This window comes from Natator depressus, chromosome 10 (assembly GCF_965152275.1).
Source record: "Natator depressus isolate rNatDep1 chromosome 10, rNatDep2.hap1, whole genome shotgun sequence".
Lineage (NCBI taxonomy): Eukaryota > Metazoa > Chordata > Testudines > Cheloniidae > Natator > Natator depressus.
In genome coordinates, this window is record NC_134243.1 from 25975429 (window position 1) to 26119607 (window position 144179).

At 41.9% G+C, this 144179-nt stretch overlaps 2 long non-coding RNA genes across 2 annotated transcripts; both read left to right on the forward strand.

Moving 5' to 3' along the window:
* Positions 1-31515: 31515 nt before the first annotated feature.
* On the forward strand, positions 31516-92026 carry LOC141994943 (uncharacterized). Its single transcript, XR_012641224.1, has 3 exons — positions 31516-31784; positions 90425-90548; positions 91781-92026. It is a non-coding gene; the product is annotated as an uncharacterized LOC141994943 (long non-coding RNA).
* A 65-nt stretch (positions 92027-92091) lies between these two features.
* LOC141994944 (uncharacterized) lies at positions 92092-97093 on the forward strand. The gene is made up of 3 exons (XR_012641225.1): positions 92092-92765; positions 94726-94863; positions 96197-97093. It is a non-coding gene; the product is annotated as an uncharacterized LOC141994944 (long non-coding RNA).
* Positions 97094-144179: the final 47086 nt, after the last annotated feature.

The window sequence follows — 144179 nt, forward strand, 5'->3', positions numbered from 1 at the left end:
ACATTTACTATTAGTTTATTAACCTGATCAACCCCTACCATGAAAAATCTGGGACAGGATAATAGTATTGCAAAACTCACTCCATTGACTTCAAGCTAGCTGGGTCAAAATGAAAAGAAAAGAAAATGGAGTCACTGAAATCACACAAGATCTACGTCTGTAGAACTTCTGGCCCATTGTGCCTATACACCCAAGCTACATGTATTTAACTGAAAGTTCTGGGGATTTTGGACCCAGGGTTTGGCCCAGCCCACTATAAAGAGGAAGGTGTCAGAGCTAAAGTTCAGATCTGGTTTTGGATTCTAATATCCCTCCCACCCAAATCTCAGCAGTGATGGGATCCGCTGTTTTGTTTTGTTTTGTCTCATCTCTAATACAGAGTGTATAAAACTATCCTTGAAAGGATTTTGCTTGAATTGATAGTTTGGGTGGAAATCATCTGTGAATTTGTCCTGCAATATATTCCCAAACAGTGAATTGGTTTAGAGTATAGTTTGAAGCAGTCCCCGTACAGCACAAAATACTGGTATGTAATCAGGTGATGGGTGAAAGCAATGTTGCCTTTCCAAGATGTAGGAGCATTTGACGGTTAATTCCTAAATTCGTTATTTAGAAAGTTAAAATGAAGATAGGGATGGCAGGATGACTGGGAAGTTACCAACAGAACTAGGCAAATAAGAAAAGATACTGTGCAAAACATTGCCAACTCTGACACTGTTTGTATGTTTTTTTCAAGCCCCCTCCTGGTGTACTTGATTATGCGAGAATGTCAGCTTTCATTAAAAAGTAAATTTCTAGCCCTCATGACTTCAGAGAAAAGCTGGAAAAAAGTGAACCCTAAGGGCTCAAACACCAAAGGGCAAATAAAAACACTCACATTTTGCTGTGTTATTAATTGTATATTTTGGAGCCTCGATTCATGATTTTTGAATGTGTGGGGTTGACTACAGAGCATGCATGAACATTCCATTCAATCTACTGTCACAGGACCACCAAATTCTCGATGAAATTTGAATCAGGCTGTTTAAATGTGGGTGCAGACAGCCAGATCATAGTTAGGGTGACCAGAAGTTCTGTTTTTAAAAGCGGCAGTCCCTTATTTAAGCCCTCCTGCAGGTGTCCCAACATCTTCTTAAAAACAGGCAAATTGTCCCATATTTTCTAAAAAAGGAGGACTTGTGGCACCTTAGAGACTAACAAATTTATTTGAGCATGAGCTTTCGTGAGCTACAGCTCACTTCATCGGATGCATTCAGTGGAAAATACAGTGGGGAGATTTTATATACACAGAGAACATGAAACAATAGGTGTTACCATACACACTGTAAGGAGAGTGATCAGGTAAAGTGAGCTATTACCAGCAAAGAGCGGGGGGAGGGGGGAAGAGGAAACCTTTTCTAGTGATAATCAAGGTGGGCCATTTCCAAAAGTTGACAAGAACATGTGAGGAACAGTGTGTGTGTGTGGCGGGGGGGGGGGGGGGAGAGTGTGGCGGGGGGAGGGGAATAAACATGGGGAAATAGTTTTACTTTGTGTAATGACCCATTCACTCCCAGTCTTTATTCAAGCCTAAGTTAATTGTATCCAGTTTGCAAATTAATTCCAATTCAGCAGTCTCTCATTGAAGTCTGTTTTGGAAGTTTTTTTTGTTGAAGAATTGCCACTTTTAGGTCTGTAATCGAGTGACCAAAGAGATTGAAGTGTTCTCCGACACAGCTGGCAATGGGCCTTGCATATCTATTCAGGGGACACCATCATAGGGTCTAATCACATCAGCCACACTATCAGAGGCTCGTTCACCTGCCCATCTATCAATATGATCTATGCCATCATGTGCCAGCAATGCCCCTCTGCCATTTACATTGGCCAAACTGGACAGCCTCCACGTAAAAGAATAAATGGACACAAATCAGACATCAAGAATTATAACATTCAAAAACCAGTCGGAGAACACTTCAATCTCTTGCGGTCACTCGATTACAGACCTAAAAGTGGCAATTCTTCAACAAAAAAACTTCAAAAACAGACTCCAACGAGAATTTCCCCGTTCCGTTTCCAGCTGGTGCTGGCTGCACGTTGTGAGCTGCGGTAGCTGGTGAGTGCGTGCAGGCGTCATGTCACCTCTGCTGCCCACCAATCGGCCCTTTACGGGCTCCACCTCCCCCTGCTTTTCCCCTTCACCCCCGCCCCCCAACTCTGTGGCTCCTCCCTATCCCCCCGGGAGGGGTATGTCCTGCTCCCAGTACTGTGCGGAGAACTAGCCCCTGATTGGAGTGCTCAGCTCACAAACAGCCTGGCCAGCAGGTTCCTTCTTTCCCCTACTGACTCTGGATGGGCCGGTGCCCTGGGAAAGCCCGAGGCGCTGGCCAGGAGGAGCCAAGACCTGCATATGCCAAAGCCCCACACAGCACCTGCATGGGGAAGCCTCTGCTCCCCTCAGTTAAGCTCTGGAATGGTGGGGGAGGGAAGTGATGTGATTTCCAGCCTGTTCGCACCCCGAACCTGCAGACTCCACAGCAGCCTTCTGGGCAGGGGCTTAGCATCCTCTTCACTCCCCCTCCCGGGTCCTGCCCCCAGGGAGTGCGGGGCTGCACAATCCCCTAGGCACCCTCCCCTGCTGAGCCACCTCTCTGGCCAGGTTCGCTGAAGACCCTGCAGTTAGGTTCCCTGGGCCCTGGTGCACAATGCATCCTTAGGGCTTAACTCCTTCCTGCCCCTGCTGTAGCCAGGGGACAGGAGGCGGCTGGCTTACGTCGGTGGCCAGCAGCAGCCTGGGAGGTATTAGCTGCCTTTCCACACTGTGTGGGCAGGAAGGGACAAGCTTCTTCCAGATACAGGGGATAGGGGGTGAGGTAGGGAGAAGAGATGAGTTCTGCAAAGATACAGGCCAGGTCATCCCTTCCCCACCCCCTCCCCTGAGGCTGGAAGCAGTTCCAGTCCCTTCTCTCCCACACAGTTCAGAAAGGCTGCTTCTGGCCACATTCTGGCATGAACCCTGACAGAAATCTGGGGTGGGAGGGCATGTAACCCTATGTGTCCCCTTCCCCCCCGCAATGTGTTGCCCCAGGAAGACATGGCTCCAGGTACCAGGAGAGGCGGGTCCATCCTGGGGACCCAGCCAGGCATGGAGGGCGGAGAGCGCCAGGCGGGGGTGTGTGTGTGTGTGTGTGTGTGTGACCCCTCTCGGTGTGAACCCTAAAGCCTTAAAGATAAGAAGGTAAATAAAAAGAATCCAACTATGCAGTATTTCTTTTTGACACGGCCTCAGTCAACTTGATGATAATTTGAACGTTTGTATTGACTAGATCTGATTGATTGCCATTGAAATTGCTTGAATAAGAAATAAGAATTTTACCAGATGTCTTGTATTCAGCTTAGGGAAATATTGTCACCCCAATCATAGTACTCTTGTGGAAGAGTGGAAAGGAAAGCCTTTACAATTCCTTGCAATGTCCATGGACTACTTGTCTGCTGCTATCACTCTCCCCCGAGACTAACAAATTTATTTGAGCATTACAAGTTCTCCTTTTCTTTTTGAGAATACAGACTAACACGGTTGCTACGCTGAAATCTCCCCCGAGAGAGTCACAGTTCCCACGGCATTCACTTTCCCTCCTCTTTCGAAAAGTTAGCTTCTGTTTCCAGATCTCACAATCTTTTCACAGACAACTCATGAAAACAAAAATGGTCTAAACTGGACAAATACATTTTTTGGTATAAATAGTACCAATTCTAGTTATAAGTTAACTATTGCAAAGTGTGGGCCTAACACAAAGCCCACTTACGTGAATGGGAGGCTTTTCATTGGGTTGTGTAGTCATGTAGCATATCTGACGCTTTGCCTAATATCTGTAGTTAGAAATTTATGTTTAGCAAATAAAATTCTCTTGCTTGCCATGGAATATATCAACTAGATGGCCATAGTCTATAAAAACATGAGCAACCAACTTTCCAGAAAATAGAGAACTGAAACAAAATTTCCTGAGAACACACAAATATCCTTATTAATCAGCTTTTCCAAGAGTTACTTTGAAGAATGCTTAGCAAGTTTACTTTCAAGTACACCATTTCTGAAATAAATTAGGCTGAAATAGAGTAAAAGCCAGTCTTGGGGTAAAATTTCTCTGATATAAACAGGATGGATATTGACAGAAATCTTTTGTACTGAATATGCACATGGCATTTGCCCTGCAGATCTGAGTGGAATATTTGGCTTGAGGTCTGGTTTTAAAAAAGTTTCTGTTTTTTAAATTGAAGTTGGAAAAGTGCTTCCATTTTGAATACCACTCCCCAGTCTTAAATCTCCTTTTGTCTCCTGCCTTTCAGGCAGATGTCCCACAATGCTGATCTTGCGGACCTGCTCACCTATTTCTGCAAACAGAGATGTCAGAGATGTCACTGCAGAAATGGGCAGGTAGCTAGGGAAGCCAAAAATACCGACTGAGAGACAGCATGGTCTTGCAGATACTAGGGCTTGGAAGTCAGGTGAGCTGGGTTCTGTTCCTCATCTGGACACTAACCTGCTTTGCATCCTAACCCCTTTGTGTCTGTTTCCCTTCTGCCTTGTCTATTCAGATTATGAGCTGACTCTCACTATGTGTTTTTGGTAATAAAGATGCCTGAGGAGCTCCAGAGCGGGTTATGGGATTCAAGGACAGAGAAAGTGCCCACAACTTGAGGCGCCCCAGTGCTGGATGGGACGGAGACCTGACTAGAGTGGATGCAAAGTTGAATTGGGGAGGTGGAAGCAAGGATACTCTTCCAGGCTCCCTCCACTCAACCAACATGCCGCTCTCAGCAGATTTTATATTCTTCCCTTTCCTTTCTTACATGCTTTGAGCACTGAAATAGATGTCAATACTGACATTTAAATAGTCATCACTGGAAACTGTATTAAAACCTTATTGAGATGAACAAGGGTATCTCTCCCCTCTGAGTTATTATTTCAGTGTCTCTGCAAACTCAGGCAGACTTGGCTGCAGTGGTTACACTGGCCCACATTTTGAAAAAGTCATATTTCAGCCACAAAGGGCAGAGACTTTATATTTTAAAGGAAAGCTGAGATTCTATATCAAAAGATGGCTGTTCAGGAGAGATGGGCTTACCATTTATCCCTGTACTCCCACAATTCGAGCCCTGAAGCTAATTGATAATGGAATTAGAGGGTTAAGTGAGCTAGTGAGTGAATGCACAAACCTTTTACCTTTTTCCAGTTCAAATTCCTGGCTTAGGTACAAGCTTTGGTAACAGTGATAATACTTGCCATTTATACTGTGCCTTTCCTCCAAAGATCTTAATACACTTTCTATGTTTCAGTTTACATGTAGAGATGGGTAAACTGAGGCACAGAGCAATTTGATTTGTCCAAAGCCCCTCTGAGAGAATCAGTTGCAGAGCTAGGAAAGGGAGTCATGATGGACAGACGATGTTCTAACCACTGTGAATATGGTGGTTTTATTTTAGTCCCCATTTATGGTCAATCAGGAGGGCTGTATTAGGAATGCTAGAAGGGCAAAGTGCCTGCACTCACACCAGACCTAACATACCCTCACTTACATGATCAATCATGATTTTTTTTTTAAAGTGATAAAGTAATAAGAATTGAAAAACATCAGTTTTGAATGATAGACTTTTCTGGGATTCAAACCCTTAACTTTTTCTCCTCCATAAGATGTTAATTCAAAAGTGCAACTAAGTGCCAACTAACTTGTAAAACTTTTAGTAACCACACATTGACAGAAGAGAAATATTGGAGAATCCCCTTTGATCTATGATTTATTGATGTACAGGATGAAATATTCATTAAAACAGACTGCTGTTTCTCGTTGATTTGTCATGTTTTTAATTCATATTTGAGCACATTAATAAAACTGACACTATTAATTATTTTTTTTGAAATACCACATATATTTGATATCTAAAACTCGCATGGGTTATGTTTGATATTAACATAGCAGGAGGAATTAGTTCAAGCAAAATATGATCTGCATGCACATGGATTGATATTCTTTATCCCCAAATGACTCCCTGGCTCCCATCAGTTCTTTGAGGAAAAAAAAAAACCTTTAAATTACAAATGCAGGCTTCACTTAGAGGCAGTGGTAACACTGAAGTCCATGCTACCTTGGCATCTCATGCAAATACATGTGTTTGGGAGACTTCCCTTTGATATAGAGTCATAATGTCTGAGGTTAAGGTCAAAAAGGGACCATCAGATCATGTAGTCTAACCTCTCCCACACCGCAGGCTATTAAACCCCACCAAGTTACCCCTGCACTGAGCCCAATGACCTGGATTTGACTAAAGTATTACAGCCCTCTAGAGAATAAACTGATGTGTGCCACAGATAGAATAGGAGGGACCTAGGTGCACCAATGCCCCTGCAATGGCAGAAAACTGATTTGACACAACACATACAAATGTAACGGAGGAAGAGCGGAAGGCTGATTTTTCTGGTGCAATTACCAATAGAGCTGAAATGACTTTCCTGACCTGTGAATATTTGAGAGTTTGAAATTATTCTCCCATCTCGAATTGGGCCAGAAAGTCAAAAGCTGAACAGTACTCATGAATAGAAACACTGGATTTTTAGTTTCATGTCAAAATGCTTCATTTCAGTAATTTCAAAATGTGTCAGTTTTGATTTTTTTCATTTTAAAAACTCTTTCAGTATAATTAGCTTAAATATCTGAACAAAAAGCCATTTCAAACCAGAAAAATCAGAATTCTTCATTTAAAAGAAATATCAAAACAACATGCTTATTTCCTTAACTGTTCTGTGTCAAGAAGTTCATCAAAACTGACCCTGTTACATGAATAGTTTGGTTTTGACAAAACAGCATTTTTGAGGGAAAATGATTTGTTGAAAAATTTCCTACCGGCTCGAATTGCCTCTGGCTTCAATGCTACTTTCACTTAGGGGCACATGGACTTGTTATCCACACGGAAGTTCTGGTGTATCACCACATCTACTTTCCCCCCAGGCAGGAGCACTTGGGCATTTTCAAGGGAACTGTAGTCTGCCTTATGGAAGGCAGACAGATGACTACAACTTGAGATCTAGGGAAGGGAAGGAATTCAATTGAATTGAATGTATCTATCACAAATTAATGCCCATATCCTTAGATGGTCAACAAAGCTCCAGCTATGATGATTATGTAACCCTTCTGCCTGTCAGAGTTGGCAGCAACAAGGGCCGGGTTCAGTATCTAGGGGTTCCATTCCAATAACACAATGCAAAACAGGCTCGAGCCCCCACCCAGTGACCTGAGACATACCACCCCCTCTGGGTGCCTCTAAGAGGCAATACTTCCCCTCTTGCAAGCACAGAGTCTGAGTGCAGCAAAAGCCTTTTAATAACAGAGAGAAACAATGTGGCATTATGTTGGGGAAACACCACCAACAGGATTCATCACACAACCCATGAGCAAAACCCATCCCAAGCAAATTGGGCCATGCCCTTTCCCTTTCCCTTTGGTTCTTGAGTCCAGCAACCCAAAGTCACCCAAAGTCCCAAAAGTCCAACAACCCAAAAGTCTCTGTCCCTAGTTAGTGCAGCCCCAGAGTTTGAAAGTTTGTCTGCTGAGTTTTACCTCCCAACCTGGGTGGAAATGGGAGGGTTAAGGGAGCACCTTACATGGTCCAAAGCTGATTGCCCCACCTCTCCATGGGGCGCTGCTCCGCTCTACCAGCCGTCCCACGAATCACTCTGCTCTGGCAGCCCCCCCCCGGTGAGCTGCTCTAGCCACCCTGCAAACGGCTCCACAATATATCTTCAAGCCCCTCCGCCACTACTTAACACAACACTGAGTGATTTCAGCTCTTAGTAATTTTAGCTCTTTTGTGATTTCAGCTTGTAGTAGGGGAGCCTCAGTGCTGGTGTACCATTGGCCCAAAGTGAGTTCAGCTCAGCAGCCTATAACTAGACTCCTAATGGAATCAAAATTAGCTCTGATATTCCACAGTGGAGAGAGGTGGAGGTGGAGCAACTAGCACGTAGGGCCCTTACCGGGGGCCCATACCACCAGGTATTAATACCTGTCCCCAGCCTCTCTCAGTTTACTGAGTTTTGGAACCCATGTCCCTTGCCTAGCGAGTGCTACTTACTTATGTTGGTGAGTCCCTCCATCATAGCAAAAGGCCAAGTACAGTTCCACTGTCCTTGATTCACATAATCAGGATAATAACAATTTATTCTTCCTGCCCCAATAACAGAGAAACTGGGGATCCCACAGCAGCCAAAGTGACCACTTGGGAAGCTATGGGCTCTTGCTAGGCGGGGTGGGTGTGTCTATGCAAATGAGATCAGCCCCTGAAGTTCTTTCCACAACTTGCCACAACTCACCACCAGATGTCAGGGTAGAGTTCATCCTGACTCTGCTTACAATTAAAACCATGCGGCCCTTAGAGTTGAGTTCCAAAATACTGCTCAAAATTAGTGTTGTCTGCAGCTGTGCACTTTTTTGTGTAAAGTAATAACCAACTAGGTCATGCTATTTTCTCTGCACGTCTCTATTCTCTGCATCTTGAATAATGAGTCAGGATTTGAATATCTATGAACTGCTCTAAACTACTAATCTGAAAGTGTCAAGGTGCTGAGACTTGTGAAGCCAACTGCAGACTCAGAGTTTGGATACTAAGGATTTAGTCCAATTCCACAGTCAGATCCACGCAGGTGGACCCTTGAATGTGTGTGAAATGTGCTCTGAAGGCACCAGGTTATTAGGTACAGGGAAAAAGAAGCAGGGTTTGGTGGCGAACCAGAAGAAAGGGATCTTTGGGGGAAAATCAGCATTGCCCCCCTTTTGTTGGTTTCTGTTCAGCCAATCCAATCTCTCCCACCAAGGGAGCAATACAACCCACTGCTACTAATTAGCTCCCAGCTGAGAGTGCCTCCCTGACATGATTCTAAACCCTTGCTGCAAATTAACCCCCGAAGGCCCAGCCTGCTCTCTGTAGCATGACTGCTGGGCACTAAAAGATCTGTACCCGATATCACAGCAACCAAAATACTGTGTTGCTTTTTTTTTTTAAATGATACATGCCAAACTACAGTTCGGGCTCTGTCCTCCTCTTGCAACCAGTGATTCCTTGCTAATACCGAATGCAGTATAGGATCTGCGTTTCCTGCAGCTCTAGCACCACTCTGTTTGCTTGCGCGGACATCCACTGCCGCAGAAGAAATGCAGAACTCTCAGTCTGGGCCTTTCCCGTTAAATAAATAAAGAAGTGACACACTTTGTGTGTGTGTGTGTGTGTGTGTGTCTGCATGTATATGTGCCATTTAAAAATCCACATTTTCTAATAATAATTCAGCAGCTGAACATTTTTGTATTGATTTATTTTATGATAAAGTAGCATTTCAGCTGACCTTTAAAACTGAACAATCCATGGTTCAGTCGTTCCTGAAGCCTTTACCATTACATTAATTATGGAACAACTCTTCGGGTCTGTTTAGCGACTGACCTCGTGCAGGAATTTCTGCAGTCATATTGTAGCAGCTTTTTGTTTTATTAACTATCAACCATCATGGCTGCTGCAGTTCCAAAGCCACTGACACAGCAAGTGAAGTTCAAAAAGTCAAATACAGCTGCATGCGAGTGGACATGGCAGCATAATATGAGAAGGGCAGGGTTTTGCAGAACACTTCCCGAATCCTGACATGTCTACATTTTTCCTTGCTTTATGCTTTTCACACTGGAGTTGCCATTTCGAAGCCATCTTCTGTGCAGCTCGATTGGGACATGAGCTGCAAACAGTAAATGAAACATACCAGAAACCTAGGATCATGTTTTCTAAAATGGACCCCATATTAGTACATGCAACTGTGTGCGCACAATAATTCGCACACAGAAGTTTCACATGCCCACATGGTTTGCACATGGAATCTGGGTGTTTAATGTCTACTCAACTTGCTTTCACAAATCCTGAGCAAAGTCCACTTGTCCACTGATATCAATGGCACCATAAACTGTAACCACAAAAATGTAGAGTCCTGGTTGAGAGCCATTTAGAAATTCGGCCACATGTGCATATCTGAATGTGCCAGGGCAGGGCAATCCAAGTTCCATGCTGATGCCAGTGCAAGGTGGTCTCTTGGACAGAAGCAGTGTTGAGAGATATTTCTAATTACATATGGTTTTCTTTTCATCCCTTTCTAAGTTCACAATTCTGTTATTCCTTCACTCTTTTTTTCTTCCTCCACAGCCACCACACAAACAGACCCTTCAGTTATTCAGGGAGTAATAGTTTCAGGTTGCTAAAACTCTAGATCATCTTAAAGAGTTAATGTGGCCTAATGGATAGACTGGGACTCTGGGGGCTATTCCCAACTCTACTGCTGTCCTGCTGGATGACGTTGGACAATTCACTTCCCCTCGCTGTGCCTCAGTTTCTCATCTGTACACTGGGAATAATGATACTTGCCTCCTTTGTAAAATGCGTTGAGATCTTGGATGAAAAGAGTTATACTGGAGCTAGGTTTTATCATTGCTAGACAAATTCAGACTGGAAATAAGGCATATTGTATACTTTTAACGGCAAGGATAATTAACCATTGGAACAATTTAGCAAGTGTCATGGTGGATTCCCCATCACTGGCAATTTTTAAATCAAGATTGGATATTTTTCTAAACTATATGTCCTAGGAATTATTTTGGGGAAGTTCTATAGCTGGGATTATACAGGAAGTCAGAGTAGATGATCACAGTGGTCCCTTCTGGCCTTGGAACTATGAATTTATGAATCTATGAATTATTTACTATTATTGACAATCAATGGCATTTGGTCAAAAGCACAGCAGTTCTTCATCACTGAAACGTGAATCCTTTTCTAATATGGTGGGACTGTGCAGACTGCCAGATGATTTTGTCATCTGCTATCATTACCCTTCATGCTCACATATTTTTTGGTAGTTAATGCTATGGGGTGGTGTCTGTAAGGGGGGGAAACAGGATTAGAGCTGAAAGCAGCTATTGGATAGTGCATTCATCACACTTGCCGCATAGCTGGATTTCTCCTCTCTACATATGTAATCAGTCAGAGCAGGTAAAGTGTTAGTTGCAAATAGAAACATTTTATGGAGACTCTGGGGTCTCTTGTTTTTATCAGTGTGCTGGGGAGTGTACTTAGGGTGGGATAAGTTATGTGTTGTTGGCTTAAGCATTAACGAATATGAGAAACTAAATTATTGAATTTTGCAATGCAAATTATTTTTTGAGCACAAATTTTTCATTTTTGAATGTTAAGGACTCATAAAAAATGTCAATGGTTTATGAATTAGGCCATTAGCATGTAATTTATGATTCAAACAGTACCAGAGCTCCATGTAGCAAGTGCCTGGATAGAGAGCAGTGTCTCTCTCTCTACAGTTACAAAATAGTTTGCTGGGAATTTCTTAAGGAGGACGTACTAGGAATACATGCTAGGGGCTCGATTATTGCCTCTGTAGTCACACAGTTGTCCTGAGGAAGGGATCCCGGAGTATACCTCAGCAGAGTGCCTGGAGGCCTTAGGTCTTTGTAGGGCATGATGCTATCAGAGGCACTGAGACAAGGAGCAGAGCATCTATTCAACTGGTACAGACAGAGGCCCACATCCTCAAAGGTATTTGGAAGTTAGATGCCTAACTCTGAGGATCTGGCTCAGACTAGCCTCCATTGCTCTTCTACTGACTCATGCACTCTCACGGGGAAGGATGGCCCAGGCCTAACCTGTTCCAGCTATGCCACCATCTCGGTCTGCCAGCGCTAGCAGCCCCCTTGAACTGTCAAAGCATAGATGCCTCCTGCGTGGCGCACAGAGACCACTTCTCTACCGGGGGATAATTGTATGTGCAGTGCTGTGTAGCCTTTTGCTCTGGGGGACTTCTTTAAAAATGTACACACTGTTTTATATTTGTATTGGAAAAAGCAGGCCAAAGAAGTGCTCCTTTCACTTGGAGCAGAGGGTGGTGAGGTGTGCGCTGGTCCTTAGTTGCTGTGAAAGAGGCATTCCCCCTGGAGATACCCATCATACTTTTGCAGATGCAAGAGGATTATACAGGTTCAAACAAGCACCAGGTAAACTTCCAATCATTGGGTGCTTAAACATATCAACCTGGTGTATCTTCTCAGGTTTTCCCCACCCACGTTACTCAAGTTCATATGTATGCTAGAAACTGTCTCCTTTTCTACTAGTATCTTGATGCTGGTTAAGTTAAGATTGATTACTTTACACTTGTTTGTGTTCTAAGAAATTAACACACATTAGAAATTATTTCTAGTGTGTGTCTTGTGAGATAGGAAGGTTATTATTCCCCTTTTTTCAGATGAGAAAACTGAGGCAGAGAGGTCAAGTGACATGCCCATTCTCTTGGAGAAAGCAAGTGTCAGATCCAGGAAAAGACATCCATAATTTCTAATTACCATACATGTTATTCAGGACTAAACTAAACTTCTCTCTGATTACATTACTTGGTGCTTCTCTTAACCAATCTGTGATTGGGATGATGCTTTTATGCAGGGAGAGATTACAAATATAAAGTATATCAAAGAAAATGAATCTTGCAATTACATTACAATTTAACCTTACATTTCCTTTTCAGTCCCTTTATTCAAGTAGCTGATATGCAGAATTAATAAGCTTTCCACACCACACTAATGCTAGCTAGTGATAGATGCTCCGTATGCATTGGCAGAAATTAAAATATTACCTAATAAAAGAACTTCAAATTCACTGGGCTATGCACCTATGCGACTGAGTTTTCCTGGCTTTGCTGTCCTGCAAAGCTGAGTACTAAGGATAGGTGACTTGAATAATACATTTTGTGAATAGCTGAAATATAAGACCATATTTGATGAGACAAATATTTCTGAATATCAGCTGAGAAACATCTTGCTGATTGGGAGTGCATGTGCCCAAGAGAGGTAACCTGTTTAGACAGAGATTTCTATGAGACTATGGCAGCTGTGTGTGTATAGGAATGTATTAGATGTACATATCAAAATAAGGCTACAACCAACTTCCATTTTAAACCCATATTTCTTCCCCCGCCTCCCCCTCCTTCCCCACAAAGTAACTTTGGCTTGGAAGATTGGCTTAGCTTGAAAATGTTCACATTTACTGAATAGGTCAATGTTTTATAAAGTGTGGGGTCATGAAGGACTAGCTGGGGAAATGTGAACAGCCTTCTCACTTGTTCTCCAGAGACTTAAAGTGGTTAAAAAAAGGTTACAAATAGCCCTTCAAACCTCACTATAATATGTAGAATGGAGAGACATTTTCTGGAGGCTCCAGAAAGCCTGAAACAACTGTCCGGAGGTGTGACCTTCAGTGGTACTGACTCATATGCCAGTGATACTTTTTAAAATGTCAACACTGGTTAACAGGACACTGATCAAAGCATGTAAGGAAAAAACCCCGGATACCATGAGGATATCAGTGCAATATACTCCAGGTGGCTGGTCGTTTTGGAACTATGAGAAGGTGAGTTTGGGAGATGCCATCATTTTTTTTAAACCTCACCCCCTAATTAAGAAAGAGCCAAGCCCAGGAAGTCCATGTGAGTCCCAGCCCAAGGATCCTTTTGGAGCTGATGGTTGTGAGAAGTTTTTTTAGAGGAGAAAATGGCCATTTGGCAAATGGCAATTATTAAAAAAAAATCACTGTTAGGTAACATTATTTTAGACTTGAAAAGTAATATTCTCTTTCCATTGTAAATAACGAAATAACTGACATGGAAACAATTCTTAACATCCCATGCTGAATGTGTGTCAATTCTTGAAATAAAATTAAGGACACCTATTATATTGCTAGTTCATTTCATTAACATTCTAAAAGGTGAGTAGGCCCTTAACACCACACTGTAGGATTCGGGAAGCGGGGTGGGGAGGCGAAGGGGAAAACACATGTTTGCTTTAGTTTTCCGGAAGAATGGAATCAGCTTTTGAAAGTTTGGGAAACACTGTTATATGTGGCCAAGAGAGAACGTTTCTGTAAAATCTGAAGAATCTTTGTCAAATGATGTTTGAGTAAAAGTAATTAAATCTTATGTCACCTGATATTTTGATTTTTGTCTAATGGTTTTGGGGTCGTTTCAGCTCAAGTGTGGTAAGTCACCCTCCAAAACTCTCCATATTGTTATATCATCTTGAAAACTGCTGCACCAGCTGTACTAAAGAAATACAGTTAAAAAGTTTTGTTTTGGGTATTTGGGGGCCAATCCCCTCTACCTTGAAGAATAAATGATCTAGGGCCCTGACTCTACACACACTTGGAGCTTGTCTACATGGAAAAAGTAATTGTTATATAAAGTAGGGTGTGAATTTAGAGTGCAATACTGTAGTGATACTGATATAACTCCCTGTGTGAAAACTTTTTCTGGTTCAGTTTATATCACTTTGGAAATGGTTTAAAAATAATCCGACTAAAGCCACTCTTACTCCAGAATAAGAGTGTCTACATGGAGGAGTCATAGCAGTATAACTGTAGTGGTTTAACTATACTGGTATATTTATACTAGAATAACTGGAAAAATCTGCTGTGTAGACAAGCCCTGAAGCGTTTTAGTTACTTTGCAAATGTGAGTAGCCTCACTAAGGCTACTCACATGTAAAATCTTGCCTGGGCATAAGTGTTTACAGGAAGGGGGGTAGGGAGGAAAGAGTTCACAATCTAATCTGCTATAGCATCAACATTTTATTGGCATGAGTTTGGGATGTTCGCCTTAATCACTAGCACCAAAGCCAAAAGTGAATTATGCACGTCATCCTCAACGAGTGCAGATAAAACTGCTGAAAAGCACCATCCGATTGTGTGCACCACGTATGATATAGAAAAACAATGGGGGCAATATTTTAGAGTTTTAAAAATACCTTGTGATTATTTCTTATAGCCCTCCATATATAAAGACATGTTCACTAGCTGCCATGAGTACAGTTGTACCAGGCTCAGAAAGAGGCATAAAACACTGCTGAAAGTGTCCTCAAATAGCTTGCCAATACATAACAAGAAGAAACAATTTAACAGTCTGAAACTCTGAGCTCTTCAGAGGGATGAGAGTCACTGGAGAGCTGGGAATGTCCCTTTCTAATGGTATAACACTACTGTTTCTAGCCAAGTAGGCCAATATAATAGTTAACTTTAAATATGTGACCTATTTATGGATGGAAGAGTTGTCACTGGTGCAGGATCAGGGTAACTTTGGGGAGAAAATTTCATATTTGAGAGAAGACAATGGCAACATTTATATGGTTGGTTGATTATTAAAAAAAAAAAAGTGGTCTCGCTGAGACGGCTCAGAGTTCTGGAATGTGTCCTGGGGCAGACAGATTAGACACAAGGAGCCAAGGCAGGTGAAGTGGTCAGAGGTGCATGATAAATATATACCATTATGAACTAGTCACCCCCTTAAAAATAACACCTCATGTTTTGGTGTATGAGGATTGTGCAGGAAGGGACCAGAGGCTTTGAATCTCAGCTTTGAAAATACAGTGCTGCTTGATTTGTGCCTGTTGCCTCAGTGATATTGCCGTTCTCCTCTTACAAATCACTGAAGCTTATTCCATTACTGAAGCTGACCTTTGGTATGATCTCTAGCGAGGCAGAAGCTATCAATTGCATGGACCTCAGTAGGAGATGTGTATTTCTTACAATACAGCTGCATTCATCACAGACCTAGTAGCAAAAAGGGCTGATCGACTGCTGGCAGAATAGAGGAAGGGAAAGAAGTCTTTGATTCAGAATCAGTGGCTAGGAAGATTTTCTGCTGCTGGCTCTGGTTAGTCCTTAGAACAGACAGAGAAGATACAATGCCTAAGTAGCTTTACTGAACTTGCCATGAGCCATACGCCAGAATCTCCTTCACTGCTTTCAAGATTGCAAGAGCAGCCAATCTGGATTCTTTCTCCCTTTCCCATATTCAGTGAAGCTGTGTTGTGACCCTTCTTAACTGAGGGTGTTTCTTTTTGCCCCTGAACTACCCTTTGTCTAGTGTTTCAAGAAGTTCATTATTATTACTAGATGCACAAAGCCAAAGCTAGCGGCTGGGAGATGGGGGGTGTAAAAAGCTTTGACACATTGCAGCACCAATGAACAACTGATTTTGGTTACCTGCCCCAGTCACGTGTCAGAATTACAAAATTTACCACCCCTGTACGAATCTACTCTGAAAATTTATTCAAAAGATCTGGTGTTTCAGGTCAGATTGGTTCCTAGAAGGTTGGAGGGTTATTCAGACTATATCTGAAGGATCCCTATCTTGCCTGTCTGCAAGATTAGGCTGGGAAGTTGGAGAAAGAGGATCTCTCATAAGACTGATCTCCTCAATACTTCCTCTCAGACTAGCAATTCAGGGAGAAGAGTCTCTCGCCTACAAGTTTGATACTCTGCTTCCAGCCCTGGAACCAAGATGTGCCAGGGTGAGAGAACATAACATAAATACTGGGAGAAAATAATAAAGAGATAATAAAGAATTTCAATCTACAGAAAAGTTTCTGTCAGGGGTTGGTTAACTTCTAAGTGAAGGTTCAACTATTTAACTTACCCCCTTGCTGTAGGACTTGTTTGAAGTAGACAGCATCTTGGACTATGCTACAAATAACTGTGTTTAAACATGTTTGTGGCAGCCCATGTTCAAACCCAGGGCTTTTTGCCTATGAGAACAGTAAAAACATATTGTAACATCACATTAATGAAAGACCATATTGTCAAAATCCGGCAAACATTAACGCAAACTGAGCCCTAAGACAGCAGTGCCGGCTAGCTTCACCTGTCAAAAGAACACTTGAGGCTGGTCTATACAGGGCATGGCAAGTGAGGTATGAATCTCCAGCACACTAACCTGTGGTGCACTAACTGGCTGCACGGACCTGCTGCTGCACACTATAAATTCCGTAGTGCACTGTGACCTACCGCACAACCAATCTCTCAAACCACACTCACCTGCAACCCAGCTAGTGGGGAGAGGGCAAGCCCATTACAACGTATTACTGTCATGAGATCATATTTGAAAGTAAGGGATCTATCAGAGTGCTCTAAAACTTAACTACCAGATTTAAAACATGATTCCCTAATAATTTCCTTTTATCCTGTCCACCAAAGCAATAAAATATATTTTAGCTATAACTTTTTTCAGACACGGTTGGCTAGATCCCCAGCCGATGTAAATTGGCCATAAAACTCCTTTGACTTCAGTGGAGGTGGGTTGATTTACACCACCAGCTGAGGATCTGGCCCAATTACCTTTGTTGTGTAAATTGAGCTCTGGATCTTGATTTCATGACAACATTTGACTTTCCAATCGTATGTTCACTAGAAACATACACACACTTACTTTTAATATCAATGTTAACAGGTAGGTATAATGTAGACAAATTAATTTATGTTTGTTCTACTATCTTCACGTATCATAACCTATTAAGAATTGATATGTGTAATGTCATAGGGTTTACACACTATCTTTTTGCTCCGGCAGAGGTTAGTAGCTGTAGATCAAAAGCAAACTTTACTGGAAGTTTGTGTTTCATCTACTTACACTTCTCAAGAAGCGGTTAATTAGAATACTTGCATTTCCAACTTGATCAGCTCTTAACTTCTGGAGAGCTTTTATTTGAGAAAGAGATCCCACACACACACACACACACGCACATACACACACACTTATTTCCATCCCAGTCAAAGCCTGTGAACTAAACTGTAATCTCGAGAAAACTCTAGGTAGTCAGTAAGGCATTTCTTACAAGGTTCATGAATGAAAGCATTATTTAAATGATTAATCATAAAATGTAAAAAACCCAAAACAAAGTAAGAAAAAACCTCCACCCCCAGCCCACTAGATTTCTAAGGGCCTTTAGAAATAGCAATTACGGATACTTCTGTGAAATGAATGATGGTTAAAATGCTCACGCCATATGAGAAAATGTTTAACTTAGTTCTTTATAAAAGAAGAACATTCATGAATTTTTCAGCTATTTTGTAAATTACGCTGAAGGCTGACAATGAAGGTTAACACTTTGGCTGACATATAAACCCCAAGTTAGTCCCGTGCTACCATTAACACTGGGACTTGTGGGAAAGCTTCTCCCACTGATCTGTCAGAAACCATATTCCACACTTAGAACAGCAAGAGGTTCCCCCGTACTGTGAGCTGTTGAGACACTCAAGGGCTAATCTGTCACAATGAGATAATCTGGGGGTCACACAGTAGGATGTGACTGCTTAGTAAATAGAACAGTATGAAGCAAGGATAGCAAAGCTCAACCACTGGTGAGATGTGGATGGGGGTTTGAAATGAAATGCAGGTTTTTGGCTCATCCTTCAAACAAGAAATACTTAGTTTGAATTGAATTTATATTGGAGCTGCTGTAACTTCTTCTGTTGTTAAAAAGGGAACTTGGTTGGTGGTTTTGCTCTTGGGAGATGAAATAGGCAGATACTAAGCTGCATATCACAAATGCTTTCTACTGGACACTGTAAGTGCCTCCAAGAACAGAGGGATGGAGAGGTACTCTCCTGTTTGGTGGCTCATCCCATCATTTGTCATCTGGATCAAGTCCTGGCTTGCCCCATTTCCAGGGATAAAGATTCTCTGAGGTTATGGTTGTGTGAGACACTTTGTGTATTCTCGGTCAGAGAGGCAGTAACCCATTATGAATGCCCCACTTCCCAAAGGACGTTTGCTCCAGTCAGCTACAGTACATGCACTTTCATGGCTAGCAAGGGGCTTCCGAGTCAGAACACTCACTGCAAACACTGAAGGTTAGACTGTGTCCAGCGCTATGCAGGAGGCCCAAGCAAGGAAACAGGCAAAAAAGATAGCCTTCCCCACACTTACAGCCTGGCATAGAGGTCATCCTTGCACAGTCACTTACACCAGAGCAAAGTGAATCTAAATCACTACCATTCTGACTCTGAAGCATTTTACACCTACTTTGCCTGGTGTAAATGACTGTGTAAGGTGCAAGGCAATGGAGAATTGGTCTAGAGAATGCATAGACCATGCAAAGCTAGTGCCAACAAAGCTATCCCACCGAAAGGGGCAGGACAGTTGGGAATGCATAGGATAGAATGCTTTTGGCACCCTGGAAAAGGAACCCTCAGAACTCCCACTGGCATGGGGTACCTTCCCCTCCAGCCAGAAGAATGTTTCTATCCCTAATATTACAGCTGATTTTCATTCAAGTTCAACAGAATTCATCTAAGAGAATCAGTCGGTCAGAATTTCACCTACTCAACCATCATTTTGCAAAGCTTTTAACAGCAATTCCAATACTTGCAACCCTCCTCTTTTTTTTTGGCTAGTGGGAAAACAGGTATTTGTGTCTAAGCATTGCACAATTGGATGTTCAACAGGGCAGCAAGGACAGGGCACAAGCATCAGTGACCGTGGAGGGTAAGCAACAGCACTGGAGAGTGGGTAGGAAACAGATTCATATATCACCTTGAAAAAATAGCTACAGGGTGTTTTTTGTTTGTTTGTTTTGTTTTTATATAGAACTTTTCATGGATGATGCATGACAGTTTTATGCTCTGTTCTATTCTGCATCCATCCTCATTTTATATATCACAACTTTAGTCCACAACCATAGACAAGGACTTCACCAGTGGTATCTCCTAATACTTAAAATATTTAACCTGGCAAAATCCAAATCCATGGAACAGACTGGTTCCTTGCACTCAAAGGACATTTTGTTGCTGCAGGAACTATTTTCCCAAGATGATAAAAATAAATCTACATGGCTGCTGAAGGATGATTATTGAGCAGCTGAGGAAGACACAGAGCGAGCTGAACAGCAAGACACTTAAGCAAAGTTGCTGATCTTATATTGTGGCTTCAGAACTGCTGCTGAATATAGCTGTAGCCACAACATCACCCAGGAGTTAAATGAGGATGGGTTTGGTGTTATGCCAACAAAATCATCAAGAAGCCGGGTCCATCCTGGTTACTGAATTGGGCTAGGCAATAAATGAAAGGAATTGAAGCAATAATGGAAGGCAGACAACCCTCGGGCTACCTCGTAAGCAGTGGCTGACAGATGTGGATTACTGAAAAAGTAAAGAGCTTGCCACTTGTATGTAATAAAACCACAGGGACTCCCTCAATAACCTTTTTGTTTTAAAGAAAAGCAAAGGCATATATTGTCAAAACCATAAAGCTTGCCACAGTGAACTGCTGTACTGCTGCTAAGGCTATATAAAGACATCCCAGGCTTACGGTTTTGAAAGGAATGACAACTATTACATGATGAAATGTTTCTGTGATGCGCTGCATGGAGTAAGGAAGGACTGCATGGGGAACATCATCTATTTGTGCCTTGACAAGAACACCTGGATAACCTCTTTGAACTGGTCAGTTGGACTCATTGTGCTTACATTGATCATTGCCAGAAGATTTATTTTTTTAAAAAAGCAAGTTCTAGGAGAGTAATGTTTTATTTTCATAAAGAACCAAGAGGTAGGAAAAATGTTGACGTGCTTGTTTTCCATCCTTGTCCTGGTGTGGTGCAATTTGTCACTGGGGGATGTGAGCTGCCATCTGAACCAGAGCTTGCCCAGTAGTTTGGCACAAACTCAGGTACTGCTGTAGATATTATGCCTGCTGGCAGGATGTATATTCACTGTCTGTTCCCATTTTTTGGTTTTTCACATCAGCGATACCAAGGTTAATGAATGCATTATGGGTCTCCAGAGCCATTTCCTGCTTTGTTGACATTATAGTGCTTCTTTAGACCTTTCCTTGTAAAGTTACAATATATTCTATACTGTTTTAAGAGCTGTGTTTTTCCTGTCTTTTTTAATCTCTCACTTCAGTTTTTCAGTTTCAAGATATTCATCATGTCATAAAAAATTAGGAGATACTACTGATGGATACCTAACATTAGCATATCAACTTGTGTGTCTGTTTCTAGCATACACAGACTATATGCATGGTAGCGATACATATCTAATAAACTGGAAAGATGTGTGGAAACTGAATGACCCTGCACTCTGGCCACTAATCTATCTCCTCTAGAAACTAACATTCTTCTGAGAAACCAAACCAAAATAACCCCTCCAACCTGACAGATGATTCCTTCTTCCCATCTTCCTAAAAGCAGAATCTTCTCCCCTCTTCATCAGTGTCAATATTTAGTCTTCAATCAATGACATCATTACGGTCTAATATTTCATGATCATTGGTCTTACAAACAGTAGCTTTCATGCCAATGGAAAGGGCAACTTCCCAGTTGGATGACGTACACCACTGATTCTAGCCCTGAAATATCACAAGATATCAGACCCTACAATTTCACTGGTGAGTGCTGAATGTTGACAGTCCTGGGTCCTAGACAAGTATAATTTTGAGTAATTTAAATTGTAACACATAGAATAACTATTTCAGAGGCTTAGGTGATGCTTTACATGTTGTAAATTATATCAAACAACTTACAGTTGGGGTGGTTAGACAATCTGGTGGAAGAATATGAAGAGTAGTACCAATATAGTATTAAAACACTCTAGATATTCATGAAGTCCTGCCCCCTGTGGTCATTTAACAGCTACGTATCTAGCATGTTGTAAAATCATTCTGACTCATGAAGGTAAATTCCATATCTTTATTATATATTCCCTTTGAGAGCAAAAAACCATGTAGCCAGATAGAGCTGGAAGAACACACACATAATTAGTGGCATTTTAACTAAAGCTGTAGCAGCTATTTCTAAGAATAAATTCCCAGGGAAAGAGCAACTCAGCTGGAAAATGTCAACACTAACAAACTTTTAAAGTATTACATCCATTATAATAAGCAAAGTCTCTTTTTTCCCCTCTAGTCATCACATGATAAACCTCAACCCACACATCAATTTGTTAGAAGGCAAGTCAGAACAATAACAAAGAGACAGCCATTAGTGGACAAGATAGTTTCAAACACAATCTCACAAATAATATATTGTTGTTTGTCATCAGGACACTTTTAATACACTAGAGTACTTTCCAAAAGCACCTATAATCAATTCCTTCTAGTTTACAAACTTGGTAGGACTACAAGAGTGATAGCAATTTCATATTTCACACACCCATAGAGGTTATGACAATTGAGTCAATTCTGCAAAATACCATAATGACTTTGAATGCTCTTGAAATATTTTTGTATTTGTTTTCAGATGCTGTAAAATAAAGTAATTCAAACTCTGCCACACGCATACAATTTCTACATAGAAAGTATGGACCTGCTTTTCAGAGAGAGAGAGAGCTCTCTTCCTGTTATAACCCTTCTAGAAGGCATGCTGATCTCTGTACTGACACTCTTGACTTCCATTTTTGTTTGTATCTTTGTGGGATCCCAACACATTCGTGAATATCTAAAGCAAGAAAGACATGGAGCTAAGAATAGGCAGCAATTTAAACCCCCTAAAATGACTCTTTTTAAAATCAATTATTTTTATGTATATTAAAAGAATGAAACCCCCATGCCTTTACGGTAACCAAAGTTAGAACTGTGAATAGTTCTGATTGCTTCAATATTAAATCAGGTTTCAGAGTAGCAGCCGTGTTAGTCTGTATTCACAAAAAGAAAAGGAGTACTTGTGGCACCTTAGAGACTAACAAATTTATTTGAGCATAAGCTGAATGCATCGGATGAAGTGAGCTGTAGCTCATGAAAGTTTATGCTCAAATAAATTTGTTAGTCTCTAAGGTGCCACAAGTACTCCTAATATTAAATCAGAATCCCTGGCAATAAAGCAGAAGGAAATATGAATGATTGGATCCTATATCATTTTGCTTTCCACCAAGTATTTGCTCCCCAAATTTAAGTATCCATCACCTAGCAGCAGTCACACAACTTCAACCTATACAGCAGTTTGTTACAATCTCATTTGGAAGTTGATCAAATGAGTGTGTTTTTTTGATTTTCAGTGGCCTGGGTGAAGTATGCTTGGTGACCTCAGTAAGGTCAGGTCCACAAAACAAAAAGATCACTACCACAATTGACACCCTTGCTGCAGTCTCAGCACGAGAGGCCAAACGCTGACTGGGCAATTGAGACTCACCCTGCCAGCATTGGAGTGGATCTCTCCAGTTCAGGACTGAGTCAGACTGGGAGGGCAGCACATAACTGGCTTGTATATATCAGAAGACTTTGGTCACCAGGACTGTTCAGACTTGAAGGAGAGCATTGTGGAGTTGAAAAGCTTGTCTCTTACCAGCAGAAGTTGGTCCAATAACAGATATTACCTCACCCACCTTGTCTCTCTCAAAGAATCAACGAAAGACTTTGGGTGGCACATCAATGGAATGATATAATTGGTTATACTTAGTAGTACTCAATCTCCAGTGTCTCTTCAGTGCACTAAACTCTACTTGGGAACATGTTCCTCTGGGAGTCTTTTCATTTGAGTCACTGAGAGAAGAATTAGTAGATCCTTCCCAACACAGGCTAATTGAACACCTGGGGCGCCAAACGGAAAAGACCTCAGAGGGGCCTATCACCACCTAATAGAACATCATCTCTTTTTTTGGAGCCCAGGTTTGTGTAGTAGTTTAAAGAAGGTGTTGTACCTATTACTTTGGAAACAGAAGAAATTACTTGTAATTGTGATGCTCAACATGAAAAAGTTTGAGCACACAGAGCATTCCTGATACATTTGCACTGTCTTGCTTTTTTTTTTTTTTTTTTTTTTTAATGATGTTGCTGTGAGTTACTTAAACTAATGGAACATACTGTTCTCTTGTAATAGCTGATCATAGCTTATACATGTGTTAATCAAGCAATAATTGGTAACGAACATTATCTAGCAAAACAATTTGCAGACAGGCAAACTAATTTCAATTAATACGACACATTTATGACTAAGTGCTAGAAATATGGGTATTTATTGATATGATCACCCCAATGTGTGATCAGTCTTTCTCTGGTACTGTGATGTAGACAGCACCATATGTAGCTGTTTTATGTGGACTATTTTAGCCCTCCCATCTACTCAATGAATGAAAGATTTGTAAGGGCCAGATCCTCAGCCAGTGTAAACGAGTGCTGATCCACCGAAGTCAATGTAACTATGCCAATTTACACTAGTTGATGATCTGACCCATATTTCCAAGGAAACCTAATATTTATCATTCACGCTGGGATTTCTAGTAGTTCTAGGAGTTTCACCTTGTACGATCAAATCATTTAAGGTTTCTGTGACTCAGTTCTCCAACTATGTGGAAGGTACTCCGATAGCAGAAGCATAAAAAAAACTAATTTCCTGATCTGTAAAACGAGGATAATACTTTCTCCCACCCTCTGTCTATCTTGTCTATTTGGATTGCAAGATATTTGGGGCAGGGACTCTCTTCCTACTACATGTTTGTATGATGAGATAGTTGGCTCTGTGGATATGGGGAAAGTGGTGGACGTGATATATCTTGACTTTAGCAAAGCTTCTGATACTATCTCCCACAATATTCTTGCCAGCAAGTTAAAAAAGTATGGACTGGATGAATGGACTATAAGGTGGGTAAAAAGCTGGCTAGATTGTTGGGCTCAATGGGTAGTGATCAACGACTCGATGTTTAGTTGGCAGCCGGTATCAAGCGGAGTGCCCCAGGGGTCGGTCCTGGGGATGTTCAATGTCTTTATTAATGACCTGGATGAATTGCACCCTCAGTAAGTTCGCAGATGACACTAAGCTGGAGGTTAGGGATAGGGTCCAGAGTAACCTAGACAAATTGGAGGATTGGGCCAAAAGAAATATGATGAGGTTCAACAAGGACAAGTGCAGAGTCCTGCACTTAGGAAGGAAGAATTCCATGCACTGCTACAGGCTGGGGACCTGCTAAGCAGCAGTTCTGCAGAAAAGGACCTGAGGATTACAGTGGATGAGAAGCTGGATGAGAGTCAGCAGTGTGCCCTTGTTGCCAAGAAGGCCAATGGCATATTGCATTAGGAGGAGCATTGCCAGCAGATCGAGGGAAGTGATTATTCCCCTCTATTAGGCATTGGTGAGGCCACACCTGAAGTATTGTGTCCAGTTTTGGTCCCCCCACTACAGAAGGGATGTGGACAAATTGGAGAGAGTCCAGTGGAGGTCAATGAAAATGGTTACGGGGCTGGAGCACATGATTTATGAGGCGAGGCTAAAGGAACTGGGGTTATTTAGTCTGCAGAAGAGAAGAGTGAGGGGGAATTTGATAGCAGCCTTCATCTACCTGAAGGGAGGTTCCAAAGAGGATGGAGCTAGGCTGTTCTCAGGGGTGGCAGATGACAGAACAAGAAGCAATGGTCTCAAGTTGCAGTGGGGGAGGTCTAGGCTGGATATTAGGAAACACTATTACAACAGGAGGGTGGTGAAGCACTGGAATGGGTTACCTAGGGAGGTGGTGGAATCTCCATCCTTAGAGGTTTTTAAGGCCCAGCTTGACAAAGCCCTGGCTGGGATGATTTAGTTGGTGTTGGTCCTGCTTTGAGCAGGGGATTGGACTAGATGACCTCCTGAGGTCTCTTTGAACACTAATCTTCTATGATTCTATAGTGTCTGCCACAATAGAACTCTGATCTCCATCAGGGCCTCTATGCACTATTGTAATACAAATAATTAAAAATGATTAAATATTATTAAAAGGGACGATGATGAAACATGAATTTTCAGCAATACTCTGAACGTGTTGATCATAGGGTAAAATCCTGGTCTCACTGATGTCAATGGAAGTCCTGTCATTGACTTCAGTAACGACAGGATTTCACCCATTTTAAAGCTTGACAAGTTAGAGAGATGGTGGAGCAAGAAGTTTGTTCTTCCAATCAGTCCAAAGGGTTCAGTGACATGGAAGAAACTGTCCTAATAGAGAGGTGGTATTTGTGAGACACCACGCTTGAATGGTTTTACAATTGATATTCTGTTTCTTATCTGTGACCATATCCATTCTCTGAAGATGAAATGGGATACAGAATAGCCACACCTATATTTATTTTCTCTGTGTTCAGGCTTCCAGGACAATGCCAAAGCCCCACGAAAATAATGAACTAAGGGCATGTGTACATTGTCTCACCATTCAGACTAAGGGGGTGTGAATAGCAGTGCACACCAAAGTGCTACTCTGTACTCCCTTGTGTGGATGCTGTGGGTGCAAACTTAAAGGTCCTGAATGCACACTAATGTAGTCAATGGAATTCTGAAGAGGACTACATTAGTGCGCACTGAGGACCTTTCAGTTCACGCCCACAGCATCCATGTGGGACAGTTACAGTGCAGCACTTTGGTGTGCACTGCTATTCACATTCCTTTAGTCTGAACAGCAGGACAGAGTTACACCCAGCCTTGAACATGTCCTCCTTCAAGCTCTCTTTGCTTGGAAACGAAAGTGAACTCTTTCACTGAGCCATGGGCACTCCCTCTCGACCAACTGTGCATCTCTGGGGGAATTAGAGATTTCATTTTAACAACATCTAGCTATACAGGCAGAATATGCTACACCCTTTTTTTGTGCACATTTAACGTTGATCTTACTGATATCTGCCAAGTGAGTCTGTGTTCTGTTATGCTATCTGATTTGCTTATGAAAGAGCACATTAAAAGAAAATTGCCTACCCATAACCTCAGAGGTGAAACATCAAAATAAATCTAACAATAGTAGGTACTGGTAATTGAATTTTTGAGCACAGCTCCTCAGTATTTGAGGAAATGCATCACGGTTTGCTAACAGTGGCACATTAGATGCCATAGTTGAGATTTTAAAAAGTGGCTATGGAATTTGGGTGCTCAATTGGAGATACCTTAATTTGAGGCTTTTTTCAAGAGCTTAGCACCACCTCTGAGAGATGGGTCCCTGTAAAGGTATGTGCATCTTGCCACCAAAATATCGACAGACACAAACTCATTAGTTCTTTAAAATCTTGGCCTCCATGTTTTGTGTTGCAGTAGATGGCTTTAATACATCTTTGAGTGTGTTTTAGAGTACTAAACGATTTATCAAGATTTTAACATCATGGACAGTAATGGAATATATGCCATATTATAGATTACCACCTTGAAGAAATACTTATCTCATTACTAGCAACCATTCAGCAATGGTTATGTGCCAGTTATATTCTCTGTCTGTCTATTATGAAACCTGCACAGCAGATACACTGAGCTGCTACCAACAAGCGTCTTGTCAGCAGCACATGGAATGGTGATCCTCTACTAGGGTCTGATCCTGCACCTACTGCAGCATATGGCAAAGTTCCCACTGAGTTCAGTGACAGAGGATCAGACTCTGAGGCCAGGTCTACACTACAGACCTTACAGCGGCAAAGCTGTACCACTGCAGCTGCGGCGCTGTAAGGTCTCCTGCGTAGCCGCTCTATGCCGATGGGAGAGAGCTTTCCCTTCGGCATAATTAAACCATCCCCAACAGCAGCGGTAGCTATGTCAGTGGGAGATGCTTTCCTGCTGGTGCTTCTATCAGTGTAACTTTCGGCAGTCAGGGGTGTGTTATTTCACACCCCTGACCAAAAAATGTTACTGACAAACGTGGTCATGTAGACATAGCCTTAAACACTACTGCCAAGGCTTTTGCAAGAATGGTACGAAACCAAAGTCATAAAGACTCTTCATCTCATGATGACTCCAATCCTGCAAGTGATTCTGCAGTGATCTGCCTATGTGGTTCTCGACGTAGGATGGAAGCCTAAAGTAGCAAACTGAGATTATGTAAAACTTCCCTCTTCTCCCTCCACAAGACACTAATGCCTCATACAGGGTTGCTTCAGATCAGTTTAAAAATCTTTCTATTTGGAAATCTCTTAGGAACACTTTAATAATGAACATAAGAGACCTCTTGAAGATCATGATATACTGAGAAAGTTCCAAGTCTAGTTTTAGTCCCAAAGATACTGTAGTGGCTGGAAAGTGGTAAATGATTTTGATTATCCATAGACAAAAAAACCTAATTTGTGCCTCAATTTCCATCAATCTTAGTAAGACCTCTGATACCTTGATACTGTTTTATTGGCTAGACTAATGAATACCAGTATCAGTTCCTTTGTCCTCAGTTGATCTAAAAATTATTCACGTCCTGTTCTCAGTATTTCAAAGCTAATGATCTGATTTCTGCAACCAGATTTATTGCAGAGAGAATTCCATTGAAGTTTCCCTTCTTTTTCTTTCTTAACCCACAGTATTTTACCTAACACCACAAATGAGGAAACTGTTGGAAGTCTGTTACAACGGCACCATTCAGTCTGCTGCAGTTTCTCAGACTAGGTCTTCTGGAAGTCATAAAAAAAATAATTCAGGCTGGAATTTGGTAGAAGAGGTGCTAGTGATCGAGACAGTTTATCCCCCTTCCTTCTCCCCCTCAAATAATCACCATCAACTATCATTCCGTTCATTTCAGGTCCTGGAAATGCTGATGATCACAACAAACATAACAACATTTGGGCCTGGAATTTTCAGTGACCAATCAGATTCTCACTTTGGCAGTTATTCTTTTGCCACAAAGTAAGGCCTGATCCTGCGAGTGATTTTGCATGATAAAAGGGTCCACGCTAGTGGACCTGATCACGTATGCTGTACTTGATCATTGGTACCATCAAAGCCTAGAAACACAGAACTCAGCAGAATTATTCCAAATTAAAACAAAAGAAAAAACAAACACAAAAATCTCTCAAATAAATAAGAGCAATGCAATGTTACCTACTAAAAGAAGCTCATTCCTGAAATGCATTGTTCATAATAATTGTTCAGTCTGACCCCTGCATGTGTGTAGGGCCTCCCCTTTCATTGCCGGCCCCCATTTCCAACACATTACAGGACCAGGACACAATTTATTATAGGACAAATCCTGCTCGCTTTACTCATGCAAGACTCCCATTGGCCCTATCTGTTTGTCTGTCTATACTATTTCACAAAATAATTAAAATGTGCTTTCACTAGGAAAAGTAGAGCTAGGAGAAAAATACCCAGCATATAATTTATATGAGAGATTTCACCTCTTCTGCTGGTAATAAATAGCTCATGGACAGACCATTATTTTCACACATTAATTTTGTATTCAGAATTATTTGCAGAACAATTTCTGCAAATAACTTTTGGCTTGTAACTCTTTTACAAGCAGCTTGATGTGAGTATTTAAATCTGAGCTGTATGATTTCATAGGGATCACGAGGTATGTTTCTGCTTCCTGACTGGATAAAGATTACTGCTAGAATTAGGTATCTGGTGCAAATACCAGTGAGTATGACTGACTTGAAGGGGGCTCTGTGCTGGCACAGGGGTTCACACAAGTGGGTCAGATTGCACAATACAAGCCTAGAATGTAAATAAAATTAACTTTGGGGGGAAAAAGTCTCTCTCTCTTTTCCTTTTAGCAGAGGACATTTGGAGTCCATTTTCTTGCATATAAAAAGCAAAGTGAGGAGATATCTGAATCATTAACTGTGCACTCTGTTGTTCCATTTCTTTTTAATTTCTGCTATATTATATCCCACACCACATAATTCCAGTATAACAATTCCAGCTTTTATCCGTTGCTTAAAATAATTACCTTAAGAAATACTTGGAAGCATTAGATTTGCTTCCAGTGGAGATTCTGATGACTATTTCTTAATACCAGCTCATTTCATTATCTCTCTCCACAGCACGCTTCAAGTGCCCTAAACTAATGTTGTTTAACAATTATTATGGACGAACTTACACGTGTATTCAATTACTCACTCTAGACATGAAGAGGCTTCCCTACTTTGTACATATAGCAAGAGGCAATTCCTCTCTCTCAAGCAGTACACCAGGGGTCTTAACAATACAGTGAATTAGTAATTGGAAGAGTTTTGCAATAAAGCCATCTCCAACCTTCCTCGGAGAAATGAGACAAATGGCCTGTTGCTTTATTTGATAGTCTCATATCTCCACGACAGTAAAGGCATCTGAATATCTCAGGAAGGATTGGCTTGAACTCACAAGGTATGAGGGGCCTGAGACTGATCTCATTTATATTAAGGTAAATCCAGAGTAACTCCACAGAAAGTTGGACATGCTGGGCACTGCCATGCACATAGCAACTGAAAGCAATGTGATAGGGTTATTCTGCATGTGCCATTTTCCCCAGTTGGCCCTCCAAGTTTGTATAGTAAAGCTAGCTTCCTTCTGAAACCTGGGGCTCTTACCAGTGGAGCTAATAGCAGCCACAGTGGAACACCATACTGAGTTGTATGTAGTTAGTGGCAGCAGACATACTGGCTGAGGGGGATTAGTGGGAAGAGACTATACAAAGGGATTGATTGTAGTTTTGTGGGAGTCTATGTTTGTGGATACAGTACCGCATATAATGTCTGTCTGAGGTCTCGCTATTGGGCCAAGAACCTGATCCTACATTTGTGTCCTACTGACTTCAGTGGGACTCCACATGGGTACAATAGGGCATCTGGTTAGATCACAGCGCAGGGCTCTAAGTGCCGAAAAAGGTTAGTGTGGCAGTGCCCATACAGAATGGGACAGAAAAGTCTGTTTCTCTCTCCCCGGGTTTTAACACTCTTTAGTGGGACTTTATAATTCTACTGGGGTTTTGTTGTGTGCCATATTATTGGTGTCAGACAATTCTATTGCCCAGTTTCAGAGCCAAGAGAAAGATGAGCAGAGAAATTGGAGGGTAGAATACAACAAAACCTTGTGGCTGTTTTCACATTGTTATATTCTTTATGAATGGTCACTTATGGCTTAACAACCACTGTTGCTGCCTTTGAAATAATTTACATGCCATTCTTTTCCAGCAGTTGTCATTGTTAACTACTTCTACCAACCATTTTTTCCCTCAGGTTGTTTAATTATTGGAGGATAAGTGGTACTAGTGAGGGATTCACAGGGAAAAAGTAATTAATATTTCCATCTATCTCTGTGAAAGAAAGTATTATTATTAATTAATATCCACACAAAGAAGCAGAAGGATTTTTAAAAAATCTACAATAGAGATATCTACAAGGGTCACATTTGCTCTGAGTGCCTCTTTGACAGGTACCCATTTATTATTTTAACAAGCCAAGACTGTCTGCATCTTCAATCACAGGAGGTCAATCCTTCATTTCTGTCAAACCTTTGATAACTAAAGTGTCTGTATTAATAACTAAAACCTGAAAGAACAAGCTAAGATAGCTACAGTAGGGGGTCACATTGCTTGAAATTGCCAAGTAGCAGCTAGTTCGTTTTGCACGAAGAAAAGAGTTAATCATTGTATACAGTTGCAGTAATTATTTTTAGACGTGCTTTGGCACAACTCTGCTACCTACTGGACCTTTACCTCCAAGTAAGCCCTTTTCTATAATAGCAGTTCACGTCTAGAAAGAAAGGAGAATGAATGTGTGTGGGATAAAAGGGAGGGATTCTTCAATGCCAATAATGTTTGACGCTAATGGGTATAAGATGACCGCAACGATCAGCCAACCGGAATAAAGTGTTGACCTGGGCAGGGCTTTCCTAATGAGGGTACATCTTTGCAACCACAGGCGCATGTTCGCCCACACTTATAAATAAGTGGGACAGCCACCAGGCTCTTTTGTCTAGGGCACTGTTTAACTGACGTGCGTCCCAGCGAGAGGGCTCATTGTTGGAATCATCCCCCAAAAGGAGGAAGTGGCTGAAGAACATTTAGATTTAGAGTATCCTTGCTACGCGTTTTTTCTACTTTTAACTAGAGGGCTTGTGTGAGCATCCTACCCTTAGTCTGCACCTGACTAATAACTGAGAAAGGAAAGTTCCAGATGAGTTTTCCTGATGCACACGAGGAAGCAGCTTGGCTTAGTGGATAAAGTCCTGCACTTGAACTACTCAAGAGACACGAGTCTGCCACTGACTGCTGGATGGCCTGGGGTAAGTCATTCTGCCTTTCTGTGTCTCTGTTTCCTCAGGATAGTGGCAAGGATCTATAGATGAAAACCACTAAAACAGCTAGGTATTATTTTCTAGGTGAAAGTGACATTTTTTATCTTTTGATGCTATATGCAAAGACATAACTCTGCCATACCAGTGTCACTTATTCTTTTTTTAAAAACGATAGTAGCACCCAAAATGTGCTAAGCACAGTACAGCTGTGTAAGAAGAGACAGTCCATACCCTGAAGAATTTACATCATAGAAGGACAAAGACAAATCAAAGGGTTGTTCAGCTAACTTACTGACGGTTCCTACTGCACTATGGTGAGAATGGATTGTTGGTTAGCTTTTCAAAAGAGGCAGAGCACTCTCAGATCCCACTGATCTCATTGTAGGTTGTCAGCACCTCTGAATATCAGACCACTCATTTTTAAGTAATGTGTGGTAATTTCGGTGCAGGCAGAAAGATCCTACTTGTTATTATACACATAGGCCTCCTACTTAACCCTGAAGGGAAGAGGACTCTCTGTATTCACATCTGAAAGAGATAGCTGCTGGGATACAAACAAAAGCACCTATATTTACTCAGCTGACTGTGCCACTAAAATCTTCTCTTTAAAGTGCACTGAGTAAACCCCACCAGATTTGGAATTCCAGTGTAGTTTGGAGAAGCATCCTAGAGTTTTGCATCACCACTACCCAAACTTCTCAAAACTGCAAAGCTGACATGGAAATTTCTCAACAAGAACCTTTCTGAGGAAATTGACAACATGCCTGGCTCTGGCCCTGCAAATGCAAAGGGCACATACAATCTGATATTTCAGAATCTTAAGAGAGTTTCAGTTCTAGAAACGGATAGAGCTTCACTGGGGTTTGATTGTATTCAAATTGGACTACCCCAGCTTGGACTCAGCACCAGTTGTGCTGCATGAGAGGGATCCAGTGGAAAGAGAACACCCTTGCTAGCATACAGCTAAGAAGCATTTTGTTCTTCTCATGCCTGTCACATTCCCTCTTCATCTTATTTCCATGTTTTTGTTTTCTCCTTCACTTCACTCTATGGCAGCAAATAATGCTGAATACTAATGTAGCTCTAACTCTTTCATTTACAGATCATTTCTCCACACACAAGTGCTCAGTTTTTCCAAGTACAAATCAAATCAGGTTACCTTAATTACTCAGGAGTTTTTGAGTTGTTCTGAGGTGCTGGCCTTTTGTTATCCCTAAGCCCCTTTACTAGACGGAGTAAGATCTATGTAGTCTTTCAATGCTTTTCTTTCTCAGTGTTAGCAGAGAGGAATTCTTGTCAGAAGTAATTCTGTTTGCCTGAACAAGGAGTTTCAGGGTGACATTATTTTAAAGCCAGTGGATGAATAATAATCCTTCCAGGTGATTGCTTTGGGAAGAATATAATAAAGGAATATTTAGTGACTTTTTCACCCAATTTACTGTTTCGTGGAATATCATAACAGAATTTAGACAGGTTAGCTGTGAACACAGACTCTGGCTTCTCTTTCAAGTAAATTGGTAGCACATTATTAGAAAAATTCACAGAGGGAAATGCTAATGGTGCAGCAGTGCTTACGTTTTATACGAGCCAGATTATGACTAGATACATAGAAAAAAGAGTGGGAAATCTGCTGCTGAGAAGAGCTTAGTGCATAATTATTTTCTCTCACTCACCAAATGACTCCTGGGTTGGAAGGATTTAAAACAGAAAGTGAATGATAAAAAATGCTGACTGTGGCTAATGTGGGCAGAACCAAGCAGAATTAACATTGCCAGGAGAGATATGCCAGACTGTGTGGGCCTTGAAATGAGTGTTTTCTAAACAGTATGGCCCCTATTTAAAAATAGCAACTGTTACTTACTAGGAAAAGCAAAGTAAGTTTCATTTCCGATTCAGCAGACTGGCTCACCCCTCCCCACATCCAAGAGCCGGCAAAATGGCACTTAAACTACAGAATTTCACAGTCCTTCTTCTGGTGCCAGATTTTGCCAGAGGAGATTGCTTTGGAGAGCAAGCAAGATATATGTCCTCCTAAACTGCTAGGCATTCAAGCTTCTCCCTTTTTTGAAATGCAGGAGAAAAAGTAATATTCACTGGTCAGCACTGCAAGTTCCACGGGCCTATAACAGCACATTATTTAAGCCCTGATTCACCAAAATGCTTAAGCACATACTTAACTTTAAGACCATCCCTATTCAGCAAAGCATTTAACCATGTGTTCAAGTCCTGTTGACTTCAAAGTTTAAAGTTAAGCAGGTGCTTCTGTGCATTGCTAAATTTGGGCCTTAAACTGTAAGAATGGGATAATTTGGCTCATTATACTTGGGGAACGACACAATGCCCATGAACATTAAACTTGCTATCTATTTGCATACAGATGCACACACAGTACTGGGTTCTGCTTTCAAAGAATTCTGTAGATATCAAACTACACATGGATCCTTAGAGATTACCCAACTGCAATTATGCTCCAAAATAGATTTGGCGGCATCACCTACATGCCATCTCAGTAAGTCCAGCTGCACTGAGCGAACACATTTGCTCAGGGTCTTCCATTGCCCTTGAATGTGCTTTGGTTTCACTTGCTGCATAAAATACTGTTAGATACGAGTTTATGACACACCCACTCCCAGTAGTAAAATAAACCTCTCTTGTAACAAGGAAATCTTCTGGAACTTGAGTTCTTTCCATGAAATCATGGTTTGTGCCCACACATTGCTAAAGGTCTTGCTGGAGCACCCTGAAGTACCTTTCTACATAGAATATCCCCTGCTGGGATCTCTTCTAGCCAGATTAATGATGTGATGCCTTTCTGCTGTTCTTGGTTTCAGTGAGCATTAATTTGTGATGAAACTCTTTATTACTGTTTAAAGACAGACACTGCATAAATAAGCTGTACATTTCCACTGCTCACTCTCAAAAAAAGCTTCTGATTTGAAATGCAAGGAACTGAAATCAGAGTTACAACACTGAAATTCCTAATCGAGGAAGGTCTAAGTGCCTGGTTGTCACTTAAGTATTCTTGCATGGTTCACTGATGTGCTCCGATACTCATTTTCTCTATGTCAAGTGTACATTTATTATGTTAATGCTGAATCATCATAATAAGAGTGGCCATACTGGGTCAGAACCCAGTATCCTGTCTCCTGAGAGCAGCCAATGCCAGATGCCTCAGAGGGAACAAACAGAACAGGGCAATCATCAAGTGATCCATCCCCTATCATCTGCTCCCAGCTTCTGGCAGTTAGAAGCTTAGGACACCCAGAGCATGAGGTTGCATCCCTGATGATCTTAGCTAATAGCCATTGATGAACTTATTTAATTCTTTTTTGAACCAGTTATAGTTTTGGCTTTCACAACATTCCCAGGCAATGAGTTCCCACAGGTTGACTGTGTGTTGTCTGAAGAAGTACTTCCTTACGTTTGTTTTAAACCTGCTGCCTATTAATTTTATTGCGTGACCGGGGTTCTTGTGTTATGTGAAGGGGTAAATAACACTTCCTTATTCATTTTCTCCACACCCGTCAATTTTATAATCCTTAATTATAAGCCCCCTTAGTCACCTCTTTTCCAAGAAGAAAAGTCCCAGTCTTTTTAATCTCTCCTCAGATGGAAGCAGTTCTATAGCCTTCATAATTTTTGTTGCCCTTCTCTGTACCTTTTCCAAATCCAATATATATCTTTCTTTGAGATGGGGCAATCAGAACTGCATGCAGTATTTAAGGTGTGGATGTACCGTGAATTTACATATTGGCATTATCATATTTATGGTCTTATTATCTATCCTTTCCTAACATTGTTACCTTTTTTGACTGCCACTGCATATTGAACAGATGTTTTCAGAGGACTATCCACAATGACTCCAAGATCTCTTTCTTGAGTGGGAACAGCTAATTTAGACCCCATCGTTTTGTACGTATAGTTGGAAAACATAATCCCAATGTGCATTACTTTGCATTTATCAACATTGAATTTCATCTGTCATTGTGTTGCCATGTCACACAGTTTTGAGAGATCCCTTTGTAGCTCTTTTCAGTCTGCTTTGGACTTAACTACCCTGACTAATTCTGTATCATCTGCATGCTTTGCCACCTCACTGTTTACCCCTTTTTCTAGTTTACTTATGAATATGTGGAACAGCACTCTTACCAGTACAGATCCGTCAGGGGTATTGCTATTTAACTCTCTCCATTCTGAAAACTGACCACCTATTCCTTCCCCTTTCCCCATCCCTGTCTTTTAACTAGTTACTGATCCAGGAGAGGACCTTCCCTCTTATTCCATGACTGGTTACTTTGCTTAGGAGGCTTTGGTGAGAGATCTTGTCAAAAGTTCTCTGAAAATCCAAGTACATTACATCCATTGGGTAACTTTTGTCCACCTGTTTGTTGACCTCCTCGAAAAATTCTAATAGATTGTTAAGGCATGATTTCCCTTTACAAAAGCTGTGTTAACTCTTCCCCAACAAATTGTGTTCATCTGTGTTTCTGATCATTCTGTTCTTTACTATAGTTTCAACCAATTTGCGTGGTACTGAAGTTAGGTTTACTGACCTGTAATTGCCAAGATTACCTCTGGAATCTTTTTTTAAAAATTGGCATCACATTAGCTATCCTCCAGTCATCTGGTACAGAAGCTGATTTAAGTGGTAGGTTATATACAACAGTTAGTAGTTCTGCAATTTCATATCTAAGTTCTTGCAGAACTTTTGGGTGAATACCATTTTGTCCTGGTGACTTATTACTGTTTAATTTCTTCCAAAACCTTCTTTATTGACACTCAACCTGGGACAGTTTCTCAGATTTGTCATCTACAAAGAATGGCTCAGGTGTAAGAATCTCCCTCACATCCTCTGCAGTGAAGACCAATGCAAAGAATTCATTTAGCTTCTCTGCAATGGCCTTGTCTTCCTTGAGTGCTCCTTTAGCACCTCGATTGTCCAGTGGCCTCACTGATTGTTTTGAAGGCTTCCTGCTTCTGATGTACTTAAAAATCATCATCATAACTGACTAAGCCTGGGATTTTCAAAGAGGCCAAAGGGAATTAGGCACTCAGCTCCCTCCACCTGTTTTGAAAACCCCAACGTTGGGTAATCACAATTTTTTTTTAAAGGAAACTGTTAGTGCCTGCAATTTTTATTCCATTCATCCTGGAAAGTTTGGGAATTGAACCCAAGACCTCTCACCCCAAAACCCATACACATATGCCTCCAGGCCATCTGTATTGTTCATATCTGATTAAGGTCCCTGTTGAATTAGTTCCTTTTTAATCGACACAACTGGGGTAGCCCAGACAGTTATTATGATGTCTTGATTGCTGTTTATGTGTTCACTCTATTGTAACTTGCATGCCTTAGGTTGGTACTAGTGCTGGAGAAAAGAAAACTAATTTAGTTTTAAAGGGGACGTGAAAGTTTTAAGGTAGTTTAATGTTTTGGTAAAACTATAATGGTGGGGAAGGTTGGACTATCAGAGTCAATAAAAAGCATTAATTCTGATAATAACTCAAGCCTTAACTCCCTCCACATCAAAGAAACACCCTTTCTCTGATGTACAGTATAAATGCTCTTCATACCACAATTGATGACAGGCAATAGAAAAGATACATTTTTCATTTGTACCCCGTTGAGATTTCACACCATAAAGATCAAATCTGTAGATAGTTATTTACCCATATAAACGCTGATTTGTTCAGCGATGAGGAGTCATCTACATTTTATCCATTTATGCCGTTTCCTAAAATTTATAGGCCAGATCCACAGCTGCTGTCAATGACCTCAGTGAAGCTATGCTGAGTGACATGAGCAGAGGATCTGGATCTGATATAGTAGATGGATTATTGTCAATATTACACAGTCCGTAGTGCCAAGATACCACTCTGATGGATAGAGTATGGAGCAGAGGAAAAGAGTGGAGGTGGAGAAAGATGCATGAACCAGGTCTTTGCCTGGATTTCTGGACAAATACAGCTCTTGACTTCTTGCAAGCTATTGGCTATGCCTTTCCAAATCTCAGTGTTCCAGCTGCATGGGGCTCGGGAGGGCATGTCAGCAGCAGAGCTTGCTCTGTAGCTGCCACTCCTTTCACTTTGTTTTGGGCTACATTTGTATGTTTGCTCCCCTCCATGATGCATAACAGAGGGCAGCATTTGACCCCAAAAGAACATAATCTGAGTGACATTCCAAAGAACTGTTTTAAAATCCTCTCTCCAACTTCTTTATTGGATCAGTTACAGCCTCTCTGTGTTTCCTTCTGCAAACCCTACTGTAAATGTTGTTGGGTAATTAACGTGTTGAACACCAGAGCTGAACTTTCATAGGCAATTAGTGGGATGGGAACAGCCCACAAAATGCATTTCAGTTTTAGTAGTGAATTGTGACTCATTTGCAATCTTGCAGAGCGGTATCCATCATTGTGGTATCCCTAAAACAGATCAGCCCTTTGTGCTTGTTCACCTTTCCCACTCCTACCCCCTTTCCATATACCAAGGACCCTTTTCTGTTCAATTTTTCACTTCAGCCTTGTAAAGGATTCTGCTTGTTGATTACTTACAATCTACATATTGTCCTTCTGCTGCATCAATAACTCATTGGCCTAGCATCTGCTTTCCACTGAGCCCAGAAAAACAGTTTTATTTTTACATCCTGTGTAACTCCTCAGGTCTCCAGAAAATCATACCCTCCATCATGATTCTAGCCCCGATGTTTGCACCCCTGCTAAGGAGGCTAGGAGCCACTTCCTAAGCCTAGATAGACAAATGCACTATCACAGCTGGGAAGGGCATAGGAGGGAGTCAGAAATGCCTCTGTGCCCCCGACTTAGGCTCAGGGGAACACAGGGGCTGCACCCCAGATACTTCCCCACAGAACAACCGGGCAGGGAAGGGGCAAGGAGTGGTGGGGAGTAAATGAACTCATGGCTCTATCACAGCTATGCACTGGCAAGTAGAATCAGCTGAAGTATGCAGGACCCCAAGCAGAGGGGTTATAAATTAGTCCCTACACTCAGAGCCTTATGGGCAGCAAGCATGATCTAACCCTATATCTTTAGATGGTTTGAAAACTTAGCTTAAAAGCCCAAGTCCAAAAGACTTATCCAGGGAGCACTCATTTATTATGAAATTTAAAAGCAAAGAAGCTTAACCATTTGGAAGTTAGAGGATTGTGTAAAATTTGGTTGTATGCTATCCAATGTTTATTGAGATTCCTCTGCCTGACTCAAAAATACCAGAGTTGTCTTTAAGCTGAACTTTGCAAACAAATGACTGAAATTATTACATACTTATGGAGCCTGTTCAGTCTCAAGGACACAGTATACTAGTCTGGCCAGTACAAATCCATCATGAGTTGCATATATCATAGTCGGACATTATAAATATGAAATAACATCCTCTTCAAAGTCTATATTGACAGGGGACAATGTACAAGAGAGCGCCCTACTAGGCAACTTCCTGTCTTGAGAGACCATGCCAAAGTATTCCTCAAGTATTCTGAGTACATTTTTAACAGAAGCCAATTGCCACAGAACAATTTTGCCAGACCTTTGAACAGTGGCTAAAGACAAATCTTCGCGTATAGCAAATATTGTACAGCCAGTGAATGTAATTAATACATTTCATGATTTTGAATAGAGTTGGGAAATGTTCCCAACAATTCCGGCCCCCTCCCCACAGTACAATTTTCCTGGTAATAAGGACTTGTTACTAACTCAACATTTAGTCCAGGTTCCATTAAATTTTGTACAAAACTTTGTGATAACCTAACTCTGAACACAACTGGGCCAATTTATAGTTTAATTCAAAATGGAGGTAAAACCAACAATTAATAAGAGTGGCTGCTATTCAGAAGCAAGTCTAGAGTTCAGCTGTACACAGCACAATCCAGACCTTGGTTTTAGATGGGACACTGGTCATAAAAATTTGTCCCTTTATTGTGGAAAAAAAGTGAAATGCTCTTTTTCAACAAGCTAAAGAACTGGTCAAAATAGGAAGTTTTTGGCAAAAATTTTCACAAAAAATCCACCTTATTTTTCATTGAAATATTCCACAATTTGATTTGTTTACTAGTTCTAACACGGGTATATTATAGAATCTGAGGAAGGCCCCAACCCAGCTGCAGAATGCCATATAAAGGGTCTTTAAAAACCCTACATCTGGCTAGGGGAAAATTCTCCAGGCACAGGAACTAAGGGTTTGTCTTCACTACTGGGGAGATCCAAGCTGCTGTAATCAATGCAGCAGGTGTCGATTTAGTGGGTCCAGTGAAGACCCGCTAAATCGACAGTAGAGCGTTCTCTCTATTAGAGTCTGATACTCCAGCTCCCCAAGAAGAGTAAGGAAAGTTGATGGGAGAGCATCTCACGTCAACGCGGTGCAGTGAAGAATCCAGGGTAAGTCGACCTGAGCTATGTCGACTCCAGTTACGTTATTCTTGTAGCTGGAGTAGTGTAACTTAGGTTGACTTACACCGGTAGTGTAGACAAGGCCTATGGGAGACTGCCACAGGCTGCCTTCCAAGGACTCTTTCACAAAATCAGCCACGGGGAGCATGCCAAAGCTGGGAGGGGGTGGAGCCATAGCACTCTGATGATTCTGAACAGTGCTCCTGCCCATACGCAGTGGGTGACAGGCAGCCTCCAGAACTGTGCAAGTCATACCTGGGTCCACTGTGATTTCCAGGGCAACCTAGAATTGGCAGCTTTCAAGGGACCTCAGGAGGTCATCTAGTCCAACCCCCTGCTCAAAGCAGGACCAATCCCCAATTTTTGCCCCAGATCCCTAAATGGCCCCCTCAAGGATTGAACTCACAACCCTGGGTTTAGCAGACCAATGCTCAAACCACTGAGCTATCCCTACCCCCCCTTACTCTTCCTCCCACTCTCTGGCCTCTAAGAGGGGCAGCACAGAATCTCCAACTAAGCTGCACCTTTCTGTCTCATACATAGTGTAGGCACAGAGTCCAAAATTAGGGAATTGAATTTACAAGCACAATTCCTGACTGAGAAAATACAATAATTGCTAACAGCTAACACACAGTGGCACCTGAGATGCAAAAGTGACTAGTGATTTTGGGTACCTGGATCGAGCCACCTTAACAGGGGCCTGATTTTCAGGAAGCACTGACAGTCCACACTTTGTCCCCTTGAGGCATCCCCAGACTTTAATACTTAGTCCTGTCATGAGTGCAGGGGGCTGGACTAGAAGACTTCTTGAGATCCCTTCCAGTCCTACAATACGATTCTATGATCCTCAGTTAACCCACAAAAATCACTACATGTGCCCTATTGAATGTGGCATATTGCAGCATTATAAAATATATTTATGCACATGAGATGAAAAAAATTCTCCTTTCCACAATCTTCCCCTGTTTAGGGTGTGTGTTTGCACATGAACATACACTCCCCAAAAAAGGAACGTATGTGGAAAGGAGAAAATCTTTCCTATAGTCTACGGGATGTGATAAGATTGTGCCCCACTCTTTTCTCAGTCTCACACTGGAGGAAACAAAGTTTTTTTTAAATAAGCTTAGGGAAAAATAAAATCCATCAAGGAGGATCACATAGAGCTGCAGCAGTCAGGCCCTGCACCACTGCATAGGCGGGTCCTGCTACAAAGCCAAGAAACAGCCAAGGAAAAAATGAATTGTCAAGCAGATGATTGTACTTAAGAGAATCCTCCTGAAGCTGGACATCTGGGTGCTTCAGATGCCAACCTTAAATCAGCAGTCAGCTTAGTGCTGGTGTAGGGATGGATGGCAAAATCAGAACAAGTTTTACATTGCCAAGGATGGTATGGGATGCAATGTCAAGTGAATACTGCAAGTATATCCATTTGGCACTGTACTCTGAAAACATGCTTAAAAACAAAGCATAAATTGTGTCAAGAGAATGCCTAATCAGGGCATGGAAATGTGCTACTATGACAACTCTGTGCTATTGAACTTCATGAGCAAAGGGGGTCTATGCGCTTCAGAATGGCTGGGGGTAAGCAAATGGCTGCTGTGTGCTGGGATAGGCATAAAGAGAACTGAAACATTAACCTCTGCTTTGCCAGTGAGCAGCAACTGCCTTTTTCATATGGCAGCTGTTTACTTGTTTGTTGTTCTGATAGGGAATGAATTATCGAATGAAAAAAGGACAAGAATGCTGTATTTTATCATCATACTTATTACACTTCTTATACTTCACTGCCATGACATTTTGGCACGTAATTTAATACTTCTAGTAATGTAAAAATTGCAAGAAATCTCCTTTCCTACTCACTCCCTGCCCCTCAGATTTCGGTGTCTCTTGAAATCTCAGCCTGCAACTAGGACTAGAAGAACACCAGAAATCTGGTGTGAAACTTTTTCCTCAAGGGTTTTTCCAGCTGGTTTTTGCAGACCCAAGAGATCCAACCCAAGATTTTATTTACAGTAGCTATTCAATCAAACACTCATTTATCCAGATAAAAGGAGTATATTAAAATAATTCGAATAAACATACTTCTGGGAAAGCAGGGAACCATCTATCTTTCTAGATAAGAATACTTCTTATATATGCCCCATCCCTTCTCTACCATAGTATCTAGGCACTCCCAGTCATTAAAGTATTTTTCCCCCCAAAACCCCTGAGGTAGGAAAATATTACATCCATTTTACAGCTGGGGAACCAAAGCATGTAGACTAAGTGACTTGCTTAGGGTCACACTGGAACTCTACTGCAGTGTTCAGAATTGAACCCAGGTGTCCAGAGGCAGAGGCCAGTTCCTTAACCACAAGACCATCCATCGTCGCTTTATTTTTCAGTGTACTCTAATACATATCTAATACAATGTCTCTTTTCAAATAAAGGAATTTTTCAGGTAATCAAAATTTGACTGTATGCACAATCTCTCAGACATTACATTGTGCAGAGACAGTTTACAGAAAGTCTCCATTGCAAACACAACATTTTCAAAGAACTGTAGCATGTGGATCCACTAAATACTGTACATATGACACTTGAGTTGATCTCAGGCAGACAGATTACAGACCTGTGAGCTCTATATTCTCAAAATAAGCCCTTGACTAGATTCCAAAGAAGTTACCACAACCAGTCAAAAATGTCAACTACACATTAATCCAGGGGTGGGCAAACTTTTTGGCCCAAGGGCCACATCTGGGTATGAAAATTGTATGGTGAGCCATGAATGCTCATGAAATTGGGGGTTGGGGTGTGGGCTCCAGCTGGGAGTGCGGGCTGAGGAGTGGGACCAGAGATGAGGCGTTCAGGGTGTGGGAGGGGGCTCCGGGCTGGCATGTGTGGGGGGGGTGAGGGCTCCAGCGGGGGGTGTGGGCTCTGGGGTGCTGCTGGGGATGAGGGGTTGAGGGTACTCCGGGATGGGACCGAGGGATTCGGAGGGCAGGAGGGGGATCTGCATTGGGGCAGGGGGTTGGGGCATGGCAGGGGGTCATGGGTGCAGGCTCCTGGCGACGCTTATCTCAAGCAGCTCCCGGAAGTAGCGGCATGTCCCCCCTCTGGCTCCTACATGGCGATGTGGCCAGGCAGCTCTGCGTGGTGCCCTGTCCGCAGGTGTAGCCCCTGCAGCTCCTATTGGCCATGGTTCCCAGCCAATGGGAGCTGCAGGGGCAGCAGTTGGGGCAGGGGCAGCGTGTGGAGCCCCTGGGCTGCCCCTACACATAGGAGCTGGAGTGGGGACATGCCGCTGCTTCTGGGAGCTGCGCGGAACCATGGCATGCATGGAGCGGGGTAAGCCCCGAACCCCGCTCCCCAGCTAGAGCGACGGAGAGGGGCAAGCCCCAGACTCCACTCCCTGGTGGGAGCTCGAGGGCCTGATTAAAGTGTCTGACGGACCGGATGCAGCCCCTGGGCCACAGTTTGCCCACCTGCATTAATCCCTGTTTACTTGATGCGGCAAATATTTGCAGAGTATACACACTTTCTAATAGCAGATTTATTGATTTACATAATGACAAAAAGTCTGACTGCAAAAATAAGAAAATCCATAGCAAAGACAGAAAAACTTTGGCTAATAATCCAACCTCAAGTCAAGCTGGCATGTCCTCCTTTGTACGATGGCAGAGTGATGACTGTGATATCGGGCTACAATTTTAGCAATATGTATTTCCTCTCTTTTGTCAATTTGTGTGTGTTGGACCCAATGGTCACCCTTAAGAACTTGCCTTCAGTCACAAGGGCCAAATGCAGACATGTTGATTCATGAGTAGCATCTTACTCCATAACTAGCCCCAATGACTTAGGTGGGAGCACACGTATAGTCAAAGTGAGTCTGAATATTGCCTTAAATAACTTTAATTCTGTATTTGCAGTATATTCTATGTATTTCTTACAGCCAAACCAAGGTAACCTATCAACTTACAGAAGGCAACTGGAAAGTTTACAAGAGAGTGACCACTACTGCACATTATTTCAACATGTGTTGAACATAAGAACATAACATAAGAATGGGTCAGCCCAAAGGCGCATCTAGCCCCGTATCCTGTCTTCTGACAGTGGTCAATGCCAGGTGCTTCAGAGGGAATTAATAGAACAGGTAATTATCAAGTGATCCATCCACTGTTGAAGATGAATTAGTAATAGTAATTTGCAGCGTCCATGGTGGTCTACTTCAATTGTGTGTTATATGCATGACTAATAATATGAATTTTCCAGAGCGGCTCCTGAGGATCAGGGTTCTAGTCAACACTGAAGGAAGACTATATAATGTAGGTGTCATTTGATTCCAACACACACACATATATATATTTAGCTTATATTCCAGTTACTTAAGAACAAGTCCTGAAATTCTTAATGTAAGACAAATACTGGGCTCCTCAGATACAACAAAATTCCCCATTAACTTCAGTGGCAGTAAGGACCACAGAATTTGGCCTTTAGTTCTTAGACAACACTCCCAATGAAGTTAATGGGATGCTTTGCCAAGTAGGACTTCAGGATTGGGTCCTTTATCATTACTGCTGATGCTAAATATGAAGACGACTTTGAAATACGTGCACTTTTTTTTTTTTTTTACTAAAGTCAAATCAATCACAACCGATAGGGCTATGTGAAACTCGCAAATTTCAGTTCACATAGATATCAGCTAACTTTTTCATTAATTTTGATGCACATGTTTTCACACTCATTTCAAATCCAGAACTCAAAATGAACGACTGACATTATGTTCAGCTCCAGAATATTGCCTGTTAGTTTGAGTTTTATTCCACTGAGAAAACCTACCATGGAAGTTAAAAACATTTAGAAAAAACCAAAATTCAACCACAAAAAACACTGTTTTTTTAAACCATATGTGTTTAGAAGCAGCAAAATCTCCTGGTTTGATAAAAACTGGTTCATAGTAAACTTTGACTTGTTCCAATTTTAGGTTTAAAGTCCAAATTTGCAGAGTTTGCTTAGTTTTAGGTTTCAAATTTTACACAGCACTTGTAACAAAGCAACACTAATTGCTACTTCAAAATCAAAATAAATCACATCACAATATTAAAGAACTGCTACTAGACTCCCTTAAAAAGGAGCAAAATGTTCATAACCATAACTTAATTATACAGATATACAATGCAAATCAGAAATATTTTCTGAGTTGTACAGAAACATGAATAAGATGGAGGTTGACAGTTCAACCCATCTGAGGTTTAAATCTACAGAAGGATTGTTATGGCCTCTAGTTTTTAACTGAAGTGTGAACCCCAGTGAAATAACGCCACTAAATCAAAATGAATGACCTCTAAATAATTGTTCATGTTATGGGATTCTATTGATTTAACAATACCTATTGTTTTTAGAAGTTCATGTTTAAGGTGTGATACTACCATGAATAAGAACTAGAGGTCATTGTGCACCTTATAACCAACCTAGACATTCTTAACCATTCTTCAATTTCAAAGAAAAGTCATAGCCTTTGATGAGAAAACTAGCATGACCCTTTCTGTTTAGAGAAGTAAAATAAATTCAAAATCTTCATGGCACAATGTCTAAAGTTCAGGACAAAGTATCAGTTTAGCCACAACGTGTTTTTTTTTTTTTAAACTTCAAATTACTTGCTTACAAAGTGTCTCTCCATCCAGTAAATACATTAATCAGTGATTAAATCTAGGTAGGGACATTATTACTTGCCGAGTTATTTCAGCTTACATACACAACATGACCTAAAAATCATGCTGGGAACTAAACACTTCAAGGTAGTGTCACTTTACCTTTGATTTTGGCTGGCTAGGACAGTGAGTTTTTGTCTCTCACATTGTAGCTGTCATTAAAAAGTCAATGTTTACTACGATGCCACACCCATTCTGTTTGGTTAGAATATAGAATTTCTGTGATAACTGTTGAATTAATGCTGACCAATGAACATTCTTCCAGACACACCTCTCTCCACTCCTTTGGCAGAGGCAGCTAGGATATAGTCTTTTCCCTTGCTTCTCCCTTCAGCTAGTCTCAGGAAAGCTCTCCTGTATTTCCTTAGCAGGGTCAACTGAACAAGTGGCTCCTTCTCTTATGACCATGCTCTGAGCAGTTGCTGGGCTAGCTCATATCCAAAGAAGCAGTATCCTGTTTACTTCTGAGATACTAGATATGGGTGCAGAAATCAGTTCAATATCTACACTAAGTTGCCTTTGCAACAGACATTATATGATGAACGGAGGCAACCTAGATAATTTGCTTTGCCATGACAGCTATTATACTATGTCAAAAGTAGTGTCAAGTATTCCCAATGACTGGTCCAAGATCGTAGTGTTTAACTTTGTAAGGTTGAAATACCTAGAATCTAGATCCAATTTACAATACCAGGAGTCCTGCATATTAAGTGAGCTATGCCTTTACATACCAATATTAGCATTTCAGCATCACAGTTAATTTGAAGATCACTGTTCTGAAAGCTTAGTTAGGGAGAAAATGTTCCTGGCAACAGAAATATTTAGCTGAAAATATATTGTCCCGTGGCAACAGCCTCACAGAGAAGACTGAACGAAGCCCATCTCTTTTACATGACACAATTATGTTTGCAGCCATTTGTATTTCAGATCATGAGAGATGAACACTGAGCTGAAATCTGTATGCAGCTTTCTTCTGAAAGATTCCACCGCATTGTGCTGCAAAGCCACAGATCTAAATTAGGCCCTTAAGGCTCAACATGGAAAGCTGTAATCACAGGCTGAACTTTTAACTTTTGTTTTCCTACACAATGACCAGCACATTCTCCTTATTATTAGACTATTAAATTTTAATACTGCTATCTCACATTTGCCTTTTTTACCTGTCACATTAGGTCTGCGGAGGTTTGGTTTGCCCATCTTTATACCCCACAGAAGTGATTCAGCTTACATTTAAAGCACAAATTGTATTAAAAAAAATAAAAATCCCTACAGGTGTTGAGAAAAATATCTTCTTCATTAGAGCTAAGCAAACTGGTTCAAACTAATTAAGAATCTGCTTAAAATTCAAGACCAAATTTTGACCTGAACTTTAGAAAAGTGTGATCATTACAGATAAATATTCCCTACCCGACCTAAGTTATTTTATGGCCCCAGACCACCACCCACACTCTTCGATTTCCTCTATCACCTTCTCTGACATTTTAGGGAAAGAGAAATTGCAATACCAGAGCAGTTCAGTAACCTGTGTAAGAAACCTTGCAGTAGGCAGTTAGAGTACTACATATATAATGGAAAGTTGCTTTCTAATCTCCACCAGTTAGAGGTTGGCTTGTGCCCTCAAGCATAAAGGTTTATACCCTTCCAAAAAATTTGTATACATTTTAATTCTGAATATTCTTAATATTCATATAAATATCCTGTTTTATTTTTAAATCTTGCTAAACTCTTAGATTGTATGAGATCTTGTGACAATGAGTTCCTCAGGCTAATTATGAGTCAGATGAAAAAGTACTTCTTCGTATCACCTTTAAAAATGCTGCCTTCAGTTTCATTGAACCTTGACAAATGTATTGCAGGGCACTAGATGTGTATGTGACCTGGTCAGTTCTGCTGGGGTGGCTGCTAGCTTTAAACCTCAGCTTCCCCAGAGAGGCTCATAATGTATGCAGATATCCCTGACCTGGGGGAAAAACCTACTTATGCAGGATTTTAATACAGCCACCAACTTGGCCCAGCAGAGAGTGGCAGACCTAACGAGTGTGAGACAGCTAGGGCTGCCAGCCATCCAGGATTGTCCTGGAGTCTCCAGGAATTAAAGATTAATCTTTAATTAAAGACTATGTCATATGAAGAAACCTCCAGAAATTTGTCCAATCAAAGTTGGCAAGCCCAGTGACAGCCTGTAACAGGAATAGGGTGACCAGATGTCCCAATTTTATAGGGACAGTCCCGATTTTTGGGTCTTTTTCTCACATAGGCACCTATTACCCCCCCATCTCCTGTCCTGATTTTTGACACTTGCTATCTGGTCAGCCTAAACAGGAATATCAGGACGGGGGGTGGGGAGAGAGCACGGCAAGAAAGTAAATAAAGTGGTTGAGGGCAAATGGCAGACAAATAAAGAGAAATAGATGGGAACTCTTGGGCTCAGGCCATCTAATTGTAAAGGGAGAAGTAGTAGAGGAACTGGGGTACAAAAGAAAAGTGTCACTTATTCAAACATTTTAAAACTAAGAATAGTTCAAATTCAGTTCATTTCTTATTATTCCCCTCATTTATACTCCTCTGACATGTGGGGTAGTAGTCTAAGCATGGGACTGGGAACAAGGAGATCTGAATTCTACTTCCTGCTCTGCTCTCTGTAAGAACTCAAGCCTGCTGCTTAACATCTCTGGGCCTCAGTTTCCCCATCTCTAGAGTAGGATTAATTATACTTTGTAAATCACTAAGATATTTATCATAAAGCTGCTATTGTACATAATTATAATTCAAATTCATTGAAGTACAAACAATAAAAAATTACCACTGGTGTCAGATAATAGGTTTGGGGCGTGATAAATACAAATAATGTTTGCTATTGCTCTTACACAAACCCATAAATCATTCGTGGATTAAACTTTCAGAAACTCTTAACAAGCATCCATGCCATTACAGCACAATTCAAAATCTATTTCAGGTTGCCACAAAAGCTTGGTGCTGTATTCAGAATGTAGGGATCAATCAATTTAAGGAAGGAAAGATGAAAGAACAGATTACCTAGTGATAGGGTCATTAATTTTAGATGCAAACACCCAACTTCATTTTATTTTTATGGGAAAGAGCCCATGGTATCTCAGAAAACTCGTCAAAGTTCTGACATTCACTCCTGCATTTAAAGCATCACTTGAACTTAATCAGACTGCTGAGCTAATGACAAAAGGTAGGCAAAAATTGTGCGACAGCGTAAGATTAAATGCTAGAGAGAACAGCTTGTACAAGAGCTGTGGCTCCCCTGGGGGAGAGAATTTGGAATCCAAATCCCGAAGGCAGTTTTGACCACCCAAAGCATTTACTATTATCCTGTTGCTCTTACTCAGTTAAATGCCTCACTGAAGTCACTAGGAATTTTTCTTAAATATTCAGGATCAAGCCCAATGACTTATTTTATATATATCTATGTCTCTGAGCTATAAAATGTCTTCTAGATATAAATCTAGAGATTAGGTAAAATGATTCTGATACACATGTATCTATACATTCACAAATACCATAATCATGCTTTATTAGCAGGGCCCTATCAAATACATGGTCAATTTCACAGTCATAGGATTTTAAAAGTCATAAATTTTATGACTGCAGCTATTTAAATCTGAAATATCATGGTGTTGTAATTGTAGGGGTCTTGACCCAAATGGCAGTTGCAGGGGAGGGGGTTGGTCGCAAGGTTATGGTAGGAAGGGGTTGAAGTACAGCCAACCTGACTTCTGCGCTGCTGCTGGTGGCGGTGCTGCCTTCAGAGCTGGGCAGCTGGAGAGCGGCAGCTGCTGGCCGGGAGCTCAGCTCTGAAGGCAGCGTCACCACCAGCACCAGCACAGAAGGAAGGATGGCCTGGTATGGTATTGCCACCCTTACTTCTGCGCTGCTGACTGCAGAGCTGGGCCCTCCGTCAGCAGCCGCCACTCTCCGGCCACCCAGCTCTGAAGGCAGCAGCGCAGAAGTAAAGGGTGGCATGGTATGGTACTATCACCCTTACTTCTGCGCTGCTGCTGGTGGGTCACTGGCTTCAGAGCTGGGTGCCTGGGTAACAGCTGCCGCTCTCCGGCCACCCCGCTCTGAAGGTGGCGCAGAAGTAAGGGTGGCAAGACTGAAACCCCCCTAAAATAACCCTGCAACTCCATTTGAGTCAGGATTCCCCATTTGAAAAACCCTGGTCTCCCCCGTAAAATCTGTACAGTATGGGGTAAAAGCACAGAAAAGACCAAATTTCATTAGGGGGAGACCAGATTTCAAGGTCCATGATATGATTTTCATGGCCGTGAATTTGGTAGGGTCCTATTTATTAGTTACACATACTATATATAAAATAAAGCATGATTATGATGTTGAAAATGTGTGTGTATATCTATACATATGATATATAAAAATATGTATATAGACATATGCATCACAATCATACTTTATATTTTATACGGTATGTACATAGAATACGTACACAAACATGTCAAAATCATGCTTTCCATCATAAAGCATAATTGTGACTCATGATTTGGGCTGTCTGGACACTAATGTAGTTTAATTTTTCTTAGGCAATAATGTTTCTTTCAATCATTTAAATCACAAAGTCATTTCTTTCTGTTATATAAATAATCAATTTTATTTGTTTATTTTTCTTAAATACCAGAGTTTTTCCTTAGTTTTCAATTGAACTCCCTTATTTATTTTCCTTGAGCCTCTGGGGAAGAATGCATGAATGCTGCTGACATAAAAATTAATGGAAAGGAAAAAACCCAACCTAGCCAGACTAATAAACTGAGTGATATTAGACAAAAGAGGGGATAACATACAGTGCCTGCATTAAGCATGAGCTCCAGTCCCCATCCCTCTGGCAGCAGAGCACCTCCTGGCTCTGGAACCAGTGCTGTTCCACAGCACAAGGGGGGAAGCTGGATTCTGAGAGGCCATGCCTGGATTGTGCATTGCTGGTGTGAGGCCTACCACGATAGGGACTCATGATAACATGCAAGGGGTGAACGGAGTAGGCTGTTGCCCAGATTCTACAGATCCTCCCACCAGGATGATGGCATACTAAGGCCATTTCATCTACCAGGAACAAGCAGCATCAGTGCAGCAGCTCCCCAGCACTGGGGGAGGATTTCTGCCACCCTAAATTACTCCACAGAGATGCTTACCCTGCAGCCTGCTAGTAGGCCTGTGGGCTACCTTTCTGCATTGGCTCTGCTAGCACTATTCTCAAGAGAGAATGCCACTGTACAGGAATATTAGGAACTGGTGCTCAGTCTAGCAAAGCACTTTAAGCATGTGCTGACTAGATTAAAGACACGCCTAGTTACAAATACACAAGTATTTCGGTGATTTGCAAGATCAGGACCCTGGGGCTTGATGCTACGAGGGGCTGAGCCTGTGGTCCAGATCTAGCAAAGCACTGTGAGGACTCCCATTGACTTCAGTGGTAAAACTCAGGTAAAGATAAACACATGCTTGAGTGCTTTGCTGCCCTGGTGCTAGAGTGCTCAGCACTTTGCAGGATTTAGCCCTTACTGATTTACAAGAAGGCTGAACACCTACTATTAAGCTTATTTCCTATTAAAACAGGGAAGGATTATAGATCACGGATGCTTTTGCACATGCAACCAACTGGTCACTGTATGTGACAAATACCTCTCCGAGCCCAACTCACAGAGGATATGTTCCAGGCTACGCAGCCTGGCTCTTTAGCTCAAGCTGCAGAGATGTGCAGTTTCAGTCTCTGGCTCAATCCCTGGTTAGTTGCGTCAGCCAAGATGCAGAAGGACCACCACGTATTTCCCTGCTCCTCTTTTATTCCTCCCCACATCTGTGTATTACTACTGCACTGGACCATAACTGTCATCCCACATACAAGGGCAGAGACTAGTGGCAACATCACTCTCCATCTAAAGCCAGCAGCAGACACCACATGGCCTCTTGTGTAGGCAATGCAACCCATTTTGCATTCTGGATTCCCATGTCACTCATCAGATTTCCAGCAGCATCACAAATTCAAACTTCTCAAGTTTTTGAGTAGTCAAGTTCTGGAACTCTCTGTACCTCTGTTTTTTTCTCTGTGATGTGAGGATTACACTTATTTATCTACATCCCAGTGCAATTGTGAGTTAAAAGGCATCAGTGTTTGCAGATCACTTTGATCCTAAGATAAAATGTGCTGCACAACTCTTATGATGTAATAATGTGAGTGCAATGAATGGAGTAGAGAGAGCAGGAGTCTAAATGTGCCTCCGGTATTTCTGTATCTCCTCCCAACATTGATGTGCCTATAAATTAGCAACTTTTCCAGGCACACTTTTTTCCCAGCTGAAAGGTCTCTACAGTCTGATCTGAGGTTTTCAAAGCAGTGAAAATTAACAGAAGATATGTGGCCAAACTCCCTGCACAGCTCTGAAAAATCTCAGCCCAGATGTTTGTATGTTTTTAAAATAGCCACAGTTAAAAGAGAAGAGAAGACCCAAACACATTGCATACCTTTGGGATTATGGCTTTAGAAACAGCAAAGCAATCAAATCCTTTCCCCCACAGCCTTCCATGGGCCTGATTCTTTTATATAGGGCTTGTTTATATGGAAAACTAATGCACGGTAAACTGGGGTGTAAACCTATAGCACACTAGTCTGCAGTGCACTGTCTGGCTGTATGGAGCCTACTATTGCACACTGAAAATACCGTAGCATGCTTTACTTCAGTTTGAAATGGGAGTAGATTAAAGAGCATAGAACTTTTAGTGCACATTAGCAGGGTTGGCCAGTTAGTGCACAGCAGGCTAGTGTGCTCTAGATTTACACTGCCATCTTAACACATACTAATTGTCTGTATAGACAAGCACTTCCACTGGCTTTGTACACAGAGTTATTACCAACCTAGGCCCCAGTCCAGCAAAGCAATTAGGCACATGACTAGTCCCTCTGAAGTCATTGCTATTGTTGTCCACCGACATCATTGGAGGCAAGGTCATATTGCCATGAGTCACTGCCCCTGCATGTAGTTAAAAATGACTGAGCTCAATGGAACTGCTCACATGCTTAAAGTGAAGCATGTGCTTAATGCTTTAAGGAGATCATGGCATTGCACGAGCATAAATAAAGTATCAGTGAACTGGATTCTCATTTCAAGTTGAGCCTTCTAATTTTCTCAGCCACACATCTAGTGCATTGGGAAGAATATTGTAAAATACTGTAATATTATAACAAGGTATTCATGGCTGTTATTACGAAGTCAAACAAACTGATTCCAAGTACAGAATACGCTAAAACGTTCAAATATGTATTCTAGTGTTTGAAGCAGTGCTTGCTTTCTTTAAGAAGCTAGTAACATCCTTTTAACCATACAAGCCTATTGAAGTTATCACTGCTGTTCTGTCATGTAATTTCAGAGTTCACAAGATATAAAAGGACAGCTTGTTGTGACAAACAACCTGATGATACTCAAGGACACAAACTATGGGTATAGCCACTTTAAGGCTTTCCTAGGGCCAGAGAAGTTTTCTAGGGGTCTTTATACATGTATTCATTGATTCTGTGGTTGCAAAGTTTGCCACAGATTTTAGTTTTACTGCACGGGCTTTTTTTAGTATGTCTAACTTTGTTCTTCTTCTATTATATGGGGAAAATGCTAATTATTCTTCATGTTCTCCTGGAGCTGCTTTGTCTTGTCTTCAGGATGCAAGTGGCTGGTCTGAATTGATTTAATTGGCAAAGGCATAGTTCAAAGAATAGCAATATCTATGATAGAAATAACATAGCACATTAGGAGTCAAGATAAGTAGCCCTTTTATTTCAACAGGTAACGCTTATTGGTACTGCTGTGCACTGCTCTATTGATTTACAATCATTCGTCTTTGACATTGGTTGTGGAGTTCTAATTCTTTCTGATTCAGATTGGGAGTGCAAGTGTGGTAAAAAAATTTGTTCCAAAACAAACAGAAATACCCAAGGAGGAAAGTTAGAAGGACAGAGTATCATTTCTCATTACATTTTATATTAAGAAATAGGTTTGTAAAGCTATGTTTTTAGAATAAACAATATATCAAAGACCACACTGAAAAAAAAAATCACATCTGTGGAGCACTTGTAGTATGTGGTACAAATAGTTGGATTTCCTCTTAGTTTAAATATGGAAAACATCTTTACAGTTGCAGTTCACTCCTAGGACAAAAAAAGGTGAGGTTTCTTTATCTGAGATTCATGCAGCATGACAGAAAGTCCCATCTCAGCAATAAGAAAGGGAAAATGTAACAGGTACTTACCAACTGGAAAAGAGAAAATTGCAGCAACCCATTGCAAGATGGCTACTGTAGCATTGCAGCTACCTGGTTCTGCTGCATTTAAAAGGCTAGCTCCAAAAACGCATGCTGCCCGTGTATATGTGTCAAAGTGACAGGAGGACAACCATGCATTCAGCAGAGTATGACACAATGGCCTGTTGCTTTGTGAGGCTGGATACATTAGGCTACTCTTACGCTGCATGTAGTGTGAGTGAATGTGATATTAATGGAGTATGAAAGAGCGTATTGTCTGGGTTTTTTCCCCTCTCCCTGCATTAGGTTTATTTATGCTGCAGAATTTTTATGTTCTAGTTCCGTTTCCACTTTCTTTTCTTTCAACTGAGCAGCAGAGAATGTGGACACCTGGGAATCAGCTGGGTTATTTTAACAACAATTAGGCAGGAAAGACATGATTTAATCCTGAAAGGCCAGGGGAGGCTTGCTGAAGAAAGCAGAGTTTGGGGTCAGTTACAACAGGAGAAAGACCAAAGAAAAAGCACCAGACCACCCTGTCACAGAGAATTAGAGATTGATCCAATATTCACTAAACTCAATGGAATGAGATCAGTCTCTAATAGGGTTCACAAAGTTGCTAATAGAGATATTGCATTCAGGTGTACCACTGTATCACAAATACAAATGACTTTCAGGAGTAGCAGTGTAATAGTGATGGCTTAATGGGTAAGCATCAGTATGAAACAGCTGGGGACAGATTCTCCATTGCACTATGTGTAGTCCATTCTCCATTGCCCTGCACTATGTGTAGTCATTTACCCCAATGTGAATTGAAAGGAAGGTGGGAGTAAACTGCAACTCTATCAGAATGGTAACTATTTACAGTCACTTAGGAATTCCTATGCAAGACACAGGGTAATGGACTTCTAGTCTCTTGAGAACCATAGCTTTCAATCCTCCCTTCTAAGAGAGAGAAACTCAGTTCTACCCATAATTCTTAGATGTGGGTCTTCTGAATTAAACTTTAAATGCTGAGGTCCAGTCTGCTCTATGTGGATAGAGATTACAAACTATTTTTCATTAACATAACTGCTTTCCTTGGCAAACTTGTCCAAAATTTCCCATCACCCAATTCTGCTCTGCAATGGTCCCAGTTCCATTGTCTGTGGGGGAATATAAAGATCTCCCATTTGAAGAGCTTGCCACTCTATGTTTATTGATTCTGAAGTCCCAGAAAGGGAACCCATACCGCCATTTATACTTGTGCAAAGGGTGGACAGTTAAGAATGGTCATGATTTACCTGCATTCTGTATGGCAGTATATCACCTTATCAGTTGCAAGGCAGTGAAAGATCAAGCTCTTAGGTCATGTCTACATTAAGAAAATTCACACTGGTGTAACCCCATTAATGTAGTTACACCTGCACAATCCCCCAGTGTAGATAAGTGCACTGCACTGAAGTGAGACCCTACCCAGAGTAGCTTACTTTGCTATATTCCTGAACTAAGCTCCACGGGAGGACTTTGCACATCTACATTAGAGATTTGTGTAGTATAGCAGCACTAATGTAGTTACACCCAGTACAAGTTATTCTAATGGAGTTGGGGCCTTAGACTGGGAAAGGTAGCATTGTAACTTTTAGCCAAAGAAGGGCGGGTTTACTATTTGTATTACAGTAGTGCCTAGAGGCCCCAGCCAAGACCAGGGCGCCATTTTGCTAAGCACTGTGCAAACATACATTGAGATACATTCCCTGCCCAGAAGAACTTAAAATCTAAATAGACGAACGGGTGTGAAGGGAATCAGGCTCAGAGAAGTGACCTCTCCAAGGTCATACAGCAGTGAGTAACAGAGATGAGAACAGAACCCAAATCTCCCAAGTTCCAGTTCAATGTTCTATCCACTAGAACACGCTGCTTCTCCACCTCTGGCTTTTTATGGCAGAAATCTTTTTCTTCTAGGACATTACACTGTTCTAACTATAGGCTTAGATCTGGAGTCAGTGCTTTAAGTGCTTCCATTTCAAACTGAAATGGAAAGATGGGAAGCAAATGAGAATCAATAGTGCATATAAATGTATAAAAGACACATATTTCAATCATATGGTGCTTTTAGAGTGACAAAAACTGTGTCCTGACAGTATGGAAAACTTAATCACTCTAAACATGTTGGACTAGATTTCTCTAGCCAGGTTACAGCCTAATTGTGCCACTGAGACCATAATTTGGCCCTAGATGCCCACCAGCAGAGTCCTCTGACATATGGGAACAATACCTGCTGGTGTATCTGTGGCACAGACAGTCCTGGTGCTTCTATCCCACTCCCTAGCATGGGGGTGGGGAGGCATGTCAGAAGTAGTAGTGACACAGAGGAGGGGGGTGATGGAGCAGAGCTCTCCCACAGCTCTTTCCTGCTGGTGTAGGTTCGATTAAGAACCCTATAACAGTGATAGAACTTAAAGTTGCCTTGCAGCAGTTTAAATTGCATTGGGGATGAATCTGACTCCATGTATCAGAGAGCCAGAACTGGCTCCCTGATGAGCCCACCTCGTCTTCATTTATAAATCTAGCACAATGGACTGGTTTAGAAGCACGCTATGCTAGAACGGAGAATCAAATTCTGCCCTCACTTACATCTGTGGAGTAAATAGGTTTTCATGGGTGTAACAGAAAACTGAAATTAGCTGGGATTATTTCCCTTTAATGTGATGTATGGAAAGTATAGTGCACTGCTTCCTAAATTTCAGATTTGTATTGCTTCTGCAATGCTGATCTCTGAACATAAAGCGAACACTTAGTTTAACTCACCATAAAGAAATAACTTTATTCTCATGAAATGTTCTTATCAGAAATGTTGTTTCTTCTTCATTTAGCAAAAATAACAATACCCCAAGGGGAACGCAGTGTTGCAAGAATATAAACTTCAAACTTCAATAAATAATCTAAACCCACAATAGTTCTAGGGACAGACAGCTGGACTACCTAATGGTGAAAGGTTATTGTAAACACGAATTTTCAAACCAACTCTGGATGGTAATGAAGGGGTCCTCTAAGAGATTTCATAGAAGGAGACAACTGATGTCCAGATATTTTCTTAACAGTCTTTTCCTTTTACATCCATTTAAATTCTCCTTTGGATAATGTCAGTTTTCTGTATTATAAGACACTCTGATTAAGACATGATAACAAGAATACAGAATTCTCTTTTAGAAAGATCAGAATCTCATTGTCTCAAATGTAATTTCTTCTTTTATGATTTTCCCAAAAAATTCATTTGCAAAGTAACAGCATCACCATCCTAAGCATTCTTGCCAGCTTCATTTTAGAGCCAAATCCACCCTCCTATTCTTACATGGATCCCAGTAAACTCAATAGGAAGCTCCTGTGTATACCTGAGTTCATAATCTGGTCCCTTTACTAGTACATTGATGTTCACCTCCATTTGCACAGTTATTCCCATGTTGGTGAACATTTCAATGGAATTGTGCTATACTCATAAGGACTTGGCACTTTGCTTGCTGTAATATTCCATTCTTCTCTCTTATTGAGCTCTTGAATATCTGAAACCCAGATGCTACAGTGATAGATGCTTTCAATAATATCAGAATATTGAATTAAGCTCCATTATTGACTAGCAACCGGGTGATTCTCTGTATTCAAATGTCTCCTTTTCAACCAGCAGAATAGCTCTTGACTGATTCCATTTTCAACAAAATTAAGAGTAGAGGCAAATCCTTTGCCCTGTATGCTCATAGAAACATAATCCTCCTTATATAACTGAGTTTAGACTTATGATCTTACAGTAAACAAGAGCATGCATTAGTATTCTGGCAATGTATTGCTCTACTATAGCAGCCTACCCTTTTAACTTGCACACCATCCTTAATTTATGTAAGAGCTGATAATCCTTGAAGGCCAAAAATAATTGCTGTCTGTTATTTCCAAGTTTTTCTAGGGTCCAGTTTCATAGTGTTGTCCCTTTTCTTGACTGAAATACAGCTGTATGAGCCAGCTGATCGACACTTTAGTAAATCATCATATGCTAAGCTGTTGAGTAATTTGTTACTAATTGGTGAGTAATTGCTTAAGTTTCTCTTCTTTTGCAAAATACCTAATTAAAATATTGCTGTATTTTTTCACTTTTTTTACTTTAATTTTTCCACAACATACTCTGAAAATATTATATTTTTGAGTCTTCCATACAGATAAGATTATGTTTGTTTTCCATGGTATGTAAGTGATTTAATTCATCCTACACCCTTTGGGTAAAATCCTAGCTTCACTGAAGTCAATGACAGAACTCCCATTGACTTGAATGGTTCAGGATTTCACCATTTGTGTTTTTGACCTTGTTTATCTACTCTGGATTGAATCCTGATCTTTTAAAGTCAATGTCAGTCCTGAAAGGCACAAAGCTTCTATTATGTAGGATGATGTATAATGGGATAATGCTTAAGTGCTTTGCTGGATCAAGGGGTGAAACAGGAGTTTTGTCATTGACTTCAGTGGGGCCAGGATTTCACCAAGGTCTCTATTTGCTCCCCAGTCCTGCACGTCTCTGGATAGTCCAGGTCTTGATAGTCCAGGTCTTCAGCAGAGACTGCCAATGTAGATGGACTGTCGTTTTTGCTAGACCCATGAATCTGAGATCACATTACAAAGAGACACTGTCAGACTATTTAGGCATTCCAGATTTACCCTCCCTGAAAGAAATTAAGTGTCATGCAGCATCAGTGGCAAATGCCTGGTAGATTTTTCTTCTACACGATCAGTGTATAACTAAGATCGTTCTTGTGACAAATCTATACATTTCTTGCAATAACAGACATGCAAGGATTTTCCTCTGATATTTTCATTCTGTTTACTCAGGTGATACCCGGGCTCACTCATATACATAGTACTTTTATCATCATACTGGACTCGGTCCTACAACCACTGACTTCAGTACAAATTGGCTCAGTCCCATTATCCTCCATGTATGAGTCCACAGTGCTCCCTCGGGAGAACCTAATCTCTAACTCCAGCTCAAAGGGCCCCTGAGGCTACATTTAAAGCAATGAACAGTGTGCATACCAACAAGCCCAAAATAGCATTAAATATGCCTAAATAGGCCAACATAATTTGGGAGAATACCAAAGCCTAATCCATAGTGAAAACCCACCAGTATTTCCTATGCATTTGTTATACACGTTTGCTACAAAACACCAAAAATGCAATATATTACAGATTCAGACTGCAAAATTCTGGCCCTGCTAAGTCAATGACAAAACTCCCATTGACTTTAATGAGGTCAGAGTTTCACCCCAAATGTCTCAGTGGTATAGACCAGTGGTTTTCAAAGTTCGGGTCACGACCCAGTACTGGGTTGCGGAATGCAAGCCACTGGGTCACCTGGCTCAGCACCAAGGGACCCTGGCAGGTGGCCATTAAAAGCTAGTAGTCCCTACCTGTTCTGACACTGCACTGCATCCTGGAAGTGGCCAGCAGCAGGTCCGGCTCGTAGGCAGGGGGGCCATGGGGCTCCGTGCACTGCCCCGCCCTGAGCACCAGCTCCACACCCCCATTGGCCAGGAACGGGCCAATGAGAGCTGGGGCGGGAGGGGCGATGCCTGCAGGTGAGAGCCACGCCTCCGCCTAGGAGCCGGGCCTGCTTCTGGACACTTCCACGGTGCAGCACGGTCCATGGTGCCAGGACAGGCGGGAAGCCTGCCTCTGCACCCCGGCTGCGCTGCTGACCGGGAGTCGCCGGAGGTAGGCCCATGCCCCAACCCCGGGCCCCAATCCCCTGCCCCAGCCCTGAGCCCCCTCAAACCCAGAGCCCCCTCCTGCACCCCAAACCCCTCATCCCTGGCCCCACCCCACAGCCCACACCCTAACGCTCTGCCCTGAGCCCCCTCCCACACCTGAAACCCCTCATCCTCAGCTCCATTGGGTCACAGGCATCAACAATTTTCTTCAACTGGGTCACCAGAAAAAAAGTTTGAAAACCACTGGTATAGGCTGCATGGGCTAAAGAAATCTTTTTCAGCAATGAGAGATTCCACCTGACCTGTTTTATGATGTTTCCATGACTGGCCTTACTAATCAGAAGAATAATGTTCTGCACACTGTACCTAATATTGGGCCAGATCTTTAGCTGGTGTAAACTGGCATTACACCCATCTGGCCCAAATTCCACAAAAGTATTTTGGATCATCTTAAATCATGAAAGATGTTCAGTATAATACAGAAATGGCTGATTTCTGTCCAGAAGATAATGTCATGATGGAGGTTGGGTGAAACCTCCCTGAAGCTGGTGAGCCTCATCATTACATTCAGGATAAATGTAAAAAGCAGTTAAGGTCCTTTGAGTAAAATAGCTGAAACAGTAAGATCCAGGGCCCAAAATGGAAAGCTGGTCAGAAGCTGAGCTATGTGGGTGAAGGGATTTTGCTGGAGGTTGAATGCAAATGCATGAGCTGGCGTGCTTATGAGAGAGAAAAACTAGGAGAGCTAGAAGCAGACATCAAGAGAAGCACAGGTAACACAGCCAAGAGAGAAAACTTTTAGGGCACAGTGCTGGCTGGAGAGAGGCGTGGAACTGTGAGCAAAGAAACTGCCTCCTGTTGCTTGATTCCCGCTGTGTTCAGGGAAATAGGACTTTGTACATTCTTTGTAAATAAACAACATCAGATAAATACCTGATTCCAACCTCAATTTCTCCTCTGAATGGAAACAACTCAACAAAGCCCTGAATATTGAATAGGTGCTCAGGTCAAAAGGGATAACAATACAAAGAAAAATATCTTCAGAGAACTCTAGTAGAAATGGACAGTTATGAACAAAACTAATAGTGAACTGAGTAGCCTAAAGTAGTTTTTCTCTAAGCAATATTTACTAAATGCTCTAGGGTACCATTTTCAAGAGCAGTATCATTACCATTAGGAGCAGTACCATTAGGACCAGTATCTAGGAGATTTCCAAAAGTTACAGAAATAATATCAAGCCCTGAAGAGATAAGGTAAATATATAGACCTAGATCAGGTGGTGGGCAATTTCTGGTCCATCAGGGTAATCTGATTGCAGGCTGCAAGACATTTTGTTGACATTGACCATCCACAGGCACGGCCCACCGCAGCTTCCAGTGGCCGCGGTTCGCTGTCCCCGACCAATGGGAGCCGCGGGAAGCGGCGGGCTGCAGGTACGTGCGGGAGCTGGGTGGGGCGGTGCCTGCGGATGGTCAACGTCAGCAAAATGACTCGCAGCTCGCAATCAGATTACCCTGATGGGCCGCATGTGGGCCACAGGTTGCCCACCACTGACCTAGAGCATTAAGTGCCAAGAAACATCTTATTAACATTCACATTGTTACCTTTTTCTCTTCCCATCTGATTCACAGACATTAAGGCAGAAAGGTCTGATCATGTAGTCTGACCTCCTGCATATTACAGATCATTACATTTCATCTAGTTACCCCTGTATTGAGTCCAATAACTTGAGTTTGGTTAAAGCATAGCTTGCAAAAAAGCATTCACAGTCTTGATTTGAAGACATCATGAGCTGGAGAATCCACCACTTTCCTTGGTAGTTTGTTCACTGGTTAACCACTCTCACTGTTAAAAATATCTGCATTATTTCTAATCTGAACTTGTTTGGCTTCAGCTTCTAGCCATTTTCTGCCTTTCCCTGCTAAATTAAAGAGTTCTTGAGCACTCAGTATTTTCACCCTGTGATGGGTCTTCTTATATACTGTAATCAAGACACCTCTCAATCTTCTTTTTGATAAACTGAACAGATGAAGCACTTTCAGTGTCTCATTGCAAGGCATTTCCTCTAGCCCTTGAATAATTTTTGTGGTTCTTTTTTTTTTTTTGGCACCCTCTCCATTTTTTCAACATCCTTTTAAAAATGTTGACACCAGAACTGGACACAGTACTCCAGTATTGGTCTCACCAATGCTGTATACCAAGGTAAAAATCTACTCCCTACTCCCCTGTCTACACATCCAAGGATTGCATTAACCTGTTTTACCACAGCATCACATTGAGAGCTGATGCTGAGTTGCTTGTCCAATTTGACCACTAAAGCCTTTCCAGAGTCATTGCTTTCCAAGATACCTCATTCCATAGATATAAATGTATTATAATTGATTTTGTTTGAGTGGGCCCCTCTGACCAAGTAATCCAAGTTGCTCTGTATATCTGCCCTATCCTCATCATCACTTGCCATTCTGCCAATCTTTTTTGTTTTAAATCTGCAGTGATCTTATATTCACTTCCAGATCACTGATGGCAGTGTTGAATAGGGTCAGGCCTTGTAGCCATTCCTTGCAGAACTCCACTAGAAATACCCTCATTCAAAGACGAGTCCCCATTGACAACTATATTTTGAGATCTGTCAGTTAGCCAATTCTTAAACCATTAATGTGTGCTTTATTGGTACTTTTTGGTGATAATTTTGTAATCTGAATGTTGTGCAGTACTAAGTCAAATGTTTTACGAAAGTCTAACTCTATTACATCTATGCAGTTATCTTTATCAACCAACTTTAATATAAAAAATGAAATCAGGTTTCTTTGACAAGACCTATTTTCCATAAAACCACATTGACTGGCATTAATTTATATTCTTACATTTTAATTCTTTCTTGATGTATCCATTTGTTGTCTCTCATTTTACACTTGGATTGTAAACTCTTGGGGCAGAGACCATCTTTTGTTAGCTATCTGTACAGTGTCTAGCACAATGCAGATGAGGCCTCTTTATTGTGATGTAAAGTGATAATGATAATTTTACATGTGCAATATCATTTTGTATTCAGCTAGTGCTGACATCACAAAGGCATATAGTAAAATTTGGTGTCAAGCACTGTGTTTTGTATGGAAATCTTCATGTACAAAATCCTGTGCAGGAAAGGGGATCATGAAAGGGAGCTACTGATCATTACTCCAGTCTAGAATTAACGGAAACATTTTTGTAATATTCCTCAGGAAGCTCATTCAAATCTACCAATCTCTAGAAATTAATGGCATGAACTTGCATTAAATCAATCTGTCGTTAGTCCAGCTTTCTTTATGGTAACTCCTTAGGATGCATTTCCTGCAACTGACTGAGAGATGCCAAAAGAGGATCTACAGACATGATTTTAAAATGTATCACAGTACATTAGCTTGCACATAGAACCTAGCTGTATCTTTCACAGGACATCACAATCACACAATATAAATACAAGGCGATGGGATACTGAGCCATTGACTGCTATGGACCCAGTTCAGTGTATTTGTGTAAAAGATGGACATAAGCAGTGTAGAAAGAGACATACAAGTTCTGGATTCAGTAAAGTTGGGAGAATACTACACAGTGGTTTGAGATAATGTGGTTGTTATATCTAAGTGAGTTTAATCCTTGTACAATCAAATTGCCACTTGCAAACATACCATTGCTTGTGGGCTCAAGTGTGCCCGTTAGGTATCGCTCACAACAAGGAGCAGTGCAGAGCTGCACAGCCACTGGGGGTGGCTCCTGGCAGAATTCTTCCCTGGTAGACAAGGGAAGTGAGCTCACTGCTATGATCCTACGTTGAGTGCAGCTTACTCTCCCCACTGTGCTGGCCGCCGTCAGCAGGCTGGTGTGAGGATGGGGTAGGGACAGGGGCCCATTTCAGATGTTGTGCCCCTAGGGAGTAGAGCACAAGCAACCCTTGTGCTCAGGAACTGTGTTTGGGCCTCGTGCTTACGAGGGCTCTGGAAATGGGAGTGGTTGTAAAATGGACGCCTGTAAAAGTAAAAGAGATAGACTGAGATAATGAGCCATATCTTTAGCAAGTGCAAACTGCACAGTTCCACTGAAGTCGAAGGGGCTATGCACTTGCCCCACAGGTGAGTATCTGTGAGGAATCACTGTAAATTCCTAGCCATGCACAGAATGGGAAAAAATATCTACCACTGGCCGCTGCTAGAAGAGTTTCGTAACAAGCCAAATCCCACAATGCCACTGAAACAGTAAAATGCAAACCTACTGCAGTATTATTGATTAAATGCCAAGACTGTCAAAAGTTACTGATGGTTTGAGACCCCACAAAGTGGCCATGTTTGCAAAGAGTTGGGGGTGGGGGCTCAGCTCTGTCAGAAAATCCAGCCCCTTGAAGGTGTCTCAAGTTGAGTACCCAAAAGGCAAAGCATGGAAAAGTTTCTAGTTGACGGGATCACTCTTGTTACAGTGTGTATGGTAACATCCATTGTTTCATGTTCTCTATGTATATAAATCTCCCCACTGTATTTTCCACTGAATGCATCCGATGAAGTGAGCTGTAGCTCACGAAAGCTTATGCTCAAATAAATTTATTAGTCTCTAAGGTGCCACAAGTCCTCTTTTTCTTTTTGTCAGAAAGTTACAAAATGATGCAAAAAGGTCTCTCCAGCAAAATCACTGATCCCCCCTACAAATTTCACTCGACTCTTTGCATGTAGGATTGCCTGTTAGAGTGCCACATCATGAATTGCATCTTTCCATAAGGAGGAATGTCTTGGTAATCAATGGTAGATTTCTAATTGAGGCATGGCTCAACCATTAAATTAATTAGCCTGATTCTGATCCTGTACCATGTAAATCAGGAGTAGCTCCACTGAAGTCAATGAAATTAAACCATGGTAACTGAGATAAGAATGAGACCGAATGCATTTAGTTAACTAGATTAGGTTACCTGCCTCTAGCAACAATTCCAACAAAGAAACAAACAAATCGTCACTTCAGATCAAATGGCAAATCCTGCTGGGTACAACAGTTCCCTTTTATATTGCAGCAGGTTCTAAAGCCACCTGAGCTTTGCCAGCACTACAATGTTCTCCATTATTGAAAAGGATATGGTTAGTAGTGCATTAAGATACCTGTTTTCTAGTACATCCAAGCTAAATGGACTTCAGCTTTCAGCTTCTGTAATCATCATTAATGATTTGTTCCATAGCCAATCTGATAAAGAAGGATGACCAAAGCTGTGCTGATTAGATTTCCTTGAATGGAGGTGATTACATTCTCTGCTTTATTTATCATTACTAATTGCAACCAGGGGTTGCTCAGCTTCAGTTAGTTCAGCTGATCCTTTTGAATAGGATAACATAGCCTGATGTTCTCTGCCCTTTCTGCTCTGTGTGCCAATTGCCCAAAAAGGACGGAAACCGCTTGAGTTAGGGGAAGTTAAATAAGGGTTTCCTCCTCCTTGAGATAGAGAGAGGAGAGTGTGTTCCCAGGGGAGGTGTATGGGCCACATATGTCTCAATGCTAGGATTTCACTCATAGGTACCGACTCAGTGGGTGCTCCAAGGCTCGAGCACTCACAGAAAAACATTAGCAGATGCTTAGCACCCACCAGCAGCCAGCTCCTCCACCCACAGTGCCTCCTGCCCGCCAGCAGCCCCACTGATCAACTTCTCCCCCTCCCTCCCAGCACGTCCCGCCTGCCGCAGATCACCTGTTCTGCTGCATGCAGGAGGTGCTGGGAGGGGGCACGCTCGGGGCAGGGGGCAGAAAGAGGCGGAGTGGGAAGAGGCAGGGTAGGGGTGCGGCCTCTCGGAAGGCGTGAGTGGGGGTGGAATGAGGGCGGGAAGAGGTGGTGGGTTTAGGGTGGAATGGGGGTAGGGCCTGCAGTGGAAGGGTCGAGCACCCCCCGGGTAGAGAGGAAGTTGGCACCTATGATTTCACTGTATGCTAGGCTGGTGGCTAGAGAGGCTATTCCATCCAGGAGTACCCCCTGCAGAGTCCTAATGACTTCTGTGGGGTTTTGCATGGGGGAAGGGGTTCACTCAGGTGAAACAGCTTACAGGATCCTTATTCTTTTAAAGGAAAGTTTATCTTAAAGCAGCCCAATTGCTTGAGATGCAGGGGATGATCTGGGCAATGTCTTGGGGGTATATCTAGACACTCACATAGGTACGGTAATTTACAGAGCTGTCAACCAGGCCACACGATGTGTACACTAATTTCTATAAAGAAACAATAGGGAGTAACAAAAGGGTTTCCATTTTACATACCCAGAGTTCTTTCAGTCTTTTCGAAACAGAACACCATGAAATTTACCAGCTGAGCTGTTTATCCTAGAGCTGGAATTGTTAAGCTTTTCTTTTAAGGTTTCCACTTTTATTATTTATTATACACAGTGAAACTTCACTTACCCTAACGTCAGCTATCAGAAAAAGCCTCATTTATGTGAAATGAGGTCATGTCCCTTGATGTGTATTAAACAATTTGAAAACCCCCATTTATCCACATTAATTCCATTTGGATAAAGGAGGTGTCACTGTATATCAGTAATTTTATTTCTTTTTTTTTCTTTTCTAAAGAAAAAGCCAAGTTAATTAAACCAAATCCTACAGTATTTATGATTTTTTTTGTAGCTTAGCCTGGTTTATAAAAGGTGACGTTAATATTGACTTTAATTAATGTCAATCTTAATGTAATATTACATTAATAGCCTGGTGTATCTTTGAGCCTAAGGCAATGTACCGTACAGCTTAAGCTATTTATAACAAAGGTATTTTAAACAGCTTTGCCCCCACCAAAAAAAAAAATCAATTTATACTAAATGTTGTTGCAAAATCAGATTCATCACCCCAGGGATTAAGAAAAATGAAAGACCAATTTAATGACAGGATTTAGTTCATTATTTATCTTCCAGCATGTAAATTATAGATTGTCATGAATTTTTTATCCTTTTGGTGCCCACTACCTAATTCATGTGAAAAACTTAAGCCTATGTTACAAAGAACAAGCTCCCTAGCTCTGTGTACAAGAGGCATCTCCTCTGCCTTTTGACGGACGATAATCTGTCAAAATGAAAAATTAATGGAGGCTCCCTTAATTCATCATCTTCTGCCTGTGTTCTATTAATGGTTTTAAAAAAACTTCTGTAACTGCTCACACTGAACAGAATTGGTAAAGTGGGGGGAATGAGAGGTCAGCTGACTGCTTGAGTTTATGCCATGTGCTATAATCCAGCCAATAGCTGAATGACATGTTATTTATTAAATTCATTCAGGAATTGTGCAGATTTCCGCACACCATGAAAATGTGCTGAGATCAAAACATGTGGTGGGGGTACTTTATAGTTTTCAGTTTTGCTGTAACAGAAATTACTTTGTGTAAATGATTATAAAGAACTTGCATGGAGTAGGTATGCTACATGAAGCCCCCATTTTGAAAACTCGACCCAGGAGTAGACCAACCCAGGGAAATAATAAGCAGGCTTCAGTTGTGTCCCCTAAAATAAAACGTACATGTCAAAAAACAACTGATTTTCTCTTTGATGACTGATTTTACCTCAACCAGGGAGGACTTTTAGCACTGTCTTAAATAAGGATTTAACCACTATAGAAAATATGCCATTATAAATGTGTTTCATAGCTGTCCTACTCACCTCTACTGATGACCTTAAAAATAGGAGTTCAACCAAAGTCTTTCTTTCTTTCACAGCTCAACTACTTTTGGATGATCCTATAGGTCAGAATGCTATGTTTGTCATATCACAATAAATTCAAGGACAACGGACGATGTCATAAATGCAAGATTATGACAACTTCACTACTGGATTGAGAAGCATGGAGAAGTGGAGTGGAAAAATGCTATTCAAACATAAATACTGGCAGAAATAGCACAGTAGATTACAGGAGAAGTGTTTCTTTGCGCACAGTACACATGTATTCCTTGAGACAATATGCCTTTTTTCCAACAATGGATACATTTTGGTGGGCTAAATCCAGAGACATTACACAGGAAGTAAGATCCAACTCTTTGTCATTCAGAATGCTCATTAGGATAAAGCACTAATCCAGCCATCCTTATTTATAAAATATTGCAAGGAGGAAGGGAGGTCCTTAGTCACTCACTCAGTCACCTGACTGTTTTTATTGCGATCTCGCTGTCTCACTAATCATTGTACATGGTTCTAAGGCACCTATTACCCTATCTTGGCTATGGTTATGTTTTCTAAAGCCCGATTCAGGTCTCATTTATATCAGTGGAAAGATACCCACGGACTTCAGTGGCGGCTGGAGCAACCCCTTGATAAACAGGATACAGCCGAAATCCTGTGACATCCCCTGAAGGGGAACTCATGCAATGACTTGGCTCATCAGCAAGAGATCAGCGAGGAAGAGAAAATTTTTGTCAAGAGTTTTGTGAATAACAAGAATATGTTGAACAAGTATAGCACCTTTCGTCTGAGGATCTGTGTGTTTTAAACATGAATGCACAGACCTTTGAAACATCCCTAAGAGATAGCTATTATCACTCCATTTAAAAATGGAGAAATTGCGGGTCAAAGAAGTTAAGTGTTTTGCCCAAGGCCAAGTAAAAAGTCTGGGACAGAGCTGGGAAGAGAATACAGATCTTCTAAATCCCAGTCCTGTGCTTAACCACTCGAACACCCTTTCCCAAGTTTGTCTTCTCCCCTGGTTCAAAGGTAGCAATTTTGTCAGGTGAACTAGAAGAGATTCCATCTGGATAATTCAGCTGAAACTGCTATGTTCTCGTGTGTGTCTGAGGCATGCTGAGATTAAGACAAAAGCCAACAAAACTGAATGTTTACATTATTTAATTGTTTTCCAGTCAACAGCAATTTTTATTTTCTGAAATCAGTGGTCAGAATATGTGGCTCCTTCTATGAAATATCAGGAAGAGAACACACATGTGCTGGGAATTTCAAAGGAGACCAAGGGGGTTAGGCACTCAAATACCACTGAAATGCAATGGGAGCTGGGTGCATAAATCCCTTGGGTTCTTTTGAAAATCCCAGCCACAATTGGCTACGCTACAGCTGAGAGAAAACAACCATCAAGAAGAACTGCCATGGACAGAAAACTGCCTGCAAAGAACTTAAGGTTCACCCAGTTCCATGAGTGGCTCTGGACACAGGTGACCCAGAGCACAAGTCATTCAAAAGCTCTTGAACAATGACCCTCATGAGTGCATTAACATTCTGTGCATTTGTCACAGGTGTTGATCAACAAAATTTTGAGAGCTAAAGATTTGTCCAGAGAAGTGTAATGGGGATAAATGGACTCCTCATGTGAGAAGAGCGCAATGGCCTTGCTAGGCATTAGTGACATTTGCGCATTAGGGAAATATACTTGATTGGGGGCTGTTTTGTTTACCCATGTTTTATGTATGCAGAAGAAGGGCTGAAAGTTTTTTGGCATCACATGCAAGTGAATTGGATAGCAGACTAAGTGGTTACAGAGTGAGACTCTTCTAGGACTGGAGATACTGGTAAATGGTTAGGGATCCAGACTCTTCTAGGACCTAAAGTCATTATAACCTGAAGAACATTTTGCAGCCTATGTGAAAGTGAGTTGATGGTCACAGCCCATTTTCCCATAGACAGGTGAACCCATCACAGAAGCCAACATTTCAAAACCACTAGCTGTCACCTTGTTGGCAGTCTCAGGGGTGAGGCAAGGAATGAGCAGGCCATGAAGACTCAACTACTTTCAAACCCCTAGGGGTGGGAGATCCTGCCAGACCATGGCTGGATGATGCAATGATGCCCCCACTGCTACTCTCCATGATATAGTTGGTGTGGGAACCTCACATCTCTCTCCAAGGCTGTCTGCCTGGTAGCTACTATTACTGCTTATTATTACTTAAGCTGAGAACTGTACAGACGGGTATGCATCCCCTTAAAAGCCAACATAACCACTTTGAAAAAACTTTGGGGAAAAAGAAAATGCAGTCCCTGTGGGAGAACATTAGAATCTTATTCCTACCTGTCACAGTTCATAACAGAAGCCCTCTACACCTTGCTCCCTAGATCTAGTATTAAATCCTTCAGATATCTACAAATTATTATGCTGATATGGCTTTTAAGGTCAAGGTTTAAAGTATAATGTGGATCTTACAAGAAACTCTAGTGATTGATGTAATATATCAGGCACTTGCCTTGAAAAAAAAGTATTATTCAGCTGCCTCCACTGGAAGATTAAAAGGGTGGGGGGCGAAGAAGTTGCCTAGCTGGTTAAATGAAGGGTGGTTGTTCTCAATGGTCAATGTTGCAATGAAATCACTATAAAAAATAGCAACTGATATTGAACTTGCTTGCAACATCTTCTGATCCCTCTAATACATGTCTCCAGGCAGCAATTCTCTCTTCACATCAATAACCTTGTTACACCAGCTGGTTTCAAATACTAGCAATTTCCAAAATCATCTTTGAAAGCTGCTTTCCGTACACTCTGCTCTGCATGTTTTTGAAACTCCTCAGACAATGCAGGAAATTGCTTTTTATATTTGCTAAAGGTCCAAGTCACCAGAAGGAAGGTTGCTCCCATCTCATGCAATTTCTCTCATTATTTCAGGTGCTAATGTTGGTTTGCAAGCACAAGTATTTGAACCTGATGAACGATACAACAGGAACAGTGAAAATTGGCTATTATCATGCAGAAAACATTTTGCTGTAGGAACATAGACTCAACTATACCTAATCAGGCCACTAGTCCAACAATAGCCTGGGCTTTCCAGTAGCTAATACCCAATATTTCATAGGAAAGTGAAGGAAACCCCAGAGCACTAAGATAATTGTTCACCGCTGTATATGGAGAAAAATATCCTTCCTGCCCCCTAGGCTGACCAGCTCATGCTTTCACACACGTAATATTAATACCCTCATTATAATGCAGACAGACTCAGGATATTGTTTCCTAATCTATATTTACAGTATGCACTCAGGCATCCAATATGGAGACCCAGTAGTGGACTATGCACAGAGTTATTATTGGCTATATATAGCCAATCTTTTAAAAATACAGCCACAATATTTGACTTGTATGGTATTGTCCAAGCTCCAGAAGCTGTATTTTAGAAGTTGATTATTTCCTCAGTAGAGGAGTAGAGAGCAGACAAACTCAGGATATTGTTTGCTAGTCTATATTTACAGTATGTACTCAGGCATCCAACATGGGGACCCAGTAGTAGACTGTGCACAAAATATATTAGTGAGAGGTCAGCACTGGAGATGCTTCAGACTCACTTCAGTCCAGTGGCTGACATAGCCTCTGTCAGTGCTAACGTATCTCCCTGGGGAAAAAGATCAGAGAGTTTGACTGGCTCCTCCCTTTCCCCACTCCGCTGCAAGGTCCCCATAAAGGTTGGAAAGAGACAGCAGAGTTGCAGGCTAGGTCCCACAAAATGCCTGTTGTTGCTTTGCAAAAGGATGGATAAAACAGGAAAAGCAGCAGCAAAGCTTATGCAAGATACAGCTAAGTTGAAGTAAAACACTGCCACTGGGATAAGTGAATGGAGAATGCAGATTTGGTAGCACTTTACCCCCACTTTTTACACATGTAAATGAGTACATAAGTACAAGGCCGTAGAGGATCAGGCCCCAAACATGCAAGTACCCCCCAGCATAGAATGCTGCTCTTAGGGCAGCTTGCTGGGAATGTATCTGAAATTTAATGACGGAGATGTAGAGAAAGCAAACAGCTTCGGTGTATGTAAGCAGTCCCGGTTTTACAATGGCTCCAGTGGCTCCATGGAGCTGGGCCCATGCTCAGAAGAGGCCCTGGCCTGCTCCACTTGCACTGTGCCCTGAGATCCCTCTGGCTCCCCCTGCCCATCCCCTGCTCCTCTTGGCCTGCCCCCTGCTCCTCTCTGCTCCCTGGCTGGACCCTAGTGCACTTCTGGCTCCGGGCAGTCTCTGCTTCCCACCACCTGTGGGACCCCACCTGTCCTCCAGGAGCTGAGCAGCCTGGGACTGGTGCAGAAGACTGGCCAGTCTCAGCCTGAGGGGTGGTGGTGTGGGGGTGGGGGTAAGAGGGGAAACGGGACAATACGGGGAGCTTGGCTGAGCCCCTCCAGGAGAAGTGCATCTTGAGGGAGCCCCGGCCAGGGCAGGCCCTGGCCTGGCTGATCACACCACTCCTGAGGGACCAGAATGATTCCCCACCCTGGTACCAGCTCTGGCTGCACTGCTGGCACACAGTTGCCTCCCAGCAGGGCCGGTGAGTGTGACCAGAGGCAGGGCATGGGGGAGTGGGTTTCTTGTAGGGGCAGTGCTGGGCTGTGAGAGGGAAGGGAAGATCTGTGTGTTGGGGCACTAGGGAGTGGGGGTTTTGTGGGAGGTGCTGGGCAGTTGTGATGGGGCTATGGGCAGGGGGATGCTGGGCAGGAATGGTGTTGTGCAAGGCGCTATGCATTTGTGTGGAGGGGGATGGGGGGCACTGGACACAGTGGGTCTGGGGAGGCTCTGGACATAGGGAGTTGGGAGGATGTTGGGGGGGGGGGGGCTCTGTGGCGCGGCATGGGCCCATCTCCCGAGGGGAAGGGGCATGCTGGCAGCACAGGGCCGGGCGAGCCAGTGTGTGTCTGGTACCTGCCGGTTTGTACATAGTGCCCTCGCACTGGGCTGGGCGGAGCTGGCTGGCCCCTCGCTCTGGGGACTGACCTCTCCGCGCCATGCTCCATTACTCCCATGGGGGCCCACAAATAAGTTTGGTGCCGGGCCCACAAAAGGTTAATCCGGCCCTGTATGTAAGGGACCTGATTCATCACTGCATAAGTCCAGTTTATGCAGGTCTGACTGCATGAGGATGGTCAGTTGGGCTAAATAGCACGAGAGCTGTAAAGATCCCATCTGTGAAAAGTGGGTGCCTATTTGCTACACTTATTTCAAAGTAGCCACACTGGAGGAAAGCCAGAGTGACACAGTGGTCAATCAGGCCCAAGTATTATAGAACTAACGGGATGTAAGGTTCAGTGTGTTGACCCTAATTCTCATTTACACTAAAGCTCTGTCACAGCACTCCAGGGGCCCTAGTGCAGCGGCTCTCAGCCTTTCCAGATTACTGTACCCCCTTCGGGAGTCTGATTTGCCTTGCGTACCCCAAGTTTCACTTCACTTAAAAACTATTTGCTAACAAAATCAAACATAAAAATACAAATGTCACAGCACATGATTACTGAAAAATTGCTTACTTTCTCATTTTTACAACATAATTATAAAATAAATCAATTGGAATATAAATAGTGTACTTACATTTCAGTATATAGAGCAGTATAAACAAGTCATTGTCTGTATGAAATTTTAGTTTGTACTGACTTCGCTAGTGCTTTTTATGTAGCCTATTGTAAAACTAGGCAAATATCTAGATGAGTTGATGTACCCCTGGAAGACCTCTGCATACCCTCAGGGTGCATGTACCCTGGTTGAGAAGCACTGCCCTAATGTAAATGAGAATCAATCCCTTTGCTTTTAAAATTCTGTAGAAGCCTTTGGGCCTGGTTTCTTTTGGCGTACATTGTTTTTTATTCTAATGTGGCTCTAGTGAAGTTACTCCTGATTTACACTGATGTTCATAAGAGTAGAATCAGGCCTTCTACATTTTACACTCTTTATAATATTGATCTGTAATCATACAATATCCACAGGGAAAACTGAGTTCAGGAGTATACAATCAATATTGTATTCATTTAAAAAAACCCAAAGAATTAAAAATACAAACCACCTGATTTTGAAATAAATTACCTTCATGGAATTATATCTTATCTTTAGACTGAAATATTCACAGAAAATTAATGAGATTGTCAAGTGGCCACAATGAAGATTTATGTGCTAATCTGGTGACGTTTTAAAACAATATAAAATAATAAAGAAATGCTTCTGTTAAAAAAGAGGCAGAGATACTTAATTTGAATGGAATCTTTTATTAGATTCCTCCTGTTTAGAAGCAAATAGCTCCTTTGTTTAAATACCCTTCACAAAGGCAAAGCCTCAGGAAACATTTTGTAAAAGAATTCTGAAAGTCAAAGTCATTTTGATAGAAATCAAACCAGAAATAATTTCTCCCTAAAGGAATTCTACTTTATTTTAATGATGTCTGGATTGTTTCCATTTAAACAGCATTTTTTGTTAATTATGATTCACACTGTCCACTTAAACAGTGACTTTTTTACATAAGCTTAGGAACTCATTTGTCATATCCATTTTGTTCAAGTGGAGGAAACAAATATGAAAGGAAAACAATTTGACTAAAAACATCTTCCGTTCATTAAAAAGCTTTATGTTCTAATGGCTGAATATGAAATTCTGCTCTTAACGGCTACTGGGAGCTGGGGAGCTCTCTGTTAGACACTTACTGAGGCATTCTTTCCTGGTAATATAGGCTGTTTATGGGGCTTTTCATGACCTTTCTTTTTGGTACTGCCAACAGAGGAATACTGTGTGCATCTCTTTTATATCCACTTGTCTGCTTGCTCATGGATATGTATCTCTTTTGTTGTCTTCATTTTGAAGAAAAAAGCCAGGGGCAATTAAAAGAGAATCAAAATAAGGTACGTGTGTTGTGTCACAAAAGTAACACAAACATTAAGGGAATGTTAGTGCTACAGACACAAAGGTACTGAGATAAAATGCCTGGTCACCTCCTCCAGTGCTTGGGTGCATTATGAGGTGTTACTGCCCTTTGCTGTAGACATGAAGATGTTGGTGAGTTCCATCACCAGGAGCTGGGCATTCTTTGGCTTCTAATGTTACAAGTTGGATATGTTTTTAATTAGAAATTAGCTAGAACCATTAATCTAAATCCCACAAAATTTGGAAGTTCAGATAAAACAGATTGTATATCTAAACCCTCCAGGATTTTGTATGTACTAGCTTGGATGCAGGGAAGCATCCTTATTCCCACAAGCACTCAAGCACATGCTTAACTCCCTTTGAAGTCAATGAGGCTTAAGCCCTTCCCTGAATAAGGATGGATTTAAGAACATGCATAAGTGCTTCCCTGAATCAAGACCACTCTGATTAAGTCAGAGCAACAGCTAATAGCTTGTTTATTTCTGGAATTTCTAACTAACCAATGACTGCATTTCAAAGAGCCACTTAGCTTAGCTACATATCAATAGTCTCCAGTGTCATCCAGCAAACTCCCAAGGTATCTCACACATGAATACAAAACCCCTGACCAATAAAGATACCGCAAACACAAGCCACCACCATTTGGCCTATATAAAACACATTTCTCTGTGTTTCCTTAAAAAACCACACAAATATTTGTATTGTAGCTAGTTGACCTTTTTCAAAATGAATTCCATTCTTTTCCAAGTCTGAGTAAACCTGAATGTACAGTGCTAGCAGATCGATAATTAAATGTTTTCTTCTTTAGAGTTATACTGGGATTACACCTGGTTTCTGTATTTACCATTTCCACATACACTAATGGTGACTATATTGGAGCCTCTTTTAAGTAATAGAAAATCATATGCATTAACTTTCCCTCAAAGTCACTGCAAATTGATATCCCCTCTAGTAACACCTAATACGTCTGAATGCAAGCAACGACTGACAAGATTAGATTCTAATACTACAGACATGCCATGAAAATAGAACTAAAATCTTGTTGGGACCTGACTGGTATCTGCATTCACCATAAATCCACATGGAATCATCTGATTTAGGGGAGATGTCTTTGGGATGAAGCTCAGTTAAAACCAACTGTGGTCATTAAAGACTCCTTTAAACAACAAGGGGCGGGGGATTGTTAATTCATCTAACAGCCAATTGCGAATGTGGATAATTCTCAATACACCCTCCCTCCCTGACCCCTGCCCTGGCGCCCCATCTTTCCTCCTCCCTCTGCATTCAAAGCAGCCTGTTTCCACCTCCCGCTGTGGGCTCCAGTGGGGGAAGAAGGAACATTGTGAGCACAGGAGAGACAGGATGCCTGTTCTCCATACCTGTGTCTGGAGCTACTGTTGCTTGGAGAAGCAGCTGTAGGGAAAGCACTACTTAAGACCTGCAGTCTTGGGCTGGATCATACCCAGTGCAGATAGAATCTCTGGAAAATTTAGCCGCCCAGCCCTAGCTCTCTACTGAGCATGTGGCAAACTGAATTTTTTCTGATGCTCATAACTTGTACAGCTTCTCACAGGGACAGCAAAAGGCATATCCCTGGCACTAGTGCAGCCTCCCTGCCCCATTTCAAATCCAAAAGCATGGAGGCACCAGAGCTTCCCAATTAAATGGTTTAAGAATTTGCTTGACATGGGAAAAACAGTTCTTTCCCCAATTCCAGTTTTGGAAATGGCTGAACCACTTTTGCTGAAACTTACCAGAAAAATTCAGCTTGAGGCAGACACGCAGCGTGACAATTTTCAGCTTGAAGGGTTAAAACCTGGCAAAATTATAAGCTGCTGAAAACAGGGTCCTCTCTTGGAAAGCATTGAGCACCCTTAGCTATAAGCAATATTACCCATTCCACTCACAACATTTTATGGAACCCTTTAGGACAGAGTGTTACAAAGCTTTCATTTTCTATGCAGACATTGATTGTTGCACATGTGGGATAACTACAAATTTCACAGCTATAGGAGATCTTTTATCATAGGTTATGTCTACATTTACACCAGCATGTAGACTACACGCCCAGATAGCATGGGTATTAATAGCAGTATAGATGGTGAAACACTGCTTAGGTGAATAAAGACACACCAGAACCTTAGATTATATAACTTACACAGCTCTCTAGTCACCCATGCAGTGCCTCCCATGTTTACACTGCTACCTCCTACTGCCGGAGCCTTTCCCCACCACAGGCGCTGCCGGAGACTTTCCCCACTGCATGAAAGACTCTAGAGCAGCAGGGAAAAGCTCTGGCATGGGGGTGGCAGTGGAGAAAGGCTCCGGCAGTTATTTTTCTTTTAAAAAATTTATATTAAGCATTTATATTAAGCATTCATTTATACATAGTTTAAAAGAGGGGTAATAAGTGATTCATAGATGTGATAAGTTTGTTACACTTATGAGTGGTGTATTATAGATGGCTGTATGCACATCAGCACAGGGTACTCCAGATAGTTGCAACCTATTGGGCTTTCTAAAAATCTATAACAATTGATTAAACGTTTCGTTATCCATAATCATTTTATTAACACTTTATAAACTGTATATGAATGTACCTTTAATATAAAGTGTGACCAAAATGAATATGGATTACCACATTTTGAGGAGGAAACAAATCAAGAAAGAAACTGTATAGCAAATAATAGTCCTGTATGGATGTGTTTTGCAACCTAAACACTAAAAAATAGAGGTTTGTCATGAAAATACATTTCTACCTTAGGGTTTGTCTTTGCTACGGAATCATATCATGTTGGAACAGGACCTTGAAGAAATGAGATAACTAATGCAATTATCACTCACGGGGCAGGACAGATACGGATGGGTCATGTTCAGGACTGAGTTGGCTAGAATGCTCAAACCCTGCTCCCACTCAGGTTTAAGCATAGCGAGTGGATGCAATACTTCATACAACTAGCCCTCTGCACTTACTGAAGAGTCACAGTCAGCATCATGAAAAGGAGTACTTGTGACACCTTAGAGACTAACAAATTTATTTGAGCATAAGCTTTCGTGAGCTACAGCTCACTTCATCACAATAAATTTGTTAGTCTCTAAGGTGCCACAAGTACTCCTTTCCTTTTTGCGAATACAGACTAACATGGCTGCTACTCTGAAACCAGTCAGCATCATGTTAGTTAATTGGACTCTTCAAGGTCATCTGACACTATTACATTCTGTTGTGAAGACAAGCCTTAAGCTCCTGTGTTATGTTCTGAACACAGCACTGAGAGAGCACCTGCACTGTGGCGTGAGGATAATGAATTCCTGAAGCTAGGGGTTTGAAATATCAGTAAGCCATTTGATACGCAGTGATAGCCTGGGAGGTGACCTTGCCCTTGTAGTTGCTTCCTTCCTCAGTTACAGGGTAATACAGCAACATCTAACTGCACGCTGTAAAGAAGAGAACAAGTGTACAACATCCACTGTTAGAGACTGCTTCCAGGGACTATCCACTTTACTGTTGAGTTACTGTTGGGGGGCGCAGAATTCATACAATCTGCAGATTTCTTTGCTCCCCGCAGAAAAATGGTGGAGCAACTAAATTTGTGCCCCTTCCCTGGCAACCTGGGCACGCCTGCCCAGAGCAGCTGGCAGAGATGTAGATCGGTGCACGGAGGGGTAGGGGGCTGGGTGTGCATGGAGAGACATCAAGGAGGCAGGACTGGGCACGTGCCTGTGACACACTGTCCCTCTCACTCGCTCTTGTGAGGCTCCTGGCTTGGAGGGGAAGGGCTTTGTGAGGCAGGCTCTGTCCCCTGAGGCAGAGCAGAAATGTAACAACTAAGTAGGCAGGCTGCTAATGTTCCCATTGTCAGTTAATTGTTCCCATTCTTAGTCAAGTTCCCCAGGAGCCTAAAACACCAGTTTCAGAGTAGCAGCCATGTTAGTCTGTATCCACAAAAAGAAAAGGAGGACTTGTGGCACCTTAGAGACTAACCAATTTATTTGAGCATAAGCTTTCGTGAGCTACAGCTCACTTGATCGGATGCATTCGGTGGAAAAAACAGTGGGGAGATTTATATACACAGAGAACATGAAACAATGGGTGTTACCATACTAAGTGATCACTCTCTTTACAGTGTGTATGGTAACACCCATTGTTTCATGTTCTCTGTGTATATAAATCTCCCCACTGTTTTTTCCACCGAATGCATCCGATCAAGTGAGCTGTAGCTCACGAAAGCTTATGCTCAAATAAATTGGTTAGTCTCTAAGGTGCCACAAGTCCTCCTTTTCTTAAAACACCAGTGGAACTCTTATCTGCTAGGGCAATGACCTCTCCTGGGAGGGTTTATATCCCTAGTAAAACATTCCATGTCTGACCCAGCTGTCAATCAAGTCAACGGCCAATCATTAGTGTCTGATTTCCAGAAGTGCTAAACACTGACAACTCCCATTGAGTTCTATTTGAGTTATCGGTGCTCCACACATCTCAAAAAAAATAAAAATGCCCTTAGTCTTCCCTGCTCCAAGAGGAAAAAAAAAATCAAAATACAGATGACTCTGTGGCGTTCCCTCTAAAACAATACTGTTTTTTGTCCTTGACAAGAGTTCCCCCCCTGATCTCTGGCTACTCTCTTTCCTTTGCAACAATTTATGCAGCTTTCAAAACAGCAATGTCTCTGGGCTTTACGATCGGATTGAGCTTTTTTCCTTCCTCTATTCACCTGACTGCAATTATTCTTTTACAGCTTTACTGAACTAATTTTCAGTCACCTTGCTTAAAATTAATTCCAAAACACAAAGTCCACAATTAAAAAAAACATTAATTCTTTGTGACATTCCGTTTCCAAAATTATTCTTGTAAATAATTTGGACAACAGTTGAAGAATTAGTTTTTTGCTCCCCAAACTCTTATCACATCGATGCTTTAAAGAAACTATTTTTTTTCCTTTGGGTCTCTGATTTCCCTGGTGGCAGCAATATAAACCTTGAACTTCTTAAATGTCACTTAATTTATTTGATTTTTCTGTTTACCCTTTTAAAGTGACAAGTTGTTCTGTAGTATTTATGTCTGTTTGAAAATTAGATCTCATAGGCAAGCCGGTGCCGCAGTTACATTTTTGTTACCTTAAGCTTACTAAGCACTTGCCATAAAACCAGAGGATAAAAACAAGCCCCGTCTCATTTTTTTCCAGCCTTCACCTTTTCCTGTAATGTCCAACAATTTTTTAATCGACTTATTTAACCGTTTACTTGCTCCTTTAAACTTCAGCAGTAACAGTGATTTCAAATGATCTGACCCTGCATTTGGTGAGCAAAATAAGAGATTACTGACCTGCTTTTAACTCTCCATTCTTGACAGGGGTTAATTAGTATCACACCAAACATGTCAGATCTTGTCACAGGCCTGTGAGCCATCAGGTTGGGGCTGCAGTGAGTTGCACACATTATGTTCCCTTCAGAGAACCTTGTGACAGAAATGAAATTAAATTGACCTGTGTTGCTGGTTTTACATTAGTATTGCGTCTGGTCTCTAAATTAGGATGACAAGATTCCTGCTCTTCCAGTTCTGGTTGGGTTACCACCTCCCATGATCCTGGTGGCTCTAGCTTTGAAGAAGTCCTTCTCTAAGCACCAATATCACAGCTTTCTCCCAAGCCCACCATGACTACCATGGAAAAGGCTTGATGGCAAGTACTTTCCCTAAACAAATATATTTTATACAGCTATATTAACACAAGTGGAGTCATTGGAGCTACTTCATAGCACCAGAGGATCTGGGCCATAAACTGAAAGTTATTCATCCAAACTATTTGGTGAATAAGAGTAACTAATATATTTGAAGGCAATCAGGACCAATGCTTTCAAAAATGGATGCCTAAAGTTAGGTTTTCAACGCCATATTTAGGCATCTAAAAATTGGTCAGATTTTCAACAGTAACGGGAGCTACTGGGTGCTCAGCACATTTGCAAATCAGGCCTTATTTAGGATATGGATTTAGAATCCTAATTTTAGGCACCAATTTCTGAAAACTCGCCATAATCAATACACAGATGGTTCTCTAACCAAAAAGTGGGACTAAATTTATAACCAATATTACTCATAATGAACAGGTACATCATCTGTACTTAAAGGTTAAAAGTTCCACCAGAAGTAAAGGAGGAGAAATGGAGAGAAAGTACAAGATAGTCAAGATCTGTAGCTCTCTTATGAAAGGAATCTTTAAGGTATGTTTTTATAGATGTGTATGAGGAGCCCAGGAAACCCTAAAGACTAGCAGGAGTCCTAATTAACTTTTCATTGTATCAAACCCCAGGGCAAAAAGAAACGTAACGAAAGGTAAGAAAAGAAAGGTCAGAGATAAAGCTTTGCATAAAATGTCACACACAAAGCAGAAATGACATATTCCACTTGTTCGCCAATTTTGTGAACAAGCTCAAAAGTTTGTCTCTCTCAACAACAGAAGTTGGTCAAATAAAAGATATTACCTCACCAGCCTTGTCTCTCTAATATCCTGGGACTAATACAGTTACACCAACACTGTATACAATTTTGTGAACTGGCATAAATGTTCATTTTTCACCTGTTGAACTTGTGTCTATTTCCAAAGAGGGAAGGATGGGGAGGAATAAGGAAATGGGCTGAAAGAAATCAAGTGAGATGATAAAACCCTGCTGTTTATCTAAGACAGCTGAGAAACTGGAAGCAGTACCAAGAAGGAATCTTTAATGAGAAGCTTATGACCAAATATGCAACCGCAAGTGACTTTGGTGAAAGCTATACATGAGCATCTCAGGCAGAAATAGGCTCTTATTATCTTATTTTTATGGCAACAGCAACAGTACTATCCACCGTATGTCAATTCAACACAGAGAAAAAGTTCCAGAATTACTCATAGATGATGCAACAATCATGGACAGAATAACTAAGTGTTATTCACTAGCCCTGATCCTTGCACTGAATCTTTAATACAGAGTTCTTGCACTATCCATGTGTGATCCTTGTACTTTCGTCTGTATGGGGAGATACAAAATAGGTCATCCCTTTCCTAGCTGACTCTATGATCAGTGATCATAAAAGCATCCAGGTCTCCATACCTGAGAACTGCTAGAAGGGGTTCAAGTCCCAAATCAGTACAAATTTATTAATAAAGAGAAGAAAAAAAGTAGTCATCTCTTCTCTTTCAGAGGTTAAACAGCAGAATATTACACAAGATGGCAGCTACTTTAAAAACTACTGTGACTTTTGTTAAACACTATTCTCATCAGGACACTGTATGAAAATCAGAGTGACAGCTATATAGCTAAAAACTCTTACTTAACAAGATCTGTTAGAAATGGGTGAGAAAGTTCATGTAAAACAAGAACTAGAAATGAACAAATCCCCCAAGAGTCTCCGCAAATATTTGCTCAACTAAAAAATTTAATTCACATTAGCTGTGTTCACCACACCCCCTTTTGTATTCACTCTCTGTTGATGTTCTAGTGCCCAAGTTTACTGTGAAGGGTGCTCCCAGATACAGCAATCAAAGTGAATATTAGAGAATTTGTCATAGAAAATGAATGTGGTTAGTTTACCACATCAATATTAAACTTTGTGCTTCAGGGTTTAAGATGATCTCTAACTATTAGAGACCTGGATGAGATGTACGTGGGGTGCAGATTACCCCACAATTGCCTACTGTAGGACTCTTACATCCTACTCTGAAGCATCTGGTGTTGGCTGATATCAGAGGCAGGAAACTGGGCTAGATGGACCATGGATCTGATCCAGCCTGACAATTCATAGTTCCTAATACCTCTGAGATATATATATTTCCCTGGAAGATAATAATAATACCTAGCTCTTATATAGCACTTTTCATCAAGAGATCTCAAAGTGATTTACAAAAGGTCAGTATCTATTTTACAGCTAGGAGAACTGAGGCACTGAGAGGGGAAGTGACTTGCCCAAGGTCACCCCATAGGACTGTCGCAGAGCCACTGATTAGAACCTAGGTTTCCTGAGTGCCAGTCCGGTGCTTTATCCACTAGATTACGCACTGCCTAAAATGCTTCTAATCCTTCACTAGCAAAGTCTACCTTGTTAAGAGAGTTCAAGCCCACTGACTTGTACGGAGAGGCACCCGCTTACGTCAGGACTGAGTCTGACCCTATCTGTCTTCTGGCTGGAATTTACAGAAGGTCATTTGCAAGCTCTTTGGGGCAGGGATTGTTTTTTGCTGCGTATTTGTACAATGGGGCTTTCAGGAACTACAGTACTGTAATACCTACTGACAACTTCAAAAGAATTACTGATATTTTAGGAGTTGAACTTAAAACAACTCCAAAGCTACATTTCAATGAGAACAGTCAGTGGACTACAGTATATTGGCAATTACAATAGCCAAGCAAGCAAAACTGAGTGAGTTTGAGAGCCCAGTACATATCCATTATAGTCTGTTGCCAGTTTGTGTGCCTGAAAATGAAAACACGGCATGTACCATTCTGAATGGCTGAGAGCAAAAATAATTGAGGCTCAAACTTTATTGGCCTGTATGAATTATTTTTGGTCTCCTGTAATCAAAGCTGAAGATTCACCTGTCAGGCACAGTATGGTAAGACTCATTAGATTCTCACCATGTGCTGTTATGAAATTGCTCCATATGGCTGTGCATGATTGTTTACTTGCTAGGTTAGGATATAGACAGCTCTGAAAAAAATAAAAAGTAATAATTATTTTCAAATTCCTTAAGGCAAAAAGTGTATATGTGCAAATTACAGACTTTGGCAATAGTAAATATTTCCCTTGTACAAAAGTATTTTGTTCTGCACAGCATTGACGATATCGATCATGCAACTGGAAATCCTCAGATGTGAGCACTCATTAAGGCAAAGGTATATGAATCATTTTTTAATGACACCTTTTTGCTTTCAGCATCTTAGCATGTGTCCTGGTTTCAGTGGATGCACTGTAATTTAGGCAAGCTGTCTATGGATTTCAGCCATTTCTCTTACCATATGTTTTCTTCAAAAATTACCATGCGCTGGGGCCTGCTCGCTGGATTCACGTAGTGAGATGCACTCTCTGCTGTATCAGCACTTCAGCATCAGTTGAGAAAGCAAGAGTAATATTCTTATTATAAAGAGACATTCCCAATTAGCGAGTATAGTGCATGTGGTGTTAACGTGGATTAAATACTTGCCAATTATGAGCAGCTTATTATTAAAGCTACAGCCAGCTGTTTGCCAGAAATGTGAGATCTGGTAAACAAGTCTGTCTCTCTTCACTTGTAAAGGCTCCCACATTAATTGTTCTTCCCATTGGCTCACAAAAATAAGGCTGAATATTGATGTAAATTGCACTGCCATGGCACCCAAGTGGTTCAAAGCAGAGCAAGTGTAGGAGGTAAAAAGATCAGTTCCGGATCAGAGGAGAATCAGAATGTAACAGCACTGACAGCACTCTGAAGGATCACACTCGCATAGGGCACTAGACCCAGAACTGACCTTCCTATGTAGGACAACTGGATGAGAAGACAGCTTCTCTACAAACAGGGAAGATCCTACCCTATAATTTCCTACTATTTTGCTAGTCTTCACTTAAGGGTCTCCACCAAGTTTCAGGTTTCAGAGTAGCAGCCGTGTTACTCTGTATCCGCAAAAATGTATGCATCCGATGAAGTGAGCTGTAGCTCATGAAAGCTTATGCTCTAATTAATTTTTTACCAAGTTTCAGAGTCGCAGCCGTGTTAGTCTGTATCCACAAAAAGAAAAGGAGTACTTGTGGCACCTTAGAGACTAACATTTATTTGAGCATAAGCTTTCGTGAGCTACAGCTCACTTCATTGGATGCATGCAATGGAAAATACAGTGAGGAGATTTATATACACAGAGAACATGAAACAATGAGTGTTACCATACACACTGTAACAAGAGTGATCAGGTAAGGTGAGCTATTACCAGCAGGAGAGCGCTGGGGGGGGGGGGGGAGGAGGAGGAGGAGGAGGAACATTTTGTAGTGATAATCAAGGTGGGGCATTTCCAGCAGTTAACAAGAACGTGTGAGGAACGGGGGGGGGGGGGTGCAGGGGGATAAACATGGGGAAATAGTTTTACTTTGTGTAATGACACATCCACTCCCAGTCTTTATTCAAGCCTAAGTTAATTGTATCCAGTTTGCAAATTAATTCCAATTCAGCAGTCTCTCGTTGGAGTCTGTTTTTGAAGTTTTTTTGTTGAAGAATTGCCACTTTTAGGTCTGTAATTGATCATACCACACCACACGATCCATTGTCTACAGCCAAGCTCTGCAATACAACCGCATTTGCTCCAACCCCTCAGACAGAGACAAACACCTACAACATCTCTATCAAGCATTCTTACAACTACAATACCCACCTGCGGAAGTGAAGAAACAGATTGACAGAGCCGGAAGAGTACCCAGAAGTTACCTACTACAGGACAGGCCCAACAAAGAAAATAACAGAACGCCACTAGCCATCACCTTTAGCCCCCAACTAAAACCTCTCCAACGCATCACCAATGATCTACAACCTATCCTGAAGGACAACCCATCACTCTCACAGATCTTGGGAGACAGGCCAGCCCTTGCTTACAGGCAGCCCCCCAACCTGAAACACATACTTACCAGCAACCACACACCACACAACAGAACCACTAACCCAGGAACCTATCCTTGCAACAAAGCCCGTTGCCAACTGTGTCCACATATCAATTCAGGGGACACCATCATAGGGCCTAATCACATCAGCCACACTATCAGAGGCTCATTCACCTGAGTATCTACCAATGTGATATATGCCATCATGTGCCAGCAATGCCCCTCTGCCATGTACACTGGCCAAACTGGACAGTCTCTATGTAAAAGAATAAATGGACACAAATCAGACATCAAGAATTATAACATTAAAAAACCAGTTGGAGAACACTTCAATCTCTCTGGTCACTCGATTACAGACCTAAAAGTGGCAATTCTTCAACAAAAAACTTCAAAAACAGACTCCAACGAGAGACTGCTGAATTGGAATTAATTTGCAAACTGGATACAATTAGGTTCCCCCCCCCCCCCCCGCTGGTAATAGCTCACCTTACCTGATCACTCTTGTTACAGTGTGTATGGTAACACCCATTGTTTCATGTTCTCTGTGTATATAAATCTCCCCGCTGTATTTTCCACTGCATGCATCCGATGAAGTGAGCTGCTGCTCATGAAAGCTTATGCTCAAATAAATGTTAGTCTCTAAGGTGCCACAAGTACTCCTTTTCTTTCTACCAAGTTTGTTCATTAATGCAGGAGACAGGTTGTTCTCCTACCAGATTGTTCTTGTTATCAAAAAGCTTTTCCTAATACTCTAGGTTAAAACGGAAGAGAGATGTACATCCTGTTAGCCTTTAACTGACTGTACAGAGCTGGAAGTTCAGAGAGAAGGTGCTGAAAGATACATACTGGTTTTCCTTTTTTAAACCTTTAACTTGATATGTTACATGATCAATTTAAGGGTTGCTTCAAATATAAGTTCCAAAAATATGAGACACACAAGGTGGATGAGGTAATATCTTTTATTGGACTGGTGGTGGAGGGGACAAGCTTTTGAGCTTCACAGAGCTCGTCCTTCACAGAGGTCGTGAAATGGTAACCAGAGTGTTACAGCTAAATACAAGGTGGGACAGATTGTTAAGCCTAAGGAATTCACACATGGTGCATCTTATGAAGTGGGTTCTAGCCCATGAAAGCTTATGCCCAAATAAATTTGTTAGTCTCTAAGGTGCCACAAGGACTCCTAGTTGTTTTTACACATGGTGAAGGAGACCACTTAAAATGAAATGGGCACTTAACGCCTCTGCAGTTGTAGAACGAAGTAGGGTTAGTAGGCAGCAGTGATTACAGTTTGTTATAATGAGCCATAAAATCAGTGTCCCTGATAAGGCCATGATTTTTAGTGTCCAGTAGAGTTATGAATTTAAGTTCCCATGGTCATCTTCTGTGCAGGTTTCCTTTGAGGATGAGGATTGAAAGGTCAGATATGGAGCGATCACATTGTGAAAAGTATTTGCTCACAGGTTCCCAAGAACTGTCAGTGTAGATAGGTGGGTGGTGTGTTTCTCTCTCTTTTTTAAGAATTAGGGAAAATCAGGAACTTTTCTGAAGCTCCAGGTTTAAGCATATGTTTCATATTTGTTTGGTGTCTTTGGCAGGGAGATGAGGGGCCTGACTCTCCATTATCTTGTCCCTGATGCAAAGTTTTGTCAATAAAGCTTATTTCAGGGAACTGGTATAAACCAGACTGGCAAAAATACTCTTTTGTGGGTCTAAACTGTGTCTTCATCAGGATAGATATACCTGTATTGGCTATATATCTACTACATAGGTATCTTGGCCACCCCTTTCTAGTGTATGCAAGGCCTGGGAGTCAGTGTAACTCTCTGCTTTCTCCAGAGTGACAGTAAGTTACTGCTGGCGTATAAAAGCCTTGCTGACTCAGATGTTCTGGCCAGTGAGTAGGGAGGTATAACCAAGGTTCTGCCCATTCTTCATCCACCTCCTCTAAGGGAAGAGAGAGTGGGTGCTTAGCCCTGCTTACTCCTTACAAACCTGCATGCAAGGTAGCCTACATAAGGGGTCCTTATTCCCTTTTGTTCCCTTACAGTCACACAGAATCCAAGTCTGAATCTAGCCCTTACTGAATAAAGAAGATGGGGCACAGGAGAGAGGTAGGGATGGGAGGGGGGCAGTAAGATCTCTGGACTGTAGTAATTGAGTCACATTGTAAGCCATGAAATGACACTTACTCACTGCTGGGAGGAGAGCTTACTACCCACCATGAGCTGCCCCACTGAACTCAATGCAACTTTTTGCAGTAATAAACAGTGCTTAATTTGTGCCAGGATATGCTAGGGCTGAGTCCCGGCACCTTTAGACATGGCGGTTCATATCCCTAGCACCTCTAGGCTTGGCAGTTCACAGCCCTGGCACCTCTGGGCTTGCTGCATCAGTTATGATTGTAAAAATATTGCTTGAGCCTCTGTACCTAATTGCTTGAGCCCCTGCACCACTTTCATTACAAATTACGCACCAGAAGTAAGTACTACTCCTGATAGTAAGTGTCTATAGCAGGGGTCGGCAACCTTTTAGAAGTGGTGTGCCGAGTCTTCATTTATTCACTTTAATTTAAGGTTTTCGCGTGCCAATAATACATTTTAACGTTTTTTAGAAGGTCTCTCTCTATAAGTCTATATATTATATAACCAAACCATTGTCATATGTAAACAAGGTTTTCAAAATGTTTAAGCAGCTTCATTTAACATTAAATTAAAATGCTGATCTTACGCCGCCGGCCTGCTCAGCCCGTTGCCAGCCTGAGGTTCCGTTCACCTAGGCCAGCAGCGTGCTGAGCGGGGCCTGAGGCCGGGACCCCGACTGGCAAGGGGCAGGCAGCCAGAACCCCAGACCGGCAGCGGGCTGAGCAGGGCCGGTGGCTGGGACCCCAGACTGGCAGTGGGCTGAGAGGCTCAGCCCGCTGCCGGTCTGGGGTTCCGTCCGCCAGCTCCTGCCAGCCAGGGACCCGACTGCTGGCCCCACTCAGCCCGCTGCCGGTCTGGAGTCCCGGCCCTGCCCACATAGAGTAGGTACCTACCTTCTCCCTGGTTCTAGCCATTCTCTTCCTCTCTCTGTGTGCAGGAGCTCCCGTTTGGTGCAGGGTGGGAGTGGGGATGTGGGGGGTGCAAGAGTCAGGGCATGGGGTGTGGGGGGGCTGGGTATGTGTGGGGGGTGCAGGAGTCGGGGCTGGGTATGTGTGGGGGATGCCAGATTCAGGGCTGGGGTTGTGGTGGGGGTGCAGGGGTCAGGGCACAGGGCTGGGGTGGGGGGGGGTGCAGGGGTGAGGGCAGAGGGCTGGGTGTGTGAGAGGAGGGTTCAGGGGTGAGGGCAGAGGGCTGGAGGGTGTGTGGGGGGGTGCAGGGGTCAGGGCAGAGGGCTGGGGGTGCGGGCTGGGGTCGTGGGGGTGCTCCCAGCCCCCTGCCGTGAGCCGTTCAGGGCAGGGGGCTGGAGGAGATATGCCCTGATTCCACCCCCTTCCCCAAGGTCCCCGGAGCAGAGAGCACGCTGCGGCTCCGCTTTTCCCTCTCCCTTCCATAGCAAGGGCCGACAGCTGATCGGCCGCAGGGAGGGAGAGGGGGAGGGGCAGGAACCCAGCACCCTGGGCGGAAGAGGCAGGGGGAGGGGGAAGTTTGCCTGCCCTGCAAGGAGAGAGCAGGGGGGCGGAAAACAGCGGGCTGGGCCGGGCAGGATTTTTAGTGGCACACTGCTGTCTGCCCGGGTCCGGCAGACAGCAGTGTGCCATTAAAAATTGGCTCACGTGCCATAGGTTGCCGACCCCTGGTCTATAGGATCAAGTGTCTAAACCCAGCTGCAGAGAAAAGCAACATGTTTGTCTGATATTGATACCAAATCTATCTTCAGTTGTATGATGACCTACACACTGTTTATTGGAAATGGATCAAACCCAAAGCTAATTAACGTGGCCACTCTCCGCCCCCCCAAACCCATCCATGCTAGTGATGCCTGGGATACAGTAGGCAATGTAGTGCAAGTACTCATGAAATATATAGGCCCTCTATGTACAACTTCATCTACTCATAGCAACGACATGTAGCAGAACCATGAAATAGGCAGAGAGGGAATCTTTGCCTCATATCTCTCTATTATAAGCAATGGGGAAAAATACCATTCACAAAATCATAACATTTGGGGTGCTTTTTTATAAAGCAGAAAAATTAGATTTATTAAGCGTGAGCCAACGCCAAAACACTGGAGGATTATGGAGCAGGTAATCCCATTCTAAGCAGTCTGACACTTTCACAGTGTCATTAGAAAGTGCTATTTGGTAGGAGAGAAGAGCTTATTGGCTCAAGAGATAATGCTATAGAGGTTTCTAGCATTGTTTGTGCATAATCCACATATAACAAATCCAACCTGGGACTGAGTTATGGTGTGGGAAATTGCTTTTTCAGTCCTAGAAGCCATCTTAGCCACTTAGCTCTGCAATCTTAATTTACAAGGGAAAAGGGATGGTAGTTGGAATAAAAATTTGGATCAACGTCAGGTTTAGGAATGAAAATAAATAATGCTTCTCTGAAGCTCCCTTGACAGTTAGTTTTGGATTCAAGATCTTTAAAGAAAAGCTTTAATTTAGGGGCAGAAACTCATTATATTGTGAAAGACCGCAGCAGTACTAGTCATATTGCCTTCAGTCCATGTTCAAACATTTGTAAGGTCCAACCTTCTCTTTCTGTCTCCACAGCTAACACACTCGTGTAGACCCTGATTATTTACTGCCTCAACATCGAAAGCTCGAAGTCAAATGTTCTTTGACTCCCATCACAGTCAAGCTTCTTTTCCTTGCCTTCAAGGCCCAAAATATTCTGCTCCCTTTACATGACCGTCAGCGGCTCTTTTCACATTGACCCTGTCTCCTTCTGTCTACCAATGACACCAGGTCCACTTTTAAAAACATGCCCACAGTTCCTTCCAAGCTGCCTACACATGGAACACTCTGGCTGAGCTAGGCTCCCAAGCCACTACATTCTCCAGGTTTTGACCCCCACCTAAACATCCACTTCTGCCGTGGCACCTACAAATTACTCAGCTGATAATGGCCAGGAAGATGGACCTTTGGGAATAATTGAGATACAATCATCTGGAAAAAATGACAGGAGTTGGCTGCTTGCCAGCTTGGCCACTCAATGTTTTGAACATTTCCCCCCTGGTACCTTCATCTGTCTGTTTAAAATGCAAGATCTTTGGAGCCTGGACTGTGCCTTGCAGTAACTTGTTCATTCCTTGGCACATTTTGGGTGCTCTTGGGATGTAAATAATAATTGACAATGGAAACTCTGAAGATGGGTCAAATGCACAATATGGGCCAATAGCTCTTTGGCCAGATGTTTTATTGAGTTTCACATTTTTTAATTGCTCTTTCTATTTCAGCTTCTTCCATGGTTCCCAGATGGTATTTCCTCAGCATAAAATGGATCTAAATCCTACACCAACGTTTCTGGATTCCTCAGCACTGTGGCTGAAAATTCTCAGCAACTTCATTTAATTTCTAAAGGTAGGGTTTTAGGAACCAACCTAATACTTCCTAATGCCAGGGGAAAGAATCATGTTGTTTTCAAAGGGCATTGAAACAGGCACTCAGGGAATTCAATCATACCATCAGTCTAGTATGGTAGCCTGGGAGTTTTTTCTATTGCATCACCTCTTATTTTCAGTGTTGGATATCCCATAGATTTTTGTACTGATGACCTAGGCACTGAAAGGTTTGATAGTTGAGTGTTGGTGTTTTGGCAGCTTTGGAAGTACAGGGAGACAATTTGGGATGGTGGGTTAAACTCATTAGCTCTGATCAAGTTCCACCGAAAGATCTAAGCCTGGTGATGACAATGCTTTGAGAGTTGACATGGGATGGACACAGTTTTCTCTTTGTTTACTTAGTATAGTGTCTAAGGATCCAATCCTGCCAATCATATGCTTGTCTCTAATGAGACTATTCATGTGCATAAAGTCAACAGGACTATTCACAGTTCCAAAGTTAAGCAAACCTTTGCAGGATTGGGCACTAGTACAGTATCAAAGACTTCTCCAACCACATTATATTAGGAAAATCACTAATGGTTGTAGCTTTTTCAGTTCTTTAAATAAAAATAAAGGGAGGAGGCTGATCTTTGGTGGACTCATATACATTATGCATAATTCTGCATAATTGAGTTTCAGCACAGCCTCTCTTAATCTCCCATCTCTATGTCTCTCTGAGATTGCAGTGAACATTTGCTAAAAAGTACGTCAACATCAAGCTTTTCATTAGCCAGTGGGGAATATAGAATTTCAAATAACTTATCTGTTTAGATTTGGGTTTTGATGAATGGCTCTCTTGGAGAAATACTACTGAGCATTTAGTTCTTTTTTTTTTTTTTTTTTGGAAACATACAGATTTCCCCCCTGTTTTAATAAGGCTGTTATGGCTTTTAACATACCATGAAATTAAATGTCTACATTGGGGATCCATAATTTAGCATAACAATAGTATTTATAGCACTTGTTGGAACTATGAAGAATCAGAAGATGGTATAATAATGATTGTAACATTTTAATTGTGGCCATACATTCTAGAGCCCACAAAGTTGACCTCTAAATTAAAAACATACTAAAGTGATAATCATGTTTCTCAGCAGTGGTTTGTACAAGGTGAATTATCACCTGAATGATAGTATTAATCTGGAAGCTGCTGGTAAGTAGAAACAAATATTTTAATTTTTTTTTTTTTTTTTTTTTTTTTTTTTGCAGAATAGCTGAAGTTCTAAAGACGGTCTTATGTACTTACTATACTTTGGAAGCTACAGTATCTGGTTGCTTGAGACACATGTATCTTTCGTTCATGTCTGCATAACAGAAATTACAAACAAGCCAGGGATATATTTGTATATTCTATGTGAAGATAGTTAGGGCCAGATCCTGCAAGGTCACAAAGGCCCCCCAACTCCCACTGTACTTGGGGCATTCAGAACACTCAGCAGCTCTCAGGAGACACTCATGGCCTGATCTGCAGAGGTGCTGGTGCATTATCAACTCCTATGGAAGTTCATAGGAGCTGTGGTCCTCAGCATCTCTGAAACACACACAAACACATGCTCAAGTAATGTCCTGAATAGGGCCTGGGCACTAAATGCTTGTTTGTGGCCCAATCATGCAAAACCCCAATGTGCTGAACCACAATGGGGTCCAGTCCTTAGTTTTTATCATCTAATATTTGTTATCCTGTCTTCCCTGAGCTCCACCACAACCTGTTTGGGGCAGGGATTGCCATTTACTATATATTTGCACAGCACCTAGCACAATGGGGCCTTAATCTGATGGCAGCATTTAAGCACTGTTGCAATATTAAAAAAATGTGACAATGATCTCTATAACCCTTTTCAGGAAAGCAAGTAAGATGTGCCATACTCAGGGAAGCAGCAAAGTCCCCCATCCCACCCAAAGAGAAATACAGTGAAACTACAAATATATGTTTTCAGCAATGATCATGTCAGACACATCCAAATGACTGAGTAGCACATTTCACGTAAAGTGCTGGCTGGAGGGAGAATACTTAAAAAAAAAAATTCCCAAATTGTGGAAAGTGCTAATTTACCCCTCATCACAATTTAATTAAAATAAAACCATCAGTCTTTCATATTCTGTAAGGAACGGGATTTATTATGACCTGAATCCCGAAAGAAACAGGACGAGAGCTGCAGCAAGAGTGGCCAACATTTTTCTGAAGTGTGGCAGGGTAAGTTTACTGTTGTTGCTGAGAACATGAAAGGCCATTAGTTAGCATCACTGAGGAGCTAGCAATGAGATCGGAGAGAAATGTTCATTTTCATGACTGACTTGTAAAATGAGAACCATTGGAATTAATTCAGCTCCTGGTTACATTGATGTAAACTGGAATTGACCCCACTGACTTTACTGGCTTACACCGATGTCCATGACAGCAGCATTTGGCCCACAATACAGGAGTTACCATTCTTGTTAGCACCTTGTCTCCCTGCCAAACAGTGGTCAGATACTGAAAGACATGCAACCAATTAGTGGCAACCTCAGCCTATGGTCTCATCTTGCTGCATGTCCAGCCTGCCAGGGCCAGCTCTAGGTTTTTTGCCGCCCCAAGCAAAAAATTTGCCGCCCCAAGCTCCAAGAGCACCACTGCCCAAGCCAAAAAAACAAACAAACGGGTGGCCGGAATGCCACCCCTGGAATTGTGCCGCCCCACGCACGTGCTTGCTTTGCTGGTGCCTAGAGCTGGTCCTACAACCTGTATACTACTGCAGCAAAGCTACAATGGTTTGTAGGAAGCAGTTGTGCTACATCATCCAAATGAGCATGGACTTCTGGCCTACAATAATTCTGGCTCTGGTCGGACCTGTGCTAAGCTAAACTTGAACTGGGCCTCCTTGTGGTGTCTTGGTGCCCTAATACATTACCTGGTGCTTGCATTTTATGCTTCAGGATCTAAGCTTCCATTTTAAATAATAATAATAAAGCCCTTCTCATAACCTTAGCGGTGTGAAACAGATGTGTACTGAGGCAGTGACATCTGTGTGAGTGTGCAGGTAGCCTGAAACTATACATCGATGTTAATTGGTCCAATTCATGCTAAAAGTTTTAACTTTGATGCACAAAATGGTTAAAATATCAGCATCGTTAACTCTTTCACTGCTGATCAATGCAAGCAAAAAAGAAAGGGTTGATCATCTTAACATCTATGCACAATTGACTGATTGCATTCTCCTTTTGGCATCACAAGAGGGTGGAACTTGGGCAAATACCACACTTATTTTTTCCCTGTCTGACCCCTGAAGTTGTCACATTCAGCCAAGAAACTGCACAGTAACAATCACAGCAAGCAAGTGGCACTACCAAAATGACAGCTATCAATTAGCAATACAAAGCCATGAGTAATGATAGGTGTTACATATGCACAGCATAATTATATGACAATATCATTGTCCACTAACTCTGCTGACATTGTCTTGACACGATAATTTTATAAACTTCTTAGACTGATAATTGGCACTCATAAGACAATGGAATAGCTGGGAAATCCATTAAACGTGCCACATATCTGCCAAAAAAAAAAGCAATGGTTATTTTAAGTCATCTAAAGGGCCAGGTGGCAACTAAAGGATTATTTACTTCTCTCGTATTCATGCTCAAGAGTCTTACCTCTTTGCCTGAAAAAGTGAAATAAGTCTTGACCTGATGTTATCATGCAAGAAATTGCAGAAAGGAGTATGGGACAGATTCTTGTCTCCCTTACACTAATAATGGATATTTAGAGCAACTTCAATTAAATGAATTAAGGTGCAGTATTTGGCTCATAAGCTTTATGCCTACAATTTTTTTTAAAAGAGACATAATTCTTGATTTATGGACATTTTCTTTAATATGCCACAATGCACTATGGTGTATACCCTGTCAAAAGGCAATTATGGAAATATCCAAGTGATCTATGCATCTTTGATATTAGTTGTTTTGTTGTTTGTTTGTTTTTCCAGTGCTCTTTGCTGTAGTATCTTAGCAATATGTGTGATGTCACAAAATTACCTATCCATTGAACCATGACTCTGTTTTTGTTTTGAACTATGTATATATTCCAATTCCCTACTGTTGCTCCACCTAACCAGTTTTATAGTTACTTGAAAAACAGGAGCATCCTTTCATCACGGCTTTTTGCATTTCCTATGTAGAACCACTCACTCAACAACTGAACAAAGTATGAACATAAGGCTGGCCATACTGGGTCAGACCAAAGGTCCATCTAGCCCAGTATCCTGTCTTCCAACAGTGGCCAATGCCAGGTGGCTCAGAGGAAATGAACAGAACAGGTAATCATCAAGTGATCCATCTCCTGTCACCCATTCCCAGCTTCTGACAAATGCTCTTGACAATAAGGCAAACATCTCAAGCCAGGATAGATTTACAAGACAATGACCTGGAAAGGAACCCTGTCTTGTGTCCAAACAACTTCACAAGTGCCTTTCACTAATGAATTAGCATTGTAAAATAGGTGCAAATCTTTTTGCTAACTCCATGGAAACATAGAATCATCAACCAAAGCCAGGTGAGTTTCATAAAAATAAACAAAACTGTTGTCAGATAATGCTTAGAAACTTTTTGTTTCAAGGAAGCACTCTCATTCCATGCCTGGCTATGTTCATGGAAATATGTTGGATCAAATCAGCTGATGCAAATCAGTATACCTCTATTGACTGTACAAAAAGACATCGATTTACACCAGCTGAGGATCTTGCCCTTAAGTTTTTGTATAGTGATTTTACTTTAGGCCACTTTTTATCCTGTATTATAAACTAGTCCCTCTGTCACAATAATTCTATAAATATCGTCTTCGTACAATGTTGGCAAAGGGACAAGACAAGGTTGCTACTTGTCTCCACTGATATTTATGACCACATTAGAACTGCTCATCACAATTAAAAATAACGACACAATCAGGGGTATTCAAATTAGAGATAACCAATTAAACCACAGTTACATGCAGATGAAGTGACAGAGCTTGACCTCTACTTAACACTTCTAGGACTTAACGTCTCAGTTTCTCACTCTTGGACAATAAAGTGAATTAGCTGAATTAGTACTTAAATGAACTTTTGTAATGGGCTCATTTTATTCTTTTGATTGTGACTAGATACCTGGGGTATCATATGACTGTACATAAAGCATTACAATATATGGGTTGGAGGCCATCTTCTGCTGTCAGTCGCATTCTATGCATCTCAATCTCTCAGGCACTTTGCACTATTGAGACAAGTTGCTTAGGTTTTCAGTGTAATTTACACGGAAATGGCATTCTGTCCCTTCCTTCTGCCCCCCACCCCAAAAAGGTTATTTTTCTTCTAAAAGTACAAAAGAAAGAGAAACCTACCCCAAAATGCAGATGTTTGTTTGCAGAGACTATTGAATTAATCTAAATAAAATGTAGCAATATATATGTGCGCGCGCACACACACACGAGTCTGGCCAAAGTTTGCACTGAAATTTTTGTTCAATGATAGATACCTTTTCAAATTTTTCAATGAAAAATGTTCATATCATTCAAATTTACTATTTTTAACTGATTCCAAAAAACTCCACTTCAAATGGATTCAAAGGAAAGAATGTTAATTTTGATTCTTATCAAATCCTGATTTTTCTTTCCAGATTGTTTTATTGGAAATTTTTGGGATACCATTTTGAACAAAATGAAACATTTTCATTTAAAAAAAAATGTTTCCATGGAAGACAATTCCCATTTTTCACCCAGTCATCATACATTCTATATTTCACATCAAGCATTCTTACAACTACAATACCCACCTGCGGAAGTGAAGAAACAGATTGATAGAGCCAGAAGAGTTCCCAGAAGTCTCCTACTACAGGACAGGCCTAACAAAGAAAATAACAGAACGCCACTAGCCGTCACCTTCAGCCCCCAACTAAAACCCCTCCAACGCATTATTAAGGATCTACAACCTATCCTGAAGGATGACCCAACACTCTCACAAATCCTGGGAGACAGGCCAGTCCTTGCCCACAGACAGCCCCCCCAACGTGAAGCAAATACTCACCAGCAACCACATACCACACAACAGAACCACTAACCCAGGAACCTATCCTTGCAACAAAGCCCGTTGCCAACTGTGCCCACATATCTATTCAGGGGACACCATCACAGGGCCTAATAACATCAGCCACACTATCAGAGGCTCGTTCACCTGCACATCCACCAATGTGATATATGCCATCATGTGCCAGCAATGCCCCTCTGCCATGTACATTGGTCAAACTGGACAGTCTCTAAGTAAAAGAATAAATGGACACAAATCAGATGTCAAGAATTATAACATTCATAAACCAGTCGGAGAACACTTCAATCTCTCAGATCACGCGATTACAGACATGAAAGTTGCAATTCTTCAACAAAAAAACTTCAAATCCAGACTCCAGCGAGAAACTGTTGAATTGGAATTCATTTGCAAATTGGATACAATTAACTTAGGCTTGAATAGAGACTGGGAGTGGCTAAGTCATTATGCAAGGTAACCTATTTCCCCTTGTTTTTTCCTACCCTCCCCCCCCCAGACGTTCTTGTTAAACCCTGGATTTGTGCTGGAAATGGCCCACCTTGATTATCATACACATTGTAAGGAGAGTGGTCACTTTAGATTACCAGCAGGAGAGTGGGTTTGTGTGGGGGGGGGGGGGAGGTGAGAAAACCTGGATTTGTGCTGGAAATGGCCCAACTTGATTATCATATACATTGTAAGGAGAGTGATCACTTTAGATAAGCTACTGCCAGCAGGAGAGTGGGGTGGGGGGGAGGTATTTTTTCATGCTTTGTGTGTATAAAAGATCTTCTACACTTTCCACAGTATGCATCCGATGAAGTGAGCTGTAGCTCACAAAAGCTTATGCTCAAATAAATTGGTTAGTCTCTAAGGTGCCATAAGTACTCCTTTTCTTTTTGCGAATACAGACTAACATGGCTGTTACTCTGAAACCTGTCAAAATGGAAAATGTACCAAGACGACCTAGTGGCTTCACATTTAATTTGAATCAGTTGATACATAATGGAAATTCTGGCAGACTATTATCCATAGGCGCCGACTCAGTGGGAGCACCCCCAGGGAAAAATGGTGGCTGCTGAAAAATATCCTTCCATTGATAAAAGGGTGGGATTTTCAAAAGTACCCACAGGAGTATGGCACCCAACTCCCATTGACCTTGAGGGGGGACAGGGTGCCTAACTCCCTTACCTGCTTTTTCAAATCTCACCAAAAATCATTATGGACTAAAACCTGGGCTCATGAGCATTCATGTACCAATCACCATAAAAACTCTGGAGCCACATGCCATGGAGTCATGATGGATTCCACATCCAAGGATGTTTGAGCAGATTCTCATTGGACAAGTCCCACCACATAAGGTGGGTGGAAAGCACCTCCCTAGATGTGTACCTCCAATCCCTACCCAGGGGTGGGTTTCATTACTAGGACTGGAGCAGCCACATATCAGGGGGACAAAGAATGTTGCAGATTCCCAGAGGTCTGCTTAGGAGTAGGAGGGTTGTGGGGAGCTCACCTGTAAAGGTACCCTAAGCCCCATGAGAATCTGTATAGCAGTTCCCTTCCATACTAGGCCCAACCATCCTTGCCCTGATTATGGTATATGTAAACAAGTGCTATCCCAAGGCACCCCGTCAAGGCTTGAGATGACTTTGTGGGCACCCTGTCTCAGTTTCCTTCTAAGTTCCCAGAAAAAAACATTCATAGCCAAGATCTTTGAAAAAATATTCCTCCTCCCCTGGGTCTAATTTATGAAATGTAATTCAGCTCCCCAAAAGGCCCATTCCACTTTCCCATCAGGTTTAGGGTTTACAGTCATCCTTCTTGAGGCTGTGTTTCCAGGCGTGGCCTCCCCGGCCTGTGGACTCTCCCCTCAGGTTCAGGGAAGGAGGACTGTGTCCTTGATGATTTTTCCCCTCCCCTCCCAGCCCCTGCAGCTCCTCTAGCAGATAGCGTCAGCAGCTTTCCTCCCTGGACTGGGCTTGGAGTCTCCTTTTTTAGTCACTCATCAAGTCAACTAATCAGTCTCTTGATCCTCCCCACATGGGACTAGTAACCTCTGACACCTCTCTGCATTGACTGGGAGAGAAGAAAGTCTTGCCCTGCCCACTCTAGAAGGTTCCTGGTCCTGGGCCCATAAAGGAACAATTATCTGGGTTTTTCCAAGACCTCTCCCATCCCAATATTATCTGTTCCCCAGGACCAACTTCCTCTTCCCCAATGACTGATTCATTTGCTTATCTGGATACATAGAACAGGGTAACTGTCCTCTCCAACTACCTCCTCTGGCCATACAGGGATAATCCCCTTTTCTGTTATTGGGTGTACTGCTACCCTCTGTAAGCATTTATTGGATTTGGCTGTAGGGATTGTCTAGTTCAGTGGTGGGCAACCTGCGGCCCATCGGCTGCATGCGGCCCATCAGGATAATCTGATTGTGGGCCGCGAGACATTTTGCTGATGTTAACCGTCTGCGGGCATGCCCCTCCGTAGCTCCCAGTGGCCGCAGTTTGCCGTTCCCAGCCAATGGGAGGTACAGGAAGTGGCGGCCAGCAAGTCCCTGTGGCCTGTGCTTCCCACAGCTCCCATTGGCCGAGAACGGCGAACCACGGCCACGGGAAGCTGCAGGGGGCTGTGCCTGTGGATGGTCATAGTCAGCAAAATGTCTCGCGGCCTGCAATCAGATTACCCTGATGGGCCATATGCGGCCCGCAGGCTGCCCACCATTGGTCTAGTTTGTCCTCTCCCACTCTTTCTTCATATGCCTCTGTTACTGAAGCTTTCTTACTTTCAATAAATTATGTATATATGGGTACCCATTGCCTTCTGCCTCTAGGAGAGTCTGCTTTTAGCCCCGTATTATTTCCTGTTCCTTGACCTTCACTATTAACTTCAGATGTGAAACCTTATCAATTGCTATTTGAGTCTGTAAGTACTTTTCATGACATCCATTGAATTTCCTTTACTGATAATGACAGTAATATTTCTGCCAAATGCCTGCAAGTTAGCTAAAGCATAACCTCCCCTTCTGAGAATCATGCTGACTATCCTTGATCCACAATGCTTTTCTTAGAGTGGACTCTCCCACCAACAGGGGTTGCAGAGTTGTCAAGGAAACGTGGAATCAGGAATCTTGAGTTCTATTTCTCTGCCACTCACACACTGTCTGATATTGGGCAAGTGCTGTAAGGCCTGATTCAAAGCTTGCTGAAATAAGTGGAAAGGTTCCCATTGATTTTAATGGGCTTTGGATCAGGCCCTACCCTCTCCATACCATACAGTCAAATGGATGGGATAAGTTATCTCTGCTTCTGAAGCAGAGGCAGGGCTTTGAGGCAAAATATTATTGCTTCAGAAAGTTTCCAAGGTTCTCAACACAGATGTTGAATTTCATTGCTTGAGAATCAGTCCTGAATCCACTATACTTCAGCACAATGAGCTTTTTATAAGTGAGTCTTCCCTAGAGATGAAAAGAAAGGGAATCCAGAGGACTCTAATCTCTTCTCCACCCCACCAAGTGTTAACAGCTTCAGTACAATCACCCAAACAAGAACAGGTGGTTGGCAATTGTGCTTTACAACATGCTGCATGCTATATCAAGGATGCAAAGAGAGAGAACACTGTCGCTTTTTGACCTTGATAACAAAGCTGCGTCTTTCTTCCTCACCATAGCCTGAAGCAAAATAGCTGATTCTCAGGTGGAAAAAATAATTAGTAATGTGGGAGGTCAAATGAATTTTGAGATATTCAGGAAAATGTACTTTGAACTGCCAGGTTTACTCATTTACCCACAGGAACAACAAAGCAGCAAAGAAATAAAACCCTCTTACAACACAGAGCTTTCATCAACTATTCCCTCTAGCTGATTTTTCTTCAAATCTCTCTTTTCCCAGTGGCTCCTATTAGAAATGCAAATAGTTTCCCTCTCCACTTAGCAACAAATGTCATGTTACTTTGGATTCTCTAATAGTATTCAATTACCTTTTTTAAATTTCCAAGAGAGAAGGGATGTGCAATTTGTTTAGTCAAATATTCATAACAGACACATCTGGCTTGTAGGCTGGGAATTTGAAGGAGCCTAAGGGAGTAACACACCCAGCTCCCATTGAAAGCCAATAAAAGCTGGGGATCTAACTCTTTCAAACACCAACCATACATAGTTACAGCTGATACTAGCCTGTCCAGGAGTGCATCTTCATAGATGCGTTTAAGGAAGATTATGGGTTCATACAGATCATCTTACTAGGCTTTCTTACACTCCAATTGAAAGATGTGAGGGAATTCATTCTTTACACTGCAGTTAACTGTTTTTGCAGCTGAATGCATTTCCCTGCCTCAGGTTCCTCACCACTCTGGAGAGGTATTTGGGATTGAATAGAGCCCTCTGGGGTGTGTAGAATCCTCTCCCAAACATGACTTTTCTAAACTATGGAGTCAGAGTCAGTCTCAGTTTCTCTCTCTTCCCCTTCCTCCCTGTCCCTTCTGCTCCAGGTCAGCTTGCTTCCCTTTATCCTTGGCTGTTCCTGCAGTTAAATAGGATCCTCCTGCTACAAAAGCACACCCTTGTCTCCTGCCCAAAGCTTTCTGCCCCCTACTCTGAGGCTATGACTATACTATCACTTAGGTCGGTATAACTTATGTCACTCAGGGGTGTATCACAAGCAACATAAGTTACACCAAACTAAGTGCTGTCATTGGAGGTGGATTAATTAAGGCAACAGGAGAGCTCTCTGTTGCCAGTTTAGAGCGACTACACTTTGAACTGCCCATCGCACTGGACACCACACTGGGAACTCCTTATTAGAGTGCCTGTCTTGATTCTGAGAGCTAGTAGCCTTGGAACAAGGTATGTAAGCTGTCCTACAAGGCCTGGATGGGAATGTTGGTCTCTTGTGGTCTGAATGCAAACAAGAGATGTAGCTGTCTTCAATAAATGCAGGGATAGCTCCTGTTCATATCTCTGGGGGTCCTGGTGTTGAAGACACAAGCTACTGCCCTAAGGACACCAAAAGAGAAGAACCATGTGAGGGATCCAGCAGATGAGGCAATTGGAAAGGTGACAAGATTGGTGTCAATGGTACTGGCTGGGCCAATGGTGACAGTGCCACCGAAGCAGACATCTTCAGTGCCAGGTGGTGCAACAGTGGGGAGTCTGGTAATGGGAGGCACAAGAGATCCTTCGCCACAAGGAACTCCTGTGGAGTCAAAGGCACTGAAATAGGTAAGTGCTCAACCAATGGTGCTTATGGTGCTAGAGTGAGCATTGTCATGACCAAATAATGGTGAAGACACTCATCTTGACGGCCCCAGAGGAGCTGGTCTCAATGGATGGAACTTGAGTGACTGTCTGTGACCAGACCTCAACTCAATACCGGAGGATTTACTAGGGGCCTTCTATTAAGGCAATAGCTGGGACTTCAATCACCTATTGGGGTTGGACAAGGACAGTTCAGAGTACTTTGATGAAGATGAAGAATGGCATTTGTTTCTGGAAGCCAGAGAAGTGCTCCTCATTGACGAGGAGTCATTCCTCTTGTGTTCGGGGTCTGATTCTGAAGAGGGACACATCACCTCCATCAGATGGTCTGAGGCAGAAATACCTCTTTTTTGGTTCTGGTAGAGAAGGAGGTACTACTAGGGCATTTGTTCCTCACATGTCCCTCACCAAGACAAATCAAGCAGCTCTTTGCCTATCTCTGACAAGAATAACAGCCTACACATGGCACGCTGCTTGAATCCTGCTGACTTTTTCATTCCAAATCCACCAGTTTTCCATAAAACTGCAAACTATACTAACTTATACATAAGACTAACGATATACAACTATATACCATAAAGTTGTTTTGAAAGATGGTGAACCAAAGTTAAAGTTATGGGGGCTCCAACTTTTGCCATTGAGCAGTGAGAAGGAACTGAGAGGGAGGTGATGGACATGCCCCTTTTATGCTCCCAGCTTGGTACATAGGAGAGCAGAGGGCATGTACCATCTACTGGTACTGCTGGCAAAAGTCTCTGATTCGAATGCACTGGGTGCACATACACCTACTGTAGACTGTATGTGCACAATCACTCAAAGGAGAACGTGGGTAAAATCTTCTGATGACCCACAGATACAAGGTTTCTTCCTGATGAAACAATGAAAGTGAACAGGGAAATAAAACTTCAAATGATAAATTAAAAGAAGAGGCAGACTTCACTTGCATAGACGAGTCATGCTAGCTGGCCTTCAGAGAAAGTAATTGGCAGGGTGATGGCAGAAATTATTTTACAAAAGCTGTATAAAAATGGTACCAGATATTGTCTCATGTTGAAGGAAAAGATTCTAAAGTTTGCATAGAATAAAGAGAGTACATGACAATGAATGCAAAGGTTAAAATTGCAGTGGGGCTGACTAGTACTGTAGGGTATCTGGCAAGAAACTGATCAAAATTGCTAGTGAAACAAACCACCCAACAAAGAAACTAAATGGATGGAGAAAGATTTCATTGTGATAAATGTAGCTGAATACTTTGAGCAGGGTAAAGAAATCTAAAGCAACGTGATCCAAGACACAGAAGTCACCAAGAAGATGAGAAGACAACTTGTCATGGAGTGATAATGGATATTCTTACTAGAGAACTATGCTGGAAAAGTAATTACAGATAGACTCAGGCTCCTGCAGATAGCTGAGGAGTTCTTATAGGAACATTATGAGAGTACATCTAGGCAAACATGATAAGCATCACCTCTTTTCAAGGCATCAGAATTAGAAAGCATAAATGCCATTCCTTAATTATCTACTACTACACTTAGAAGATGGGAGAGAGCAGAGGCAATGGGAGGAGCCAGATCCAAACTATCAAGTTTCTAGTACAAATTCCACACCATATATTGCTTTTTTAACTAAGGGAAATTGGCGGAAGCACTTTTAAGAGCAATCTTATTCAAAAGCTATTAAAGCAGCCAATCATAGCTAAATTGCATAGGGGACGAAATATGCCCCAGAGGCACAGCAAGCCAGAAAAGATTGACTTCTTCAAACTGGTCCTGAGATGGAGCAATCAAATACTCCAGTGCCAGCTTTCCCCATGGAGACAAGACAACCTGGGGCCATGCGACCTCAACCTCGGATATGCACAAGGAAAATTCAATGAGAGATTTGCTGGAGGAACTGCTGTCTTGAAGTGACAAATTACAAGCTTCAGTGACCTCCCTGGAAGGGAAAGTTTGAAACTTTATCAGCACAATTGAGCAATTTAGATGGGCATGGGCAAGAAAGAGAAGAGACAAAATCAAACATACAAGATTACTGGGAAAGCAGCTGAATCTCACACTAAACTTTTGGTTAAAAGTAAAATGGCAAAAGAAAGGCGTGTTATGTTTTAGGAACATTAGCGTACATTATGGGCCAGATCATCAGTGGGTGTAAATCACCCTCAGTCCATTGAAGTCAACGTCAGCTGGGCACCTGGCCCACTGTGTGAATACATTGTGATTCTGGACCCTAAGGGCTGATTTACAGTGCTACTGAGCAACCACAGCTCCCATTTGCTTCATTTGGACTTGTGGGTAACTCAACACTTCTGAAAATCAGTCCCTCCAAGGAGATGAAACAACTCATACAGCTTGATTTCAAATTCACTCACTCATCATGGCTTTGACAATTCACCTCAAACTAAAACAGATTCTACAGTTCAGAATGGAATTCCACTCAGGAGAGACTGAAAAATGTGCCATTTGGGAAAAGAATGAAACACAATAGATTATTTTTAACAGTGAAGTAGAGTGTGGTCAGAATGAATAACAAAAACACAGAGAAGTAGTGAATGAAGAAGAGAAAGACAAAAACCATCCTCACTAAAATATAAATTCAGCTTACACGGAATATACTGGGCAGAAGCTTGTGCTAGATCCAATTCAGCAAGATGATCATGTTTAACTTTAAGCACATGAGGAGCTACATTTGAAGTCATTGGGGACTACTCGTGCTTATAGTTAAGCATGTGCTTAACTATCTTGCTGAATTTGGGCCCTACATTGCAGGGGGGACTTGTCTGTTCTGTTCTATTCAGGCCCTAATACCTTGCCAATCACTGGGGGGGGGGGGGCGTCCTTCAATGCCTTCCACAAAGCATTCAGTGTTGATCACTAGTACACAAGACAGGCTTTCATTTGAACTAGATAAATACAGTATTGTCTGTGGTTTTTTAATTAATCACTCAAAAATGGGTTTAAAGTTCCCGATAAAAGGGTCTGTCAACTTCATCTAGGTTGCAAACTCAGCATACACCTCAAACATAGCTTAAGAGGCCCAAACTTGACAAGGTTCATCTTTCCCTAGTAATGAGGCCCTGCCCTAAAAGCATCTCAGGAGAAACTTGTTCTCTCTCATTCAAGGCCCACATTTATATTTTTGTATTATGATAACTGCGGCCTGCAACATTACAGCACAAAAGGAACAAAGGGCAGGGTAGAATACAAGATAAGATAGCCACTTTGCTAACAAGAAATCTAAGCAAATATATTCCATTCTGAACACAAATTAGCTGCTTGGAATAGAACCGTTGCAGACAGTTCCTCAATTAGAGTAGAGAAAAGTATAGCTAGACGTTAGAAGATCCACTCTGTATCAAAAGATGTTACAAACTCCAACCAGCTGCTGTTCCTGTGGTGGGACTTTGATCAAGTCACTGAATATCAAAGACCACAACTAGCTTAAAAAAAACTTTGAGAACCAAATGTAGGTTCCTGCTCTGTGTAGCTTCAAGATTGGTGCCTTAGACATGACATATGAAAATGAGAGAATTTTATTTGTCCCTAAAGTTGACTACACAAAACCAAGAGAAGTCAACAGTGATTAAAAAGGGATTTAAAAGCACTGTGGAGTCACAGGGTGATTTTCTGAAAATGTGAGAGTTTTATAATGATTGGATGTATAATCAGTTACTATAGTGCAGTCCAAATGAGATATGAACACTTTTCTTCTGCAAGAGATCATGATGATAACTCAGACACTTAAATTGAGCCTTGTTTTTTGGATCATTTTCTGTACAATCTGTTGGCCAGTTCTTTGTAACACATCAGCCCTGTCCATTGAATATAGATACCGAGCTTCTGGTACTTAGCTAATCTATTCTGCAAATACTGAGATTCACAGGAAAAAACTCTTCAGTGAAGTTTCTAGTACTTTCTGCTCACAGATTAACCAAAAGTACTGTTAGAACACACACTGAGTGGAATGGGTCATTTCCAGACTCAGACAGGAGGTTCAGAAGTATATGCCCACCCCCCACCCTCCCAAATACTCCAAGCATTTTGAGTTTAAAATAAAGGTTTAATTTGTATTTTGTCTGAGTGTTGGGTAAAGTATTGCTTTAGTACAATTAATAAACCCATTCCTAAGAGATTATAACTCCATAATTACCAAAATAATAACCGGGAGAGATGTCAGAATTGCAAATAAGTTAGTTGATATCTCCAGCTGCTAAAGATTTCAGCCAGATCTCCCACTCCTGATCTCAGAGAGTTAAGAGATCATATGCTGATTATTAAATGGAATACAGAATATCATGCTTTCAGCAGACAGACTTATGCTCATTAAAGTTATTTATCTTCATAAATGATCTGGAGGATGGTGTGGATTGCACTCTCAGCAAATTTGCAGATGATACTAAACTGGGAGGAGTGGTAGATACGCTGGAGGGGAGGGATAGGATACAGAAGGACCTAGACAAATTGGAGGATTGGGCCAAAAGAAATCTGATGAGGTTCAATAAGGATAAGTGCAGGGTCCTGCACTTAGGATGGAAGAATCCAATGCACCGCTACAGACTAGGGACCGAATGGCTAGGCAGCAGTTCTGCGGAAAAGGACCTAGGGGTGACGGTGGACGAGAAGCTGGATATGAGTCAACAGTGTGCCCTTGTTGCCAAGAAGGCCAATGGCATTTTGGGATGTATAAGTAGGGGCATAGCGAGCAGATCGAGGGACGTGATCGTTCCCCTCTATTCGACACTGGTGAGGCCTCATCTGGAGTACTGTGTCCAGTTTTGGGCCCCACACTACAAGAAGGATGTGGATAAATTGGAGAGAGTCCAGCGAAGGGCAACAAAAATGATTAGGGGTCTAGAGCACATGACTTATGAGGAGAGGCTGAGGGAGCTGGGATTGTTTAGTCTGCAGAAGAGAAGAATGAGGGGGGATTTGATAGCTGCTTTCAACTACCTGAAAGGGGGTTCCAAAGAGGATGGCTCTAGACTGTTCTCAATGGTAGCAGATGACAGAACGAGGAGTAATGGTCTCAAGTTGCAATGGGGGAGGTTTAGATTGGATATTAGGAAAAACTTTTTCACTAAGAGGGTGGTGAAACACTGGAATGCGTTACCTAGGGAGGTGGTAGAATCTTCTTCCTTAGAGGTTTTTAAGGTCAGGCTTGACAAAGCCCTGGCTGGGATGATTTAACTGGGAATTGGTCCTGCTTCGAGCAGGGGGTTGGACTAGATGACCTTCTGGGGTCCCTTCCAACCCTGATATTCTATGATTCTATGATATATTTATCCTTAAAAAGGAAAACATACCAAGGCACTTGATCCATGCCTCAAGAGGGCTAGCAAAATTTGAGGTGATGCTTCCTCCACCTCTTATTGCTGTAACTCTAAGTGATCTAGAGATAAAAAAACCCTCTTAAAATACATAAAGGATTGTGTGTTTTTCTGGATTGGCGTCTAAAACACCGAACACTATCATATTAGAGTTTTAGAGGAACACATTGCATTGGGCATCTCCAGAAGAACAGATCGCAGATAGACAAAGACAGGGATTATGGGTGTTCATCTTGAGATACCTGAAAGGGCCCTGGTTTTCAGAGGAAGCTGAATGCTTGCCCTCTGAAAATCAGACCCCTTTAGTGTCTTGCCAGTTGGGCATCCAGAAACTCAAGGCACCCAAAATCAGTAGAAAAGTTTCAAAAATATAGACCAAGATCTGTAAGACTAAAGTGGACATGACGATGACAACATTATTATTATTATTTTTAACAAACTGAAAAAAAGCTAACAGTAATTGCTGGTCAAATCAAAACATGACCGCACTCCATCCCATTTCCTAAAACTTTTCTCCCAATTTAATATACTGCTCTTAATTTTTATTGTCCCCATGTGCGCTGACATATACAACATATAGTTCTACTCTTATATACTGTGATACTTACGGCTACTGTTCCTAGGCTCATGGCCTCTTTTATATTGTTAATGTTATAAAATCCAATGAAAAGTAAAATTAAAAAAATAAGTGGAACTCAAAAAAAAAAAGATCAAAGAGAAAAAGTGCCTAGGAAAAGAAGGCCTGTACATTGGCCCCATAAAATTGAGCAGAGTCCTATAGAGGGAGGGAAAAGTATTCATAACACATTAGAAGAGAAGAAAAACAAAAGTTTACCTCATATTAGTTTGATTCCATTCAGCTGATGTCTCCTCATCAGTATTTTAATTTGAAGTCTGATTATTCCTCATTAGAGCAGGTCAGAAAATGGATTTTCCATTCAAAAAGTGTTGAGGTTTTTAAAATGGTCTTTTCCCTGAATTGGTTCTAAAAGACAAAATTTTGAAATTTTTCATGAAACTAAATTCTGGAAAAAAATAATTTTGTGTCATATATTTCATTCCGATAAATTTGAAATGTTTTGGTTTTAACCTTTTTTAATGCAAAATAAAACAAACTTCAAATCAAATATGCATTTCAAAATGAAAATTTGAATTCTGTTTTGCATTTTAAGAATATGATTTTTTTGACATTTTAAAAACTCTCCCTCACTCACACACATCATTTTTAAATATATCACACAAAAATTGATTTAATCAAAAGGCATTTTCCAGTTGAAAACTTTTGATTAATTTTTTCACAACCAACTCTCACTTCAGTCTTTACTATCATTTTCCAATATATTACTGATCAAAGAATATATATTTAACACCCAATCAGAGACAAAACAAAAGAGGTTCTTTCTGATGATAGACTGCCGAGATAATGGTCTCCTAACCAAAACCAAAATGTCAGGAACTTGTCTCAAAGATGGCAGAGGAGGAGAAGTTGGAGGTGACAGAAGAGCTATGGCAGAAATGATGCAATGAGATGAAAACATCCTGAGAAGAAAACTGAATCCATTCATTCAACCTATCTACTTCTATTGGACTACCCACATGCTTAAGCACACATTTAAGGCTTCACTAAACCACACCTAAAACATCAAATACTTTATAAATTAAAATTTAAGAGGGAGACATTTTTGGAAGAGCACGCAACAGATGGACAAAGACAACTGGGTAATGAACTCCTAGTGGATAGCAAGAGAAAAATACTGTTAAACTGTTTAAATTGGAATCCTACACTGATAAAATTTAAGCTAAACAACAACAACATGCAAAGTCATAGGGCTTGATTCAGCAAAGCATTCAGCTTAAATGCCATTTCACTCAAAAGATCTTATTCTTAAGTATCTTGCTAAGTACTTTGCTGAACTGGGGCTTACTGACTGAAACAAGTCCATGAGATTGGAAGGGCATGGTCCACTAGACTCACAGAAACAGACAATTTCCCAGCAAATTAAAACCTCTATGAATAGGGAAATGGCCTGAAATCCCACTGTTACTAAGTTAACTTTTGCCAACAGATACTATGTGAATTTGCAATTCTGCACTGTACCTGGGAGGTGTAATTCCCATCTTGGGTAGATATACGCATGCTAGCTTGGAGTGAGCTTGGATAGCACTATAATTACAGTAGAATGGGCTGGGTCTTGGGCTAGCTGATTTGAGTACAGTCCAAACCTATCCAAACATAGCTCAATCAAAGCTAGCATGCGTACATCTACCTGAGTTGAGAATTATACCTCCCAGCTGCAGTGCTGATGTACCCCAGGTAACAAAGCTGTTACTCTGTAAATACATAATACAACTATGATATCACAGGTAGCATTATGTGTTTAATATTGGCAAGTACCGACTTTGACTGCTGTACATGATACACTTGGCTACACACTTGGACTGTTTAAAGAACCAACCCCAGGAATAAGCCTAAAAGCTGTTAGCCTGTAACTGACTCCACTGTGAGTCTGATCCAACTCCTATTGACATCAGTGTAAAGATTCCCACTGACTTTGATGCGGGGGTTGATGAGACCCTACAAGTTTAGATGGTTTAGTAGCTTGTTCAGGTCCAGACTGGATGATGCACCATAGTGTTAAACATTCAGATCTCCAGAGAGACAAGGTGGGTGAGGTAATATCTTTTATTGGACCAACTTCTTTTGCTGAGAGAGAGAAGCTTTTGAGCTTACACAGAGTTCTTCTTTGTTCTCTCTCCCCAACAGAAGCTGGTCCAATAGAGGATATTGCATCACTCACCTTGTCTTTCTAATATCCTGGGACCAACATGGCTACAACAACACTGCATACAACAATGTTCAGCTCTCCAGGCACCCATCTGTGAGAATCTAGGCCAATTAAAAATGCCAATAGGTTTCTCTGCTTCTCTCACTTTCTCCCAACCCATTGTCTCTCCAGTCTTGTTTTCAAAAAGGCTGCAGAATCTACTATGCACTTTATGTGCATCCCATTCAAATACACCTAAATAATTCTCTAAATCATGCTCTAATACTGGGATTAATAAATGTAGCATGATAGTCAGACTATTATTATTGCAGGCGGTTCATAAGTTTTGTGATAATAAACTGATGAATCCATGGAAAACACAGACAACCTGGAAGGGTTTAATGCTGCCAGTTACTAGGCTGTTTGAATAAGAAAAGTGCCATTAATAAAGATAAACCCCTCCAACTTTAATAGCTAGTCTTAATTCATACGTGCCTTTTTAATCTGTGCTGAATTCCCCTGGAACCTAAGGAACATTTGTAATAATAATAGTAATTCAGATTCCTAGGGAATTTATTCCTGCTTCAAGTCTTTTTTAAATTAGACCCCAGTCATTAAGAGATTCCAGGATAGTGAATGATAGTTAATCAATGTGTTTAATTTGCCCCCCATTATTTATTTGATACAGTTTCCTGCACAATGGCTATAAATCTTTGCCCTCCCATCTTGGCCACCAGTAGCAATGGTGAAATATTTAGTGAAAAAATGAGATTTGCTGATCCTTCTAAACACATAAAAATATTAATATCTTTTCTCTATATATACATTACACACAGAGACATATATGCAGATACTTAATATATGCACAGCTAAACACTTCAGGTAGAATTTATCTCCCTCATTTCCCCCCTGTTAACTCTTAGCACTATCAGTCAAGATTTCCCAGCATTTAACACTGGATTAGTCCTAAGCATCGGGAAATCGCATTTCTTGGTGCCAAGGGTTTAAAAAGATTCTAATTCAGCAATTAAACTGGAGGCAGCATGTGCCATCCCCACAGCACATTCATCTATTAATTCTGTCCCCTGGAAAAAATGACTACCTCTTGCACCAGTCTGATAAAATGAGGGAACACGCTGATTATGTTTGCAGCTGCTATTCTTGACCCAGCCAACAGTGACAGTCGTCAAACTATAGTACCTAGAGTGCTGCAAGCTGTGTAAGTTAACCCAAGACATCATTAATTCTAAACACCAGAGCTTTCATCCAGATACTGTGGTTCAGAGGAGCTTAAAAGCAAATCCCTTTGGTGGGCAGGAACTTTGTACATCATTCATATTAACTTTACAGATACCCATTGGAAACTTGTTTCTCTGTCTGGACTAGGCAAATGCTGGAATCAAAGGTTGAGTGTCCTCGTATTGGATCACTCAGAAGTTGAACTGTGAATGAATTAATAATGTTAGGGGGAAAGAAATCAACCAAATGAGAGACTGTTTTTGTTTGTTTGCTCGTTTCTAACGTAAGGATATGGAGGAGACAAGGAAGCAGAGAGTAGGCTGGATAATTTGCTCATCTAGACACGTGAGCACAGACATGCAAAAATCTAAGGAATATTAACATTTGTTCAGCCCTTTTGATATTTTGATGGAAGGCATATACTATCAAACAGGCTTTAGGGCCTGATTCACACTCCAAAGAAGTCAGTGGAAAGACTCTCATTGTCTTCAGTGGTCTTGGGATTAGGGGAGAGCTGTAGCTATGTAGATGGGAGTGGTGGAAATGGAAGTGCCCAGGAAGACCAGGAACAAGCATAATGCCTCTAGGAATGCTGGGGACTGTATATCCACCTACCACCCTTGCTCCACCTCTTCTAAACATTTAGTATGTGCTTTCTTCAGTGCTGCCCTGGAACTCCAAGAAAAACACATAGAGGTAGGAGGGTTGGTCTATGGCCCTCCTCAACAACATATCCCCTACGTGGAACAGAGCATATCCTAGGGATCACAAAGTCTTCTTGTGTCACCTGGGGGAAGTCCCTTCACCTCCCTCTGTGTGTCTTTGCCCAGCAATAAAATAAACATACTACTCCATGGGGTTGATGTGAGGGGAAGTCAATGTTTATGAAATGTTGTGAGATCCATAGATATGAGATGCTGTAGACGTGCACAGTACTGTGACCTGACTATCCTTTTATTTCTTCTCCTTATATATCTAAAGCAGTTGCCTCTTCCATACTAAGGCAGATGTGATGAATCCTGATCAGACAAAGACAGCTAGCCATATCCTGGTCATTTAGGCCAAAATTTTGCAAAGAGCTCTTCACTCTGATTTAGGTATCCAAGTGTCATGACCAAGGTTTGGGAAGTCAGTCCTAGTGGTCAGAGCGGGAGTCAGGGAGTCAAGCCACGGGGTAGAGTCAGAGAACCAGGGCACAGGCCAGGAACAAAGCAGGAAAACATAAACAAGTAAAGGAAAGCAGGGATCAGGGACCAGCTGTGGAGAGCAAGGCTCAGGAGTCAGGCAAGAAAACAGTGTCTGATGTAGCAACCAGCCAGAAATTCACACCGTTACACAGAAAACTTGCTGTGCCTCCTTCTGACTTAAATAGCACAGCCGAAGGCTCCTCCAAACAGGACACCAGTGGGCGGTGCCTCTCGTGGGACCAGAGTTCCAATATCCACTCAACCCACTAGTTTGTATCAAGCTTCCAGATGGCAGGTGGGATGTGAAGATTGCTTGGGGACCAGGGTTCAAGACTTTTGAGATTCTCACACAAAGTAAGTGGTCAGATTTTCAAAAGAGTTCAGGACATTGGACGTTGAACCATTTGGAGAATCTGACCATGGAGTGTCAGACAGCAGTGCAGGAGAGTGACTCAGTGATCACCACACTCCCTTCTGACTGGGCAGGGTGTAGCAGGCTCTCTTCATCTGCTGTTCCCTGCTGAGAGCCAGTCTGGCCCTATAGCGATCGGCCTCGTCTCGTGATTCAGCCCTCTGGCCAGGTCACTTTCAAGTCTCACCCCTTCTGTGGTATCAATATCTCATACAGTGTTCCGCACAACTCTATTTATCAACATGGCATTTTCTTCCCATCCCAGCCTCCTTCAGTCTCACTGTTCTCTCATATCAGTGGGCTCCCAGGCTTCCCCCAACAGAACGCAGAAAACCGCAAACAACCAAACTCAACTAAAGCAACCTCCACACATCTGGGCTTGAGCCTTTAATTGTCCCCAGCTCCCTGGCGCTGTTCCAGAACAGTGGCCCCTGGGTTACTTCTCTGGAGCTTTGCCCCTTCCCACTAGGCTAGCTCCTCTGACACAGCTTCCTCAGGGGTCCCTTCCCAGAACAAGGGAACATACATTCTAACCCTCTTGCTCCTAGACCTTCCCCTGTAGCTTTCACTTCCTTCCTTTATGGAGACCCTGCTCCTCCCCAGCTGGGTCTGATCACAAATCAGGCCTGGCAAGTCCTCCAGGGGCAGCACAGCAGGGCTAACAGAACCCTCAGACTCCAGTAAACCCTTTGTTCACCTAGGTAAGGCTTACACCCCATCACAAGCAGTTACCAGCTTGATATAGGTGCACCCAACAGTACAAATACATCTGGGAAGGCAGAAGTCCCTTGCAGATGGGGTGGCGGGGGGGGGGGGGGAAGAAGGATAGGCGGTGGCATGAGTGGAGGTACTAAAACTCAGCTGTGGGGTTGGGAGGGTCCAGGGCACCCTGCTCCAGGCTGGTAAGGAGGGTCCCAGAGGTTCCTACCTGCTCCCAGTGCCATTTAACTCTTCCAAGTCCTGCTCCCTGCTCCAATCCTAGGCCCCACAGCAGCTGCTCCAGTGCTGCTGGGTCCCACTGCCTACTCCTCAGCTCAATCCTAAGCCACATAGCAGCCATTCCAGCCCCTATGGGTCCAGTCCCCTGGATGGATCCTGGGCCCCATGGTAGGTGCTCCAGCCCTTCTGGGCCCCACTCCCTGTTCCCCAGCCAGATCCTAGGTCTCACGGAGGCTTCTCCAAACCCTCTGGATCCTGCTCTCGACTCCACTCCCCCAGGCATGTGTGAGTTTACATGGAGGCAGAGCCTCCACAACTTTTCATTGCAGGGATGCTAGCCCTCCTGTTCCCTGGGTTCCACTGCCCCGCATACCTCTGCGCACAACTAACTTATGGACATAAATGCTTGATGCCCACAAGGCCAGGTAATTGCTCTGTGAAACTGCACATGCACACATAATCACTAAGTACCTCAACTTCTAATAAACCCACAAACACTGGGTATTTTTGGATGCAATTTCATATACCTGCCTCTGAAAATCTTGTCTTTAATTTCAAGCTAAAAACTATTGCTAGTTTCTCCGTCTGAAATACAAGCACTGTGTAATTCACATAGCAATAAAGATGAAGCTACAGGGCCAGAACTTCAGCTGGTATAAATCAGCCTAGTTCCACTGATTTCAACAGAACTACATCAGTTCACACCAGCTGAGGGTCTGGCCTATTATTACTAGTTAAGCCTTTACTAAGTTGTCAAGGGGTTCACTCACATTTGGGACACATCCTCATGGCTATGTCTGGGGAATCAGCTCTCATCTGGTCTGGCCCCCTTTCATCATTCGCTCTCCCCCACAGCCTCTTTCCCTCTGTGACTCAAGGGTGCTCTCTCTCTTCGTGACTCAAATGCTCCCTCTTTGTACCTTGGCTCTATGGCCCAGGACACTAGGTGTTTTCCGCATTCCTGGGTATCAAAGTCTCACTAGACTGTCTCCGGCTGTCTTCAAATCTACTGCCCAGACCGTGCCAGTCCCTCAGTGGCTGGTAGGGGGACCTGGGCCCACCCTCTATTCTGGGTTCCAGCTCAGGGACCCTCTAATCATCAGCCCAGATCTGCAATATCCCGCCTTACTGCCATTTCCCTGCTCTGCCTCTTTCAGGGTTCTGCTCAAACCCTTCCTTCGTGGCCTGGATCCTCAGGATATCTACCCTCCCTGGGCTTCCTCCTTTCCCTTGCTAATGTCTGGAGAGTGATTGCCAGCTTCCTCACTGCCACCCTTTTCTACTGTCAACTTCCTGGCTCAATACTAGGTTCCTTCTCAGCTGGGCTCCGACATCCATCCGGGGTTACTTAGATCACCTAATTCCCCTCAGGTGTGCTTAATTGGCCCCTTCTCAGCCACATAAACCCTATCCAGGCTAGTGTGGGGTGTACCAGGGCCGCTCGGGGGGGGGGGGAGGGCAAGTGGGGCAATTTGCCCCGGGCCCCGCAGGGGCCCCCATGAGAGTTTGCAGGGGCCCCCACGAGAGTTTTCGGTGGCAATTCAGCGGCAGCAGCTCTTTCAGTGCTGCCGAACACACCCGGAGTGAAGGACCTGCTGCCACTTCTTCCACTCCGGGTCCTCAGCGGCAATTTGGCGGCGGGGGTCCTTCCACTCCATGTCTTTGGTGAAGTGCCCTGAAGACCCGGAGCGGAAGAACCCTGCTGCCGAAGACCCCAGGCCCCCTGAATCCTCTGGGCAGCCCTGGGGTGTACACCCCATCACACAAGTCTATACCAAATATATGGTCTGATCCCACAACACTGAAATCAATAGGAACTTTTCCATTAACATTATTAGGTGCAAGATCAAGTCTGTACTGGGTAAAATCCTGGTTCCACCAAAGTTCATGTGAGTTTTGCCATTAACCAAGATTTCACCCACTGTGTTTTTGCAAAATTACATTACTTCCTCCCTGCTCAAAACAGACCACAATAGGAAGTTTACCCTTTTGTTAATGTTAAAGAAATCAATGGCTCAATTAACAATCAGGGATGCAGCTTAGAGGCAACAAGCATCATGGTCAATAACTTATGTTCAGTGAAATTAAAGGCACTTGTTAAGTCAAGTGTTAAAAGCTGCACATGCTTAATATGGGAATATCAGTCAAAGACAGTTTGGCAGTTTAACTTGGAAAAAATCTGTAAGCACAAAGTTTCTGTACTATCTTCCACCCAGATGAGTAACTAATGAAGCATAATATTCACACAAATTCATTTCTTTAATACATTCTCAAATCCCTCCATAACACAACAGAAATGCTGAATTGATAGAAACCCTTACTTTTGTTATGAGTAATACTTCTGAAATATAAAACCAGAATGAAGATGACAAAGTCAAATTCTTCTCTTGTGACAGTGAAATCACATTGACTGCCATTGGGTTGCACCAATGCTACTGAGAGAAGAGTTTGGCTAAGACAGTGCAAGAGTGAAGAGAAGAGAGCAACATTTTGAGATTTCTCAAGATATTTTTCTCTTATATCAATAAAACATCCCATAGTTCTCCAGACTGGATATGATAGACAAATGCAAATGTACATGGTGTGGAATAAGTGTTTAACTGCTTCCATTTGAAAAAAAATTGACATGCATTACTGTTTCAAAAATTAACAAAGCCTAAGAAAATAAGAATCTGACTTATGTCTCTATTAACTGCCTATTGCATTTCATGTTTTATGAGACAGTGTGTTTGGGGGAGATGTTCAAAAACACAAAGGGTAGCTAGATGCCTGATCCCACTGAAAGCCAATGGAAATTGTGTGGCTAAGTCACATGGGACTTTGAAAATCTCCGCCTTAACTTTACACTTCTACTCACAATAGACCCTTTCTTTGAGGAGCGGGAGCTCAGTGTAATGTCAAAATTCACTTTGACAATCAGCTTGTGATGTGTAACTTATGTCCTGGTCAATTCTTGTTTTAGAGCTCTCTGGATAACAGGGGCTATTAATCAGAAGATACTCTGCCTGAGGATACTCCCATCAGGGGAGTGACTAGCTGGACATAGGGAAAGGTAGAAGGCAGGTCTTGGAGGCTAAATTTTAGGGTGTTAGGTAAGAGATTAAAGTCCAGGATCTCCACAGTAGCATTCTCTGAAGCGCTGCGAGTTCCATGTGCAGGGCCCGTTAGAAAGGCAGAACTGCATGGTCTCAATGCATGGGTGAGACAATGGAGTTGGGAGGAAGGATTTAGGTTTATTAGGAACTGGGGAACCTTTTGGGAAAGGAGGACCCTATACAGGAAAGATGGGCTTCACCTAAACCAAAATGGAACCAGACTGCTGGCATATAAAATTAAAAAGTTCATAGAGGAGTTTTTAAACTAAAAGCTGGGGGAAAGCTGACAGATGCTGAGAAGCACTTGGTTTGGACACAGATATCCCTTAGGGGAGAATTTATTAAAGGGGATACTCTTTATCCTAGGAAAGAGGAGAGGATAGAAGTTGGTAAAAAATACAGGTAAGAACTCAAGAGAAACAGTCAAATGAAAAAGAGTCCCATTAATTAAATCACATGAAGGCAGACAACTAAATATAGACAAATTTTACAAGTACTTGTATACAAATGTTATAAGTCCAAATACTAAGATGGGCTAATGAGTGTGCCTGGTATTAAATGAGGATATTGATATAATAGGCTTCACAGAAACTTGGTCAGATGATGATAATCAATGAGACACAGTAATACCAAGATACAAAATATATCGGAACAACTGAGTAGGCCATGCTGGTAGGGGTGTGCCACTATATACAAAAGAAAACAGAGTCAAATATAGCAAAAGTCTTAATCAAACTGTACCATAGAATCTCTATGGATAGAAATTACTCACCTGAATAATAAGAATATAGCAACAAGACTATACTGACCACCTGACCAGGATGCTGACAGTCACTGTGAAATGCTCAGGGAGATTAGAGAGACTGAAAAAACAGAAGACCCAATAAATAATGAGGGATTTCCACTGTCCCCATGCTGACTAGGCACATGTCACCTCAGGACAAGAGATAGAGATAAAATTTCTGGGCATCATTAATGATTGCTTCTTGGAGCAGCTAGTCCTGGAACCCACAAGTGGAGCACAAGATCTGGTTCAAGAGGTGAATATAGCTAAACTGCTCAGTAATAGTGACCAGAATATAATTACATTTAATACCCTTGTAGGGGGTAAAATACTAAAGAAACCCACAACAGTAGCATTTAACTTCAAAGAGGGGAACTACACAAAAATGAGGAAGCTAGTTAACTGGAAATTAAAAGGAACAGTCTCAAGAGTGAAATGCCTGCAAACTGCATGGAAACTATTTAAAAAACACCGTAACAGAGGCTTAAACTAAGTGTATACACCAAATAAAAAAAGAGGACTAAAAAAATGCCAAACAGCAGAGTAAAAGAGGCAGTTAGAGGCAAAAAGGCATCCCTAAAAATTGGAAGTCAAATCCTAGTGAGGAAAATAGGAAGGAGCATAAACTCTGGCAAGTCAAATGTAAATATATAATTAGGTTGGCCAAAAAAGAATTAAGAGCAACTAGCAAAAGACTCAAAAACTAACAGCAATTTTTTTAAAGTACATCAGAAGCAAGAAACCTGCCAAACAACCAGTGGGGCCACTGGATGACTGAGGTGCTATAGGAGCACTCAAGGAAGACAAGGCCATTGCAGAGAAGCTAAATGCATCAGTCTTCACTGCAGAGGATGTGGGGGAGATCCCCATATCCAAGCCATTCTTTTTAGATGACCAATCTGAGGAACTGTCTCGGGATTGAGGTGTCAGTAGAGATGGCTTTGGAACAAACTGATAAATTAAACAGTAAAAAGTCAGCAGGACTAGATGCTATTCACTCAAGAATTCTGAAGGAACTCAAATAGGACATTGCAGAACCACTTATTGTGGTATGTTTCAGAGTAGCAGCCGCGTTAGTCTGTATCCACAAAAAGAAAAGGAGTACTTGTGGCACCTTAGAGACTAACAAATTTATTTGAGCATAAGCTTTCGTGAGCTACAGCTCACTTCATCGGATGTAACCTACTGCTTAAATCAGCCTCTGTACCAGATAACTGGAGGATAGCGAACATAACACCAATTTTTAAAAAAGGGCTCCAGAGAAGATCCTGGCAATTACAGACCAGCAAGCCTCACTTCAGTACCAGGCAAATTGGTTGAAACTACAGTGAAGAACAGAATTATCAGGCACGCAAACAAACATGATTTGTTGGGGAAGAGTCAACACAGGTTTTGTAAAGGGAAATCATTCTTCACCAGTCTCTTAGAATTGTTTAAGGGCACAAACAAACATGCGGGCAAGGGAGATCCAATCAGTATAGTGTACCTAGACTTTCAGAAAACCTTTGACAAGGTCTCACACCAAAGACTGAAAAGCAAAGTAAGTAGTCATGGGATAAGAGGGAAGGTCCTCTCATGGATCAGTAACTGTTTAAAAGAAAGGAAAAAAGGGTAGGAATAAATGGTCAGTTTCACAATGGAAAGAGATAAATAGCGGGATTCCCCCAGAGAGCTGTACTGGGACCTGTTCTTTTCAACATATACATACATTATCTGGAAAAGGTGGTGAACAGTGAGGTGGCAAAATCTGCAGATGATACAAAATTACTCAAGATAGTTAAGTCCAAAGCAGACTGGGAAGAGTTACAAAGGGAGCTCACCAAAATAGACAACAAAATGACAGATGAAATTCAATGTTGATAAATGCAAATTAATGCACATTGGAAAACATAATCCCAACAACACATACAACATAATGGGGTCTAAACTACCTGCTACCACTTATGAAAGAGATCTTGGAGTCATTGTAGATAGTTCTTTGAAAACATCTCCTCAATGTGCAGCAGCAGTCATAAAAGGAGCGATTGAAAAGACTGGAACTGTTCAGCTTGGAAAAGAGACAATGGAGGGGGGATACAAAGAACTAGGCAATAAATAAATAAACAAACACACCTGCATGCATTTCCCTGCCTCAGGTTCCTCACCACTCTCGAGAGTTATTTGGACTTGGGCAGAGCCCTCTGGGGTGCCCAGAATCCCCGCTTGCACATGACTTCTTCTCTGAACCATGGAGCGTAGACACTCCCTCTCAGCTTGGCTTCCTTTGACCTTGGCTAGTCCCACAGTTAAACAGGACCCACTGCTACAAAAACATGCCCTTCTTTCCAGCCAAAGCTTCCTCTGTGTGTCTCTGGGAGTCTCCCTGACCCACCCAGTCTCTGTGGTTTTAAAAGCCAGCATCAACTCCAGCCCCCCTCAGAGAAGTTGGAGAAAACTGGTTCGCCTGGCTTCAGCCATTGCATCAGGGTAATTTCATCTGAATAGGTGACCATTAGCATCTCATGAGCCATCACTGTCCCTGGTCTGGGAGGGACATGCAATAGCCCTGACATTCCATGATTCAGCAGCTTCCTAAAATCAACCAGAATTCATAAATTGTCCACAGAGAGATTTCCCCAAACAGTTGCACCAGGTCAGCCCCCCCGGATACCCTGCTCTCTGCTAGCACATTGCCAAGACCCCCCCAGGACCCCTTGGGAGATAGCATCCTATGCGGACAAGGTAATACAGCCTGGCCTGGCAACGTCTCTTGTCACCAGTCGCCATGGAACTAGAGAGCCCAGTACACCACCTTACCCTTAGATGTCTATCATGTGACATGAGCTGTAACAGCATTGCTTATCTCACCCCACTGATCTGGAAAAATGCCAGTAAGGAGTAAGCTATAGAAACCAAGCCTAATTCAGGCAGATTTACCCCCCTCCCGCACACCCCCCTACCTCAAGACCCCCATGGAGGGTTTTCCATGCGGCTCTGGGATAGCAGGAGGTGGGTTGGGGTAAGACGGCATGGGTCAGGCATTCATTTGAGCCTGCTGGCGACTTCTTGGAAGAATGAAGAATGGCTTTGCCGCCTTTTCATATTATAGCAAACAAAGAATTGCCTTGGGGCTCATAATCTATCTGCCAGAAGCTGGGAATGGGTGACAGGGGATGGATCACTTGATGATTAGTTGTTCTGTTCATTCCCTCTGGGGCACCTGGCATTGGCCACTGTTGGAGAACAGAGTATTGGGCTAGATGGACCTTTTGTCTGACCCAGTATGGCCGTTCTTATTCCCCAATCCAGTCCTAAGGGATTTGATTCAACAACAGCTAGTGGACTTGAAGAAATTATTAATTCAGGGAAGTCCTATGGCTGGTGTTATGCAGAAGGTCAGACTAGATGATCACAATGGTCCCTTCTGTTCTCATGATCTATGAAATAATGACTTATAAAATCATAAATAATACCCATGCTGGCCAAATTTTTCAAAAATGGGTGACAAAAGTCAGGCTCCTAAATCCATATTCAGGCACCTCAGTAAAGGTGTCTGATTTTCAGAGGGGCAGAACACCCAGTAGTTCCCACTGAATTCACTGGAAGCTGTTAGGTGCTCAGCACTTTGGAAAATCAGACTCCTTATATAGGCAGATAATAATAGCTACACCAAAGTCACTTGCCCTCTTTCAAGTCTCAGACTTCTAATGGCCGAATCCCTCAATCAAATTATTTTACAGATTTTTTAAAATGAAACTTGAAAGCGTACACTAAGTTCCTTTTTTCACCTTGACATGATGCAGCAATGAACAGGCTAGATATTAATGTTATAAATTTATTAATCCAAGACACCTGAGAATGCCTTAAAATAAATATAAAATATGCAGTAAAATTCAGAAGACTTTCAATTTTCCATCTCATGTCATTTTCTTTGGTAATTGCATTCTTAAAATATATGCTCAAAGAACAATCTTTTCACTTCTCCCCTTGACTGTATTTATGATGTTACCTTAGGACCAGCTAATGACACTTGATAACACTAGTTCGTATTTTCACAAAGAAAAATTAAAACATTGAAATTGCTTTCTCAGAGTCTTTTTATTTTTTTTTAAACTTGGTAGCTGAAATCACTGAGTGAACTGAACATTTTGTCACATAATCTAACAGCCACAAATTACAGCTTTGTGAATTTGTTCCCCTGGGGGCATGTGTTTCAAAAGGGTCTCAACATCTTTCTGAGAGCCATGTTTAGAAAGGTTCTACGGCCTCTGACAGAGCTCTCTAAATGGCTGTGGGTCCTCAGCACGGGAAGAGGGGAGCTAGGGTGAGAAGGTAAAAATGGGGCACTCATATAAATTCATAATTCTTCTGCAGCTGTCCACCACTCCTTGGAACTGCCCCCTCCTTAAGTTTTTCAGGGAGGCTCTAGAGGTATCAGCAGATCTTCCTCCCACCTCCTTAGATTTAGATCCATGTCCTTCCTAACTAATGGAGGCCAAGAGGGAGGTGTTGGAGCACTTGCTGCTGGAAGCTGTCAACAAGTAGGACAAGGTGACATATGACTAGGGTTGGCTGAATTCATTTAAAAAATAAGTTTGATGGATAATATCAATGTTTATTTTTAAGCATTTTTTTCATTTTTGTCAATTTAAAATTTCAGTCTTGGGAAATTATGGGGGAGTCAAACAATAATTATGTAATGATAGTAGATGTTGAGATTCAAAAAGTTGAAGCTTTAAAATTGTTAACATACAAATTGTCAACATTACACGAAAAATAGTGTACCTACATAACTGTAAATCAAACTCTAATAAGTTATCAGTCAGCATTTTTTCAATTATTATGGATGGAAATATTTTTTTGTCGGTTTGTGTATGCATGGTGAAATGGTTGTGTACCGATTTTGACCAATAATTAGTCCTTCCAAGCTTGCATATGACCTTAAGGACAACTACTGGCCAATTATTAATCTGCTGCTCAGTCTTTCAAATCTGTAAATTGCCTTCAGTACCAATGAAAGGGACATTTTGACGACACGTTTGTGGTCCTCACTAGGCAGATGATCAGTTGGCAGAACAAATGGGACAAATGGCCAGTTTTACGAAAAAATTCGGGATGGCCAGGACGGGGCTTAAAAAAGGGCCAAAATGGGACGTATGGTCACCCTAATCATTTTGGAGCTTTGGTTCTGTGCGGATCCAGAGAGAAAAGCACAATCTCTGAATGAATCTCCTGGAGATCCAAATACCAGTCCAATACTGCTTAGCCTGATCGCTCACAGCAAAAAGTTGTGCCCCGTGGACAGCTGCCTGCTGGCATTTTTAATTGAATGACAGACAATAAATCTTCCTTTTACATGCTACCTCCTCTTTACTAATTTTATTTAGTTCTATGTGTAGTTTGCCACTTTAGCCCAATGTCATAAGCTGTTCTGCTGTACTGTCTGGGTCTGACTCTCCTCTCACTTACAACTTCCACTTTACTCAATGAAGTTACAACATACATTGGAGGTCATATATTGTTAAAACTCAAAGTAAGCAAAAAGTCTTGGTCTGGTGTATTTTCTTTTACATTCGGAGCTGTACATGAAAGGGAAAGAGAGAGACAGATTATCTCTATTTAATACTCCCCTGAATGCTATTTTTAAAACATTTCTCATCCCACCCATTATTACTGTTTGACTGACAAATTCTGGGAAAAATACAGGTCTCTTCTCTTACTGCCTGTGCAGTTCAAGGCAATAAAAGCTCTTTCTGAGGCCCAAGAAGTTTTTGGACCCATATGGTCATCTCCATGTTTTCCCCATGCAATTTGCAGGGGAATTAGCAGATGAAACTTGGGCAATATCAGATCTTTCCTGTGATCTATTTGCCTGCTTTTCATATAACAGAAGACTTAATTTCAAACCATACTGAAAATCATAGCTGTTTTTTAGGCTTGTCAACACAAGATGGCATGTACTTTACACACATCTGACAGGATGATGGATAATGGAGGGGAAGCTTTTTTTTTTTTTTTTTTGGTAGCTTAATGCAATATAGGCACAAGCATAGCCCACAAAGTAAATTACGATATTTCCTTGCTAGAAAATGGGAAACTAGCTGAAAAAAAAAATACTCTTCCTGCAGGGAGGGACCAAACAGAAGTAGGCCTGCCTTTTCTGGCAAAGACTTCCATCTATCCCTGCATAATGCAGTTGCAGGCTGTTTGCATAACAAACCATTTCACATACCTTCCTGAGTGAGCAAACAATATTCTCTGCAAACCCCTAATGTCTCCAAAACAAATAAGAGTGTCAACACAGGAAATTGGGACCCAAGTGAAGGAGCCATAAATTGGTGGCATCCTGATTGAATGAGTTGTGCCCTGAAGGATTGTTAAGTGCTGAACTGCTCTCACTTGTCAACCAGCTGATGTAATATGAGGGAGGGGACTGAATTATGAAGAAGGTGTGGGGGATAAAGATTAGTCTTGTTAAGGATCCTGTGGGGGAAGCTGAAGGAAATTGTGAGGCTAGACCAAACTGAGCAAAGAAACCAAGTTCTTGAAGCGATAATTGTGGGGCTGATTACTTAGCATATTTGTCAATTTGATACACCCCCAAGTTTGCTTAAATGCGTAAGTGTGCGGCTACTCATAGGCATGCAAAAGCAAAGGGAAAGGAGAACTAGCACCCTGTCTTACAATGGCTACCCATGACAGACCCTCTGTCCAATGCTGAGAGGCTAATAAGCCCCACTGTATACTAATAATTTACTCAGATAGAACAAAGTGAGCTGAACCAGGGTCAAATTTAAGAACCACTGAAGATCCAGAGAAGCATTTTAAGCTCATACTATCACTCAACTCTACTGAAAACAACTCACTCCCACTGTCGATGTGTACCAGCCACAGATGAGGAAGCTGCCAAGGTTACCCCAAGGTAAATAGAGACATTAATGCTTGGATATGGGATACAATAAACATCTGAACCAGTAAGGCCTTTTCTAAACTGGGGATTCACTTCAGTTACAGCCCTCAGTGCAACTACAGGAGCACAACTCTCTGTCAGAGGCAGGCAAAGCTATAATTTGCACAAGTGCAGTTTACTCCTGCTTGAAACTTGAGGTAAACTACTGGTGCAAAGTGCAACTGAAAGCAGCCTTGGTGCACCAGGGACTGAACTCCCCATTGTGGAGGAGGCTTTAGTTTATTCTGTACTACTGTTTTGTAAATGCTGGTTCCTGCTGGCAAAGTGGCTTAATAAGGGGACCTCATTAGCCATTCCCTGAGAACTTCCGTGAAGAATGATTTCACAGTGTAGGTATAGGTAAATGTGAAACTGGTCCCTCCTTATTCAGTACTCACTCTTACGTACCCTACTCTGTGTGTGTTTTCAGAGTTATACATGTTTATTTTTTCTAATAAAAATAAATTTTAACAACTTTTTGCTCTTGCTAACCTTGACACTTTTTAAGAATCAGCGAGATTCTGTTCTGGCTCATCTGTCCTCAACTGAATTGTTAACTATATTCCCAGTAGAGCCACCACCAAAATTAGGGGTAAAATGCCCAAAAACACCTGCTTGGTCTAGGAGCCACAGGTGCATTCTAACAAGGACTTCAGTTCATCTTCCAATGAATCATATTGCAATGAATATATCTAAATAGGCTTTGTTTTAAGGGACACTTTGAAGCGTAACATGCCCAATATTTGAGTCTCTTTAAAAAATACTTTTTTTCTTAAATGAATGTGTTTGCTGATATGAAAAATAAACTTGCACTTTTGCCCATGGGAGAAACAGTTGTAGTACTCTGGTACTAACAGTTGTCTTTTCATAAATACAGAAACTAGAGAGCAAATGTGAAAGATGTATCATGCATTTACACAAGTTCTGTGTTGTGGACTCTTATAAGGGGTGTGTGAATTGAATAAATTATTATACACTACTTAGCATTTATGTGGCATCTTACAAACATTAGCTAATAAATACAACATCCTGTGAGATAGGTAAGGACAACTATTTATGCAGTGATAACAGGCTACAGCCCAGTGTGTGTGTGGGGGGTGTGTGTCACTCACTTATGATGCACCCCCCTCGTGGCTGAATGTGGCATAGCAGATTTTTTGGTTCAGTACCCGCATCAATGGTCACTCCAAGCCTCATGTGGCATGCCCCTTTTCATGCCAGGCCACTTATAGTCCTATAAAGCAGAAACCCAATGACTCCATCCCAGACCTTCAATCAGAAATTGAGGTGTTATATTGCTTGGTGCTGTACACATGTATCATGGAAGGACAGACCCCATCCAGCCCCATCCAGCAAAGGCTTCTGACATAGCTAACTTAACACCAGGAGTAATGCTATTGATTTCAATGGGAATACTCACAGTGCCCATAGTTAAGCGTGCACATAATTCTTTACAGGATTGGGGCCAAAATATATGATGAGAGACAATAGATGGATGTAACAAAAAGATAGAGGTGCTCCAGTAATAGCAAGACGATGAAGATTATTTTGAAACTATTACACTAATTTCCTTTAACGAATATAACCAATGTTCCAAATGATTATGAAGAACCTACTAAAAATATTTAACATCTCAGAAAAAAACATTTCCCTCACACCCTCCAAGCCTATGGTCACTTATTCTCTTTTTGAAACAATAAACTTATTTCACAAGTTGTTTTTTTCTAATTCACTCATAGCTCAAGGTAAATCCCTTCCATTCAATTAGTTCCAGAACTGAACACACTGATACAGCAGTTTGTTTTGCATGCATTAAAAAAAAAGTCACAGTTGGATTAAAGGATTCTGACATGGCTTGTGGAAGAAAAACCTGCATTCACAGTGAGTATCCAGCAAATCCCAGCTGCTTTTCTGCCTCAAATAATCCCAGTTAGCACTCAGTTCTGATGTCAATATATGATAAAGGGGGGAATTGGAAGGTTAAAGAAAGTTCCCCCCAACTCACACACAACAGTGAATCTGAATTAATTAAAACACAGTTCAAGATGAAAGATACAACATAAACCAACAAACCCCAAGATATTCCTTTGGTTTCTTTCCAACATGATCTACATTTTAAAATACAGAGCCTGATTCCCATCTCATTTACACAGATGCAAATCAGGTGTCACTCCATTTTGTTCAATGGTGATAGATAGGCTCCTAATTTTATTTATTAAATAGGAAATCTCAGTCTTTTCCATTGTGTGACCTGATGTTACACCTTCCCCCCATTGTTTTGACATTCCACTTTCATCTAGCCATTAACAAATGGAAGGTGGTCATGACCCGGTTGGGGTTACACACCCCAGGTTGAGAAGTCACAAACTAGAGAGTAGATAAGGGTCCAGTTTGTCTGCAGGACTCTGCCTCATTTGTTGCAGAAGTTGGAAGGTGCGTTGTGACAGAGGCAGGGGATTGCAAGAACAAAAAGAAGAGAGGATCTCATGATTAGGGCAACTGAATGCTTCCCTGAAGAACTAGATTTCATCCCTGCCTCTGTTACAGAGTTCCTATGTCATCCCTGGAAAGTCACTTAAACCAGACTTATCCCAGTTGGTCACTAATTGTGTGTTCCTCATTTTTTGGATGCCTGATTCGAGACCAATGGGTCTGATCTGAGCTCTCATACTGACAGTAAGGACATACTCTTGCTCTGAATATATGAAATACTAGATAATGCTAAATTATCTGACAAATCAGACCCTAAGAATCTCAGATTAGGTGCTCAAAAGGAGACAGGGTCCATGAGGGACCGCCTGGGGTGAGTGGACAGTAAGACCAAAAAATTCTGACCTGAGACAGCAGCAGAGGCAGGCGAGTCTGGGAAGTCTGCACTAAATTCATTTAAAAACTGTACTGGGGGTAGAGACAACTAGGGAGAGAGAAGAAAGGCTCAGCAGAGAGAGAAGTGACAAGGCAGACCAAAAGAATAGGAGCCACACAAGGCCCAATGGAGAAGCAAGATGCATGGCTTTGGGGATTGCAATGAATCCCAGGGAACAAGAGGAGCAGAAGAACAATGAATAATCACCTGGAGTAGGCAAAGGAGCATGAGGGATCACCCCGAGCTGATAAGCAGAGCACAGGGCACATCCCAGGATGAAGAGGAGAGCGAGGATCCACCTGAGGTGACAAAAAGACCCCAAAGGATCCCCTCAGTGTGGCAAGGGGACCCAGAGGGACCACCTGGCAGGAGCAGAGAATGATGAGGAACTACCTGACGGGAGCAGAGGACCATGAGGGATGGCCTGGTGCACCAAGAGGGGCTGTGAGGGATGTCCCGGGGTCATCATCTGCACCTGTGCAAATGGAGTGCAGTGCATGGTAAGGGCTACCAAGCAGTTGTCTGCCCTCTTTGTGCAGATGTGAATGATGACACAAGGGCCATGGCACGAAGTAGACCCATATATTACTAGTAAATTTCATTCTGCTAAATGGCTGTCATAAAAAGTCAGTAACAAACCTTAGCCCTCATTTATCAGGTCCTTTTAAAAGACGAAAAGGCAATCAGCTGGATTTAAGAATAGCCCACTTCTGTAATAACTTTAGGGTGGGGAGGGAAATGTCAGGATCACTGTATTCTCCATGCCTTAAAAGAGGCTACAGGTTGCTTCCTTTGTAGAAGAGTTATGGCAAAACTTTCTGTGCACCCTTGAGAGCACTTTACTCAGAAGAGCAGCTATCAGATCAAAGAGTGCTTCTGTTTATTAGTTCAATCTCCTTCATTAGATTCCCTCTATCATGTGCTTCCTCCACAAATAGTGATAAAAAAAATCTGCTAAAATCCACTGACAGCTGTGGCTGTGATAGACTTCCCCTTAATCCGATTAAGCTGCTGCTTCCCTGTTTGCACCAGTTTCTGTAAGCGGTTACCATATTACACTACAATCTGCTGATTTCATCTGCACCGGCATCAGGCACCATTCAAAGAAAGCCTGGCCCCATAATAACAAGCTTTGAGAGCAGGGAATCTCCACTACACACATACACACAAGCTGCTGTCTCTCAAATTTTAAAACCTGCATGATTTAGGATTTCAGCTTCTAAATGATTAGGGCATTTTAACAACAAGCTGTCTTAAACTATTATTACCTAAACTATTCTCTGCTCCTGCTTGGGTTTTTTGTTTGTTTGTCTGGCTGGGTTTTTTTTGCTTTTGCATTATGATGCTTAGTATGTCCCAAAATTTTAAAGAAAACAGGACCCATTTTGTTCAGTCCAGTGGCTTGCTCAAAAGGCAAGAATTGATGCTCAGGGTGTGTGTGAGAGGGGGGGAAGTAGTGAAGTATATTTGAACAGCAAGAGCTTGATGCTCTTTTGCTCTGCACCACGTGATATCTTATAGCTGATGCCACCATTCCAAGCCAGAATGGAAGCATCCTATACTCATTTTGTACTAGTGTAAGGCAGCATAAAAGTACAGAGATGGTGAAGAGTCAGGCCCAGTGTTTTCAAATTGCCTAGGGACATGGTGGATTTACCATTACTTGCTCTCTGTAAGTCAAGACTGGGTGTCTTTCTAAAAGCCATGCTGTAGCTCAGACAGATGTTACAGGCCTGCTGCAGAAATTACTGGGTCAGGTTCTATCTCCTGTGTTATGTCAGAGTAGGTGATCCAACGATTTCTTCAGGCCTTAACATCTATGAATTAGGGTGATTATATCTGGACCTGGGCTGTAGCAGATGCACGAAGTGAGGATGCTTAACCGCATCACTCCTTGATTAACCTGCACCATGATGGCATCTCACATGATGCTGGGCAGAGGGCTAAGGGAAACACAAAGTGTGTGTGAGGAAAGAAGTGTGATTCTGGTGGGGAAGGAGGTCAGGGAGGGTGAAAGGCTTGGGGAAGGAGGCAGAAGTAGGGCCAACATCCACCATAACCTATGCCGACACAGAGCTACCCCATATTGTTTCATTGGTGCACAATTTTTTCAAAGGGACAGTGTTCAAAGCATGATCCTGCAAGGTGCTGAAACCAGCATATCATGGGGTTGGACCTGTTAGTAGGATGTCATCCCCTATAGAACATTATTATTGCATGTTACCCACCTGGGAAGAAAATGGTCATGTTCAGCAGATGGTTTAAAAAGTTTTATACCTAATCTATCTACCTATCATCCCAAGGAACTGCCAGGTAATTTTGTACGTGTGGGTATGTGTGATGGGATACCCACTACCCCATCCTCTTTGCTTCACACAGACTGCTTAGAGACCTTTCCTCAAGCAGATACCACCAGGAAGTTTATTTACAATGTCTCACTCCACCACCTTTACATCCTAGTGCATTAACAGTATTCACAATGCTATCCAGCTTTACTATCCCTTCTTAGGGGAAGGTGTCTCCTCCCAGAAAATTCCCTTTTGTCAAGCCCCTCTCTCTTTCCTTCTTCTCTCTCCTTGGGCTTCCTTGCTGTGCTTCTTTATCCTGTCTCCTTGTTAAAGAGCTCATTAGCTTCCCCTCACCTATCCGATATGCTAATCAGGAACTCTTCTTCTTCTTAATTAGGCCCTCCCCAGGGCCTAATGGGTTAAACAGGCACCAGCGTGCTGGTTCTGTTGCTGATTCCCAGCACTGTGTCATAGTACACTGTACAGCTTATTCAGAATTCCAAATAAATTGGAGGAAAGGAACACAGAGTTCAGTTTTGTTATCGGGCTAACCATCTTGGCCCCAGAATGCTAGTTAACATCTCAAATCAGAACCAGCTGCAATTCAATAAGTGGCCAGATAGATTGGGAACTTGCTGGAGTGCCCATCTGAAGCAGCAGATGTGTTTGTTGAGAGATGGATGAATCCAATGTGGGATAAATTAACATAATCAAACACCCTAAACACAAGAGTTAGTGGTGAGGAGAAAAAGAAAAGAAAAGATGATCCTGACTTAAAAAAAAAGAAGAGAGCTTCGATAGTTTAAAAAGTAAGCTAGGAGAAAAGCAGAGAAAAGCGGCAGGTAATAGGGTGGCAGTTCATGATTGAGGATTTCATTCTGAGAGCAGAGGGTTCTCGACAGAAATGGAAGGTTACCAGCACAAAGCTCAAAGTTAGATTTTGATCTGGCCCAGGGTTTTTTTTAAGGCAGCTCTGCAGATATTACCTAATTTAGTTATTTTGAAGAGAAGCATGGACGCAGGCACATGGAAGGTACAACTGGCTAGTTTGTTCTCATTAGTAGAATTGGTGCTAATGAAACGTTGGCCTTGATTTCTTATTTCTGTACATTCAGTTTTATAAAATGATTAAAAGGCAAGTTTCAGTAAATTATCCTCAAGTTGGATATTAAAGTCCTTATTTAACCTTGTTCCTGCACACTCAGTTAACTTTAAGAGTGAATCATTGCACTGGCTTTAGTAGAACTGCTTACAGCAAGCAAAGCACTTAAGCATGTATTTAGGTCCTACTGATTCCAATGAGACTTAAGCATGTGCTTAAGAGGGATGCTTTCCTAAATTCTGGCCTCTCTGCTTAAAGTTAAGTGTGTTAATAAGTGTCTGCAGGATTGGGGGTAAAGCAAAACTCCCGATTTCACTGGAGGCTCTGCCTAAAAGCTGAACAGTGACTGTAAGGGCTTAATTCGAACCCCTTGAATTCAATAACAGTGTTTGCATCAACTTCAATGGACTTTGGATCAGTCCTTACTGTCTAGCGATTGATTACAGTTTTGTATTTGGAGGCATTGGGCCTGATCCTACAAACGCTTACTGCTGAATGTCATGGCTACTACTGTGAGTAGGGCTATTGAATCTAGTGGGATTACTTGTGATGGAAAGTGCTGTGCTTAATAATAAGGCCACAGCCCTTACGCACATGCTTGACTTTATAGGCAGGACTAGCCCACTCAGTCAAACAGAGAAATACTGACCTTAGCCAGTTTACTTATTACAACTTCAAGAAAAAACATTATTTAAAGCCACAGGGCACGATCCAGGGGGCATTAGGGCTTTTACTAATATTATATTGCAATAAGCAAAGCGTGTATTAGCTAGGACTGATAAGAGTAAAAAATATGAATATCACTTGGCTGACACACAGCCCTTTTGAGCCACAGATATCGGAGTAGTTTACAAAGCAAGGTCAGTATCATTATTCCTGCTTTACAGGTAGGGAAACAGGCACAGAGCGGAGTCGTGACTTGTCCAAGGTCACACAGCAATGCAGTGGCAGAGCTAGGAACAGAATCCAGGTCTCCTGACTCCCAATCCAGCACCCTAACCACTAAACTATGCTGCCCCCTCCAAGCCCTTTAGATATTTACAATAAGACTCATATACTGAGTTTACACAATAATACAGACCCACTGGTAATCAAGTCTATTTTGTCCTCTGTGTATATCTTTTCCAATTAAAGCCTTTTACTATGAAGAAACCACCACATATCTCAGGGGACTTGAAAGGACTCCTGAGTTGGGCAAACTTATTTTTAAAGCCAAAGTAATAAGTTTGTCAATCACTTCTTTAATATCAGTCACTCTCTAGTGAACAACATTCAGACTTTAATATCAGCGAAGAGACAATCTGAGAAATGACTGCTTGAGTAATTATATGTGGGATTTTTATGGTCTGATTCTGTTTTTTAAAATGTATACGCAATTGGCTAATTTACCATCAGTGAGTCTTACAAACTCCCTATGGCAATTATAGCATATGGGAATTACTTTTATTTTCCTTTTGAAGTGCACAAAACTTCCATTACTAGCACACATATGTAGAAAGGGTAGAAAAGGCCCTTACATTTTTGGTTGCAGACTTGTCCTACATACTTTTAAATGAGTTCATGATATGCGTCTATATGGGGGGGGGGAATCTAAAGACTGGATTGCTGGAGTGAACCTTCATGTTATGAACATGTTTCTGATTTCTTGTTCATCTTTTGCTCAGTTATATTAACTAAAGCAGATTCCCTAGAATTTTCTAGTGCAAGATTCCCAAGCATTTTCTAGTGCAAGATATGGAAATAATTTATCATTTTTCTTATAAACTAGTAGGATAGTGTTCCTCCTTTATTTAGTGTATGGGGTCATGCCTTTATAGAAAGACAGAATGTATCAAGTGAAACCAACAGGGTTCTTTAGAAATTACTCTGAAAAACCTATTGAACTGAGACTTAGATCCCATGTCTCGGTTGTTTTCATCCTACAGACGAGCTATCATTTTTTGTTAAATTCTGTAGGAAGGTCCAATAATCCTACAGAAAGGCAATCTCTCATTTTCTTTTAAATTCTACAATACTTTTCCATAAGTGATTTTTTTAGATAGTTTTATTAGATCACTAATAAGGGGAAAGGGCTAAAGAATGTTGCTGGGCAATCTGTAGTGTATTTGTGAGGTACTGTAAAAATATTTTTTGGGGTTGTGTAGTTTGAAGAAATGCCTTCTTTCTTTTGTGAATGGAGTGAAGTCTGATCTAAAGTTAGAATAAGGCAGCAAGTGGAAGGCAATGTTGGAAGATTATGCTACTCTGGCCCAGAAGTTTAAACCAAATTAGATATTGCATGGGGTCCCGCAGCATGAAGGGCCATAGGCATTTTGCCAGCCAGGGCAGACACAGTTTTTGGCATGTCCACCTCTCCCGCAGCCAAACAACAGCACAAAAACAGCTAGCCAATTAAACAGTGGGGAAAAAATAATCCCTGGCAATTGGCACTGCTCGCCCACCCATAGAACCAGCCCTGTCACCTTGTTCGGTAGAGAGACAAGGTGGGTGAGGTAATATATTTTATTGGACCAACTTCTTTTGATGAGTGAGACAAGCTTTCGAGCTACACAGAGCTCTTCTTCAGGTCTGGGAAACTAACTCCAAGTGTTACCACTAAATACAAGAGTTATCTTGTTTGATAGTCAGTTTTGGAAATCACAGATAGTTTGTTGGTGACCCTGGCCTAGAAGTCATGGGGCCAAATTCAGGGCTAAGTCTGGTTCCTTAAGTCTAAGTTGGGGCACATCTACACTGTAGTCAGTGGGTGTAATTGCACCACATGTTGGCATACGCGATCTAGCTTATTCTAGCTAGCTTGCATACTGCCCGCAGTGAAGCCACAGCAGCACAGACTTCAGCGTGGCTAGCCACATGAGAAATTACCCAGGGTCTCAGGCAGGCATATACAGACCACACTGAAATCCATACTCTTCACTGTTATTGGTGTGCACGCTAGCTAGAATAAGCTAGCTCAGGTATGTCTACATGCCGTGCAATCCCCCCCCCCAACTGCTGGGTAGACAGACCCTGAGACTCCTCTTGCCCCAGTTTTACACAAGTGTTATTTCACTGACTTCAGTGGAGTTACTCTTGATTTATACCAATGCCAGTGAGAGGAGAATCAAGATCAGCATGAGGAATTCATCTCTGCAATGGACACTTTGTACCAGCTATCCCACTGTAAAATGGCTACTTATGGACTTAAAGACCCTTTGGAGACTATCTCCAGTGCAGGGGCCATTGTAGAAGGGGAACAAGTTAGTGGAGCCCTGGAGGCTGCCTTAGCTTGTGAAAGGGACCAAACTGTACCCCAGCAATGGCAGAAAGGGTGTGGGGGAGGGGGACACTAGCCTCCAGCAGCATGGTCCCATCTCCAAATTCTACAGGAGCACAGAGATAAATTTCATTCAGCTAGATTCTGTTAGACTCTCACATACTTACCTTTAGGAAACGTACCCGTCCTTACATATCATGTTTGCATTTGGTCCAGTCCAGCTAATTTAGTAACAACTGAAATTTTTAAAAAGGGGAAACATTCTTGATGAAAACATGTAGGTAGAGGATATTTTATTGCTCTTCAAGATGAGAATTGATAGGAAATTACAAAAGAAGGGGAAGGCCTGGTGGGGATGTAAGAATTGGAGTTTTGAAGAGCAAACCCGGAACCCCAGATCTGAATTGTGGCAAAGTAGCTAACCTCAGAGCCCGGCAATTTTCAGAGGAAACCTGAAAATCTAAGATTTTCTCTATTCTGTGATGACATTTAGGTTTCCTGGAGCATTTTGTGAGATTAGGGGTTAATCCCCACTGTTCCTGGCCAAGTTGTCCCCTCCTTTGACTATTGAGCAGTGTGCTGAACACCAGATGGCTTCTGCTTTCCATCCCAGAGGTAGCTGAGTCTCAGCAATTGTACCTGGCTGATATCTGTGATGTGCTTTGGGGCTCAAACAAGACTTTGAATCTCTATTTTTATTATTTTATTCACCATTCATTCCCATTAGCTGCTGTTTGATTTATCTTATAAACTATAGACAACTTAATTTTTTTTGAAATGCTGTCCAAAGAGAACAATTCCCTTTGTATACAATCAAATTTAGACTATGCAGAGTAAGGGCTGCTGCTGTAGTTAACATAATTTTGGCTGGATGGCTGATTTTCCAAGGCTTTTCCTGACTTTGTGTTTTTAATGTGCCTTTAGCAATGCAAGTCTGATCAAAGGGAATAATTTGTGCTTGTTTCTAAATGGCTGGCAAGAATTTTAACAGATATTTTTGAGTAATAATTAATTAGGGATATAGTATGATAATTACTACAGAAACACAGGTCTTTTATTGAAATAGGATAATAATCACTGCTGCAGTGAAAGAGTTATTTGGATTATGCAGAGAATCACATTTGTTAAGTAGAACTTTTGGTTTATGGAATAAGAAAAGATCACAAAGGATTTTGAAAGGCTCCATTGTCAGGCCATGTTATCCAGCATGAAACATTTTTCATTTTATTTTTGGAATTGTATAATTGTTTTATTTTCCAGGGTTTCCCGAACACACTTTTCTTTCCTCCACTGGGGAATGAGTCCCCAAGCTGCTTCCTGCTTGTTTCATGGAATCACCAGTGCAGATTTAGTAAAAACCTTGCTTGGGTCGTTCTTCTAGGGTCTGATCCAAAATCCAGGGAAGTCAGTGGAAAGACTCCCATTTACTTCAAGTGGGTGTTGAAAAAGGCCAGAGAGGCCCCCAAAATTCTTTAGATTCTCCAGAATCTTAAGACATCATGGTCTCAAGCTTATTTCTTGACCATATGATTTATTCACAGGAAGGTGTGATAAGCTTGTTATACTCACGCATTTTCCTAACTGTCACTGGAACTGACTATATAAGGATCTGAGGTTAGCATCTGTTTTTCACTTTATATAGGTCTTCCAAACTGACAGCTAGAGCTGATCAGAAAAATGTCACCGACCCGTATTCTACTGAAGAATGCAGTTCTGTCAAAGTCAAAGCACTCTGTGAAATTGTGCCAATTTTGCTGAAATTTGCGGAACAAATGGGGGGAAAGTTTCAATGATGAAACAGCCTTGTGATGTCCTGTGCCTTTAAATATTTGAGCACCCCGCCCCCGCAAAGCCTCATGTTCATGTTGGTTTCAGTTTTGCAGCCTGAACAATACAGGTAGCACAGCAGACAGCTGGGTTTCTATCCACTTCCTCTGTGTCCATCTCCTTTTCTGCTGGGTGGGTCCAAATATAACATTTGGCAAGGGAGAATTTCTGTCCCACAAGTGGCCAGTGCGTCCATTGCCTGAACAACAACAACAAGAAGTAGTAAGCAGATAATGTAAAGAAAAAAAGGAAAAGTTTACCTAGGAATAGAAGGTGCAAACTACTGCTTTTCGCTGCTGGGAGAGCAGGAGCCAGCTAGCAAGAAAGGGGAAGTAAGCAGATAAAAACAGAACAAAGGAGAAGTGTCCTGCAATTACTACCTGAGCTGTTCAAATAAAGCAGTTGGGGGAAAGCAAGCAGCCATTTGACTGAAACAACCAGTTGGCCTGCACTGAGGGTCTGTAGCCAGCAGAGGGCGCCCGAGTACAGCCAAAGGAAGAATTCTTCAGTTTGCAGCATAAGCAGGCAGCCAGAAGAGGCAGAGCTCAGTAACAAAAAAGACAGTTTCCCTGTGGTACAGAAGATGTCCAGGAGGCATGAAGTTCAACAGGAGAACAAAGAAAGGACGTTTTTTGTGGGCAACATTGGTGAATTAGACAACAATCGTGAATCCTGGGTGGTGTACCACCAACGTTTTAAGCAATTTGTAACCTGCAACACCATAGCAGATGGACAAGTTTCAACTTTGCTGACAGTCATGGATCCGAAGGCACACGGACTGCTGCATAATCTATTGTCCGCAACTGTGCCTGGAACTACCACATGTGCTTCAATTGCTCAATTCAATGCAGGACTATTTTTCTCCTACCCTGTCGATGATAGCCGAACAATATCGGTTTCATCATCCACACTAGGGAAGTGGAAAGATGGTAGTATCATTTGTTGATGCTCTAAGGAAGTTGTCAGAATGCTGTCAGTTTGGACAAACATTCGGTGATGCCCTGCATGACCAGTTAGTCTCTGGATTATGCAATGACCAGATCCGGAAGAAGTTACTATCAGTGCTAACATTCAAAAAGGCCGTTGAAGTAGCAATTGCAATGGAAACCACAGAGAAGTATTCTCTGGAATTTAGTGTGAACTGAAGAGCATCTTGTGAATCAGTGAGACACACAACCACAAGAGTGTAAGGAATTTCCACATGAGCATTGTGGCAAACTATGTATGCTGGGAATACCAGGTTATTTACAGAAAGTGCCAGAAGAAAGGACACATCACTGTGACCTGTCGCACAGTTCAACAACCAGCAACACAGAATAACCATCCATTCGAGAAGACACCCATGAAGGCTGAGCCTAAGGAAGGACAGAAGTCAGGAATTCATAATGTGGAAAAAGACAAGTGCTCTAGTAACACCGATCAAAACCTAGCACTGCACATGTTATTGGAAGCTGGAGTTAGAGATGATATCTGTGTCACATCCTTGATTGAAGGAGTTTCTACAAGAATGAAGCTTTATACTGGAGCTGCTCTTTCATTGATTTCTTCATCTACATATCACCAGACTTTATCACAAGTTCCTCTGGAAGAACCCTCCATAGTTTCAAAGACTTATACTGGGGAAAAGTTAGTCCCAAAAGGGATTCTCCAGGTAAAAGTTCAACTAGATGGACAGTCATTTTACCCCTGTATGTGACTGAAGGGAAGTATCCACCATTATTTGGCAGATGTTGGCTTGAGACGCTTACAGTGAATTGGACCAAGATCAAGGCAACCATGGAAGCAACTTGAAATCTTCAAGAAATATTAGGCAGTCACTCCAAATTTTTGAAAAAAGTTGGACAAATAAGCAGCATGTCAGTGAAGCTCACTGTTAAGGCTAACAGCCAGCCAAAATATTGCAAGCCCGGAGTGGTGCCTTATGTTCTGAAGCCTCTGGGGGATGTTGATTTGGACTGTTTAATGAACACTGGAGTCTTGTCACCAGTTTCACATAGGGAGAGGGCTACACCTATCATACCGATGATCAAGAAGAATCGCTACATCCAAATTTGCGACGATTTCAAAGTGATACTGAATCTAGTTTTATATGCAGGCCAGCATCCACTATCTCAAATTGCAGATTTCTTTGCTACTCTTAGTAGAGGACAGTGCTTCTATCAGCTCCCTCTGTCTTTCTCTCCTTCTCTGCTGGGTCCAGATATAACACAGCCAGTTATCTCTTTCGTCTTATACAATATAAAATAAAAAGGCAAAATAAAACACATTTTAATTTTGTTGAAATGGTACATTTTGAATCAACCCAACTCTATTTTTTCCCCCAGAATATTCTTTCACTAACAATTTCTAAATTATTGGTTTTCTTCCTAATCTGAACAAAGACAACTGCCAAAATTTTGAAATCCTTTTCAAAATGGATTTTCCGTCCTCTGTGCAGCTGTATTGCGAGCATTGTAAGTACCCTCACTGGTTATGAGAGTCAGTCCTTCAGATCTAAAGATTGTACAGAAGCAGGATCTTTGATTATGCATTTCATGGTAGCTGCCTGCAATGAGAGCTGCCTCTTCCACTTCTCCCTGGGCTGAGCCTTCCTCATTTTTGCTTGTTTCTCCTCATGTCACTACTATTGGCTTCCTTCTCCTTATATTCTTAAAAGCCATCCTTACTTCCCAACTCCCTCCCCAAGTCTTTTGAGTTGCCATATCATTTATCATAAATAACGCTTCCCCTTCCATCGTAGGGGATTTATTTCCACCAGAGTGAAGGTTTGGTGTGGAGAATAATATCTGGCTCTAGAAAGCTTGCCAGTGCAGAACATTTCTGCTGACCATTCCTGATTGTTTATTGATTGTTAGGGATATATTGGCCTCTCTGGAGTAGGCCTGCTCTGGAGTAGGGTCCTACTGCAGGGCTACAGTATGTTTTTCCTTGTAATGTTTGACAGCTGAGTCTAGTTTTAAATAGACACAGATATATTGATTCTCATTATTTATGGTGCACGCCCTTAAAGAGTTAATTTTTATCAATTGTTATCACACAGAGGTTTTCAGATAGCACAGTTATTTCCTATGTTATCACTGCTAGGGTAATGGCTAGTATGTGGAGACTGTTGTATATGTGGATGTGCAATGAACTTTGGACTTGATTCACTAGTACATTAAAGCTCCTTGGTGCTATTCTGTCAACCCTAAACCCAGCTAAACTGTCCAATGAAGGATTCCCGTGCTTCAGCGGATTCTGTGGTGGAGCAGAACTGCAATAGGCGTGATCACTGTTCACCTCATCCTGACTGTTGGCACTAGGGGAGTGGCCAAGGAAAAGGGGGTGTTTTGGTGCTGGGCTGATGATCTTCCTCTGCCAGAACAACTCCTGTGGGCCAACAACAGCTGACCTAAAAAGCAGCCTGTAATTTATTCTGGGAACTGGACCAGCAGGATTGGGTGGGCATAAAGGTGGTATAATGCTATGACTCCACCAACGTCTGTAAATATCTACACGATCACATCAGAGAACTGCGGTCTTCGTTTTAACAAGCTCCACTCTGTGACTGGACAGATCCATTTCCAATTCTGTTCCATCAGTCTGTGGAACTGCCTTCATATCCTGGTCTAAAATGGTGGCTACAGTAGACCATATTGTTTTATTAAATAGACTTACAGGTTGAGCTTTTTCCAGAGCTATCTTTAAACAGTGTGTTAAATCAGACAGTTTTATTTCCCAGCCAAATTTGATTACTAATGGAGTTGCAGAAGAGTCTATTTTAGTCCCAATATGACTTTTCATTTATAGTAATAATATAGTGCTGCAAGCTCTTCAGTTCATTTTTATGCTGATGATACCATTTTGTATTCTGTAGGTACTTTTTGGTCATCAGTAAAGAATGAGTAACAACAGAACTTTAATAAAATCCAGCAAAAAATTTCTGGTTTGCATTCCTTAAATTCAATTAAAACTACATTTATTTTTAGCAGGAATATTACAGCTAACATGGCTAATGACAGCTCACCTAAAATGCAATAACTATTAATCAGAAACAAATCCCATTTTAAAAATATATGGTTCCATGCCAAGACTATGCTTTCAACTTTAACACCCACATGGATTCTTTACAACAACAAAATCAAAAGTGCGGTTTCCCCCTTAATACTAAGTCCCATTTGATGTAGCTGAACCAAAGGGCTGCTGCTTCAAATTACGGTATTACCTGTTGAATCATGGTGATGTCATGTACAGATTGTCTAAAGTATACTGAAGAGGCTGTACATTTTGGTCCCAATTTTAAAGAGTTCCCATTAATTTTAAATGTCCAATTTGAGACACCCAAGGTTACTCAATATCCATGACTCAGGGAAAATCAGTGGGAGCTGCAGAGACTCAGCACCTCAGAAAAATCAGGCCCTAAATTGTATAAAGTTGCCCACCCAAAAATGAAGGCCTCCAAAATCAGTATATACTTTTGACAATTTTGGCCCACATGCCTTTCAACAAATTGAATTGTTAGTATCTTATCATATATACTATCTTTATATACTGCATTCAGCTGGCCCACATGGAGCACAAGCCATTGGAGGCCCTATATCTGCTCATCAATATAGGCTATTGCCTATTTATTTGCAGAAGCTGCCTGTGCTGTCCTCCTCACTTCACAATCTTAACGCTGGAGGTTTTCACTGAACTGCTCATTCAAAGGCTGACCGTGTGATTTTCAACAGCTGTGAGCTAAACCTCGCTACAAAAAGATTTAAATCTAAGACCCTTCCTACGCAGTCTCTGAAGCTAGAGCAGTCATTAAGTAGAATATTTTCCAGGACATATTTAGTATATTATTAGGTATAGGGTGACCATATGTCCCATTTTGGCCAGGACAGTCCCTTTTTTAAGCCCTGTTCCGGTCATCCCAACTTTTTTGGCATTTGTCCCGTTTGCTCTTGCCTCTTAACCAGTTGGCAAGAACAAATCGGACAAAATGCCCACTTTTGTCAAAAAAAAAGCGGGGCGTGAAGGAATGTGAAGGAGGCAAGCGGTGATGCTAACCCCACGCAGTGGGGGAGACAGGGCTCGGGTGAACAGCAACGCCAGCCCCAGCATCATGCGGGGAGCAGGCAGGAGGGCTCAGGCGAGCGGCTCAGGCTAGCTCTGTGTGGGGGAGGGCTTGGGCTAGCCCCATGCAGTGTCCCGTTTTCCCTTTGAGAAATATGGTCACCCTATTTAGGTATGAAGACACTGGTTCACTACCAAATAGAAAACAACCAAAATCTACCAAACTCAACCTTCTGCCAGATCCCAAAGGGTTCGAACTACATTTGCCCCCATAACCTTGATCAGAGTAAGGAGGGCGGGTGAGTCTACATGTGAATGTCTGAAGCTATCACCACTGCGCAAAATAGTCTCTGCCTTACTCCATTTACCTACTAAAGACACATTCAAGAATATACCATTGTTTTGCCTGGGTGAGCCAGCCATATGAAATTTTTGATTATTACTATTAGTTATTATCTGTAATACACTAGCACCTAGAAGCTCCAACTAGGAAGGGGGTCCCATTGAGCTAGGTACTATACATACACACAGTAATGGGTCAGCCCAGACCCAGAGATCTTAAAATCTAAATAGATGATACATACAAAGGGTGAGAGAAGGGAAGTATTATTATCCCCTTTTTGCAGATGGGGAACTGAGGCACATTGACTGACAGGCCCATGGTCACTAGAGTATGGATTTTAAACTATTGTTCTGGGAGGAGTCAGCAGTGATGCTTTTACACATAATTTTACAAGTTCTTTTTCTTAGCACATGACCATTGTTCAGTCTGAGGAAATACTTGTATTGTTAGTTTTAGGATGCATATCTTTGCAGGACACTGTGGCAAAGAGCAAGGGAATTTTCACTCTGCATCAATCTCTCTAACTGCAGTCAATTTGTGAGACAGAGTTGCTTTCTGGAAATTGGGCACTGGGAATTTGGACTGAGATTCCTGAAAGAAGGAATTGCCTGCATGCCATTTGTGACCATCTCCCTTCCAGGACTGGGGTATATATAATGTAAATAAGACTAGTTGCAGTAAGGATACATTCAGATGCTGCATCACTGATTTCTCCTGCAACAGGAAACCAACCTACAAGGTTCTAACATCTGCTAATAATTGGCAGAGGGGTGGCATTATGAACATAAAGGAAAACATTCAATGCTCCATAGCAATTTCAAACATCATGTATAAACTACACATTAAATCAACAACCATTCACATCTACCATTTGGTCTTTACAAGAAAATCACCAGCTTTCAATTGTTCAATGGCTTGTACAGTGAGATGTGTTCTTGGTCCAATCATTTAAAATAATCAGAAAGAGCTTGATTCTCTTATGATGCAGCCCTTTGCAGTGCCCATGTAGCATGAAGGGGCTTTAAGAAGTGGCAGACCCCACCACAAGGGAATCCCTCTATATGCCTCCTCCCACAGCAGCTCCAGCATAGCTCCAGGGTTATGGCCAGAGAGAGTGGCAGACAATGGCTGCAGCACTCCTGCATTCTGGCTATTCTCACCTAGCAGAACAGTTCCTTAGGAGCTGTTAAACCTTGAGACTGATCTAACTTGCACTAGGGGCTGTGCAGACCCTTAACTAGAGTTAGAATCCAGCAAGGTGCAAAGTTGGGTTAAAGCCAAACACACACAAGCCCTTTCCTCACAAAGCATAGCTGAACAATCAGGCTTACAGATCTTTTACCATTTCCATTAGTTAAGTTCTCCCAAGACCCTTCATTAATATTGTCCTAATTAACAGCAACGCCTTGCATAGCCTGTTACTGTACTTTATAAAATTCTGGTATTTTAAAAATATTTCTGCTTGCCATAGGCAGCATCGTATCCTGTCTAGAGTCCTGCATGGGACTATTTTTCTAATCCTGCCCCGCAGCACCACTCCTACTCTCACCCGCTCCTGCATTGTTCCTTGCATTTTTATCCCGCTCCCACCCAAAAAACCTTAGGTCCCGCAAATGAGACAGATTCCCTCATGCTACCTAAAAAAAATATGATCAGATATATATATCTATATATATCTCAATGGAATTCAGATCATTTTTACCACTATAAGGATAAAACAAGTCTTGCTTAAACCATGTAAAAATAATTTACCTCATGTTATTATAGATAACAAATCTCTTTCTATACCTCGTTTAAATTTAAGTATTATAAGCTCTATTTAAAAAAAAAAAAAGAAAAACGTGCTTTCCATTGCTGAAATTCTATTCATGACAAATTGATGAGAGATTTAGTGCTTTCTCGCAAATTACCGCAGTCTGGTTTTTTTACCTACCCAATCCCACCCGCAACGAAGTACATTTTAACTGCTCCTGCTATTATGGCAGCGGGTCCTTCAGAACCTGCTGGATCCCAATCCTGCTGCAGGGCTCTAATCCTGTCTTCCTCAGTGTTGTGGGGATGCTAACGTAGCCTATGACCTTCCCACGGCTCGTTTCCATACCAGGCACACTTCATTGGGGTATAAAGTTGAAATATAATTCTCCCCTCATGTGGCACATTGGACTCATTTAGAGGCTTTTTTTTGTAAATCCCGAGGAGCATACACCGTGGAAATATTTTAGATGGGAAATTGGTAAGTAGACACAGTTTGATCATGCTCCGGAGAGAGGCTGAGAAGTGTCACTGTGGTAAAAGAAACTCACTCAGAGTAACTATCAATCCCTTTTCATTGCAGGGAAATCCAGAAGAGGAAAAATGGAAAGGGACCTGAGTAGGATGGATGCGCCAATATAAAGAAATATGTTTTTTCTTTAACTGTGGCTGCTTACAAAACTAGAACTCAATTTTGTTTTACCTCATTCATATGAAAAGGAGCTCACATAGGAACCCTAGTCCTTTGTTCCCATGTTGCCTGCAAGAACTGGTTAAACTTAAACATGTTGACATAGAACCACAGAAAGAAAAACAAACCCAAAGAGTGTAAAAAATGAACAAGGGTAAACTAGGCAGTATTCTTAGTTGATATAGGGTAATGCTAAGTAATGCTGGGGGAGGTTCACCCATCACAGGGTTTAAATATGGATACTTCCATGCACCTGCATGGCTAACTGTGGTGGCTGCCTAGGTGGAGGTTAAAGATATTAGGACACTTTTTGAAAAGGAACAGTGAAAAGTTCCAGCTTCTGTTTCTTAATGGAAGAGATTCCAACATCCAGCAGCGTGTGCGCATTAGTGCTAAGTGCATAAAAGCTGGTGTGGCAACTCACTACATGGCTATTGGTGCAAGTCAGGTTTTATGGGATGGATTTTTCCCCCCTGCTGTGGTGA